Source organism: Cuculus canorus, chromosome 2 (assembly GCF_017976375.1).
Source record: "Cuculus canorus isolate bCucCan1 chromosome 2, bCucCan1.pri, whole genome shotgun sequence".
In the NCBI taxonomy this organism is placed as follows: domain Eukaryota; kingdom Metazoa; phylum Chordata; class Aves; order Cuculiformes; family Cuculidae; genus Cuculus; species Cuculus canorus.
The window spans coordinates 155942871-156087049 of record NC_071402.1 but is presented as its reverse complement, the minus strand read 5'-3'; the positions used below and the strand labels follow the sequence as shown (position 1 = coordinate 156087049).

Below are 144179 nucleotides of genomic sequence, written 5' to 3'. Positions count from 1 at the left end.
TTAAAGATGAAAAAGATTTATTTTTTTTAAACCTGCAAATCTCTTTTTTTCCCTAACAGATGCTCTATGCAAATGTTGAAATAAGTATATTAATATCAAGCTCAGCCATCTGTTTAAATAATTTCTCAGGAGGAAAAAAAAAATGTAGGAGGAGTAATATGAAAAAATAAAACTGTGTAGTAGATTTCAACAGGGTATGTCCCATCATCACATTACATGGATTAACGAACGAGGCAGCTACTGCATGGAGCAACCCCATTCAGCAGGGCTGGTGGTTTTCCTGCAACAGCAACGAGGGAAGGAAGTGAAGTAGGCACTGACCTCTTCTCTCTGGTGACCAATGATAGGATGTGAGCGAATGGCAGGAAGATGTACCAGGGGAGGTTTAGTTTGGGGATTAGGAAAAGGTTCTTCATTCAGAGGGTGGTGGATCACTGGAACAGCTCGCCAGGGATGCAGTCGTGGTGGTGTCCAGCCTGACAACATTCAAGAAGCATTTGGACAACACACTCAGACAGGTGGTGTGATTGTTGTGGTTGTCCTATGCAGGGATAGGAGTTGGACCTGATGATCCTTGTGAGTCTCTTCCAAATCAGGATATTCTATGATTCCATGAAAAGCCCCAAGTGCTGCACTTTGCACCGCAATCTCTGCAACGTCACCCTCTATCACATTAGTTTCAGTTCCTGAAAGGCCAGGATGCTACTCAGTTTTCCAGAGTATAAAGAGCCTGATCCAACATCCAAACACAGTCGGCTCAGCTCTCCATCCCAGGCTCCTATTGTACCTGAGGAAAAGATGTAGGCACTTATAGGACGTGAATCATCTGCCCTGCTTTGGGATGAGCTGAATCATGCCCCGGGCCCTTGGGGCAGGCATGTGCGAAGGCTACAGGGCAAGGGAGGAGCCTCCCAAATATCCTAACCTTGCTTCTAGTTGGGAGGGAGGAGGTCAGAGCCAGGTGGGCATCATGCTGTGTCCTGAAGGCTGTGCAAACTTCATAGAGGTCAAATCTTCTCCATGGGCAAGGCTGGAGGATATGTTGCCTTCCTCCATTTCAGGGCCTTGAATTCCCATAGAGATCACCCATCCTCAAGCTGGGCATGGCAGTAATTGCTCCATAACTCTCATATTTACTCCCTCAACCTTCTGGGTCCCTCCACCAGCTCCCCATATGTGCTGAGCAACGCTGGGGAGTGCAGGATGAGCAAACATGCTTGGCGGGAGGGGGCTACGGCACTGCCCACACAATCAGTGCGAAACAAAACCTCCAGCAAGGCGAAGGATCATTAAAAATAATCAGCAGGCCTTTCAATCTCCAGGAAGCGGTGCTGCTGAATGGAGATGCTCTGAATACACACAGATGAGGGAACAGCTGCGTGGAGTCGGTGAGTATGCAAGTATGCCAGGGCTGATCATCCACAGAGACAGTGCCTGCACCTCGCAGGGGACCTGCTTCTCATCCCTGTCCGTGTCTCTGGACCTCCACCTCCTTCCCTGCAAGGCAAAGGTGGGCTTAGGCATGCTGACATCTCCCAATGGGAAGAACTGCAGGAGAGGTGACCATTAACGTGGTGCTGTGTGCTCCAAGCACTGCTTTCCGGTATCCACTGTGCCTCTCCCCGTGCCGCAGGGCTCAGCATCGGGTCCAAGCACTTGTTTGAACTCTTCCTTGATCGCACTGAAGTGAGGATGGGAAGAAATATATCAGCTGAGGCAAAACAGGGAGTTGAATTGATTTCCATAAATCATCTCTCTTCAAACACACAAGGAAGGAACAAGTAAGCAAGGGGACTTCCCAGCCCCTAAATCCTCTTAAAACATTCTTTCCTACAGAAGATTTTTAGGGGCCAGGTGGTGACCATCAGCAGCATACGAGGTGGAGGGTCTCATCCAGCCTGAGGGACTGGACCTCAGCCATGGGAGGGGATGGTAGGATCTCACCAACCATGCCTCGGCAGAGAGATGGTCATGCTCTGCCCATCATACCCGCCCCACAGCATTGACACAACCTGGACCTAAACTGCTTATTCCAGTTCTTTGGGTTTTTATGGCTGCCAAAAAAAAATGCTCATTCGCAAGACGTGAGTGGAGCTCAGTACCAGTGACTCAGGACACAGGTGGTGGACACAAGTCCTAACACAAAGCCAGCCTCAGTGGCCAGGTCCCTGCCAGGAGTTTCAAGGATGGCTCTTAGTCCAGAGAAATTTCCTGCATGTTTCTAGGCACATCAGACAAGGCCTTCGGGAGGCTAATGAGGCATTGAGGAACTCCAGCAGGCTTGGGTCTACAGCTGCTTTTCTAGCTTATTTTTGCCCTGGCTCATAGTTCTCAAAACATCCATCTACCCTCAAAGCCCAGGCAGGTCTGCAGGGGAACAAAGCCCTTGGCTCACTTTGAGGAGGGCATTATTTTCCCACAGAGAGAGGTGAGTCTGCATTCTGTAGCTGTACTTGAAAATAAAATGGGTCAGGAACAGCTTTCTGCACTGTACTGCTCACATCCTCACCTTCTTGCTATCCCAAACAGGACTGTAGTGTCCTGCCTGCATGCTGGGACTGACGCTGGGTGTCATCTGTGGAAGAATTAATTGGTCTGGAACAATGCACATGCCAAGGATCATGCTGTGGATGATCACAGGAGCCCACGCCCTGGCCCTGTCTTGTTTAGGTTAACATCCAGACGTAGCTGATGTCCTTTTAAGATAGAGACAAAGGAAAAGCCAATATAAAAAGGCCTTTTCAGGACTCTCCTGTGTATTATCATTTAAATTTAAGCTCTTGCGTTAGGCCAGTGCAGTGTGCTATAGCATCATCCTCAGCTAAATTAAGCAGTAGCTGTTGAGCAGTTTCTGCTCCACATTTCCCAGTGCCAAGGAGCAGAGCGGAGACACTCGTGCATCTCATCAAGGCTAGAGGTGGATTTGTACTCACTTAGTCTAACAGACAAGTAGTCACCATCCAGGAACTTTCATCTGGTGCTCATGGCTTGTTTAAGGTACAACAATCTCTTCTGCAAGGATAACCCATCTTGATCAGAAGACCAGAAAAGCTGTCTAATTTTTACCTTCTTTCCTCATAAATGTACAGTGAAGTTAAGTCTGTAATGTGCGGATGACCTATTTTGGGATAGACACATTTGAAGATGCATGTGAAGGTAGACAAACACATTATTTCAGTTTGTAAGGCTAGCAAATCGGCTTTTTTTCGTTAATTGTCTTTAATCCACATGATAGAGTCCCTCTCTGGAAAGCTGAAACATCTGCTTCATTTTTTGGACCACCCACCTCATGACATCAACCTCAGAAATGTGATTCCAGTGGCATCAGATATGAATAAGTGACCTTTAGTTCTGGGGAAACAGCATTAGTGGGATCTCACATCGTTTCCAGAGCAGTATATCAGGAGAAATGAGGCTTGCAGCCAAGGAATTCAGCTGGCAGAGCAGCCACGGTACCATTTTACCCCATGCTATTGGCCAGTATGGTTATTTATGCTCTATCCCTAGATGCCTTACAGGTGGGAGGGAGCTGATGGAACCCAGTTTCTCTTTGTGAATGGCCATCCTGTGCTGGATCCAGCATGATAGTCCCTAAGTCCCATCAGCATCTTATGGCTGTCTCTAAATCCAACCTCTACAGCAGGACCTCAGGTTGCCATCACATGGTGAATCCAATCAAAACAGCAACAAAGTCCTCTAGCTATGGAGTAACCATGAGTAGAAGACACTGACAAGCCATAAATGGATCATAATCTTCTCTTGCCTAATTTTGTGCGTGAATCCATCAGATTTGATGACATGGCTTGAGTAAGGCCGTTGCATCACTGTGGGGGTCCCAAAGGAGGGAGATTGGAAGGACGCAGCAGCATATCAGCCCTGTGGGCAACAGGATGCTGTAGGATGCCATATGGGTGGGATTTTCAGAAGAGTCAGAACACCTTCACAGCTAATATTCAGGAGAGCTGATTTGCCAAAGAGGAGTTTGGCCAGTGATTTGAGACCCAGAGAAGCCACATTACCCCCCCTCTCACCGCCCCATCCATGTCTTCTGCTCTTGCCCTCTCTCAGAAAAGAGCCATCAATTATGAAAATATCAAGGCATGGTCCTACCCTCATCTGAGGTGATAGTCACCTCAGCTTGCCCAGGTATGACTTCACCCTCCAGCAGAATGGGCCAGTTTCTCTATCTCAAAGAGAGGAAAAGCAGAGAGGGATGAGAGGAAAAGCAGAGAGGGATGAGAGCCCTCACAGGGACTTCAGTGACATGCAGGGACTTCATGACAGAGAAGCACCACAGAGCAGCTTTTATTTACTGCAAGAACAGGGAATGGGGAAAGATGAAGCTTTCTCACTCAAGGAATTGGTTTGGGTTTTTTTTCCCTTTTTCTAGATGTAAGATGGACAATTAAAGAATTTTCCATCCTGTTTGTAAAGTAGATGAGCATTTACATCCCACCTTCTGGGCAAATCTTAATGAAGGTGATTGCAGGTGCCGTTCAAAATCAGTCCTGGGGTTTTGTTTAACTCAGAGCCCCTTCCCTCATCCCAAACTTTTTCTCATTTACCTCAGCATGGATAAGAGTGATTGCTCATAAGATAACAGCATAACCCAAGAGGCTCAGCCTCTATCTGCAAATACATGTAAGAAATTTCCCCTGTGCACTGTGGCTAAAGCAAATCACTCTGGGCTCAAACAGAACCAGCTTTCATCAAATACTGAATGAGAGAAGATTATTCTCTTTTTTCCCTCATTTCAGGCTTTCTTGATCTCTGACCATACAGGTCTGTTCTTTTTACAAGAAGGTGGGGAAGAATATGCCTAAAATCAGTGCAAAAATGGCTCCTTCTAGGTGAGAAGCCCTGGGAAGGAGGATCATTTTGATGTCAAAGCTGCCACAGAGGCTGTCACACTCATTCATGCTCCTCCCTGAGCTGCCTGGTGCTGAACACAGCCACAGATCCTGACCGTGAAGCCCCTGGTATCACTCAATGGGTCACCAGAGCCTTTACTTCATCAATTCTATGAGTCATCTTGACTCCTTTTTTATAGAGCAAAGGCAAGGACTATTAGGCTGGAAGCAGGAGGGCACACGCAGCAGTAACAGGACCAAACAACTCCTATAGTATTAACAGTAGGTGTTAGATTTTCAGTTGCAGCCTTGTTTTCCCTTTCCCCATCACCACTTTGCTGGAGTTCCTCTTGTGTCCTTTGCTTTGTGTTTCATTTTGTGCTTCATTGTGTGTGGGTTGTTTTAAAAGCAAAACAAAAAAACATTTTACGCCACCCCCACATGCACAAATAGCAAAGGGAACCTTGACCAGAAGCTGTATTGTGCTTGGAGTGGTTTCCTCCTGCCAAGCGTAATGTAATGCTCCTTTCCAGGTCTTGGCGTGTTTCTGAGAGCATCCATCCTTCCTGCTGGCACTCAGGATGGCCAGGGCCAGAAACCCGACAGCTCTGCTCATGGCTGTCCTGTGCAAACCTTGCGGGCAGCCGGCCATGGCATGAATCACAAGCCCTATTTGCTTTTGCAGGTTCGGGCTTCTGGTGGGATCAAAGCTATTTTTGTCCCTTCTTGGCTTATCCAAGAGAGGTGGGTTGTCCTACAGCCTCTGGTTTAGCCTCTTGAAGATAAATCCCTTTGTCCCAGGCTTACAAAGCTTTCAGAGATGAAAACAGGTGTTTTTGCTACCCCAGTGAAGGTTAGACAAAACCAAGCACATTTAATTTCAGCCACTCACAAGGAGATGCCCATGGAGACCAGAAGCAGCATAAGATATTTAGTAAGTTGTGCTAGCAGTCCCTGAAGCCCACGGGTCCATAGGTTGTGACAAGCCATCTGGGTCTGACAATGGATATCTACTATTGAGCCACCGGGAGCTTGGTGGACAAAACCAGGCACTTCCAGGTGTGTGTACTTCGTACATCTACCTCTTGGCATTCACTAGATCTCCGTGGCCTGCAAAGATCCTCTGTGCCTAAGAGAAACAAATGGAGGTGAGAAGGAGACACCCAGACAGCAGCTGGGGATATTGTTCCCTTCCCCATGCAAGACCGACCCAGTGACCGCATCTACACAGAGCCCAGTGCAAGGGGAAAGGTGACCCAAGCAGCAAAATATGTTGGGAGAACTCTGAACCTTTAAGCATACGAAGTGCTAGGATATTCCCCAGCATGTGCATAAATATTAAATAAGCTGCAGCGAGGAGGAGAGAGTTGTCTGTGCTATTGGCACCCTGGGGCAGGGAGCAGGAACCGGGCTGTTGTGTACATCCTGATACAGCCTTGTGCTGGGCACAAAACGATCCACAGGGTTGAACAGCAGCACTGAGCATCCCTCGGGGAGGGAGGAGGAGGGGGTGTCTGCTTTAATACAGCAGATCTTCAACAGAGGCTGGCCCTGAGGTTTTCTGCTTACTGTCCTGACTGAGACACTTAGCAAATCCCATGTAGCTAATTACACTCCAGTTCAATGCCTCGTAGCCTCTGGTACCGTTTCTTCTGTTAATTAGCAGTACCCAGCGGGAGAGCATGCATCCCCACCGCGTCTTGTTTTCCCCTCAACACGTGAGACATCAAGACAACCGATGGGAGCTTTCCTCCATGTCTCACAGATATGGGAGAGGGGAACAGGCTTTACCACACAGCCAGATTTGCTGCAGTCATTTCTTTTTGTGGTACCAGAAGCAACTGGGTTTGCCAGCTACAAAATGTCCCTTGTCAGGACCTTGCACACAGAAGGAGAAGTAGAAATTTTCTACTGTGAGGGTAGTTGCCCAGAGAAGTTGTGGAAGCCTCATCCCTGGAGGTGTTCAGGATCCGGTTAGATGAGGCTTTGAGCAACCTGATCCAGTGAAATGTGTCCCTGTCCATAGCAGGGGTTAGGAACTGGATGATGTCTAAGGTTTCTTCCAACCCAAACCACTCTATGATTCTATAATTCTGTGAACAGACATCCCTTCTCCTTGGTCCAAGACTTCTGGCCTTGTTCTCTACGGTGTTACCACACTGCAATGTTTCCCATAGGCTGAGCAGCCTTTAGTACCATTAGGGATCTGTCTGTGCATTGATTTACTCTAGATCAATCCTTTCCTGGTCCTGTGAGGGTCAGCTCAACTGGCAGCATCTGCAGCCCCTGGACAGGATGTGAAATATATGCAGCACAGGTGGGGGAAAAGCAGCCACTGAGTTTGCTGCAAGACCATTATTTCTTAGCTTGAAAGGAGAGGGCTGGAGCCAGACATCTCCAGCTGGCATGATCCCAAGGGTTTCTCAGCACTGAGCCCACAGCCCACGGCCTGGGGAGGGCTTGCTTACAACTGCAGCAGTGAAACAGAGGTGCCTGAAGTCCTGATGGAGCTGAAGGGCCGGTGGAGTGAGTATGGGACTCAGCTGCTGCAAGCTGACCTGAAGAGATGTCTCTAGGATGGTCAAAAGGAGTTGGGTACACCTCGTGGCACATCAGCAGCCAACACACCTCTTCTTTCAACTAGGAGACAGTCAGACACATGGGCTCAGACCTAGATCACTTGGCAGGTGGTCCCCCAAAGTCTGTAGCAGCGATAAAGGCACTAGAGGCTCAGGGGAGGCAGAGGAAACCTGCGGAGTGGCAGGCTTGGATGCAGTGCTGCCATGAATGCTGGAGGGCAATAGAGCAGGGAACATCAGTCTGGACCCATCCTCTCCTCAGCAGCAGGAGGAAAGCATCCCCATCTCATGACCACCATCCTCCTGAAACACGTCCCCCTCAGTGAGCACCTGCATCAAAGAGGAGGCAGAGTCTTTCCCTCCAGACCTCTTTCCCATGGGCGTCTGCAGGGACCTGACGATTCATGCCAGCTGAAATCCAGCCAAACAGCTACCGGGGTCCTGCACATGAAAAATCCCCAATCTCCAGACCACAACTAGTTAAAATCCACTAATATCCACAGGCACCTTTGGTGCAGGGAGGCCCTGGGACACCCACTCAGCAGCAAAGGTGCCAGGGTCCTGTCACAGCTCCCACATCATCTGGCTCAGAAAGCTGCAGTGGTTGCCTCCCTCCACCCCACCCCAACAATTTTTTTTTTCTTTTCTCCTTGGATTAAACAAACCCTGCGGTGTTTCCAGCATGTCTAATTCCATAATGACAGCAATATCCCCTGCCTCCCGTGCAGCCCAGGAAGGTGCCAAGCGCCATTAACGTGCTGGTACACATTTCTATTGCATAATCAGTTGGATCTTCCCAGGGGAAAATGAGCTGAATTAGGCAGTCGTCTTTGCTGCAAAAGCTGAGACCAACGGGGATTTCCACGAGATAGATTGTTATAAAAGGAAAATCCATATGACACCATCAGAAACAGCCTTGAAAAACTGCTGTTGTCTAACAAATGCCAAAAAGGAGCCTGTATCTCTATCTAATATTGTGAAAGTGAAAGGGCTCTTTTCTTCAGTCCTCCCATGCGTCATAAGCTGTTACTCTCACAAGCTGTGTGGTTCTGTTCATTTCTTCACTCCAGGACTGAATGTACCGCAAAGGGTGCGGTAGGGTTTATCCAACACAACTTGAACTGTATTGAGTTAAAATGTGCCCCGAGTGCCTGTTCCTCAGCCTGTGCTGTGGAGGGAAAAGCCTGGAAAGCCCTGGAACCACATCTGTAGAGACTGAGCAAAACCCCCATATTCCTAGTGAGATCTCAGCACGATGCTTTGCCCCTCAGATACCCCATCTCTACAAGGAGGGGTGGTGATGTGATGAGATGTGTGATATGTGGTTATCACCAAAGAATAGGACTGGCTTCATCTCTGTCCCACTACCCCAACACAATTTGGGACAAGTAAGTAAATAAAGAGCTGAATTAATTATTCTTTTTTTGGCAAGGAAGATGCTACACATCAGTTCTCATTACTGATGCATTGCCACAGGAATGTGTGGCAGGAGGAAGGAAATCTCACCTGCAATACCTCTAATGTAACTCACTCTCTTGTGCCCAAAATTGAAGCCAATGACTGGAAACGCAGCTGAGAAAGGCTTTAACTTCCAGTCATTAAACGTTGAAAACTGACACATCTGATGATGGATAGTACCATGCGAAACATCTCTTTAATTTCAATGTAGTTGCCAGCAATAACAGCCTTTGTTGGCTCTGACTTCTGGGCTGGCTTTCCTGAATCAGGGGCAGGCGGTTCTCCATTCCCTCCTCCTGGGATTTATGGGTCTGGGTACCAGCCCTCTGTGGACATTCCCATGTGGCCCTGCAATTCTTCTTTGTTCATCTGCTGAATTTCCCTGACTTGGAAACACTAACCCATACGCAGGATGTACGAATGTTCCAGATGACTCTGTTTATTATCGATAAGCTTCTATACGTGTGTGAAAGTCCCTGCAGGTCCCTGCAAAACAAACCTCCAGGTGCAGATTTTGTCTTGCTTCCCTTGGCCTGCTTTCCCCTCTCTGCATGCAGAGCACGATGCTAACAGGGTTCTAGTGACACGTAGAAGCTAACAGGCAAAGAGGGACCAGATCAGCCTTTGAGACCCTTCTTTGCTTGTGATCAAAGGTGTTTTCTAGATGATGGCTAATCAGTTAATGGAAATGTTGAGTGGATTATTTCCTGCTCACCTCAGCTATAGTTGTATAGCCTGAAGAATGGTTTGCTCACATCAGGTTGGTTTGGGAGATGGAGGATGGTTAGGATGTTGTCCAAGTAAATCCAACACTTGCATTTAATAACAACATGCAGTGTTCATCAAATGCTTATTAAAGAACTTTGCAATATTTTGTAAGTATGATTATCCCCACCTTACAGGTGGGAGACAATGAAATGCAAACCACAAGTGAAACATGCACCGAGCTGGGATTAGTGCCGAAATCACAGCTTCCACCATGGTGTCTTTCCCCATAATTCATACAGAAAACAAGAAGACAAGAAGGTTTTTAGGTGAATCATTTTTCTGTGGAAACAACAGCCTTCCCCCACCACCAAGACTTTAATTTTTTCTTATTTTTCAGCTCAGCTAGGCTGGATGAGTTGTCCTCCAGTAGAAGCACCAGAGCTGTGCTTTCAGTGAGTTTTGATCTACAGCACAGCAACTGCCCAGGGCTTTTTGTTGGAGTAACTGAGTAGAGAGCTCTAAGTTTCATCTCCTATAAAAAAGACTTCCCCAGGCTTTAGTGTACACACTTGGAGAGCCATCATCATCTAGAGGGGACACACACACAGGCCCTGCCCCATGTTCCTGACATCCACTTCCACAGTTCCAGTACTTTGCATTAAGGATGTAAAATCCCTGCTGATTGTGGAAGGACCCAGGGCATGTTTTACACTCGTACCTGTTGAAAGAGGAGGGGATAGTTAATATAATGGTTACCTGGACCATGGTAGGTGGCTCACACACATAACCCCTCCTTCTCACAAATGGCTAATTAAAGCAAATCAGATTGACCTTCACTTTATTTATCGTCACTATCACTTGCTCTGCCTTGTCAGATTAATGACTGTTCCCAGTGTTTGTCCTTCCCAGACCTCAGTCAAGAAATCCCATAAGGCCCTGCTCTCTTTTTGGCGAGATGCAATCACAGAGCTATAGGCAATCGACCAGATTAATTCCTGATTACAGTGCAGAATATATGGCCAGTGATTTCTCAGATCTCACAATCAGCTATTTTAGGCAGCCATAAAATATAAAACTGCCCATATAATGAATGAAATCCATCTAAAACACTGGTAGGATTTAGCCGCTTCTCCTAGGGATGACACTCCACCCCTCTGACCTTCCTCACAGATCTCTTCTGGCTACTCCTCTGGGTTGAAACCCCCCTCCTTGTACCCAGGGGACCTGTATGCAGCATTCAGGATGAAATCTTCCAAGCTCCATAAACACGATAGAAACACTCTCCTGATTTTGAACACCAGAGTAACTCTGGGTTTTCCTGGCATATTTTTCTGCTGTCTCTTGCTGACTTTGTCACACTTCATGGGCATGATTAGATGAGGAATTAATTGGTTGATAGAGGATTGCCTGGAAAGAGTCAAGTGAGAAATGCCTTTCATAGAACATAAAGCTGAGTTCAGTATTCAAAATCACAGAAGTGCTGTCACAGGATATATTTTCTTGGTAAGCCAAAAAAAAAAGAAGATGAGGGTTAACGCTTAAGTGAGCTGCTTTATACTGACCGGCTGTGATGATGGGAGATCCCTGTCAAAGTCCAAAATGCTGATGCTAAGGCTACCTTTGCAACCCACTCTATGTTGCCGTACCCCTCAGTGTCCTGAAGGAGTTCAATGAAGACCTAAAATCTCCCTCCATACCTTCTTCCAGGGGCTGCCACTAGCAAGTACACCTCCTCTGAAAGGATTAACTTCCACATCTTCACCTCTTGCCCCAAGCAGCGCTCCTGACCCAGCAGCTCTACAGCATAGGAGCTGTTATCGCTCTAAGCAATCCTCTCGCAGGAGGCACATTCCCCCCGCAAAGCCGTGGCCCCCAAAGCCCCTCGCTGTGTGTCAGCACTCTGCCCGCTGCGTATCAATGCCACAGCCGTCTGGCAGGGTGGCACGCTGCCTGCTCACAGCCAGCCTCCTCCAGCCCTCGTTTCCAGCCTGCTCATTGGGGGCTTTCGGGAGGGGTCCCCTCACCCAGCCACTGGACCCCCAGGGATTCCCATGTGAGAGACACGCAGGTAGCCAAGAGAGGCTTTCCGAGGTCTACCCTTCCCTCCTAGCCTTCTCCCAGCACAAGGGATGTTTGCACGGAGGAGGAAACATATGTAAGGTTTTGCTAGAGAAGCAACTTGCCACGTGGCACCTCTTTTGGCCATCTCCCTCTCTGGAGACCTTTTCCACCCTTTTATTCTTGCATGTGGCAGAGAGCTAAGCCGCTCTGCAAGCACAGGTTATTTTTAGAAGGCTGCACAGCCAGAGACACCCTTCCACCAGCCAAAGTAAGAGGACACCAAATGGTCCTGACCTTTCTCTCCAAGGCCCCATGTCGGGCCCATGGATTGAGCAGCACAGAGGGTGGAAGGAGGGAAGGAAGGAATTTGTGTGTATTTGCTTGGCTGACTGCCCTTGCCTGGGGCTTGAGTTTATATAAGGAAGATGAGGCCACTACACAGGGATGAAGGTTTGTTGGCCATCACAGGGTTTGGAAGCTCAACTGACAAGGTCACAGGGTTGAAAACACTTTCAGAAACCTTCCCAGTGAGCCTCTTGAAAATGCTTCTCCTCTTTTCACTCAGGTGCCAACCTGAATGTGCCCAGTGACACTACCTAGAGACTGTGATTTTTTTTTCCCGTGTCCTTATGACATTCCAGCACTCCCGCAGGATCACTAAGGTTGTTCTGCATGCATCCAAGCCATCCCTTAAAAGTAATAAAACACAAAACCTGCTTGCAGGCAGGAGTCCCGAGAGGCAGATAGAAGGAGTCCCACCTCTGCTCTGCCTTGTGCAGAGCTTCAGCTGTCCTTCTCTTTCTGTCAAATCAAATATCACCCACTGAGGTGCTGTGTTTATTTTCTCACTACTGGATGTCACCACTCCTGCAATTGTACACTGCTGTGATCAGCTTCATCTGGAGAACATCCTGGCTGCTCTTTGCAGGGCAGTGTTTGGCAGCTCTGCCACACCAGCCCACCTCCTTTCCCTCCCCTCGACGGGTGATCGCACGAGGTTGAGCGCAGCAGCCAGAGTGGTAGATCTAGACTTGAGCTATCCAGGTCTGGTCCCTGCTTTCCCAATAGACTTTAGAAACAAATTGCTGCCATCTTTTCTCCCTTAGATTCACAGGGACTGTTTCAGTTAAAATTATGCTCCCAGGGTCCTGCAGTGCTCATCGCTGCATAAATATAACAAAGGGAAACCCTGGCTCCAACAAACTTGGGAGGTGATTTTAAGACAGGAGATAGCACATCGATGCAGATGCACAGGGTAACAAGGTACCTGGTGTTCCTTTTCCCCCAGCTTTATAACCTCCTCGTCGATGAACGCACAGCAGCAAACACAACAGACCGCAGGGGCAGCAAAGAGCTCAAGCGCGTACTGCAATTCAGATAATTAATATCAACAGCCTCCCTATCAGCTCCAGCTCTAGCTTGGATACGAAAGCCACGCCAAGAAAGCCTTTAACATGCCTGAAGCTGCTGCAGACAATGGGGAGGCCAGATCCCCGCGAGGGCAGCGGGAGGAGAGAAGGAGTCGCTGCTCCTCGACCCATCAGCTCTCCCGAGCATAAGGACGCCTTTGTTTGCTTCTCCTTCAGCCTCCGTTTCCCAGAGGGGGAGAGGCAGGAGACAGCAGAAACCTGGGATTTTCAAACATTTTCTGAGTCAGAAGCAGCGGGAGAGGAGGAGGAAAGATTTCCCGCACCCAGCCAGGCTGAAATAAACATGCATTACTTGCTTTGGCCAGACAGAAATCTTGCCTGATAAACACAAGTGCACATGCAAACACAGGGATTTTGGGGGTCCACGTGGTTATCTCCCCACAAATCCACCACAGGCAGCACCTTACACACGCCGCAGCCTGAAGGCAGCATCGCCCAGGGCCTTGCATTAGCCAGGGTATCATGATGGGAGCTGGAAATTTTCCTCTTCACAGCCAGGGATGTGCAAACCGATCAGCTTCCCGCTGGCCCATGCTCAGCGTGCCCCCAAGTTGCTCCAAGCCAGGGGTTCCCCATCCCAATGCTGTCCCTCCCCTGGATCCTGCCTCTTTTCAGGCCTGGAGCAGATGAAAAGATTTTCTGGGTTCAGGGTCTGCTTTGAAATGGAGGCACCCCTATTGGTTTATTCAGAATTTTGTCATTTTCGGGTTTTTTTTTTTTTTTGCTTTTTATCCACCCAATTATTTTAGGTAGATGTATTAAATTACACTGTCTCCCTCTCCCTCCTTTTTCTTTTGTGCCAATGCTGCATGGGACTGGAATTACCTGAATGTTGAGATTTCATCTGAACATCAGGAGGAAGAAGGCAAGAAAGTCATTATTTATCTCCAATTTCCTTTATTTATCAGGTATTAAAGAGCAACTGGAAATTGAACAGATGTGTAGGCAAGCATGTTCAAAGGGACCACTATCATTTAATGGATGAAGTGATAAAGAGTTGTATCATGAGGTTTAATTTGGGGTGATGCTGGAAGAGAGCTTTCCAAGTCAGAAGGAAAAGCAGAGGAGAACTGCACTGACTCTGGCTAAACTCAGTCAAATAGTTCAACGGTTGCACTTAACTTGTAGTCAGTTCAAAGGCAGCAAAAGCAGCTCCAAACCTGAAGAAAAGGATCACGTGTCTGAAATCTTGCCTGCTTTTTTCCAACTGTATCATCTAGTCTAATAAAAGACAGTAACTCCTCCTCCCAACCTTGCCTTGCTCATAGCCTGAAAACATCGGAGTTTCAACAATGCCACTATAACAAAGAGAATGAGTCATTCATCAAAGTGAGCATTTGTGCTCAAGACCTTCAGAAAAAAAATTCTACATGTTCATTTATTCTTGTATTTGGCTAAAAAGATCTGTTTTACTGCTACCAAACAACATTAAAAAAAAAATAATTAAAAAAATCAAAGAACCCAACCAAAATACTCTGGCTTCTTAAAATTCAAGATCTGGGTACAAATGGCTGAAAGATATATCTGGGCACAAATACCACAATGTTTTGCCATGAGCAGAACAGTGGAACAAAGGACTTGCTGGAGGATTACAGTCCGAACAATCTCTGGGGAAATCATTTCAACAGAGAGATGGATGTAAAGAAGGACATCAGGAAATGGCACCCAAAAACCGACAGTATCCAGATTTCCTGAGCACGCCGTGAAATGAGGAAGCTGCTGCAATTTCATACCACAAACGCTGATCGCTGGCATACAAAAAAAAGAAAGATAGCCAGGTAGTTTGTTCAGCCTAGAGAAGAGAAGGTTCTGGGGAGACCTTATAGTAGCTTTCCAAAACTCAAAGGGGGCCTTCAGGAAAGCCGAGGAGGAGCTTTTGAATAGGAAGTGCAGGGACAGGACAAGGGGTAATGGTTTTAAGCTGAAAGAGGAGAGATTTAGATCAGATATTAGGACAAAACTTCTTCCTCTGAGGGTGGTGAGGCACTGGAACAGGTTGCCCAGAGACCAGATTGGATGAGGCTTTGAGCAACCTGGTCCAGCAGGAGGTGTCCCTGCCCATGGCAAGGGAGTGGAACTGGATGATCTTTAAGATCCCTTTCAACCCAAATCATTCTATGATTCTATGATTCTATCTATATTTCCCTGGATCTTCATATAGCGTTTTTTTTAAGCAGGGTCCATGCCAGTTTGCATCTCTAAACACTGTAATGTGCTCCCAGGACTAGCATAGCCTGGAATAGCAGCAGTGCAGAAAATCCCTCCTCTGAGCTGAGGCTGCCACTGTCTGAACAAGGTTTCTTCACCCCAGCACCTGAAGAAGTACTGAGTTTTGGTAGCTTCAGTGAATCTTAATTGCATCTGTCCAAAAGTAGTGACCTCAGCTCTGCTAACCATAAAACACTGCTCCCTTCTTGGGCTTAATGGTGTGTGGCCTGCCAAGGAATCTTTTTTTCTCCCTTTCAGAGACAATCTGTGGGAATTTATTGGCTTTTTAAAGCTGTCTGATCTTTCAGTGAAGGAAACTAATGGAATATCAATGACACCAGGTATTTGTCACAAGTATCATTTGTGCAGGAAATATGGGTCTGGCTCAGGAAAGCTCTTCTGCACACGGTTAACCAATTCCATGTGCAGGTCCAGGCAGCAGCTTGAATCAAACCTATGCTCCTCAGCCGCTGCAGGCTTATCAGCCACTACCAAACACAGAAAAGCAAAAAGCATTCCTAATTCAGTTAACTAATTCAATTTACAACCCCAATGAGGACAAGGCAGCTTGAATTTTCATGGGAGGCTGAATTCAGGATGACACCTTTACAGCTGGAAAGAAGAATCTTTGGCTGATTTTAAGTACCTTTTCAAAACAGCAGGTAAAAAAAATATTTAAGAAAACTAAAACATTCAATTTGCAAACTTTTATTGGCATTTCCTTTTTTTTTCAGCTCTAACTTCTCACTGAACTACATTCTTTCTGGTGAAAGATCTGCTCTTTGTTCTCTTTCTCCTACAATTTAGAAGTTATCCAAATAAAAGTACTGTCTAAGTAGTGATTTTATAGATGAGAGTCTTCAGTGTTCAACAGAATAAAGTTTTAAACAAACACAGCATGTGTATGCAGTCATCTACCCTATGTGAAGGACTGGAAACGCTTTGCCGAGGTCTCGCTCCACTGGGCATCATCAGAGCCCTGATCAGGTCACTGAGATGGGCAAACATCTGACATACAAACTCTGGGCTTTGGGACTTAGATCTGCTTTCAGTTTTTCTTACCAGCGTTAAATCCAGCTTGGGTTTTCAAGCACCTGCTAGGGACCACGTCCAGCAGTGAGCCTTCCTGCAATATGGTAGAAAAAACCTGCTCTTAAAAACATGGAATATGCCAGAAAGAAACAAGCAACATGGCTCATTCCTCAAAATTTTTGGAACCGTGTTTGAATTACAGAGAGGATGGGTGCAAAGGGGGGAAAAAAGGCCGCTTTTGTGCTCAAAGGCTGCAGAAATTTTTAGGTACCTGAAGCTTCATGTTAAATTAGTGCAAAACATGGTGATCTGCTGCAGGGTTTGGATTTCAGCTACTGCAAACCTCAGGGGAGAGGGAAAAGGGAAAGTGCAGGTCCTTATTTGGACCTGAGTCTGAAAACAGTGAATAAATTAAGCCTGGGATCCTGTAACCCCAGGAGTGTGTTGGGAGAAGGCTCTGAAGGCAGCAGGAATTTCCTGCAGAGCTTTGACAGCACAATTAGCAACAGGGCTTGATTGAGCAGCGAAGGAGAGCAGGAGCAAAAGTAGCTGGGGGAGGGATTGCCTGTTTGCTCCCATGCCGCTGAGCTGCAAATGCCTCTAGCGCTTATCTTTGCTTAGACTTCGCTTAAACCATGATGCCTTGTCCCCTGAATTCAATTTCTGGTTTGGTTCATTGCTGCTACCGTTTGCATCTATCTACTGTTCCCATCTTGCTTGGTGAGCTCCTAGCCCTTGCCTGCTTTTATGGGGAAACAGGGTTGTGATGGGAGCACCACTTTTCCCTTTAATTCCTGTGTTCCTTCAAAGCTACCCAGAAATGAGTCAGAGACTCAAAGTTATGGTGGAAAGAGGGTTCAAAATGTAATATTTTTTTCTGGGGTCAAATGCTGTGACTGTGTGTTCTGTGGTCTGATCTTTAAACAAGAGCATGGCAGCGCTACAGGCTCCCATCTAAGCTGTCTCTAGGTATATCTACATGAAATGCTGGCAGCTACTGAAACAGAGAGCAAGAAAGAGAGGGAGGGAGCAGGAGGGAGACGTGGTACAGATACTTGCACACCGGAACATCACATGAAGACGTCTAGTATTTTTCCAGTACTATCAGGGGAAAATATCATCCAAGAGGCACAATTATATCTGAGGTTCCTCTTTTTTTTTTTTTTTTTTTTTTACAGGGCTTTTTAAGCAGTTGTTTTATTTCATTCTTCTCGCTTTTCTACTTCCGAATTACAGCTTTTGCAGAAACAGGAGGAGGATGACAGTTAACTCAAGAGAAAAGCCATGCGTGCTTGCAAGGGAGAGAAAGGGAGAGAAAGGGAGAGAGATGCTGCCATTTCTCACCATTTTGGCAGAAAACAGCATGGTTCCAGCCATGATATTCAAGTTTGCTTTGCACCAAGTGTCTCTCACTGCTTTCCAGATTCTGTATTCCAAGCTAGAGGTCCAAGGCCCAGGTTTCGGCAATTGAGTTGCTCCTGTAGAGGGAGACTTAGGCACCTGGCTCACATACTGCAAGCATGGATTCTTTCTTGAACACCCATGGATTCTTTCTTGATGATCATCTAAAGATGGCCTTAAAGACCATCTAATTCCAAACCTCTCCATTCTCTATGGCAAGAGGAGCTGGAACAGTATGATCTTTAAAGTCCCTTCCAACCCAAATCATTCCATGATTCTATGATCTGTCAAAGGACAGGACCTTGGGAAAAGACAACCTCTCTGGACTCCCATCATTCATCATGTGTGGAGCTCCAGTTTCCCTGGGACCATCCACAAGAAGTTGGTTAAAGCAACTCAGACATGTTTGCAAACCTGAATCCTAACAGGTAAGAAGATCACCCATAGGCACCATCGGTCAGCCAGGCCCAGGGGACTGCTCTCCTTTTCCCTATTGTGGCTTGTAATCATTTTGTGCTGCTTCACTGGCTTGGTGCTACAGCAGGAAGGCAGCAGCTCTTCCAGCTGATGCCACAGGAACGGGGAACACAGCACGTTTCCACAAATTAAAGCACCCAAAGTTACCTAACATTGCATGCTCTCTCCTTCTATACTGTCATCACAGTAACAGGGGGCTTCCCAAAAATAATCAACGATACAATTACGAGCCACTCAGTTGTCATCTTTTAATTAGCAGCTACGGAACATTTTGACTGAAAAATGGTACCAGCAGGCATTGATAAGCGGAAGTTTCAGAGAGGACTTTTATACAATGTAAGTTGTCATTGGTCACCTGTGAGCATCTGCGGTGTGGGGAGGACAGATTCCTTCCTGATGCCAGGATGCTTACTGTCCTGAAGCATGAGATCTGATTAGAGCAGAGAACCATGAAAGCTATTATGGGTCATAAAGTCATTGAGGTATAAAAACCTCATTTTACTGTTTGAGATCCCAGCTCTAGTCATTGCCTCCTGTGGCACACACACTCTCCAAGGAGAAATTTCTCACTGTTTATTCTCAGGGCATGGAGGGCATGATGTTTTCAGGAATGTTTTTATTCCTTGTTCCACTGCTGGGCTTTGACAGTGTTAACCTCTTCAGAGAGGATGTGCATTCATCTACCAATCTTAGAGGCATGTGATTGACCAAAATTAGCTTTGCACTTTAGGATTTGTCAAACTGCAATTTTACTAAATGCTTTACTGTTTATAAAGTGACAGTCCACAGGAAGCTAATACCATGACCCATTGGCTTTGAAGCAGTGTGAGCAGACCTCTTGGTCCCCTCATCTCCTCAGGATTTGCATCTACTCGGATATGTCACAACAATTTTGGGTTTGTTTTTTTTAACAGGATGCTTCTTTTTCATACTTTGTGTTTTCTGAGAATTTTGGAGCTGTGTCTGCATCGAGTTTTTCAAAATTTCTTCCCTGTTTACAAGGCTTGGAAGCTTGGAAAATTTCTTCCCTGTTTACAAGGCTTTTTTATGTCTGTGCTTATTTATTTCACAGAATCTCAGAAGCAGCACCGAGACTGGAGGTGGAGAACACGAGGACCGGGTATTTCAGGTCTCATGATAATATCAGGTGAGAAAAAAGCACAAATAAACTGCATGACTGCAGCAATGACAGAGAGGAAGGGCTTCTCATGATACTCTGTAGAGAGAAAAGAGCCCAGTGAGTGCAGTGGTTTGAGGACCAGACCTAGCCGGACTGAGAGCTGAAAGTTAAAATGCCAGTTGATCCAGAAATGATTTAGTAGTATCAGATCTCCTGGTCCTTCCCACTCAGACAACTTGTGCCATCACACAAGACGGTGCTCAGAGCTCGGAGGAGCCAACAGAAAAAAATCCCACTGATCTCAGCTCATAAACTGTTTAATCCTATTCATAAATCCACGTGTCAGTGTCAGGCACTGTAAATTGCTACAAGATACCAGCCCAGATGCTCAGCAAAGAGACACTGTTTTCTTGTATGACGACAGCCATTCTCAAAGTGGCACCACTGGGACGTGACATCACTGAAGCGCACCTGGCTGATGAGCATTTGTGATGAATTAAACTTCCACTGCCCTCCTGTTTTGTCTATAAATGTCCCATTAAGATCTAAGCAACAATCAGAGTGGAGAATGCAAAGACAATTATGCACTGGAATTTAAACAAACCATTAATTACCAGGATACTCTGACAGATGACGGCTCCAACAATGCTTATTACAAGAACCTTCATCAAGTTATCTGCTTTTTTATGTAAGCAGAGGTAATGATCTTAACTGAGATGAGAAAAATAATTAAAAACCATATAACAAGATGTTTTATTAATGACACACGTCTCCATTGCTCTAAGAAAATTGGGCAATCTGTTCCTACACCACAGCTCTCCATCAAGGGTTTATATTTACCATACCTTTAATAATGACTTGTTAAATTGCTATCTCATTCTCTTGGGTTGGCTTGAAGGAGGAGGGGACAAAGGAAGCGTTTATTTATTAATGGCACCCATTGAGGAGCCATTCTGTGGCAAAAAAAATGGGTAAAATCACAGAATGACCTGAGTTGGAAGGGACCCACAAGGATCATCGAGTTCAACTCCTATCTCTGTATAGGACATCCCAAAATCTACACCATGTACCTGAATGCATTGTTTGAATGCTTCTTGAATATTGTCAGGCTTGGCACTGTGATTCCTTCCCTGGGGAGTCTGCTTCTGTGCTCCACCACCCTCCGAGTGAAGAACCTTTTCCTAATATCCAACGAAAACCTCCCCTGGCACATCTTCCTGCCATAAAAAAGACAAATAGAAAAAAAAAAAAAAACATTCCAAAGAGGATCCCTTCTTAGCTCACAGATCTGGTTTTGAAAAAGGGCCTGAGCAACGCAATGACAAAATGCAAAATCTCTAAACCCCACCTTGGTCTCTCTTTACAAATAGAGGTCTGTTCTCAGCTGAGCCGGTGTCAAAGGTCTTCAGTGAGAGCAGGAGCAGATCCGTCAGGGAATTTGCAAGGTTTGGTGAGTTTGAGTTCAGTGATGGGCCCACAGAGCATAGCCTGGGACATGTAGTTTATTTTCATTGCCCTTCATAGAAAGCAGGAGATCGACCTGTCTGAAAATTGAAGTCCTCTCTTGATCTCTGACCAAACCTTCAATAAGATGAGCTTTTCTGGACTGCTCTGTCAGCTCACCTCGGTGCTGCCTCCAAGGACTGCATACAGGACCATTCACCCCTCTCATCCTCAGGCAGGCACTGACCATGAGGCTACTAAAGAGGTGACTCACCAAGGCATGAGCATCTTCTCTGTTCCCACTGAGCTCTAATTTTCTGAATCACCACAGATTAATATGTGTCTAGTTAAGGACAGGTGTTAGATCTGATGAGGACACAGTTCTTGTTCTGTTCACACACTATGGCTGGGCAAGTCCAGTGTTTGTCACCTCAGCCTTTCAAACTGATACCGTAGAATCATAGAACAGTTTGAAGGAAGTTTGAGTTGGAAGGGACCTAAAAGATTACCTAGTTCCACTCCCCTGCCATGGGCAGGAACGCCTCCCACTAGATCAGGCTGCCCAAGGCCCCATCTAACCTGGTCTTGAACACCTCCAGGGAGATGGCAGCCACAATTTCCCCGGGCAACCTGTTCCAGTGTCTCACCACTCTCACAGTGAAGAAATTCTTCCTTATGTCTAGTCTAAATCTGCCCCTCTCCAGTTTATATCCATTGCCCCTAGTCCTATCACTACAAGACTTTGTAAAAAGTCCCTCTCCAGCTTTCCTGTAGGCCCCCTTCAGGTACTGGAAGGCTGCTATAAGATCTCCTTGGAGCCTTCTCTTCTCCAAGCTGAACAAGCCCAACCCTCTCAGCCTGTCCTCATAGCAGAGATGCTCCAGCCCTCTGATCATTCTCGTAGCCTTGTCTGGACCTGTTCCAACAGTTCCACATCCTTCTTATGCTGAGGATTCCAGAACCGGAAACAAGACTCCAGATGAGGTCTCACAAGAGAATAATCACCTGCTGGTCACATTTCTTTTGATGCAGCTCAGGATACGGTTGGCCTTCTGGGCTGCGAGCGCACATAGCTAGCTCATATCAAGCTTCTCATCAACCAGCACTCCCAAATCCTTCTCACAGGGCTGCTCTCAATCACATCATCCCCCATCCAGTATTGAAACGGATGTTTTCTTCCTTTTCCAACAGAGGTTCAAAGGATACATTTCACCTAAAAGATGAGGATATGGAAGAACCTGGTTTTCAGACCCAAAAAATATTTCAGGAGAAACTCTCTTTGTCGCAGTTATTTACATGAATGTGCTGTGTCCCAGCAGGGATTCAATAGCTGTGCTTACGCGTGGGTTGAGGAAGTAACAAAATATTGTTATGAGTAATACAGAAGGAAGCTCATTCGTCACAAGCTCACTGCCAAGAACAACCATAGATCTACATGGATACCTGAAGGGATCAGGACTCTTCTCTGTAAGGATGGCTTTGCTCTGCTAACTTGACCTTTATTGAAGATGCAGCCTCGAGTGATGTGGCACCAAAATCAGTCCCACCTCTTCCATATATTGGTGCATAGTCTTGAGAGAGTCAGTTAACCTCCCTCAGAAACACCTTGTACAGCTAGGGAGGCATGGATACTCCATTTCTGCCATCATACGGCTGATGGAGTTGTAAGGTCTCTGTGGTGGCATCCATTGACTACCAGATGTGGACATATTTCTGAGATTGGAATAAATAATAATAGCAATATTGGCTTCCCTAAGGCCCTTATCACAAGCAGATCTCCAAGTGCTCTCCAAATGGTGTAAAATTTCATTACTCTTGATTAGAAATGAGGCCTTAACCCTGGCAGGAGTGTCTACAGACTACCAGAGTGCCTTTCATCCTCTGTTGTCTTTGAAACCCAGTAAGCAAAGGAATTGCCTCATAGGATCATCCAGGGCTGAGAGCCACCAGTGGTTCATGACTCATTCATCAGAGCACTTTCACAGACATATCTCCTTGACCTCCAGGAGACCCAAGCACCCGCTTAGTTTACAAACAAGCTTCAGAAGGCATTTGCTGGGCTGGCATGCTGAAGAAGCTCAAGTTTCACTTCCCAAAACGAGGATGCACTTATTTAGCACTCACCTGGTTGAATGGTGCTGTGAAGTTATTTAACCCTGGCAAGGTTTCACCATGAGAAAGGACAAAATAGTTGAGCACTAGAAGTAATAGGGTTTTTTTGGTATAGCAACATAAATAATTCCAACAGAAGCACATCCTTCATGATTAGATGTATCAGGGTATCAGGGTGGGCACAGGAGTGGACAGCACTGTTAGAATTGCTGCACCCACCCTGACATTCTCATTCTCCAGCCAACACAGCCTTGAAGACCTCTGGGTCTCCTGTAGTAGGTCAAAAACATGGATGTGGCAAGGGGTCCTGAAGGGGCTTACTACTCCCATTGGTTGGGTTTGTAGAATGTAGAACAACCAGCAGTGTCAGCTTTCTAATTAGAGGAAAAGAGACTGCCGCAAGGTCAGGCTGGGAAAGCAGGGTGCTGCAAGCACCATCTGTGCTGCAAACGCAGCAATGCCAAGGGAGCAAGAAGCGGTCTATCTGCCAGGAAGAATGCAAGTCCAAGGCCAAAAGCAGGGATATCTGTCCAAGAAGAAGCAAGGAATCCCTCCCCCAGCAGGCTCACAGCCTCTAACAGCTGGCAATTCAGATGATGCAGAGCACTGAGCTGTAAGCAGGGAGCCATGCACAGAGGTGGTCGCTGCGGCAGTGGGGAATGTTTGTACCTCCGTAAGTCCCACCAGCACATGCATGGTACAGCAAGACCCCCCCTTCTCTATGGGCACCTCCTTGGGATGCCAGAAGATGCTGAAAAATTGCCCTTTCAAAGCAGGGAAGGAAAGAGCAAGGCGCACACAGCTGCATGTGACCTGGGTGACACAAGCCTGCAGGCAAAAATTACGTAGTTTACAAGTGACATTTGCTGTCATGGGGGGAGGTTTGAGAGAGGCTGTTTAAGATTCATGTAAACTCTGCCTGGAAAGGGGATGACACGTGGTCTTTTCTTTTTCATACCCCAGGGCAACACTGTGAGGTTTTTAGCAAGGAAATCCCTTTCCTGCTCTCAGATTTGCCAGTGGCTTTCACCCCAGGGATGGAATTTACGTATTGCATGTGGATTTCTGGCTGCTTTGCAAGCTGTAGGCCAGAATCCCTTTCAGTAAGCACCATGGGAACTGATTTACCCCATCAGAGTCAGAGTTAGACTGCTTAGAGTCAATGCTGTTCAGAAGATCTGCTTACCTTGTTCACATCAGCAGGAAAGGTGTTTACCTCCCTTTCTACACTACCTGCAGTAAAAGTGATGAAAGAAACGGTAGCCGTGCTCAGAAGCTCCCTCTGGGATCAGGGGCACTAGGTGATAGTTAGTGCCTTAGCGCTCTTCTCTGGGTTGTTGTTGAACCTCTTCCTTTGCTTGATGTGCAATACCCAGCTTCAAAGGACTTCCTTCTCAATCCTATATCCTACTGACTTCAGGTGTCCTATAGGTATATCTTCTTAGTATATCTTTCATGGGATGTGATGGCAAGATAATGACCAGTGAAGTTATTCAAGGTGTCAGGACCTATTCTGAAGAAGATGAGACCATCTGCTAGCAGTGCAACGACTTTCAACCTTCCCTTGTCTGAGCTTTCTCCATTGCCTCTTCTAAGCTGTTGTGCCATTTCAAAGAGAAAGACAGAGAAGACACAATATCCTGTTCCAAAATCTGGGGAGAAAGAAGGCATTCTGAAGAAAACAGAATGCTTCAAACAAGAATCTGTTCCAGGTTATGCTGAAGCAATTGTGAAAATTCAGAGTTGCTTCCACTAGGAGAAATTATCATAGGTAGTGGAGAAATTATCATAGGATCAAGATCTCCACAGTACAATCCTGTGCATTGAAAAAGTTATTTTTTTCTCAGTGGTGGAAATGAACTGGAAACAGTTTTTGAGTTCACAGCCCCAATCCATTGTCCAGATAGCTCAACACAAGAAAGTAAAATACATTATCGCTCTTCTTCTCCCCGTCTTCTCAGGAAATGCTGACAGCGTTCCTGTGACTACTTTCACTGGATAGTTTCTCTCCAGTTTTCTAGACTTTCCAACTCTCTCTCATGGATGTACATGCTTTGATATACAGTTAAACTCTTTCATTTATATGCAGCTTGCACACAGCTTTGCTTTGATTTGTCATAGAACACTGTATCATGATGATGTTATTAAGTAAGTCAGTTATCTCGTAACATAGAATTACCCAATAATTTACTCCATTTGTCTTCATTGATGGAAACAATGTGTTTAACCATGTGTTATTTTAGTTCTTAAGAATTTTAAGCAATCTTGCAAGGCCTTGAGCAGCTCCAGCTGTTTATTTTATCAATGGGATGATCAGAATACATGACTCACTGCAGTGCTAAAGGATCTTCCAGCCTACTGAAGAGATGGAGGACATAAACTGAAGCCAAAAGTTCAAACCAGGCCAATTCAGATGAGACAATTACCAGTCATGGGGAAAATCTATCAAAGGAATTGGTAGACTGCCTACCTCCTGAAGATGCAATTCTTCTGATCAAATGACTGTATCCACAAGGGGAAGCCAATGCTGACTCCTGTCTTTCTATGCACCTTTTAGACTCTGTGGAGATCTAGTTTATGTGGTCAGGAGAATCAAAGAGTATGTCTTCTAAAGAAGACATAAAAAAATCAGGCAGATGAATCATGCTTTAGGAGTGTACATTTCCTACCACCTATGGTAAAGGGAGCCAGGAGTGGTCGCATTAGATATAACAATCTATGTCATGAATGTCTAGTCAGGACAAAAGAACTCCACTTGTGGAGCTCAGATCACTTTTCAAACAGAGATGTCTAGAGTACCTTGGGATATATTAGGTATCATACATGTATCTGCTGCAACATATAAGAAAAGACCTATGGTGACCTGCATCTCTCTGGAATTTGGTGTCATCCAGAGCGCGGTCTCCTTTAAGTCCTTTGCCATGCCTGCCAGTGCAGATGCCATAGGTATCCTGGCCATTTGGGATATCTGGAGGATCTCGCAAAGAACAATGTGCCACTGCTTAGAAAACTGAGTCCCTTCTAATACAGTCAACAGAGTTGTTCATCTGACCAAATTAATTGCTCTCTGAGGTCCATTAACTGGATGGACAAATTCTCCACTGACTGTAACTCAGACACCCAACGCTCATGTGGACACTGCCTTGCAGACGCTTGAGTTTAGCTGTCTCCATCTGTGAGCAGAACCTTACCCTTTATATCACACAGGGAGCTCAGCTCTGTTGACAACACATAAATCTCTTGAGGGTTTTCCAGGTGTCCTGCCCCAATCCCAGCAGCTGCTTCAAGAGGGAAGGAGCTTGTAGGCCTGTGCCATCTCCTACCAGACCTCTGTGGATGCCTCAGATTCACGTAGTATCTCAAAAAAAACCTATAGACTTCCATCTTAGCAACTGAACAGTGCCCTGTATGTTTTCCAGGAACAGACATATTACTCAAGAGTGCATTTCTGGACAGAAATACGTGGGTGCTTTTTTTCTGGCTTGTGTATACAAGTGCTCAGGCTCAAAGATCAAATGGTGTGTCTGGCCATAAAGTTTCTAAGTTGCTCCTTACCTATCCTACAGGATGTTTGCTTTGCTCAGTTCATTGGTGTAGGCAAGACACTTTCACCATGCTTTATCACAAGATCTCAAAGTGTAAATTATTTATACGAATACAAATGTCTATTCTATCAATGGGAACACTCAATTAAGTTAAAATACAGTCAGACAAGATGCACCAGGACAGAAAACCACAAACTGCATTTCATGCATGTCCATAAACAAGCTAAGCTTGTCAGAAAAACAGGTCCAAATGGGTAAGAGGGTCAATGCAAGCTCCTCATTACACAGCTTGGAGTCCATAGCCAATGCGACTACTAGACTCTTTTCAAATGAGAAAGTTATAACCTAGGTTGGCATGTGTGAAATAAGGAATTGGCAGCATTCATTAAGAGAGAAAAGAAAAAGAAAAACTTGAAAATGAAAGTAGTTTTACTAGTGTTTCCAGTGTTGAATCATCGGCATTCAGGGCTGCGGCTGGACTAGGGGAAGAAGGCATCTAATTTGGATGCCCAACACTGACAAATCGTACCAGGGAAAAATGCTAACCCTCTTCCCCTGGAAGAAGGGTGAGAAGGAGGGTTAAAGCTCAGCTGCTGCAAGGGATTCCCTTTCCCTACCCTCCCCAAGAGAGCTCCCCCCTTTTCAAGCTCCCCACTCCACCCCAGCCAAATCCCAGCACTCTGCTCCCCAAGGGCTGTCTTCAACCTCATTCATAAAGGCTGCTTTTAAGATGTCCAACCTCCCTTTTCCTAACAGAGAGGGGAAATCCTGACTGTTTTGAAACCAGTGGAAATACTCTCAGAGACTTCAGGAAAAGCAGAATAGGGGTTTGGGATAGTCCTTATCTTCCTATGTCCAAGCACTTACTGGCGCAGACTAGGAGCAAACTCTGTCGCTTCTCACCAGCAGTGCTTTCCCTGTAAAAGTGGGAGTTTCCCACCAAACAAGTTTTCCTTAATCATTCTTGGCAGGCATTTCACAGTCAGCCACTCTGTGGCTCCACTCTGCCACTCCACTAAAACCACAGCAAAAGAGGTCTGAAGAACCGAACTCAAGTGGCCCAGCAAACCATCTGGAGGCTGAAATTCAGCACTCCACAATAATTTGCTGGGGACAGGACTTGAATTTGGGGTGGCTGGGAGTGGAGAGGACAACCTAGTGCTGCCTGCAGTGCCTTCTTTATCCGGGAAAATGCTTGTCCGCCACCTGGTCCAGCACTAGAGGGTAACAGTGAGACACATGGCTGGGGCAGGTCTTGCTGGTGAAGATGGAGGGGTTGGAAGTGGTGACCCCAGAAAGGTAAGAGCAGGCAAAAGCAAATGAAGGAGGAAGTTGCATTCCCATCACTGCCTTTGCTGTGGGGCACTTGTGGGGCTGGGCTGCACTGAGGACAGAGCAGTGGGCATGCTGGGAGGGTGTCCATGTGCACTGGTGGGAGAAGACATGAGGTGGTGTTGGAAATGGCTGGCTGAGCTTTGCAGGATCACAGGGCTGTGGGGCCAGAGCCCAGGGAAGGGAGTGAGGAGCCTGGCGGAAGGCACTTTCTGCCCCACACAGGATTATTTGGGGCAAGAAGCCAGCTTACTGCTTTGTTTCTGAGCACAGAGCTGGAGGGACATCCACTAAACTCCATGTACTGTTCTCAAAGCCTGGGTTGCTTGTATTTAGCAGCTAGATTACACGCTTTTGAATGCATAATGCAACAGAAGCCTGAAGTAAGAGGCAAATGCACAGCTTGCTGCTTCTTCAGTTCAGGACCTCATCTTCTGGACATGGATACGTAACACCCCGCCAGCCACTCAAGCTGCCCACAATGTCAGGAGCCAGACCTTCTGCCCATGTCAGCTGGCATCGAGCCCAAGACCTCATGTGCATGCAGAGCATACAGCAGATCAGCTCTTCTTAAATAGTCCTTGTATTCCCAGAGGGGCTGTGCTCAGTCATGCATCACTTGGTAAAGTTGTAGTGAATTTTTTTTTCCTTTAAAGCTTCAATATTTTTTGAATCTTTAATCAAAATTGTGAAGCCTAAGAGCAGGTTCTCTTGCAATTGATGTTAGGTATCTAGTGATTAGAAAGGACCAGCAGTCAGGACTCCCGGGTCCCGTTTTCAAATTTCCCACTGACTCTTTGAGTGACCTTCAAGAAGTCAATTAATTTCTGTGTCATTTTCCAGACAGGTAAAAATGAGGAGATAATTCTTCCCCAGCTCACTGGGGGATTGTGAGACTTAATTGTTTGCAGGGCACTTTGCTATCCTCGAATGAGAAGTAAAGGACTGTTACTCTACCATGGCTGGAGAACGGCTGAAGCTCAGCATGGAAAGCCATGAATACTTCAGGACCAAGACTGCAGTGCTCAGAGGGCACATCCGTCTTTGCTGCAAAGAGGCAGAACAGCTCGACTGCACATCCTATATCCCATGCATACAGATAGCAACTTTCCAGCAGGGAAAACCATCAGTGTTCTGCTCCTGGGGGTTCAGTTGTCCCCCTGAACTGCCCCAAGACTGCCCTGCCCCAGGCTTTCATCAGCTCTGGAGGGTGTTGTCTGCTTACAGTTGTGTCATGGAGACAGAGGCAAGGAGCAGGAACCAGCTGCCTCCATCCAGAGTCACTCACATGCCTCCATCTCGCATCCCCTCAGGCTCTCAGCTTTGGCACATTTGCCAATCCTCACCAGTAACGTGCTGATACCTCACCAACAGGGATGCATCACCAGCTGGCAGCCTCTCAGCATCCAGCCACAGCTAGGAAGTCCCATCTGGGCTATCAGCTGCTTTGTGGAGCCCACCAAAAAATTCTTTAGGGCCTTAAATTGGCAGGAAAATATAATTTTTCACATACAGAATGAGGTGATCCTTTTGCTGGGTGCTCCATTGAGGTCAATGGAGCAGCTTCAGGCCATGCCAGCCTGAGCTAGGATGTAAACAACTCCTGTAGGAAGGGATCTCTGGTTTTATATATGTGTTTGTTTATTTTTGCCTTGAAGGGAAGCTTCTCACTGTCCTGTCTGCAGAGCTGATCACTGCCTCGGTTTCCCTGGGCAGAAGAGAGGAAGAGGAGCTGCCACCAGGGAACCCCTTCCAAATTAACCTACTTACCAGGTAGCTCTCCTGCCTGCACTAGGAGAGCAGCTGTTTGTTTGCTTTAGGCCATTTTTGTGCAAGAAATAACTAGACATGAGCAAAATCCAGAAAATTTCTGTTCCCACAGGAAATTTCAGCCTTTCAGAGGTCAGTTTGCATCCCAAATCAGGCCAGCTTAGCAAAAGGAAATTCTGGTTGAACTCACTTGAAACAGTCAGATCGTCCCTCATGAAAAACTGGAGTCTGGGGCAAAAAGAGCAAGGAGAAATGGGGAAAATTTTCTTTTACTTATCGGAAACTTCACTTTTAAAGAAATTGTATTTTTCACTTGTTCCATCCCCAAACTGCTCCAGAACGAATGCCAGGAATTCCCTCATCTATTTATATTCAGTTCTGCTGTCTGGGTCTTATTGTACCTGGCATTTGTTGTGACATATGACTGTGTTGCAAATAATACCAGGAACATTTACTTTGTGGAAGTATCATGGAGGGAAAGATTTCAAGAGCTCTTTGTTGGCTCTTGCCAACCTGCAGGGACCATCCCAGGTTCCTCCTGCACTGCCAGCAACAGTCCAAAGCCCTATGGCTTTTTGAAGACTACAACTGCAAAAAAATAGCATGGGCATATTTTTTTTTTTGGGGGGGGGGGGTAAATGCTTTCTTTGGTGCAGAAAAAAACCAGCAACATTGTGAATTTCTGTCACTTTTGCCAAATGAATTCGCTTAGAATTAAAAAACATAAGTTCCTTGAGATGGATTTTGCTATGAAATGTGTCTTTGTTCAGAGATTTCCTTTCACTCTGTTTTTCTTCTTAACAAGAAAAATGCTTAAAAGCAAACTGAAATGTTTTCTCTGGGATTGAGTGAAACTTTTTTTATTAGATTAGGAACAATATAGATGTGTGTAATTATCTTTCAGCATTGCCAGCAAACCAAAACATCTTTTACTCACCTCATTGTAAATGAAAGCATCATGGGACACCCCATTAAAATTGAAGCCGTTTGCAGTTGGCTTGAAACCAAACAAATAACTCTTAACTGAAACTCTTGTTTTTACACGAGGAGCCATAAAAACATTACCATAATGAATATCTGTCAGAGCTTACTTTGGGGGACAACTGCCAAATGGTGGTTCTGAATCTAATCCCATCAACACTGTTGTAATTACGAGTAAAATGAGGTCTGTGGATTGCTGTTTTCTTGGTATGAAGCGAACGTCCACATGAGACAAACCAGATCTGGGATGAAGTTCACCTTATTGCATCTAAATATCTATATTTGAGTTCTTTTTGCAGTCGCAGAAATATAGATATGACAGTCCATAGTGTCTAAGGAACAACTGCTCTCCTCCTGGAATAGGCATCTAAAACAGTTTGGCTAAACCACACCTTGAAAATGTCTCAATGCCAACTGCAAAAACAGCCCAGGATCACCAGCTGTGATGGAGACACTGAGAGTGCAGACATACAGGAAGGAATGTAGATGCCCTCATGTATCTCATCTGGCTTCTAGTTGCCACTCAAGAAGGGCACAGGTCTCTCACAGGTCCCATCTCCTACCTGCCAGCCTCATGCAGATATCTCTGATACCATGGGGCATCTAAAGCGGCACTTGATGCCCAATTCATTCCCCTGAAGTTGCATGAGATGAAAATCACCCCCAGAGTCCTCAGGATGGCAGGACTTGGAAATGCATGATTTGGAAGTGCCCCTGGATGGGTCCATGTTTCCAAAGATCGATCACGTAATGGCAGCCAGCGGCATGACAGTCCTGCCTAGATTTTGGGGAGGTTACCCAGCTGAGTCAGTCTCCTGTTTCCTTACATAAGACACATAGCAAGAGGAGGAACTGCTGTGGAGATTGTACAGTGTTTTCTTGGAAGGTCTCTGCATTAACTTCCAAGCTTTTGTCACCTTCTGATAATCACTTCCTTGATTTCCCTGCTGACAAGTCACACCTTTTGCTTTCGGGGGTGCAGCACGATGCCAAACTGCCCTCCCTCTTTGCAGTGGCAAAGCTTGCTTGCATCACACTAGGAAACAGCAGATTTACACTAGTGGGATTGCACAATCACCTCAGATAAGAGGAATGTGACATGTCAGCTGTGTCTGTATCTTTATTTCTGTAGGAAAGACATATAGGAACACACAGAGCTTTGTGAAGTTGATAGAAAAAAATATCCTTTCCCTTCAGTTTGCCTCAACATGAGTGGTGTAGAGAGGATAGCACCACTTGGCCAACAGCCTCGGTGCTTCTTATCTGATATTAGAACAGAGCTGGCACTGCTTTAAATCACACGCTTCCCTTTTGCTGTCATTTATAATCAAGAGAGATATTTTATGTTTATACAGCTTTTTTCAACCAAAGGATTCCACGGTGTGTTATAAGGCATGATCCAGATGCAGGACTCCTTTCCTGCAAGCAGATTGGCTTATGAGGACATCATGATGGGCTTGTCCAGGAGAAGCTAGTCTGGGCTTTCTGCCCCAGTGACTTTTTTGCTTATGGGTGTTCTAGTCAATGATGGCTTCCCAGTTAGTAATGGAAAGAAGCACAACCGTCCTACTCAGATTCCTCTGTTACAAAACACTTCATAGAGAATGCTTTGAGAGAGAATCTGGCCCACTGCAAGACACTCATGAAAGCATGATTTCTGCAAAGGGCCATATGTGCAGATGTTTTAGGAACCAAATTCACATCATATCTTGGAAAGAGGGCAAATCCATCTCCAAGGATGTTTGACTGGAGTGAAAACAGATCGAACAGAGGTTTGATTTAAAAATCCTGTAAAAGCTATACTGTAACACTGAGGCTCTCTAACCAGATCCGGATACCTCAGCTGTACATATCTACCTCTGAACTTGTTTGCTGGACCCCACTAGGGTCTATGAAGACAAATAAGGTCTTCTAGGGCATAACTCAATAGAGAATGTCTTGCAAATGTCTTTTAAAAGGAGTTCAAGATGACTACTCAGAAGTAAAGTGTCCACACCGCATATGTCTCAAGTCAAGAGAGATGAATCTTACACCTTGTAGTAGTACCTGTGAGTCCAGCAAAGAGCAAGAGGTCTAAATAGAAATTAAGAGTCATGCTTCTATCTTGACTGACATTGTTGTGTTCTCTGTCCTACACCTTCCAGAGCAATGGAGGAGAACTAGCAAACAGCACTGGGCTCTTTGATGCTTTGGATCCATATGACAAGCCAGTGAAACAGGTCTGGCCAGACAATTCCTCTAGAAGTAGTCAAAAGGGGGCTTAGTATAATTATCCAGGCCTGGAGGTGGTATAGAAATCAGCAAGTGCAGAACCACTGATTCACACACACCCAGAAATAATAATCTTGATATTTAGACCACTGAAATAAAAAGAGTGGGCTGGAGATGGGATGAGAAACAGTAATCTTTAAAACACGACTCATTTTAAAGCTTCTTTGGAGATTATAATGAGTATTGTGAAATTACAGGATGAGATGCAAGTTTCCTATTTAACAAATTAAAGAGAGGTTTCTAGGCTTTCCAGGAGCTCCAGCCAGCTTCAAAATGGAGTGGACCAAAACCAAACACCGCTGAGACTAAACACAGTCTTGGTCAGAAGAACACATCTAAGAATACTCTTTCTGAGCACCTAATTCACAATTGATAGGAGTCTCTCCACTGACTTCTCTGAGGTTTGAACACACGCGGAGCTTTTTCCCCTTAGACACAGATGACCTTAGATCCATGCTTACAGCTGCTAATAGAGGCGGTGTTTGCCTGTCTGCATTCCAGAGCTAATGCACATTCCAGCCGCTGCAGAGGACTTTGCCTCGTCTCTGATGCACAAGGTCACCTCACCTTTGATCCTCGGCGTTGGTGTAAGGCTACCGAGCAGGACTGTGTAATGACTCAGCAGCTCGTTGCCTGCTGGTTTTCTCTTTAACTGGATGTTTTGCTCCAGTGAATCCGTTCTCAGAATGGCTGAAGCTCGCTGATCTTGAAGCTAGCTAGAACGCAATTATTCAGCAGGTGTAAAGCCGGCTAATGCCAGCGCAGCACAGCTTAGGCATGCATCAAGCAGGATGATGTGTCAAATGATTGTTATTGTTGCCACGGGAATAATAACAAAGGAGAACAGCACCCTGGCAAACTGTTACATGTCAGCAGGGCATCCACCTTCACCCACTTCACCTCAGCTGGAGAAGGGAACTGTGATTCAGAGACACTGAGTGTGTTTAGGAGGTCTTCATGAAAACTCAATGAGTCCTATTTGTGTTGCTAAACCCCAGTGGTGACCGATACCCTTGAGCTCATGAGACACATACTGGGATCTTAATATGGTCAAAAGTCACAAGACAAATGATCAATAGAAAGATAAATTGAGAGGAAAGTTTATGAAGTAGCCCACAGAGCAGATATCTCAACTGCTTCTTAGCTTCCCGCTCTCCATCATGGGAAGGGGGCTGGCCATCTGTTTTAGTTCCAGCATGGATTCTTGATATCAGCCTAAGCACCTTTGCCACTTCCACTCTTTCCTCAATTGAAAGTCTAAATCACACAGTTGCCTTGACACAGGCAAACCCTGAAAGGTCTTCACATAACCTAGAACAGAAGAGAAGATGTACATGAGTCAAAATGTAACTGAACAGCCCTAGGTGGCCCACGCAAGAGACTTGAGTAGAAAATTTGCTTAGAGTTTTCCCTGTGTTTCCTTCACTCTGTATCACTGAGACTCTGACAATCACTGCTGCTAGTAAAGTCTCATCAGTCACTGGTCGACATACCACCACAACACAGAGCTCTCTTCAAAAACCAGTAGGACATGGCTCTGAAGTCACCACAGGTACTCCTAACATGCTGCATTAGTTCTCCCTGAATTTCAGTCATCATTAATGCACACTAATTAGTGCTATTGGGAACTCTTTGAGAAAAGCATGGACTGAGAAACTCTTTAATGCCAAAAAAAAAGCCTAAAATACCTTGGCTTTGCCTAATTTATACTGTATGATAGTATCCAACTTACTGCACAGGGCAAAAACAAATAGTTTCCAATGATATTATCACTTCGTTATAATGGGCTAAATTCAGCCCTGAGGGGTTGTATAAATTCATGGAGTTTGGCTCAACATGTGGGTTCTGAGGATGGTCTATTACGAGCCCATAAGGTATCACACTCTTGCCACTACAGATTGTCTGGGAATAATTCACCTCTTCAGAGACACTGTATTCATTTCCAGCCCTGGCTATGATTGCTTTAAATAGAAGCAGCAAAAAATAGACATCAAACCCCAAAACATTACTTTCAAACTCCAAGTGCCTCTGGCTCTGATTTTGATCTTGCATGCAGTAGGAGCTCAAGTGAGTGGAGAAATTTATTTCTCATTTGTGTCAGTAAAAACGAAAAGAATCCACTATGTTTAACATTGCTTGAGAATGCAGAACATTTAAGCCAGTATCTAAACACTTAGAAAATGTTAACCCTGATTGAGCAAGCCTAACCCTTTCTTCTTTGGATCTTTTCCTATGGATAATCCTCTTTGCATCTTTGGATTTCTGTAACCACATAGTTTCTAGCTTCCCCGCCCATACAGCTAAATCTACCTCCCCAGAAGTCCCTTCTTAGGATCTTCAGAATCAAACTCATCCAGTGTCAGATTTCTAGTTCTGTACAACTCTGTCCTCACCTCCAGAAAGCACCTACAACCATGTTCGCCTACTCAGACCAATACATAAGTGTTGACCTGTAAGATGGGGTGGATAAGGATACTTTCTTGGAATCTGCACCGTTCCCTCCTTTTGCATCTTAGTCTTACCCTGCAGTTTGAACCCGGCCTTCATGACTTTGCTGCTGTTTGTTTGTTTTGAAAAAGGGCACAGCCACAGAGGCTCAAAATATACCCTCAATTCTTGTATCCAAATTCTCCATCATGACCTCTATCTTCCACAAACACTGAAAACCTCCAAAAGAAAAAAGAGCAGAATGCTCCAGAAAGTGCTAAACTGCAATTCAATTGATGTCAGATCTTCCAAACAGTTTTGTCATTTTCAATGTTGATGATTTGTGTAAAAGATCTCGCATATTCCCTCTTCCTCTTACAACTTATCTCAGTTCTTAGGTGAGGAAGTAACCGAGTGAGGATCTCCCCTGAATGCCTCAGTATAGCCAAACAAGTTTCAGCTACACTTCTTCCAGGGGACTAAATTCTGCCAGGGAGCAGTTTATGGTCCAGAGGCCAACCACCACAGTCCAGCTGTGTCCATACTATCAGTTCTTCTGTCTCCAAAAAAGGAGGACCTCATCCAACCTGCCTATGGGGAGAGGTCCCTCATCCATGTGAACTTCCAAACAGTGACTAGAGACTGTTTGAGACAGCTCTATGTGGCCTGGGCCAAAATTTGTGCCAGGGATCATTTTAATAACTGGAAAAAAATAGAAGGAAAATCATAGAATCATAGAATAATTTGATTGGAAAAGACCTTTGAGATCATTGAGTCCAACTGTACCTAGGTGTTAACACTGTTTGTTTCAATATGGTAGATGTACCCTTTAAAACCTTCTGCCATCACCGGAAAAAAGCCTGGATCATTTTTTTCTGGACTACTTGCTTTTAGCTTACAGGCTGATCTTTACCCAGAAATAAAGAAAAAATGTTCACTGTAGATAAAAGCTGTGCTGAAGTGAAGCATATCCACATATTCCCTTCGGGATAAAGCTTACGATTTCATTTCTATGGCTCATAACCTCAGTTCCCCAAACTCGTTGGGAACTTGTTGCAGCCAAAGGTGGGACTTCGGACTGTAAGTACAGACTTGTGTACGTAACTATGTATATTAAGACTTTCAGAGGAGGCTAAAGGACTGTGTTCTCAGCTCCCTTCAAACCCTCAGGCTCTACCTGGTCTTCACTGATATTGAGAGCACCTCCCAGGAGCACCACTCTGTGTTCCAGCAAAGATGAAACGGAGGATAGGTAAGGTATTACGTTTGGTCTTTTACCACCTCCAGACACACTCCATTAATTACTTGGATCACAATGAAATAAAGAGCTGATTAGAAGTTCTCATCTGCTCAGTCATTTGTTAACTCCTGATAAAACTGAGCTTTGTCTTCTTATCTCTCTTTGCCAAATAAAGGGGCCAAGGCCAGCAAGTGAACCTCATCTTTCACACTACTCACCTGATTCAATCAGTCACATATTGAAGTTGATCATTACATTTTCTAGATAACTACTTGGTCTCTATTCTGTGATGTAAAAAATGTTTGGTGCGCTAACCAGCATTTAGTGGGAAGAAGTAGAAAAGACAAATCTCCACTGATATCACATCTTTGTTATCAGTTTCATTGGTGCAAAACGGGCAATAATTTAGTAATGTGTTTGGTCCGTAATCAGCAGGAATAAGTCACCTCTCTAGAATGAAAACACCATCTTTATCCTTACTATACAGACACTATGCCTCATTCTCTATGCATCACTGTAATACAAATATTTCTCAATAAACAAACACCTCCATCATATTTTTTGTCATTATGATTTCTGAAACCTCAAAATGTGAACCTAGTCTGCCCTCAGGGGGGTTTGACCCCACTTACTCCATTATAGCATTCAGGTTAAAGGCCCTTAACTCACAGTTCTTGTCAACTCCCTCTCAAATGCAACCAGTACCAGCTTTACTCTTCTGGCTAACGTATTTGCTCATGTCTGTCAGGTCTCTCATTTGGAAGAGATGGGGACTCCAGAGGAGGCCGTGACGATGATCAGAGGGCTGGAGCACCTCCCATATGAGGACAGGCTGAGAGATTTTGGCTTGTTAAGCCTGGAGAAGGCTCTGGGGTGACCTTCTAGCAGTCTTTCATTACTTAAAGGGGGGCTCTGGGAAAGCTGAGGAGGGGCTCTTTATCAGGGAGTGCAGGGGTAATGATTTTAAGCTGAATGAGGGAAGATTTAAATTAGATATTAGAAAGAAACTCTTTATGGTGAGGCACTGGCACAGGTTGCCCAGAGAAGCTGTTGCTGCCCCATCCCTGGAGGCATCCAAGGCCAGTTTGGATAGGTCTTTGAGTAACTTTATCCAGCGGAAGGTGTCCTGGCCCATGGCAGGGTAGATGGAAATGGATGATCTTTAAGGTCTTTTCCAACGAAAACCATTCTATGATTCTATGGATCTCGGGAACAGATTGACAACTCTAACCTACAGTCTTCAAATTCACAATTCCTAATTAGTCACCCAATCTAAGGGAAAATGGAAACTTTGGAAACTGCCTTTAGAAACTTCACCATCAATTCTGAAAATCTCAACTTTGGACCAATGCCCTCATGGTAGAAAAAGACCTGCATTCATTTGGTAGTAGTGATAAAATTTTGCTCTTGTTTCTAACAGCGTGATTCTGGAAGCAGATTTAGTTAGTCCCTACAACTATTTCCTTTGGCTAGGGGCAGATTTACACATATTATTAACAAATGATGACCTTTCTTCCACCTACTCCAAAGCTTTGGCACCATGTGCATTTATAGCATTATGCATATAGTAAGCAATCACTCTATGAAATAGGAAGGCAAATCCAGAGAGTGCGTTGTGGCCAATACCAAAACAACTGGTTAGTTTAAAAGGTGGCTAATGTTCTATAATACTGAGTTGTTAACAATACGACAAGTGTCTGTTGAGACAATGCTTGTATTTGCTCAGAGGTCAATTATTCACTCATAAATTTCTTGGTTCAATTTCCTTGTAGTTTATTTCCTTTATTGCATATTCTTAATCATCTTCTAATAAGTTGTCCTCCTACAGCTACTAATTATTCTCTATGTTCACCACATAGCCTTTTGTGCCATATAGATTGTGAATATTAATTTCCGTAGAGCAGAGGTTTTTGTTTTAATTAAAGCAACGTTCTTTAGAAATAAATGCAATAACCATCAATTAAATTTAACAAATAAGGAAAAGTCATTAAACAAAAATGCCAGTCAAGTTGCTGAGCTGAAATTCAAAAGATATCTATCATACTTCTGTTGTTCCAAAAGGTTGATTTAATCAATACAGTCCACAGAGTTTCAGTAAGGGAACCATTTACATCCATTACTTGTTATTTTTCTGGAAAAGGCAGTTACCAGCTCTGTACCTGGGGCAATCCATCAGCATCTCAGCTACTCCGGAAAAACATGTACAAAAGGCTTGCTCCAAGAAAGCACTTCTGAGAAATCAACAGAGAAGACATCTCAGACTTTGCACGGTGTCTTCGCTCCTCCATGTGATCAAGATCAGGCACAACGAACCGAGGCATTTGAAATACATCACTGAAAATAGGGGCTCACATTCTCTGGGGAGTCAAAACTATTTACTTCTACAGCAGACAATCAGGTGTCAGTCCTATTTCAATGAGGATCTTCCAAAAAAAAAAAAAAAAAAAGATGCATGAGCCTTTTAAGGTCTGCAAGGGAGTTTTTCTGCATCAACACTTCCCTATTCTGTCATTCCAAGTAGCAGAGAGGGAATGACGTGGTCACCAAGACACTAGAACTAGATTAAAGTAGTCTGATAGGTCTTACAGAATCCATTACATTGGATCTTGTCTTCAAGGGAACAGAGTGAGAAACTTGCAGCTCTGGAATTGGATATCATCAAGCATTTATTTCATACAGCCACCTGTTATATAGGACTGCACGGTTACACGTGATCATTCATACTGTAGTTACACATAACAACAAAAACACCAAATAATAATGTGCATCTTGCCAATTGCACTCTAAATACCTATTTGGCTCTGAGCACGAAAGAAATAGTGACTTCTGCGGTAGAGCAGTCTCTTGGTGCAGTAGCTGGATTGTGTCCTAGAGCTGTCTCATAGATCTGCTTTCCAGAATTGCGGCCAGACACACAGAGCTCCCATTAAAGTAATTGATTGCTCTGTGGTCTTCATACTTCAATATCCCAGGATCCATAGATTACAATACAATATGCTATATTATAATATATAGCAAATAGCATTGAAGTCAGTTGGCACCGGCTAAGTAAAAACCAAACAGAAGATGGATATTTGAGTCCAGAAAGAGGCACAAGGGATATGTTAGAAGCCAGTAGCCAGCTGTGTAGAGTTTAACCTGTCTATGATATTTCTGTGAGGGCTGCAAGCAGAAAATCCCATCCCATTATCTCTCGAGAAGGAAGAAAGATCGTGAAGAGAGAACAGTGAATTATTAAAGGATAGACCAAGTCTGACTGAGAGCTTATTAAAAAGTGAGGAGGATGGGTAAGTGGAGAAACAGCTTGCTAGGCTGGTTCTATTAAACTCTAAGGCCAGATCCTCTGTGTAAATTAGCATAGCACCACTGACTCCGGTTGACTGGTTGACTTCTCTGGCTTTATGGCAGTCTACCAGCTGACATTTTAGCCCATTAACTTGAAGTATTGCATGTTTTCCTGTGAGCTTGGTCTTTGTTTGTTCTGCCCCCCACTCCTTCTTTCTGCCAGAACTGACAAAATTCTTCAGCTGAAACATCTGAGGAATGACATCTCATCAAAGATGGACGTTTCCATGGAAATATCTGTTTCAGATGAAATTTTTTGAGTCTTTCATGGATAAAATATAAATAATTGGTTAGACAAGTTTTCAATAAATCAAAATAGAAACTTTGCTGGAGAAGCTGAAATGTTGTTTGGGTTGCATTTTTCCTCTTTTTTCTCTAATAAAGAACATTGGCCTGAAGAAAAGAAATTACCAAAATGAAAATTTGCTGAAAACTCTCAAAAGTAGACAAAAACATGTATCAGGTTATACCCCCACATATGCCCACACTTACAGCCTTGAGGGCAAATAGAGATGATGAAAAGCTGGTGGTAGTGAATGCAAGGCAGAGGAGGGAGAGGGAGAGATAAGCACTCCTAGCTTCTCCCTAGATTAGGGTCTTTACATTTTCCTCCCTTTTTTCCCTGCTCCTCCCTTCCCACTCATTGCAGCTAGTGCCTCAGACCGTAATATGCTGGAAAAAAAATCCAGAGCAAGCTGCGCCTCCCCTGCACCAGCCGTTGCTGATGGAGAGATCCTCTGACACAAATCGAGAAGGGTTTTTTCTTCATCATTTTCAGCACTGATTTACCATTAGAAATTGAATGACTTTTAATCACATGGAGAAATACATTCCAGGGGTGAAAATACTGTGGTTGTTTCTCAAAATATGATCCCAAGGAAGAAGAACTGGTTATGGAAGTTTATGTCTTGAAAATGATTTTACAAATGAGTATGTAAAACAAAAAGCAGAGTTCTGTTCAAACACATAGAGGAGCCTGACTGCATGGAAGTTGGTACACACATCCCTGAGAATCTCCACTGGGAGTCTTTGCCCAAGAATACTAGAGGGAGTAAGACATGTAGATGTGGTGCTCGGGGCATGGTTTAGTGGTGGGCTTGGCAGTGTTAAATTTACAGCTGGACGATGATCTTACAGGTCTTTTCAACACAAACCATTCTGTGATTCCGTGATCCACGATCCTGGACATATCCTACCACCTTCACATCTGCCGGTAATCTGATGCCCCAAATCAGTGCTGGGGAACCACTCTTGGAGGTCTTCCCCAATACGTGTTGTCACAGCCAAGGCTGTGCTTTACAACACACAGAGAGTATTGAAGAGAAAGATTCAGTTGAATATTTCCAGGGCTTTACCTTAGCACCCAGAAAGCTCTTTATAAATGAAATGTTCCAACTTAATCAAACCCTGGTTCTGGAAATACACTGCCAGCTTCCCTGGCACACTTCAGAATAGTAAAAAATGTAAGAAACCTCCTACGACTGGGGAGGAGAGAGCAAGCTACCAGCTGCCTTGAACATTTGTAGAGGAATACTTCGGGACTGGGCTGCAAATACACCAATATATTCCATCTTCCAGGAGCCAGAAGTATGTTTGGCAATATACAGGAGAGAACTGATGGTGGTGTGAAACCTCAGCTGGGAGGCTGACTGGAGCAGTGCATAATCCTACACATGGAAGAATACAGTCATGATATGTTACTGCTGTGCGTAAGGTCTCATAAAGAATGTGCTATTTGACTTACTTTTGCCACATAAAGAATAAAATATATGTTTAAATCCTTGCTTAGCTGGTAACCAGGATGGATATCCCATCTGATGAAGCTAAGGAAAAGACACGCAGACGCATCATCATTGTCAAAGTGATTTTGCACAGCAAGTGCTAATGTAAAATAAGACAAGAACTACTGGTTTTGGTGGAGGCCAACTCCAGCTTTTCCCGTGAGCTAGTTAGGTCAGCTAGACTAAAAGAAAAATAAATAGCCTGTTAAACCATAAATGCAATTAAAACCGAAGAGACTGCTCTGAGGATCGGTGGTATTCAGTGTGTGAGGGGGTGCCAGCATCTGGCTCTGAATAGTTTTGATTAACAAACTCGAGTCTGAATTGTTGGAGAACTGTTCATTTCGTTAAGCCATTATTCATGGCCTGTGACTGGTCATAAGTAATGTTCTGCATCCTGATGAGAGGATTGAAGCTTACACTGGAATGATGAATGCCTGACAGCAGATAATGAATAGTGTACTTCCCTCACAATTCACAAATGCTCCAGGGTTTCTGAATTGTAAACTACCAGGCCAACTCACTGAGCGAGTACATTGAACTAACATTCCCAAAAGCAGCAGGATTTCAGCTCTTTATGGGGTATAGTTTAATTTCCCTAAATCAAAGCAGTACAGGTCAAGCAGGTGTCCTAGAGCTGTTTGTTGGTTTTGTCCCGAGTCCAGGCAGTCTGCAAATAAAACCCAACCCCTCAGCTTTAGGGAGAGAGCTAGGGGGTTCCATGGGAGGTCAAATCCTAGTTCTCCCCAAAAATGCTATCACTCCGTGACCCAGGCGCTTCCACTTGTCATTGGAGTTGCATGAATACTTGCAAATAATAACCCACACAGTCACATAAATAGCAGCCAATGGAAGCCAAGTAATTCATTTATCAATATAGTGGACAACAGACTGCCTTAATTATTTAACTATTCAGGTAAAACCTAATGGGTAAAGAACTTAAATGGTGCATGGATCTTGCACAGGGCCTTCAGCCAAGGGGAAATTTCACACAAAATGCCAGGCAGATCAAAGTCTTCTTTGCATGCAAATGGAGCAAGATGCGTGCCTGCTACACAGAGCTGTGGGATGACTAGCCAGGGGCAAAGCACTGCAAATGATGCTTGGACCAACATATTATGATACTGTTTTCCAGTTTTATCATAGTCTCTGAACACCAGTTTGGCTTGTACTCAGTAGCATATATCTCCCCAACTGAATGTAATGCAAGGATGCAAGGAAAACATTTCATTTATTGACCCAAGGGAAAGTGAAATGCAGAATAGCTGTCAAGTGAAGCTTGGAGAAAATCATCTGAGAACATAAAAATGCACGTGTTGCAGCTGAACGTTTGATAGACAATCACACGCAGAACACTTTACTGTGATAGACAAGGAAAAAATTGTTCGGCTTGAGATATTTGTACTTAGAGGGCTGATCTTTCAGCCAAACTGAAGCAAAAATTAATTGAATTAACATAGCATATCAGTCTCTGGAGCACTCAACACTCTACAACTGTGTGATGTCTGCCTACATGTCTTCAGCTAACAGGGATTCAATCTATTTGCTCCCATTTTCAGCCACGTCTTTGACAGGAAAGGCACTCATTAAGCTGGTTGCTTGGGACAGGCTTCAAGTTAGGAATGGCTTATGTGAGAATCTTGGTTCAGTAGTATCCTGCTGGGATGGCAGCTTTGAAAATAAACAAGCAGAGGCTTCCCATTGACCCTCTGACACACCATCAGTTACGTTTTTACACTTGGCACCTTCTTGATAAAGGATTGCACTGCTTCTGCATGAGGCAATAGTACACACTCTGTGAGTCCTTCATGTCTGCTCACAGTGCATACCAGGAGGCCACTCAGTGCTTCTGTTTCTGATGGGTGGGTGATAAGACCAGGAAATACAGACTGAGAAACCTCAGTTTCATCCTGGCTATCCTACATAAGTGCACCTTCCTGATGCTCAGGCCATTCCATTATTTGCAGATATTTATCAGAGATCCTGTTTCATGGCCCTTTGACTGGAATACAAATTACACAGTGAAAAGTGTAGGATATTACTCCAAACTGTTTTGGGGATGGTCAGTGTCTCCTGCTTTGGGAGTCACCAGTAACCAGTTTTGCTTAGGGATGTGATTCAGTAGTGGACGGGTACAATTTGGCTTGATCTTAAACATCTTTTCCAACTTAGTGAATCTATGATTGTATGATTCAGTCAGGCAGCAGCACCTCCATAGCTTTGCATATTCAGGAAAGCAAAGTTATGTGGAGCCCCTCGTGTTCACTGGACTCCTTTGCATTAAACAGGCAGCAGAAGGAACAACTTGAGAAAAGAATAATATTATTCCTAAATGCAGTCACAGATCTCCTTTAAACTATCTCTGCTTTTCCAATATCTATTTTAGACTAGACATTAGGAAGAATTTCTTCACCATGAGAGTGTTGAGACACTACAACAGGTTGCCCCAGGGAGGTTGTGGATGCCCCATCCCTGGAGGTGTTCAAGGCCAGGTTGGATGGGACCTTGGGCAGCCTGATCTAGTGGGATGTCCCTGCCCATGGCAGGGGGGTTGGAACTAGATGATCTTTAAGGTCCCTTCCAGCCCTCACTATTCTATGATTCTATGATTCTATGATGTAAAGTTCTTTTCCCCAATAAATCCTGCCAAGTTTCTTTGCAGCTCTCCAGCAACCAAGTGCTGAAGATCATCCTACATTTGAAATGAGCCACCAGGAAATTCCCCAGCGGAAAGCTGCTAGGATTGAAATGCTGAGAGTTGTTAGGAACTTTTATTTAAGGATTTCCTGTTTTCTACCTTTTCTGTGGTCCATTTTCCTTTCCTCTGCCTTACTACATCCTCCATCCACTCCTCACCTCATAGTTTGTTACTGAATTCATACACGCCCAAGGCTCCCTTTCATTACATCTGCAAATACTCTCTCCTCTTTTCCTCAGTTAAGCCTACACACTTGACACTGATTTCTACACTTCCAGCCACGTGGATCAACCCACCAGATGAGAAATGCTCTTTCACATTCTTGACACTTTCATGTTCCACCGGCAGCCATATGAACAGAATTTCAATAAAATTAATCATCAGAATGGAAATTAAGCAGAGCTCCAAAGACTTTAAAGAGGGATTTTTTTTTCATGCTAGCATTTTTTGCGGTAGTCATTCACTGCTAGTTAAGTCTAGTATCAGCCTTGACTAAAGAAGGCATTTCACTTTCCAAAACTAGCCCATAATTAAAAAAGAAGGCCAACAGACTCTCAATGATGATGCAATGATGGGTTCTCAGGTGAACTAGGCATGAGGCCAAAAGCCGAGTTACCATTTATGCAATTTGAAATGAATGGCATAAAATTAGTCACTGACTACTACTTCTCATTGCAATTCTTAATAATTTTGATTTTATTTTTTTCAACAGTCAGCAGGTTTTTCTTCTGAGAAGTCCTTTAAAAAAAAAATTAGATGGCTACTTATCATGATTATCGGTTTGCTCAGATGACAGGATATCATACAAGTCCTTTCATGTTCTTCGCTCCTCCTTTTCTGTTTCTTAATTAGGTCAAATTCTACTGCCTTTATTCATACAATTGCTGTATTCCATAGCTCTCACCAATGATTTCAGTAGTGACTTCTACAATAAATTACACTTCAGTGTGCCAAGATGACCTGAAGTACCTTCCAAGGGAGGTTTCAGGCCTTTGTCATGCCTTTCTTATCCAGTTTCACCATCCACAAAGCCAGGACTTTCTCACGGCTCATCAGCTGGTTCCCTCAGTAGACAATCATCTTCCCATATTTACTGTGCTTAATTGGAAAGTATAACTGCGCCACTACCATGGAATGCATCTACCGTTGCTCTTAGTAATTCAGCAATCCGACCATGTATCCATCAGTGAGAATGGTATTTGTTGTCTTGTTTCAAGGAGGCAAGTTTTATCTGTGACAACGATTGTGTTGGTCATTGCCTTACTGAATCAGGTATTGCAGTACTATTTCCCACATTTGGAGGATAAAACACACACTTTTCAGAATGGGTACCACCAGCTGAAATGAGAATTCAGAACACTTAGAAGCATTTAAAAGTATCAACCTCTAGGACTTATCAAAACATCATGTGCCTATCCTATTTCCCTCCAGTGAAAGTCCAGCCAATTCAGCAGATCGCCTTTAAGCACTGTGAAGATACCCATTGGAGCTGGTGCACAAGGTGGAGCCTCTTCTTAGAAATCAGTTGGAACGTTTGCACATATAAATCATGGAACAAAATCAATTGCATAAGAGTTGTGTCTCTTCCTGAATACCAAGAGCACAAAGTCAAATCCCCAAAAGATAGGAAATGCCAGAGTTAAGATGATCATGACCTAGTCAGAAAGGACAAGCTGCTACACTTGATGCTATATAGCCTCCGGGGAATGTGCAGTAACTGGTTACCCCGGTGCCCTATAAAATCTACTCCCAGGCTTTCCATGGTTGCTATTAATAGGGGTTATAAACAGCCACAGAACCATAAGACGAGATTAGCTGTTATTATATCTGTTTCGCAGATAAACTATCCGACAACCTGTAAAACTGAAATGGAAACCAAGCCTCTACAGCCATATCAGTAGGAATGCTACAGTAGGATACTGAAGAACAGAAGGCTCACAATGGGTGAGCAGAAAAGGGCAAAGCCAAGTTTAATCCCATTCCACTGCTATGCTCAAGTGAAACAAAAGTACAGTCATAGAATTACAGAATCATAGAATGGTTTGGGTTGGAAGGAACTTTAAAGATCATCCAGTTGAACCCCTCCCCCCCACTGGCAGCGACACCTTCCATTGGATCAAGTTGCTCAAAGCCTCATCCAAACTGGCCTTGAACACCACCAAGGATGGGGCATCCATGACTTCTCTGGGAAATCTGTGCCAGTGCCTCTCCACCTTCACAATAAAAAATTTCTTCCTAATAGCTAATCTAAATCTCCCCTCCTTCAGCTTAAAAACCTTATCCCTTCTTCTATCCCTGCACTCCCTGATAAAGAGCCTCTCCCAGCTTTCCTGTAGGCCCCTTGAAATACTGGAAAGCTGCTATAAGGTCTCCCCAGAGCTTTTTCTTCTCTAAGCTAAACAAGACAACACTCTCAGTCTTCCTACTGTTGTTATGTTCCCTCTGTTGTCTCTCAATGACACAGAATTCGCACCTCTCATTACTGACCAAAAAGTTACAGTGTGGTCAAGGTCTAAGGCTGCAGACAGTCAAGCAATTACACTTCTTGAAGTTGCTGTTGCCTTCTAAATAGTTGTTTCTGGCCCTTTGGTATTGCCTCTGTAGTTTGAAACATTCAGATTATTTAGGCTAAAGAATTTAAATAGTTGCCCTGCGTCAGCTGGTTTTCACCACATGGAAGCTTTCTCACAAATGTCTCTGCCAGCTGAATTCTGGTGGCAGCTCTCCTCCAGCTCTAAGTTGTTGATGAGCACCTTAGGGCAAAGAAACTCCTTCAACTTAACCATATGAAACTGAAGATGCAACTGGGACACCCAGTAAACGGGAGACTTTGCCAGCCTTTGAAAAGGTTGGAACAGGATTTGGTTGCTTGCCACAAAAAGCAGGCTCTTTGGCCAAGGCATATCATTTGTGTTAAGGAGGACTGGTTATGTCACTTGTAGGTCAGCAGGTGATGAGCTCTACAGAGCCTTCCACCTGTTGGTTGCCAGTTGAATTCCACTGAGCACCAAAACTATGGGCAGGCCTTTTAATTATATGTTTGCTGCACATTGGGTTGAGTGCTTTTCAGGCATTGTTTGCCACGTGGGTGTCTAGCATCTGGCACAATCACACATTATCTTAGCTATGTTCCTTAATCAAAGTTTCTGGATTAGGAGTCTATAGGAATCTGGGGTTGAACAAAAATTGTTAATGCTAATACAAAACCGTTCACTTATTTTCAGCACTAATTTAACCCAAGCTAAGGTGCCACATTTTCCGTTATCACAACCACAGAGAAAAATCAAAGAGAATAATAAAAACAATGAAGAACACAAAATCTCCGGTGTTATTTTTTCCCAAAAAAACTTTTATCCTTTTATCAGGGATCAAGAAGGGAGACGGTTTTTTCTACGTTTTTTTTCTACGGTTTTTGAAAGCAGGTTTCATGAATCTTTCTTGGCTTGACAGTAATACCGATTCCTTCCAAACAACTCAGCCTGAAACAGACAACTCATAATGTTAAAGTTAGGTGTAGTTACAGTTGACTGAAAAAAGGACTTAGAATGGAAATTGTTATGCAACTGCTACTTTGCAAATTGCTGGCAGATCTGAGGATAATATTAAAAGCAGCCATTTTCTTCTGATTGATTTGGCACTTTCTTAGCCTTCTGTGGAACGACAATAGTGACCTCTAAATGACAGTATCCATGGAGTTTTCTCATTTCTTTGTACATCAACAAAAAGAAATAAATACATTGCATACAAAGGCACAGAATCTTTGAAATTCACAGCATTTGGTGAAACTGAAAATGATCACATGAGTCTTAGTTTAATAAATTCTGATGTGCATATATATTCCAACAGAGAATACGCTATGTTTTACTCTGGTGAGAGCAGAGTCCCTGCACAGTTAATGCTCCACTGTTTTCTCATCAAAATCTCTTATGCCACATCAAATAAGTCATGGCACTGAAATCACAGCTACGTTTTAAGCAGATTGTGTTAACTTTATGAATGCATCATAAAATGGGAAGTCCATAACTCAGTATTGACACTGTTTTACTGTTGCAGTTTACCATCATAATGGCACTATTTAGGAAACAATGAACAAACTGCAGTGAGATAATTAAGGTATAATTTCCATTACTTTGAAGTATACAAAGCAACAAACAGCTGCCAAAACTGATTAATAGCTGAAGTGATGTTAAGACATTTAATCAATCTAATAAACCATTTATTGCAAGTATGTAGCAGCTTACACTAACTATGAAACATTCATCTTACTGATACAAACTGCACTATTTTCTTTTCTTTAGGATGTAATATTGTAAGACCTTGATTGTTCTTCCATTAAAGTCAAGGATAAAATTCCCATTGTGGGCCCAGGGTCAAGCCTTCATTGAACTGATATCAATGAAAATAAATGCTTCCTTGTAATGTAGAACAGCTCTGCTAAAAAACATTTTTTTTCCATGTTATAAAACATCCTATGGCATTGAAAGGGGGACATGTTTTAGTGGCAAGGACAAATGTCAGGGGCCATGATGAAAATCTGCATCTCCTACTGGCTTGTACTGCAGTTTCCTGCAAAGTATTGTTTCATCTGTGCCTCTACATTGTATCATCTGCAACACCGAAATGAAACTGTTCACTTGTTCCATGGGATTATTTAGGATTTAGTTCATGTAGCATATAAAGAAACATAGACAGAAGAAACTGTACACACTTCAGTGTCTCTAAAGTAAAACCAGAAAGGAATTAATTGCTCTTGGTTCTGGTACATCTGTCTTGTAACCAGTATAGCAATTGCAGTGAGGTGGGTGGAGAAGGATGAACATGGCTTAGAGGAAGGGACCTGCTTCCTACGTTACAGCAGTGCTGCCAATGAAAGTGCAGCTGAGCTTCCGAAACTTCCATTCTGCTTCCCACTGTTCTGCACATGGACATTCCTCAGCTCCCTGTGTGCTGCTGGTATCTGGTTTTTCTGCTCTCCACCTTAGACTGGAGGAGTGAGAGAGGCAGCACGACAGCAGCAAAGGTACAAGCACTAGGACAGATATCCCCTCCTGGCATGTTCTCTCACCCTATTCCCACTTTAGGTCTCACCCTAAATAGCAGTTCCTCCTCTAAACTGAAGCAAAAACCAAATTCTTTAATAAGATGAGTAAACAACTAGCTGTTCGACCTGAGTCCTACAGTGTAAACTGCAAAAAGAATCTTACCAACACCTAAAACAAACATAACGCTTTTGTTCGAGGTGAATTATCATATGTGTTGAGCCTTGCAAAATGTGCTCTTCATCAGACAAGATGTTTACATCTCCTCATCTCTGCATAGAAAAGAGGCATTACAGCACAGGTCTTCCTACCACGTTATAATTGCCCTTTCCCTGCAAAGAGGTGGAAGATGGTTTTAGTGCTGGATGACTCTTGAATTTGCTCTGAAGAAACCCTTTTGTCTTAACGCTAGTGGGAAGCTACTTCAGTTTTATCCAAATATAAATATTGATACAGAAACTCATACCAAATAATAACAGAGGTATGAATTTATTGTTTCAGCAAAAGCTTCTATGCAAATTAACCCACAGATAATTAGAAATGCCTCCAGTGCCTGGGTGGGTAAAAGATCAAGCACTTGCTGGATTACAACATAACTCTGCCGTGATAAAGCTTCATAATAGCTTATGAGCAGTAGCTCTCAACCTCTACAGGTAGCAGGACTAATTCCATCAGCCAACATGTACTAACTCCTTTTCATCCATGCCCCATCTAACCCATAAGGGACAGTTTGCAACCGTAAGGCTCTTGTCTTGAGAAGCCAAAGCTAAAGAGCAGGTTGTAACTTGCACAATTGGATGCAGAGCAAGCAGTGGCATCGCACTCATTCCCTGTGCAAGTGTTTGTCATAGGACGGGCAAACCTAAAATTCAAGTCCCAGAAACCTGCAATACTGGTATCTCCGCATATACTGCTGCTTAGGGAGTGTTAGTGCTGTGAGAGAAAACACAGCTACATTTTTGAATGCCCTTTTCTACATTAAACAAACAGAGTGATTTGAAGATTCCCAGTAAAACATTTAAACACATTTCACTCGCAGAGAGTGAAACGAGGCCCCAGTGCTCTAAGTAATTTTCCCTGGAAACTAGATGTGGTGCTACCACAGACTGGGAATTCCTCACGGCTGGACCCGCAGCTTTCCTTTACTGTAAAGCACCACAAAGAGAACAGCTGCTGGCATTAAACACAGTGGTCAGTTCTGCTACTCAGCTTGGCAGCTGAAATGCCGTGGTTTTGCTAGCGTTAAAGCAAAATGTTCAGAGCTACATACATATTTACATATACTAAAAATGCATGCATGGCTCTCTCTCCTAGGGCAAAATAAGATAATTGTAAGCAATATTACCAAAATTTTGTTGCCAGGGTCTATGCCAGCTACAGAAAGATTTTGTCCAATTAGTTAATGGAATTTAAAATTACATCTGTCCTTTTTTTTTGTAGCAGGGTTGCAATGGAGACTTCTTTATACATTAGGTTTTTTGGGGGTTTTCGGGAGAGAAAAGAGGCTGTAAATCCTCATTTGCATTAAATGCACCAACATGCTTTCTTGAAGGCTTTCTCTTTTAATTTGGGGCTCTGAGCAACTTGATCTAGTGGAAGATGTCCCTGCTCACTGCAGGGGGGTTGGACTAGATAAGCTTCATAGAATCATAGAATATTTTGGGTTGGAAGGGACGTTAAAGACCATCCAGTTCCAAAACCCCTGCCATGGGCAGGGACATCTCCCACTAGATCAGGCTGCACAAGGCCCCATCCAACCTGGCCTTGAACACCTCCAGGGATGGGGCAGCCACAACTTCCCTGGGCAACCTGTGCCAGTGCCTCACCACTCTCATGGTGAAGAAATTCCTCCTTATGTCTAGTCTAAATCTGCCCCTCTCCAGTTTACACCGATTGACCCTCGTCCTATCATTACAAGCCTTCACGCATAGTCCCTCTCCTGCTTTCACAAAGCCCCCTTTCAGGTACTGGAAGGTCGCTATAAGGTCTCCTTGGAGGCTTCTCTTCTCCAGGCTGAACAAATGCAACTCTTTCAGCATGTCATTGTACGTGAGGTGCTCCAGCCCTCAGATCATCCTTGTAGCCCTCCTCTGGACCCATTCCAACAGCTCCATATCCTTCTTATGTTGAGGATTCCAGAACTGGACACAATACTCCAGATGAGGTCTCACAAGAGAGGAATAGAGGGGCAGAATTCCTTCCCTCGACCTGCTGGCCACGCTTCTTTTGATGCAGCCCAGGACACGGTTGGTTTCTGGGCTGCGAGTGCACGTTACTGGCTCATATCAAGCTTCTCATCGACCAACACCCCCAAGTCCTTCTCTGCAGGGCAGCTCTCAATCACATCACCCCCATCCTATATCGAAACCGGGGATTGCCCCAACCCAGGTGTAGGACCTCGCACTTGGCCTTGTTGAACCTCATGAGGTTCACACATGATTCCTTCCAGTCCAAACCGTTCTATGATTCTGTGAAGTTAACTCTGGCAGCCCTGTCGGAGCCATCGTCCCGGGTGGTGTCCTGTTTCTTGGCCAACTGGAGGCACTTGAGGAGGGCAGGACGAACAGGGTTGCACACATCAACCCATCTCCTAAGGGATGCTCCCAGCCACCGGCAAAGAGCAGCATGCGGAATTCCTGGAGAGCCAGTCATGTTTTTTCACAGAATCACAGAATCACAGAATCACAGAATCACAGAATCACAAGGTTGGAAAGGACCCATTGGATCATCGAGTCCAACCGCTCCCAACACTCCCTAAACCATGTCCCTAAGTACTTCATCCACCCGTTCCTTAAACACCTCTAGGGAAGGCGACTCGACCACCTCCCTGGGCAGCCTGTTCCAGTACCCAATGACTCTTACTGTGAAGAATTTTTAGTACACTCCAGGAAAAAAAAAAGAGTGTTTTCGCCGAGAGAAGCTTCCAAGGCTGCCCTTGGTACCTTCTAGTTCTGGAGAACACTTTGTGGCCATCTGTAAAAACATTTCACTCCCCATTAAACATGGAGTCGTTCACGTTGGAAAAGACGTTTAAGATCATCGAGTCCAACCGCAAACCTAACGCTGCCATATCTCCTTCCCAGAGGAAAGGAACCAGCCCGCCCAGCCCAGCAATGAAAGAGACATGGACCCCAACCCCTCTTCCGCCACCCCGCGCCTTGCGGCGGGGAGGTGGGGTGTGTTTGACCACGCCCCCTTCCGCGAGGCCACGCCCCCTCCTCGCGGCCCGGAGAAAAGCCCTTTACACGCAACAATGGCCTCCCCCTACCCCCTTCCCGCCATAGCAGGCATCTGGCCACGCCCCTTCGTAGTATGACCATGTCAGCATTGACCACGCCCTCTTCCACACCTTGACCACGCCCCACCCCTTTCTGCCCACGCCCCGTCCCATTCTGACTGCTCCCAGCCAGCCTTGGCCACGCCCCTTCCCACACTGACCGCGCTCCATCCAGCCTTGGCCACGCCACCTTTCCACTGCGACCAAGCTCCATTCAGCGTTGGCCCCGCCCCATCTCATTCTGATGCGCTCCATCTTGTCTTGGCCACGCCCCATCTCATTCTGACGCGCCCCAACAACTTTGGCCACTCCCCTTCCCAGTCTGATTACGCCCCCGCCCCTTGACCACGCCCCCTCCGACGGTGATGGCGCTCCACCCATACTTGGCCACGCCCCCACGCCCGACCACGCCCCTCTCCTGACCACTCCCCCATGCCATCCTGACGCGCTCCAGCCTCATGACCACGCCCCATCGCTCCCTGACCACGCCCCCTCCATGCCCGCGGCCCCGCCCCCTTGTTTACCGCGCGGCGGGCCGGGGCGCTGCCCTCTCCCGCCCCCGTGCTGGCGCGCCCCGCGGCGCGGGGGCGGGACGGGGCGGGGCCGCGCCGGGCGGGCTGACAGGCGGCGAGCGCAGCGGCGGGGTTGTTGCGCAGCGCGGGGGAGCGCGGCTCCGCTTGGCCCCCCCCCCTCCCTTTATCCCCCTCCCTCCCTCCCTTCCTTCCCCGCGCACCGAGCTTCCCTCCTCGCGGCGGCGGCGGCGGGAGGAGGAGGATAAGAAGGAGGAGGAGGGGGCGGCCCGGCGTCGCTCCGCCGAATCTGCAGCCGGGAAGGAGGGGGGAGGGAAGGGGGGAAGGATGAGATAAGCGCGGAGGGCGGCGGAGGCGGGGGGAGCATGTAGGGAGCGGGGGGGGTGGGAGGGGGCTGCACCGGGGGATTCATCGAAGGGGTTGGGGGGGGGGCGCTCGGGTGGATGCGGGGCTCGGTGTGAGCCGAGGGGGGGCAATTCCCCGCCTCGGTAGGCGGAGGATCCGGTAGGATCCCGGGGAGAAGGGGGGGGAAGGCTCCGGTGAGATCCCGGGGAGAAGGCGGGGGAGGGGGGAGGGAAGGCTCCGGTGAGATCCCGGGGAGAAGGGGGGAGGGTGGGGGGCAATTCTCCACCTCGAGAGGCTCCGTTGGGATCCCGGGAAAGGGGCTCTTCCCACCTCGGGAGGTTCCCGTGGGGTTTGGGTGTTCGGGGCTGATCCGCTTTACCGGGAGGGGAAGGGGGGGGGGGGGGCTCGGTTTGCCCCCCCCGTTCCTCGGTGGAGAAGAAGAAGGAGGCGGTGGGAGCGCTCCCTGCGCGGCCCCTGAGCGCGGTGCTTCCCCCCATCGCTCCTGGAGGAGCTGGGGTTGCTCTTCGTTTTGCTTTTCTTTTTAAATATTGATTTTTTTTACAAAAACAAACAAACAAACAACCCCTCCGACCCCGCACACAAGCCTGCCTCTGGGAGGGAAATAGCCAGGTGAAATCTCACTCTGTTTCCATGGACAACCCGTCCATTATCACCCAGGTGACTAACCCCAAAGAGGAGGAGATCCTCTCCTGCACTCAGGATAAAGGTGAGCTGCCGTCTCTCTTTCTCCATGCCTTATTTTTTCTTGCTGGAAATCGCTGCTTAAACATGCACCTAGGAACAACTTCCATTCTTCACCCCGCTGGGAATAGTGGAGAGAGCTTGTGGGGGTTTGGCATTCTTTCTTTGTGGGATGAAGGTAGTTGTGAAGGTCTCTGGAACTGCTTGCTGGATACAGCTGGGAACTTCAGTTACAGTGTTTAAATATCGAGGTAAATCAGCAGTTATTTGAATAAGAAGCTCTTGTTCCTTGAGGGCCAGTGGGGTAACTTTGTAAGGTTGGCCTTTGGCAGCAAGAGGTGCCCGTGATGGATTTGCTGGAGGGCTTTGAAATCCCAGCTGTAAAGATTTTAATTCCCCTTCCACTCCATTTTTTTTTTTTGAAAAAAAAGGGTTTCCTGATTTCTGTCTGTGTTCCTGTATTTCTGCCTGCCTCAGATTTCAGAATCTGTTAATCTTTCAGGTTTGTTGTTCAAAGATTCTTGTGTATCTCTGAAAGAAACATGGGCTGCTTTTAAAAGCAGGCTCTGTTTACTCTGTAGATAAATAGTTGTTGCTTGCATAAGCCATCACACTTGGGTTGCGTTTTACTCCAAAATAAGATTAATCCAGCCTGGCTAAAGGAGCTATTTCTCCTCCAAAGTCTAGATGTTAACAATTGACCTTAACTTCATTTCATTTTGGAAGCTCAGAGGGGTTTGGGGCTGTGAGGGGTTGTGTCCTTGCAGTTGGCAGTGGGAAAGGTATGGATAAGTGGTGGGGTTTGAGTTCTAGGCAGCTATGCGTGCTTGCTTTTGGATTTTGGAAGTTGTTTGGATGTGGAGTTCATGGGTTGTTACAGGCGGTGCTGGTAAAAAGGGGAGAAATGACAGAAATAAGAAATAAGAATGTGTGGTGATGTTGCCTGGTAGGTGTGTAACAGACCTCTGAGTGGTCTTCTAAAAACGGTAGATTGAGATAGTTCCCTCTGCAACCGATGCTTTCAGTATCCAGAAAGCTTCCATTTCTGCGTGGCTCATCATGTAAATAGTGAGGGGTCCTGTATTGCATGAGAAGTCACTCCCTGTTACTTTGGAATGCAAGGCTGTAGGTGAAATCTATGTCTTCTCCGCTCACTGGTGCTGCCTGCAGAAAAAGTATAGAGGTAGGTTTAAACAAACAAAACCCCCAAACATCAGGTTGGGGGAGTGCTTGGATGAAAAATTATATTTTTGTTCAGCATAGGACTGCTCATAGAACTCTCTTTAATTTGTATCGCTTGTGAAGGGATACTTACACCGCAAGGCCTTGTTTGTCACTGGAAATTCCTGATGTTTTCCTCGGTTTTGGCAGTCTTATGCATGGGGTATCTACAGTAAATGAGATGCTGGTGCTGTGCTTATGATGTCTCCTAAGACCTGGTTTGGAGCAGACTTACATGTCAGATGTTGTTGTGGTATTAATGGCCTGTATTATTGTACGTACTGGAAGAGCTTCATTAATATTGTTAGCAGCTGGTTGAAATTTTCATGTAAAAAAAGCCAGTTGAGACAAGTAGAGGAAGATCTGACAGCTCAAAATTGGAGTAAGCCTCTGTATCAAACAAGTGTCTTCAGAGTCCTCGGTAGAGCGAGCTACGCCGTGTAGTGAAAATATGCATCTAACTTGCATAACTATGCAGTAACTTGCATAATGTGCATTGTGTTCTTGCTTTTGGTTTGCCTTCAGGAGAAAATCACCATGGTCTTAATTGCATGGCATGGGCTTTTTTGGGCTGCACGTAGGCAAGGGTGGGCTGCGGGAGAGTGGAAGGAGCACAGCTGGAGTTGGAGGCAGGAGGAGACTTCAGATAGTCTCAGTGTAGGAGGTGGATTAATGTTTTTTCAGTATTTCTTTTAAATGTGGTTGAAGTGCATGCTGTGGATTGACTCTGCACTCTGTGGCGAGCCTCCCAAATCGTGCCGGAGCAACTTTTGCAGGAATAGAGCTGCAGGTCTGTCCGTGCTGGGCTTTGGGAGCAGGGTGCAGCTTGCTCTGTATCTCTGTACAGGTTTTTCCCTCTGCTTGAGGTATGGAGCTTGGGAAAACCCGTTGCGCTACCTGTCTTCCTTGTGTGGCTGCATATCGCGTCATCCTATTTTCTGTTAGATTTCCTAACAGTTTTAGCAAAGGCTTTAGGTCCAGTGAGCTACGAGAGAGCCAGAAGTGGAGATGGGGAGTCCAGATAGATTCTTGATGGGAGACTGGTGTCTAAAGTGAGCCTTCACGGCTAGTTCAGCTTGAATTGAATGGACCAGTACAAAATGGCTAACAAATATGTTAAGGCATAATTAGTTTAACTCTTTATTTAGCGAACACAAGCTTCACCTGAGCCTATCTTCTGAGATTTTGTAATGCAGTGAATTACAACAGTGCTGTGCTATGTGAGCAAGGGCTGTCTGGTTTAATGAAAACCTTTTTCCTCCAGCCATAGCGTTGGGCTGCAGGAAAACGTTCCAGGAATGTAGTGGCTGTGGGAATTGGGGTTTTCTTAGGCTTTTGGGGACCTTCTGTTGATGTTCCTTGTGGTTAAAAAGAGTACGTTTTTTCATATTGTGAAGCTGGAGAGAAGCAGTTTTACAGTAGCTGAGCAACTGCTAAATAATACTACTGTGAATACCTTCAAGTGTTTGGGGGTTTTCCAAGATTTTCTGAAGCTTTTAATCAGCCGTGAGTCCAGCATTTAGCTTGATTTATTTTTTTTTTTTTTTACTGTATTTATGTTTCAAAAGAAGCTCAGTGTACAGTGTAACCCAGTTTCTCTTGTGCAAGGGAGGAGCAGAGTTGGCAAGAAATAGCTGTTCTCTGCTCATGGGGCAATGATGTTTTTAGGTAAATACTGTGCTTTACAAGTAAAAATATTTTACTAATCCAGATGCATTAAAAATTAGCTTCTGAGATAAATGAAGCTGTGACAAGTTGTTAAAGAGGAGCTTATTAGTACTAAGATGGAATTGTTAAGGTTTATTTTTAACAAATAGTAACAGATTTCGAAGGTGGAAAAAAACAGCTCTTGGTGCCTGAGCCATTCCCTGATACGTTGCCACATGGTGGTGCACTGTATTTAGTTGTCTTGTCAAAATGAGAGCTGAGCATGGAAAGTTGCTACAATGGTATTTTATTGTCATTTTGATGTTTCCTCTGAAATGCCTGTGGTGTTCAGGCTCTGGGAGGATTTTAGTCCTTATCTGTGTTGCTAAATTAGTTCTGGGAAATAGAAACTTAACGTTCTCCCAACTGTAAGTGATATGTTGGTGATTAAAAATATGTTGAGTGCTAAATTCAGAGAGAATTTAATTCCCTGTTAGGTTTTTAAGTAACAAAACCAGTAATTCTGCACAGAAATACTTTATTTTACGGTACTTTGGTGCTTCTGGAATTTAGAAACATTAAGAAGATTTGGAACTTGAAATTACAGTGGAGACTTCAATACGTGAAAAACAGTTTTTGGTATCAAATGAGAGCAAGTAAGAAAACATAAAAATATCAGGAGAACCTGAATGTCTGAATCTCAGTATAATCAATTCTACATATAAGATCAACTGTTTATTTTTTTAAGGCGAGTATTTCTAGTCATCTGTTGAACAGTGACCTATAATACAAAACCTATGCAGTTAAATCTATAGAAAACAGTGAAATGGAGAGCATGATCGGGGTGAGTAACAGACTGTCCGCCCAAAGAAGGGGACTTCCTACGTGCTTTAATTCGATCCTTGTAATTGATGCGAATTCTTGGCTGTTTCAAAGTGCTGAGTTAAGTAGTAGCGTAAGAATAGTTCAGTCCTCCATCAGGTACCCAGTCCTTCAGGTTGTGGTATTGCATTTCCTCTCTTCAGGTGCACCTTTCCTGATTTCGGTAAAATTTGTTTGTCAGCTGTTCATCTATTTATTTTTTTTTTTATTTTATTTTAGAGTAACTGAGTGTATTGGTGTCCCTACAGAAGTGTATTTAACAGGCAAGCTTTTTTGCCTTCCTTTCTTTCAAATAAAATTGGGGAAACCAGCAGTGAGACCAGTATTCATTATCATTTAAGTTAATGAGTTCTTAAGATTTCAAGTTAAAAGCCAAAATAATTGTCTGTGTGTCTTCAATAAAAAGCATTTTGAAAACATATGAAAACATTATTTTTTTGTCATTACATCATCAGGATTCAGAGTAGTTAAACAGTTGGCAATATGTTAATGTTAATTTTTTTATACTATTAACCACAGATTTTAACTTTAAAGTAGCATTAAAGAAAAATGACTATGGAAACTACTCTAGCACTACGTTGGAACGTGAAGTACTCGCAGAGGGTAAAATTTTAAATCATTAACTAATGACATAGTTGTTATATGAAACCAGAGTAAGCATACAGTAGGTCTTATGTGCCAAAGGGACTGTAGTAGCCTGTAGAAACCCAGGATGTGACTTAGGGTTGCAGTTAACAAGCTGAAGTCTACTGGCAGTAACATGAGTGATCATTTGCATGGATATCCAGTATTCAATCCATGTCGGTAAGCTGGAGCATTATCATCTTTTAGTGGTGCGTGTCATCTCAAATTCTCATTGGTTTCAATGCAGTGATTTAACTAAAGTGTTGAGAAGTTTAACGTGCCTTTAAAAAGCCAAAGTTGACCTACATTTTGTAAATTCAGTGTTCAGAAATGCAAATAGCATTTTCTGAGGTAATCGGTAAAATGCAGCGTGATCAATGCTGCACTTCAGCTTAGGATTTAATCTGAATGTTACAAATCAGCCTCTGGATAACGGGTCTGTGTTCATTTCTTTAAAGTGATACAAAACTGAAATGCTGAGAAAGCAAAAGCTGAGAGAAATGAAATCTGCTTGTTTGGTCAGTGTTGGTAAAAGATGTTCCCGTTTGCCTGATAGGTAGGTTCAGGTGTGGGAAGCTGATTTTTCTGCCACAGAACACATAATTTTAGACAGTATTACTGTCTCGTAAAAGGCATCATTCAAACATGAAAATAGGTGCAAATTTGTTCTAGCCCACAATTTTTCTGTGTGTTGAATCTGAAATAATTCCCTATGTAAACAAGTAAGCCTTTGTTTTCTGCCAGATTTTGGGTTGGAAGAGTTGTTGGCAATGACCACCATGGCTGGAGCTCAGTATTATGTTTTGTATTAAAAATCTAGTTGCAGGCAATTCTGGATATGGAAATGTTAACTTGGGGAGTGAGTTTGTCTGTTCCTCAAACGTACCTAACAGTGATTTCCAGATTGATTACTCTGAGTTATATTTGAAGAGTCTCTCTCCACAAGATTTAGCATTTTCCTTTCTGAAAAATAGGAAAAGCAAAGGTAGGTCTAACTCTACATTCTTCTGAGTGGATTCTGAGTGATCCACTGAGTGGATCAGTAGGGTGAGATGTGGCTCATTGTTCCTTCTCGACCCTACCCGGGGGATATATCTTGCTGGGAAATAAGCTGGGCATGTGGATGTTGGTAGGGCTGGGAAGGAGAAGAGCTGCCCAAGTGTTCCCGCCTGTTGGAGAGGCAGAGCAGAGGGTGTGAAGTCCTGACTTTTAAGGGCTGCAGAGCCTGGGGCCTTATAATGGGAGAGGGAATAGATTTAAGGTCTGCTGCAGGCTCCCCACCTGCTCTGACCCCATCTGTCCTCATACCGCTCCTGGGCAGTCTTTAATGAAGTTGGTGAGTGTCTCTGTCCACCTGGTTGGGTGATTGGGTCTATTCCCTTATTCCATTTCATAACTATATCTAGATAGGGACAAGAATCTTCTAAACAGAAATAAGAGAACAGCTGATAGAGCTTATGAGCAAGGGTGTTTAGATATTTGAAGACCACATCTGGATTGCTAGTGAGGGTTGTGTTCTGTTTGATTCCTCTCGGTAGTGGAGACATGTTTGAAAAATCTTGAAGGAATCCTCAGCAGCATCCAGAACTTGCCCTGTTTCCATTCTATGGAACAATATTAATATCAGCTGTGCTTTCAGTGCTCATCTTCCCTGGACAGGAGGCTCAAATATGATGACGTGGTGTCGGTGGGGTTAAATGCTTTGCTGAACTTCCAGAGCTTTTCATAAGAGACCGTGCTTGCAGGCACAGAGTAAGGATGGCTTTTGTGCTGTAATGTAGCCAGAGATGATTATGATTTTAGGAGTTTCACGTTGGAAGTGTTAACCTTCTATGAATTCTACTTTTGCAGGACTTGGAGAGCTTGCTTTATTTTTACTTGGAGAGGTTAAGTCATAAAATGGACGTAGATGCGCAAATATGGACAACACAAGTAGCATTTAAATAGATTAGAGTAAAAATATGTTCTAGGCAGTTTGCTGTGGTATAATTTGGGCCTTCTTTATGGTTCTGGAATGTTTGCTATAAGACAACAAGTGACAGTGAGTCCTATGCAGCAGAGTCCTTTCAGTCCCGGCTCCTTCTGTGTGGCATAGATATCAGTGGTAGAAATACCAGCTTCAGACAAATGAGCAGAGCAAGTTCTGTGCATGATGTTGGGTTCTATCCACTGTGTTATCAAAGTGATCGCTTGCATAAAAGTGCCACGGCTTGTTTTCTTTATACAAGAAAATAAAGTATGATTCATATAAAAAGTAAAGCCCATTATTAAAAGTGATTGACTGTACTAGAAACTAGAATTCTATTATCTAGGAAATTTATTGTGAGCTGAATCTGAATAAATAGGTGGTAGGTTTGGATTCTAAGGATGATGGATTTTTTTTAAATGAGTTTTTTTTTTCCCTTATTCCTTTTTGCAAGAAAGAACCATTACTCTTTTCTGAGCGTTTCTTAGTATATTTAAAGCCTGACAATAGAGGCAAATAAGATCCTGCAGGCTGCGCTTTATGCAGCAGAGCAAACCCAAATGAAGGATGTCTGCTCTGTCAGAACCTACTGTGTATGTAGCTTTAAAATGTGTCTGAAAATTCAGGATTATTTTCTAGGAAACAAATATTTCTTTACCGTTAGCCTGACTTTACAGTATGTATCTCGATGGTTTTGTTGAAAGTCAGGTCATCTCTGGTGAAGAGCTGATCAGCCGGTTCTGTCAGTTGTTTGCTGCTGCAGGGCCTCCTTATTTCCTTGGTAGAAAGTGATATATTGATTTTTATTTGCTGCCTTGCTCTTCCCCACCCCCCTCAGCTCTCTCACTCCCCAAGTCATCCTCCAGAATTCCCAGCAGGGTTAGCAGTACAACTGATCTTACTGTTCCATTCTTTGCTCTAATCAGGGGTAAAATTTCAAACTTTCCCTTTGATTTGATGACTTGCACAGTCTGGTCATCTCCTTGGTGTGTAGCACTTCTCTCCTGGCTCTAGGGAGTCAGGAGGAGAGCCGTGTCTCCAGCTCCCGGAGCTGACTCCTAGCCTCACAAAACATTTTGGAGCAGATGGACCAATTTCCGCCTTCATAGGAGTCAGAAAGAAATTCTGCCGCCAGGGATGCTCTTGCGGTGGCCGTGTGCAGAAGAATCTGCACATATTTACCTGAAGTAATATCGTAAGAAGAATTTTTGTGAAGGTAGGGATAATTGTCCCAAGCATGCATTTTACCATTTGCATGCAGCATTGCTTTATTTTTGTCCACAAAATTGATGAGGCTTTGGGCAATCTGATCCAGTGGAAGGTGTCCCCACCCATGGCAATGGGTTTGGAACTGAAGGATCTTCAAGGTCCCTTCTGACCCAAACCATCCCATAATTCTATGAAAAGCTGGTTTGTGTATACATGTCTGAATGCTTGCCTACTAGCATTGGATACCTATGACCACACATACGTGTGTTTATTGAGAAGTGTTCCAAATGGTGGGCATAGGTTTTGAAATTGTTTTGTCAGTCCAAAGTTTGCTTGAATTGTGATTGTGGCAATTTTTCCTAGGGGTAGTCCAGTGCTCTGCAAAGGAGTAGTCAGTAGTAACACGTTCCTGGAAGGTATTTAATCACTTGGACTTGCTGCTGCCAAACACGTTGAAAGATCTAATATTTACCACCTGGAGTGAAAGGAACTTGTGAGATAAAAGATCTCAATGAACCTCTGCAAAAGCCTGACAAGCTTAAAAAACTAGGTTTATGGGACTTCTTGTAAACTAAGCCTAAATTTGATTAAAGGTTGAAGCTAGCATTGTAAAGTAAGCATAAAGCATTCAGGATAAACAGGTTTAAATATGTATTCTCTGGGGATTTTTGGGGTGAAGCTTTGACCTCTGGGTTTGGGGTTTTTTTTAATCTGCTGTATCTTGCCTTTTTGCCTCTTCTCATCGCAAAGTTCTGGGTTGCAATACCTGCATCTGTGTGCTGATGGTGTGAAAGTTTAAAGGGCTTGGAGTTGTTTGGTGCTGGTGCCTGCATGCAGGGATAATTGGGGTATGAAAAGCTGTAGGAGATGTTTGGGGAGTGAGGTGGTGCAGTGATGAGGAACCCTAGACTACACTGCATGGAAGGATTTGCCCCTGGCAAGCTGTCCAAAAGGGCATAAATGCTGTCTGGTGAGGAAAGGCCGCCTCTACGTTTCTTAACTCCCTATTAAAGTCCAATAAGATAAAAGTCTGGATCTTGTGTCTGGTGCAGCATCACTACTGCTCTGCAGCAGCTTTCCTTCTTAAAGCCCAGGCATTTGTTTCTATTTAGTAACAATTGATTAAAAGCTTTGGGTGAATGTTGTGCTGTATAAAAGGGAGCAGGTGTGTGAAGAATAACTGGTATAATAGAGTGAATATACCAGGGCTCTTCCCATAGTACAGCTTGCTTCAGAATTTAAGACACAATATCCAATTTGGCTTCAAGGAAGCATTTGTTCATGTGTTGTACAGATGACCTGTGTAATCCTTGAAGATGTAGTTGCCAAAATAGTTTATTTGCGAATTCTTAAACAGGATTAACTGACAGCAATTTGCACTTATTATAATAAAAGTAAGATTGTGAAGATACTGAAAAATCCTCAAATGGGTTGGGCTGGAGGCGACCTTAAAGATTATCCAATGCTGCTGCCATGGGCAGGGACACCTTCTACTGGATCAGGCTGCTCAAAGCCTCATCCAGCCTGGCCTTGAACGCCTCCGGGGATGGGGCATCCTTGACTTCTCTGGGCAACCTGTACCAGTGCCTCCCCACCCTGATAGTGAAGAATTTCTTCCTAATATCTAATCTAAATCTCCCCTCTTTCAGCTTAAAGCAATTACCCCCTGTCCCATCACTATAGACCCATGTAAAAAGTACTGTAAAGGTACTGATCGTATTTCAGCATATGAATTATGCCATCAGTCATTAGGGGAAAGCGGGGGAAATATCTTTATATACTGACCAAGTGAGCATGTCAGGTACCTGTACTTAATAAATTTACTGTGAACTGCCACCAACCGTTTTCCTGTGATGGCCTATGTGGGCTGGGAGATGATTCCTTTGGCCAAGCCTTTTGTTGGCCAGTTGCCATTTCCTATGACTTTTTATGATATGAAGCTGCTGTTGTTGAAAGATCAGTAAATTGAAAATGAATTGAGAGTTTTGGAAACGTGGGGGAGAGGTTATATAATTTGAGGAATTAAAAAAAAAAAAAAAAGAAAAAGGAAAAGATTACTCAATGCAATCTCCAATGCTAATTACATATTGACATAAAGTGAAAAGTCCCAGAAGGAGGGGGTTTACAACATAACTGTAAAACAATTTGCATCTGTGTCGAAGTCTGCACTTATCCACAAAGGAATGAGATTTTAAGTGGATTTCTTTAATCAGGTTTATCATGCGTTCATAGTTGTGGGACTCCTTATTCCTCACATTTTGGACTCTCCTGTCCTTCTGGAAGGTTCTCTCGTGTTGAGATTAAAGATGTCGAGGAAGTTGGTATGGGGAGGTTTAATGGAGAATGAAAGTGAAACCTAAAAAACTCCAAGCAATGTCCCTCTTAATTTTAGAGTGAATTGAATACTTGAATGTTTCTGGCTCCAGGTTGTCTAATTATTATTATTTGTTATGATAAATGTGACATCCTAATGCAAACCGTGCCCTGAAACTCAAATGCTTTTTATTCTCTTGCCCTGTAAGATATTTGAAGTACTTCAGCAAATTCTTGCTGTCTGTATTGGGAAGGATGCTAACAACTTTGACAGATGACTTTAACTGGTATCACTACAAAAGAGCATTCACTGTTAGCATTATGGTAGCTTTGGCTTTTCCTTTTCTGTAAGGCTTTCAGATTTATTGGTGCCCCTACAGCTGCTGCCACTCTTTCTTCTGTAAATATATTGTGATGGGAACAGGGATAAAAATGTGAACAAAACTGGAAGTCAAACTTGGCAGTTGTGAAAGAGGAATCTGTTCAGATCTCATTCCTGTGTTTACTTGTACTGTAAACAGTGACTGCTGTATTTTATTATAAATTACCTGTTTAGCATCATTCTGGCAGGCGAGTGAGTTGCGAGAGTGGTTTTAAAGATATCTCTGCCTCAGTTGCTTTGGTAGTGATGGATTCTTTTCAATACCTTTAGATCAAACAGTTGTTTATCCTAAACATCATAACTAAATACTGTTACTGTCTCATGTTACTAAACTGTAACATTATTAAAAGGAGAAAAATGAGCTTTCAGACCAAAGCTGCCCCAGATGGAAGAAACCACTCCACTAGATTCCTAAGGGCTGGGTCCATCAGTCACTTACAGATGATTCCATCTGATGCAGAGTGGCACTCTGACTACGATACCACATCTCAGGAAAAGAGGAGGTGAGAAGGAGGTTTTGCTTTACAATTTCAGTTCAAAGTTTCCTTTCAGGAAATGTCCTAAATAGAAACAATGGAACTATGGCACTTCATTTTGCAGTGTGTAGTATGCTCGATTAAGCCTTGATGTGCAAAACTTAATGTTGACCTTGCACTGTTGCAGTTGTGTTCAAATAAGAATTCTGCAGTGGTTGAGAATTTCTGTTGCACCAGAAGGTTCTGAGTTGCATCCATGAAGCAAAAGTATTTCTGTCACCAAACTCTATTCAGGTAATGCTTGCAATTTTCCTGAATTGTGTATCTAAAAATATGTATTGAAGCTTTGCAATGTAAAAAAATAACTGCCCTGTGCTCCTAAAACCAAGAAAAAGAAAAATTACACTTCCTCCCCCCTCAAAAAAAAAAATCACCCCGCTAAAAAAACAGAAAAAAAAATACCCCAGCCAATACCAAGCAAGCACGCAAAAAAGACCTCAGTATTATTATGAGGGATATAAGCTACTAAAGAAAGATAAGAGTGGCTGGCTGAAGATAAGAGTGGCTGGGCTGAACATGCTGACAGAGTCCCGAGTTCAACGTGGTGAGGTTAATATCTCTTTAGTTTAGGCTTTTTTATCCTTAACACTGTGGATAGGGGATTGTTGGAATTCACTTTGTTGAATAATTTTATAAGTCTGTAGGTAAAAAAAGAATATTTTTTCAGCAGTGATGCACCTACTGCTTACCAGAATACTTGGGTTTTTTTTTTTCTTTAGTAATGGTGCAAAGTTGAAGTTAAATATTTCTAATGACCATTTTAAATTCCAGTTGGAGTCAAGGTGGGAAAACAAAACCAAAAATGTATGGGTTTGGTTTTAAGCTTTTCAAGTAACTGTCAGCCCAATATGTGCTACTCCTTTAAAAAAACTCTGCACATTTTATTATGAGGGTGATTTCTTAAGTAAAGCTGTAGGTGGTCTTTGTATCATAGCCTCCAAGTAACAAATGGCTTTATCTTCTCTTCTGCTAATAAGGTCAGTAAAGATTCTGGGTTGGTTAATAATGACATGGTTTTGAATGGATAATCATGCTGAGTGGAAAATGGGTTCACATTTTTCACCTTTATAATGGCTAATTAGGTGATAGTCAGCTAGCTGGCTGCTGGGAAGTGTTTTACAGGAGTAAACAGACTTTCATGCTTTAATTAAGACCATATGTGTACTGCAACTGTGATTGCCTGGGAATCAGTAACATATCTATCCTGTGTTCAGTTCCATAGCTGATAATGGTTCGGTTATGGAAGTGACTACCCAGTCCAGCAGGCAAATGTCTTGGAAAGCAGTTTTGGGTTTATTTTCTGTTTCATCATGTAAAGCAACCAAACATTTCTTGAGGTTTGGTCTTGTGCTATAACAAAATAAACACTGAATATTTTCCTAACATGATAAGGCTCCTGTTTGGACCCAGTATTCAGAAACACTTTGTTTTTTAAATAAATGTCAAGTTTGCTCAGCAGCAAAACACCTATAAATCTGTGTTTTCTTTGTGAAGCCTACATGGGTTAACGTCTCCGTAAACAATTGTCTTGCGTGTTAAGCAACAGAAGAAAAATATTCAGCAAGGGAGCTAGAGGAGTGGCTTTTTAATTCTTCTAGAAGAAAATAAGACATGTCAGCTGAATGGAGGACTCGGATGCTGAACCTGAAAGTTCTTCTTTGGCGATGCTTGGGTAAAACTGACCGCTAACACCCTTCCCTCTGGAAAACACCTCTATTCATATCGCTTCCCAGGGGTTAAATGCAACCTTTAGAACAGTCACGGGAAATAATACCAATGTGCTTCCAAACCATAACCCTCCTTTTTGGCCAAGTAATGCCACTTTTCTTGATTACTGAGAGGACCGCATGTAATTATTCTTGCCCTGTGTGGAGGCGGGAGTTGCCAGGTGATGGGCAGCAAGCACTGAGGCCCTAGGACATGGCTAACACCCCCTTGCTACTTTCTGACTTGTTTTTATCACCGTGTATATTCACAAACACTGTAAGGATCTCGAGTATCTCTCACTGTATGGAGAAGCAGAGCCAGGTGTTTTGTTGTCCCTCAGCTGAGAATGCATGGCTGAAAGACGTGGTGAGCTATGCATCTTTGATGCTGGTAGTTTAATATTCTCTTAGAAACAAGGCATTCTATCATCACTGGTGTTTAAGTACAGTCATTTGCCTTGCTTGAAGGAGTCCTAAATAACGCCTTACTTAAAAGATTCTATCCATATTTAAGTCAAATAACTTGAGCTGTTGCTAGCAATGCTGGAAATGTTTTCTTCTCTGAAAAAAATTGAAACTTCACTCTCCCTTACCCAGATGGTCAGGAATAGGAGTATCTTCCTGGCTTTGGTTGATCAAGTTAGAGATCGGGGTATCTTCTGTTTAATTCAGTGGGTTTGAATATTTTCCCTTTTTTTTTTTTTAATAAAATCTTTTATATTTGATAAAAATTAATATGGTTTCATTATGTGTGTAAATAAGGTGGGTTTGCTTTAATAATTGGTGGAGGAAATGCAGATGCCTGTAACATAAGTTTATACTGTTGTAATTATGTGCTTCAGGATGACGTGAATAAGTAATGAGCAATAAGAAGAGAGGCAATGGCCTCAAGTTGCACCAGGAGAGGTTTAGATTGGATATTAGAAAAAAATTCTTTACTGAAGGAGTGGTGAAGCATTGGACCAGGCTGCCCAGGGAAGTGGTGGAGTTTCCTTCCCTGGAGGTGTTAAAAAAAAGTGTGAAGATGTGGCACTTGGGGACATGGTTTAGTAGGCACAGTGGTATTGGGCTGATGGTTGGACTGGATGATCTTGGAGATCTTTTCCAGCCTTAATGATTCTATGATTTTTCTATGAATCATGTACTGGAGACTGTTCAGTAAAGGAAGCATCCACAGTTTTTCTCTGACCTCCATGCTTGGCTGTGCGCAAAAATGGATGGAATGGAGTTCAAAATCCCAATTTGACAACTTTGTCAATAGCTCTGCATACTGTACCTACAGCACTGGTGCCCGCCTGCCCTGCAATGTCACCAGCGATGTGGCATTGCGGAGTCCCACCATTATCTTTAGCCTCCTCCTCAGAGGAGGAGGAGAAGAGGGAAAAGTTGGCAGAAATATTTCAGCGGTTGTTGATGGCATTCTGCTTCTCTAAGTTTAGCAGCATTGGGGGTGGCTGTTAAAACAGGCTTTCAGCTTCTGAAACCCTATGTTCTGAGCAGCGTTAGGTAATGTGGTGCTTCAGCACGGTAGAAGTCCAGCTGTGCTGCAGCTTTCAGTTGAGTCTTTTGGCTCTGGATTTCATCAGTAGTTTAGTAAAAATGGAATAGATCTGTTAGAACAAGTCCAAAGGAGACCCATGAAAATGATCAGAGGGCTGGAGCATCTCCCCTTTGAGGACAGGCTGAGAGGGTTGAGCTTGTTTAGCCTGGAGAAGAGAAGGCTCTGGGGAGACCTTAGAGCAGCCTTCCAGTACTTAAAGGGGGCCTCCAGGAAAGCTTGGGAGGGGCTCTTTATCAGGGACTGCAGGGATAGGGCAACAGACAGTGATTTTAAGCTAGAAGAGGGGATATTTAGATTAGACATTAGGAAGAATTGTTTTCCTGTGAGGGTGGGGAGGCGCTGGCACAGGTTGCCCAGAGAAGTCGTGGCTGCCCCATCCCTGGAGGTGTTCAAGGCCAGACTGGATGAGGCTTTGAGCAACCTGATCCAATGGAAGGTGTCCCTGCCCATGGCATTGAGTTTTGGAGCTGGCTGATCATTAAAGTCCCTTCTGACCCAAACCATTCTATGATTCTAAGATTTAAAAACTTTCCCTGCTGCAGACAAGAGCTGCGTAGTTTGCTCACAGATAAAATTCAGGCAGCCTATTTAGATTGTGATTCCCTGTCACACTGAAGCCGTATCACTTTACTCCATAGAGGCAAACCTGATCTCAGCATCAGCAGGGTTGTTTTTTTTTTTTGTTTTGCCACTGTGGAGAAACTTCTCCTTGTGTCTGTTACGCAGCCAGGAGAACAATATAGAGGGTTATGGAAAGGCTGCATTATTCCAGGGGCCTTTCTGATGGTGTTTACAGTTTCTATAGGATGTGAACACGTCTCCTGTTGCAAAAAAGCTGCAACTGAATTTGATAAAATACCAACTCTTGTAATTTTTTCTCTGATGGATTTTGTCAGCTGGCTGCCTGAGTGAGTACGACCAACCTTTTATATGCTTACCTTTGGCATTTCCACAAAAACTCAAAAATCAGTTTTAACTCTTTCTGAATTAAATAAGTATACTTGCAAGATCATGACCCTTGCATGGTTATTTCTGAAAAGTCTTTGTAAGAAACTTAGTTCCCTGCTCTTCTGATGTCTGCAACATCGAAGGGGAGTCACTACTCAGTATGAGAGGGAAGGGGATTCATCTGGGGTGTTCACTAAGGCTGACTGTATGCAAAGAAACGGGATCTTATTCTGGAAGGAAGGGTAGTGATCACACATGCGTGAATATTGTAAGTAGGATTCTGACTGGATTAATCTCATACTTGATAGTCCAGGGTACTGCCAAGGGGAAAAAATACATCAAAAGTTTGTATAGCATTAGAAGAATTTATATACTTCTAATATTTATATTCAGGAAGGATAAACTTACTGCACTCATAGCAAATATTAAATTTTTGTAGCTCTTTAGAACTAAGACTGATTATATGTTTTATAAATTTCATTTGACTTACACTTTTGGCGATTTGGGTCTTGGGTTCTGCTCACTCTCATCAGTGGAGGGTGAGATGATGGAGGTAGAGTAGCCTGGGCAGAACTGCGTGGCTGTGCCTGGGCTGAGGCTCAGACCAGCGCTGTGCTCGCAGGGTTTCTGTCGTTCTAGTACTCATCTTCCTCCTTTTGGGAATGCAGAGCTGTAATAGTTAGGAGTCTTGTCTCATCGCACAGATATGTGTGGCTTGGCGCCTGTACAGAACTCTGTTTCTGCTTAAGCTCTAGTTCAAGGGAAGTCATTGAAAGGCAGGTACTTGCTATGCTTTTTGGGCTTGGGGGGGGAGGTGTTGTTGAATTCACAACCAACTTTAAATTTCTGTTCTGAACTTTAAAATGAGGTGAAATCAAACTGCAAGCTCAGCTGTGTGATGGATGACTTTAATGGTGCTGGTCTGTGATACTGAAGATAAAATGCAGCTCCCTGCTGGAGCCTGACACAGTAAGATTCATTATGGAAGTTTGCAATTTAGTAAATATTTACAAGGTATTTGGCAATTAATGAGATACTAACACTTTTCACCTTTTTTCTGTGATCAATGATTAACAAGGTGGTATTTCATTTGTACTGTCAGGCTATGGTACGGCTTGCTCTACCTCTGCTGTTAATGTGCCAAGAAGTAATTTAGAGGAATGAGGATGCCTAAATAGTCAAGATCTGGAGAAAGAAAATGGGCTGATATTTCTGGGGTAAACAGAAAGAGGAAAAGGAGGATAAGGCAGCTAACATAAAACTCGAGGGAAGATGGATGAAAGCTTTTAAAGAATTCAGTGTGATGTAAATGTCAGTTGATAAAAAAAATATCACCTTTCAGATGTTACACAAGCCCTTTTCTGGTTTTCTTATTTGGCAATATCACTTTTCAAGGTAAAAATACTAAGCTTTAATTTTCTGCTACATAAAAGAATATAAAAGAAAAGGCTTATTGTTCATACAAGGCTGGCAGGCTAATGTTAGAAAGTGATTTTTTTTTTCAGTCCTCTGCTTTTTAACCCATTATTGGCATTTCAGCCATCATAAATACTTGTAGAGAATTCTTCGAATAACTGAGTATTAGCTGTACAAATGCATACAGAAACAGAAACTTTACGTAAATACCTTTTATTCACCTGCAGGTAACAGTGTGGTGTTGGGATGGATGGTGTCCAGACTCACAGCACCATGCAGTAATTCCAGCTGGAAGGAGTGTCTGCAGGTCCCTGCTCAGATCAGGACTAGGGATGCTCCAAGTATTGTCCAAATTTTGAGTATCTCTAGGGATGGAGATTACACAGATTGCGTGATAGCAATCTGATCCAGGGGAAGGTGACCATGCCTATGGCAGTGGGATTGGAACTGGATGATCTTTAAGGTCTTCTGACCCAAACCATGATTCAGGAGGAATTTATCATGTTGCATATCCATTGCCTCTTCTACTGTTCCTGTGTCCCTCCGAGAGTCTCACTCCATCTCTGTAATCTACCCTTACGAAGCTGGATCTGCTTAAAATGCTAATCTAAATGTATGAAGGAATAAAAAAAGCACTTGTTTGTCCATCATTTCCCTCTTCCTCAAGCAGTTCTCGATCAGTTGGGTATGATTAATCTGCAAAGAGCTTTTTAAGTTTGTAGTGATTTTCAGTTTAAAGACAGTGCTTCATTCTATTCTCCAACTTGCATTGGTCATAATTTCTCCAGAAAGATGCTGTAGCTTTAAGTTGCTGACTTCATGGAATAATGCAACTTTGTCTTGCTCTCACGTACCCATCAAAGCCATATTTTTAACGTGATCCTGTTGAAAGGACTTCCCGTACTCTGCATGCACAGATTTTAACATTTCCTAGAAAAAACAAAGTCCCACTTCCAAAAAAGTCATACTATGTGTCAAAACCTCTCAAAATAATTAAGTTGTTTATGAAGATGGAGGCTGAGTACATTTGAAGGGATACTTCTCTTTTCCAGTATGCTCTGGTTAAGGGTTTGAGGTACTGGCTCTTGAGGTGCTGCACTCAAATTACTAAGTGTTTCAGTAGATCCATACTGTTAATCCATGAACTTTTTTAACTGCCTGGTGACATATCCAGAAGAATTATTTGGAAAAGGGTGAAGACAAAGGTGGAATCAGGCTGACAGGCACCAGTGCTTTTATGCCTGTGTATTTTATAGTTAACACTCTGGAAGCCTTTTAATTGTGTTGATTTTCTCACGAGAGAGGAGATGGGAAGTGTGGTCAGTGGCGAAGAGCTGTACTGGTTTTAGCAGATTATGTGATTGTGGTTTTACATCTTAAACGTGTTGGGGTAGGGACTGTTGTGTGGTCGCTACAGCGTGAAAGTATGTCAATAGGAAGTATGTTTTTACAGTGTTACGGTGCTTATATCTGTTTGTTACAGTAAAAGCCACAACAATTGCAAAGCAGCATCTCTCTGGAAAACCAGAAACAGGTAAGCTCAAGAGATTCTGTTAATAAAAATGTTGCATTGGTTTCTACTTCAAATAGAACGGCAGTGTGGGTTTTCTTGAGGAACAAACAAAACTCCCCAAAAATTAAAAAGGGGAAAGGAAAAAACCAAACGCGAACTTACATGGCCATTTTTTATCAAGTTTGTTTGAGGCCATCCTGCAGAGATGCTGAGCTTTGGCTGCAGACAACCTGTTTTTTCTGGGTGTGTTTTCGAAGCATATAGTGCTGTCAGCTCACCTTTTCAAAGATGGAAAGGGAAATACTGAGATGATAATGTTATTATAATTACTATCAAATTGTATGTGGTTTTCACTTCTTAACAGACATGGCCTTAACTAAGCAGTATTCTCACTCCAGAGTAGTTTGCTGTTGTTACGCAGTGTATATTTGTACTCTATCTTGAAATCGCATTAAGTTCATTTGGTTTTGAAGTTTAGATGAGATCTTTTGCCTTTAAAATTCAACTTTCTCTACATTAAAACTCGGCATTTCATAGTATCCTGCAGAAATTTTTCATGGCAGTTGAATATATTTTCTGTGCAACACGCAGAATCCGAGCCTATATAATCTCAGTGCGTAGCAGTTATGATAATGCCTATTATATATCTTACATTTTATATTATATATATTCTAGTGTGAATGTGAGGAAACTTTGGACGCTAGTGTCACTACTCTAGCAAAAATATGTCTGAAGACCTCAGTGGTACCAGGTAGTTGTGGTCTCCCTCCAGAAATGTATGAAGATCCATAAACAGCTCTGTTCCTGCATAAAAAGCTTAAATAATGTGTTACTTTTAAATAAATGGCCATCTGACAACTTGTTAACTTCTTTTTGGTGTTATTTTTTTCCCTAAATGTATAATGATTTAAAATAGATTTGAGAGTATGGTGTAAGGTGATCTGTGTGTGGGCTTCGTGTAGAGGAGGAGGAGATTGGGTTTTGAGAGAACAGCACCACAGAGGACCTTGGTAGTTTGAGGTGCTTTTTCAACTGTTCTTTCATTCTGTCTCTGCTTGTTTTCTGTGCCAATTGTGTCACCAGAAAGTTCTGCAGGTTACAAGAGAAATGGGAATTATAGAATGGTTTGGGTCATAAAGGACTTCAAGGATCCCGTTCCAACTGCCCCGCCATGGGCAGGGACACCTCCTGGGATTGTTCAGTCAGGTTGTTCAAAGCCCCATCCAACCTGGCCTTGAACACCTCCAGGGATGGGGCATCTACAACTTTTCTGGGCAACCTGTGCCAGTGCCCCACCACCCTCAGTAAACAATTTCTTCCTAAGATCTAATCTAAATCTCCCCTCATATCCTTCAAAATATCTGTCTTTAGTCCAGTAAGCTGTTACCGCTATTTGCACCTGATGTAACTCCTCTGTTTTCAGTGCTGTGCTTCCTTGATTTTCCTCAGCTGTAAAAATGAACCACTGGCAGCTGGATCTGCACAAAGGTGCAGGGAGAGCAGGGGTTAAAAATTGCAGCAAGGGAGAGTTCACCTCTTGCAAAATGCTCTTCTGAGGTTACAGAAAACAACTGTTAGGACTAAGTAGGGATTTTTTTTTTTTTGTGGTATTAGTGCTGGGGATTCTTTGTGGTTTGTTTTTTTTCTAAGCTCTTGTGGATTGGATAATATTTCTCTGCTGCTTGAGTTTAGCTTTCTTAGGATGACAGTATTTTAGGTACTTCTTTTTACCCTAACTACTTATTTTAGCACAAAACCTGCAGAGATGAAGTAGTTTAATGCTTCATATGACCTGCTCTTCACACAGCCTCAGGAAGAATGTATATACTTTTTCTAAAAAATTATCATCATCATAATCTTAGCATTTCGTCAGAATACCATGAACATTAACTTTCAGTGCAGAAGAATAAAATAAAAAATACGGGGTAGATATTCCTGTAAAAAAAATGTACCTCATTTTAAAAAATCCCTCAGAGTCCTGGCTTCAAAGAAAGAAAAATATAAAATTCCTTTTGAATCTCCCAGTAAAATTCTGACACGTACGCTACATTTTGCAGTGCCCTTTGATTTATTGCTATAAAACCAACTAGTCCTTAAGAAGCCAAGTCCTCCCTTCCTTTAAACTGTGTCGCGATAGCAGGTTGATTCTCTTCTATTCATTCTGTCAAATAAAACAATTTGTGTTAATTACTGCTTGGGTTTTTCACATGATTTGGGCATACAGCTCTGTTACGCTCAATAGCACATGTTCTGGTTGTTTGTTTGTTGGTTTGTTTTGGTGACAGCATTAGTGTTTCACTCCAGTGTTTTGCTTTAAGATTAACATATCATTAAGCTGCATAATAAGATACAGCCTTTATTTGCATGCAGTGAAATGGCAGGGGAAGGCAGGGCATAGTTTTGCAGTTTATTCAACAGTAATAAAACCAAATACAAATAAAAAAATCTCTGAAAGTGGATTAGCCAATTACTTGGCACTCTCTGCTGTGGGATAGCAAGGCCAAAACTGATGCATTTACGGTAAAACTCATGCTTGCGGAGGTGGGTTATTTTCCCATCTTTGCCAGATGTTGCAAAACACTGAGTGCTACTACCAGAATAATCCATGTAGCTGTTTTTTGCATAATTTGGAGGCAAGTCTTCTCTGATTGGGACCTAGGGCTGTTAGGTCTGGAGAAGAGGAGGATGACAGGAGACCATATCACTCTCTACAACTACCTGAAAGGAGATTGTAGTGAGGCAGATGCTGGTCTCTTCCCCTAGGTAACAAGTAAATGGCCTCAAGTTGCACCAAGGAAGGTTTAGATTGAATATTAGGAAGAATTTCTTTACTGAAAGAGCGTTGAAGTATTAGAACAGGCTGCCCAGGGCAGTGGTGAAGCCTCCTTTCCTGGAGGCATTCAAAAAAGTGCGTAGATGTAGCACTTCAGGACGTGGTTTAGTAGGCATTGGGCTGACGGTTGGACTTGATGATCTTGGAGGCCTTTTCCAACCTTAATGATTCTCAGATTTGCCAGGTATATTTGCTATACTCTTACAGCGTATCATGCAGTGTGCCCCTGGTATGGATAACTAGAGGTCTCTTTAATAGCTGTGGTTTGATAGATTAACAGTTAAAAGAATGCCTTTGCTTTTGGAGGCAAGAAGTTAATCTTTGACAGCATATTTTTGACATGTTACTGAAAATCATTTTGTACATGAGCTCTGCTGCTATTTTCAGTGTTGTTTATGGGGCTCTTTTCAGCAAAACTGCTGTCAATGAGAGCCCCGTGGAAGCGAAAATAGCAGCTGATCAATGTGTGATTTATCCATGGAGTTAAGTGCTTAACTTAAATGGAAAATAGATCCATTAAAAAAATAAAAGATCTTTCCAATGCACTGTGACAAGCTGCTGCAGCCTCATCTTCTCCATTTCTTCGTGTGCATTTGACTCCGTTTCTGGACATGAGTTGAACAGGGGCTGTGTTAGGTGGAAGAAAGGTTGTGTAGTTTAGGTTTGTCGTCTTTTTAATGCTTTGCGATTTAAATTGTGATTTCGTGAGGAACAGGTCGTTGTTGTTTCTCGTCTGGCCTTTCATCAATGGTGTACGCTCTTCAGTTACTGTCTCAATCAGTACCCAAAAAGTGTAGAACCCTAGGCTATCTACTAGCAGTGCTCCACATGAAGTTTGGCGTAAAAGTATTTGGAAATCCTGTAGTCAAAAGTATTTCAGAAATCTGAGGGCAGTTGCTTCGGAAGTTCCTGAAACAAACAAGGTGTCTCTTGTTATGACGATGTGAGGTGCAATCCTGACAGCTGTACCTCCTGGTCTGCCACTGAGAATTCATTGGTTTCTCGTTTCCTGAAGCAAACGTTGAAATGTGGTTAATATTTATTTATTGAGTCTGACCCCTTGGAGTCATCTTCATAAACAACACTGGCTTTCCTTATGATTAATCCTTTGTTTCTCACTTTCTTTTTGACTTTTTGAGCTACCTGTAGCGACAAATGTGCCTAACAGATTGTTGATTGTCATGGTTGCTCTTTCTGGAGTTAGTGGTAAGGCATATCCCAATGGAAAGGTGATTGTACACGACAAAAACATGAAAGGTGAATATGTCACCGTTGCCATGAAACATGACAAGTGTGCCTGTAGTCATTTCATTCATCACTAGAGATGCGATTCTCTTTGTCTGCTTGGCATGTAGAATGGCTGAGCAGATGTCATGGTGTCTGTGTGTCAAATGACAATTTAGGCTGAGCAGGGTGGTGGAAACACGGGCTGTTACAAGGTGATGTAAGTTTAGGGCCCTCCTCTGTCAGCTCTGCTGCTTGGTGACGATGGTTGTTGCTTGAAAAGTGATGGGAACCTATCAGTGCCTGTTGGAGCTGTTCAAGACCATCCACTGGTCTTGAACATTCATTTTCCTCTTTTATTTGGAATTCCTGAATTCTGCAGTTTTTGGTTGTTTTTTTTAATGTTTAAGCTACCTGTTACTATGAACATTAGGACAAAGGCATGTAGTGATAGGACGAGGGGGAATGGCTTTAAATTGGAAGGGGGAAGATTTAGATTAGATATTAGGAAGAAATTCTTCACCAAGAGGATGGTGAGGCACTGGAACAGGTTGCCCAGGGAAATTGTGGATGCCTCCCTGCCTGGAAGCATTCAAGGCCAGTGGGAGCTATCTCTGCCCATGGATGGGAGGTTGGAACTGGATTATCTGTGAGGTCCCTTCCAAACAAACACATTCCATGATATCTCTCTGTCATTGAAGACCAGGTTGGATGGGGCTTTGGGTAGCCTGGTCTAGTAGGAGATGTCTCTGCCCATGGCAGGGGCATTGGAACTAGAGGATCTTTAAGGTCTCTTCTAACCCAAACCATTTGATGATTCTGTGTTCCTTACTCCATTGAGACAGAGCCTTTTCCAGAAATTACATGGTTTAAGTGGCTTTGGATATGGATCTGCTGTAACAAGTCCATAGAAGGCCACAAAGATGATCAGAGTTCTAGAGGACCTCCCATACGAGGACTGTCTGAGAGAGGTGGGCTTGTTTAGCCTGGAAAAGAGAAGGCGCCAAAGAGACCTCTTAGCAGCCTTCCAGTACTTCAAAAGGGCCTCAAGGAAAGCTGGGGAGGGTCTCTTTATCAGAGAGTGCAGGGACAGGATGAGGAGGAAATGGTTTTAAGCTGAAAGAGGTCAGCTTTAGATCAGATGTTAATGAGACATTTTTTTTCCTGTGAGGGTGGTGAGGCATTGGCCCAGGTTGCCCAGAGAAGTTGTGGATGCCCCATCCCTGAAGGTGTTCAAGGCCAGACTTAATGAAGCTCTGAGCAACCTGATCCAGTGGAAGGTGTCCCTGCCCATTGCAGGAGGCTTGAAACTGGATGATCTTAGAGGTCCCTTCCAACCTAAGCTGTTCTATGATTCAAATTCAGAGGTAGTGTGCTTAAGAGGGAAAAAAAAATCCACCTGGGATAACTACAGTATAAGTCCTGTCTGTTCCTGTGAGGATGCTTAGTAGTGATTAAAGTATTGGTGGTCAGTTTATGTTCTACCTGCAGGGGAGGCTTTAATGAAATGCGTGTATGTGCCACTGCCTTTTGAGCCCGTGGACCTGTGGTTTCCAGCAGTCATCCATGCTCTCCAAAGATAAATTAAGAAACAGTGCAAAATTGCACATTTTTTTTGTTTGTTTTTCTTTAAATTCTCTCTCCCAGGCATTTGTGTTCAGAATTAATTTAGGAAAAAAAAGTTCAAACAAACAGAAAAGCACTAAAAAAACCCAACCCTCACTAAACAAAAAATAGTTGTATTTCCATGCGGCTAATCACAGAGCAGAAACATTGGTCTTGGTCACAGCTTTCTTAAAGGGAGCTGTTGGCTTTGCAGCTTGGGCAGAGAAAAGGTCATAGTCAAGTTCTCATTTGACTGGAAGGGAAGCATGGCTTGTTGAGAGGTGCCGGAATAGGGATTGGAGCAGAATTACAGGTCACTTTTTTATGTTACTAGCTCCCTGGAACTTGTTGAACTCTGAAAATACAACCTAAAATTGTTTCGTTAAGAAAGCAAGATTCATCCCTTAAGGAGTTATATGCACATCTCTCAACCTGACTTTCATATTTCATCCAGACATGAAGATTTGTTAGAGCAATTATTTTTAAAGAAAGATTCGTTGTGTGTTTGCGAAGAAGGATCAGTGCAGTGCAAGTATTGCAGCAGAAGTAAACATTATGCTTGTGACGGAAGGGGATCTGAAGGGCAGGAAAATCCAGGGACTGTCACAGAAGGGAGTGTCAGTTTGAGCAGAGTCCTTCTCCTGTGACAGATGATGCCTCCTTAAGCCAAACATGAACTTTGGAGATGCCGGAGTTGTCTTTTATGCAGGAAGAGCCAGCCTATAGCCTGTGTTCTGTAGGATGGACCGAGATGCTCTTTGTATGAACAGAAGAAGTGACAGTGATACAGAGCACAGAAATAATGTTTGTGCTTGCTCTTTGAGGACTGCTGCACTCTGCACTGTACCTTCCAGGGTGACCTCACTCACCAGCTGTGTGACATTAACAGGGTCAGCTTCAGCAATGCAAACTGTGAGGTGGCAAAGCACCCAACGGCCTTGTAATGGGTCTGTAGGACATAATTGAACTTTGTTTATGGAGTAACAAAGAAAGAAAGGCTGTAATTAAACATCAGGAATAATAAAACTTAGTATAAAATGGTAGCACCAGAAAGCCTCTGTAGTGGCCAAGTATCATGGAAACATGTCCCTACTTAGCATATTTTGTTGTGAACATGAATGTGACTGATGTCAGTACAGTCACATCTTTGTAGGTAGTCTTTCTTGGATGTCTTTTACCCTTACTGTGCTTTCAGTCAGGTACCTGATAGTATCTTGCAATTAGCACCTGCTTTATATGCTGTATAAAACTCCATCACAGAATCATTTAGGTTGGCAAAGTCCTTTAAGATCATCAAATCCAACCATAAATTTGACATTGCCAAGTCCACCACTGAACTATGTCCCTAAGGGCCACGTTTAGGTCTTTAAATACCCCCAGCAATGGTGATTCAACCACTTCCCTGGACAGCATGTTCCAATGCCTGACAACTCTTTCAGCAAAGTAGTATTTCCTTATGTCCAATCTAAACCTCACTTGTTGCAACTTGAGGCCATTTCCTCTCATCCTATCGCTTGTTACTTAGGAGAAGAAACCAACATCCACCTCATTGCAGCCTCCTTCCAGGAGTGATTCAGACCACAAGTGATGGTGTGGTGAAGTGATTTTTGCATCTGGACACTTGGGGAAAAGTGCAGCAGGCAATTTTGTGTAGCACATGCTCCTGGAGTTCCCACAGGCTTTGATGTAGGGAGACTCTTTGATGTAGGGAAAAAGCGTGACTCTGAATTCTAGCTAAGGAGGCACCAAGAGCACAGAAGTAGAGGGTGACTTGGACAGGGGCACTGTGAACTTGTGGCATTCATCAGGGGCATCAAGGAGAGACGAGAGAGAAAAAACACTGAAATTGGTGAGCTACAAGTTGGCAAACCTCAAACCCTGAGAAGTGGGAGACATGACTCGGGAGTTCTTAGAAATGCAAACTTGAAAGGAAAAGAGGGCTGATGGTGACAGTTTTAAGAGTTTTTTTTGTTACGGAGGTAAGCACAGACTGTCACAATTCAAATGCCCCATCCCTGGAGGTGTTCAAGGCCAGGTTGGATGGGGCCTTGGGCAGCCTGATCTAGTGGAAGGTGTCCCTGCTCACGGCAGGCGGGTTGGAACTAGGTGAACTTTAAGGTCCCTTCCAACCCAAACTATTCTATGAAATGAAGGACAGAAAATACAGTAATTCACTGACTTTGAGAAGTTTCTCCAGCACAAGAAGGAAACCTGCGGAAAGTCTGACCTAGTTTCTCATAGAGATGGTTTGAGCATGGGTAAGGATAAAAGAATATTTTTGCTTCTCTGATATTTTGTTGTTTTTGGTTTTATTTATTTTAAAATGAATTTTTTATGTGCTGTGACTTGTGCTTGCCAGAACATGCACTTACAATGGCTGTGGGGATACAAAGCGTCAGCAAGTGTTGTAGTAATGAAAGGAAGACAAAGGATTTGGTCTCCTGCTCAGCAGGAAGTCACCAACTTCTGACAGTAAAATATTTTATTAAAATGGGGAAGGGAAGCTTGTATCAGTCTTTGGCAGAGACTTTAATTGAGAGCAGATGGCAAATTAAATCACTGGATGCTTAGTGGCTGGTGTGAAACTCTACAACTTCAGATCTGAGAGCTGTTACCTTTGACACCTTGGGAAAAGTAAATAAGCATCTACAAAACCAGAAGAATGAACATAATACTCAAGCTGCCTTATTCATAATTTCTTATTTCAGTTTTCAGAAGGGAACACAGAAACATAAGAAATGCTACAAGAAACTCAGGAAACCGATACTGTCCAGCAGATTTTTCCTCTCAAAGATAAACTATGTGAAAGAAACTGAACTCTCTCAGCCTGTCAGGTTACAGGAGTGAATTGGGCTTCTTTAGCTTAGAGAAGAGAAGGCTCAAGGGAGACCTTCTAGCAGCCTTCCAGTACTTCAAGGGTGCCTACAGGAAAGCTGGGGAGGGGGCCTTTGTTAAGGGCTGTAGTGATAGGGTAAGGGGGGGAGTGTCTTAAGCTGAAAGAGGGAGATTTAGATTGGGTATGAGAAGGAAATTCTTTCCTGTGAGGGTAGTGAGGCACTGATGCTGCATCCCTGGAGGTGTTCAAGGCCAGGTTGGATGAGGCTTTGAGCAGCCTGATCCAGTGGAAGATGTCCCTGCCCATGGCAGGGGGCTTGGAGCTGGCTTATCTTTAGGGTCCCTTCCAACCCAAACCGTTCTATGATTCTCTGAACTTGGTAAAAAGGAAAGAGTAAGCTGGTAGACTACCGTAAGTTGCAGTGAAGCTTTTAAGATGCTAAACCAGAAAAATGTGGTCTGCATATAAACTGCTATTAAATGGGAGAAGAAATCTCTGCGTCGTGCATTCATAGCTCAGGGCCTTCAGAGGGATATGGCCAGTGGTACCGTGCAGCGTTCTGGTCTGGTGCTGGGTAGTCAGTAATGGCCTGGGCTATACAGAGTCTACAGGTACAGAAATAAGTCACATGGGATGATTCTACTAAAAATAGAAAGGGACTGGGTGAGCTTAATATGTAGCGTGTGGTTTTCATGCTACTTGATCAGAACACTTCATGATTTTGTGGAATAATCCACTGCAAAAACTGTGAGGAAAGGGCAAGTAGTTGTGGTGTTAGTCCCTAGAAAATCGTGAGTTTTTGTAGTAGTCTGGCTTGACACGCAGCAGTAAAAGAGAAATATATGCCTGTTTACGCATTCCAATGTGACAGCTGATTTGTAAGAACGGTGAAGTCATCCTGCTGTACCCTGTTTTGGAAAGGCTGTTTCTGAACTGCTGTGTAAAGCTTTGAGCACTGGATTTGGATTTGAGAGCTTTCCAAGGAGCAGGGAGAAAGAAATCAGACCAGAAAAGCTGACCTACAGTGTAGTGTAAGACTGAACAAATTGAGAACAACTTTTATCCTGGGACAGAGAAATCATGATTTTTATTTATTTATGTGCCTGTCCATAGTTTCTGTGGCTGATAGGACTGCACCACTTCGATAGTTAGTTTGCTAAGAGAAATCACAGTAATGCTGCTATCAACATACATTTTTTTAATATAGAAAAGGTGAGGTCAATATGTTGATGTGGTTAGTTCCGCATGTAGTGAATCATAAAACTCATTAAGGTTGAAAAAGACCTCTAAGGCCATCAAGTCCAACCGTCAGCCCAACCCCACCGTGCCGAGCAAGTCAATGTGTAGCTGTGTGTCCTTGGTTTGGGTATGTAGGAGCAGGAGAGATGCCAGATATTTGTCTTGTTTTGCAGCAGGCGTGTGGTCGCATACAGGGCTTTTCTACTTTAGCTCTGTATTGTTTCGGGAGATGAGTTCAAATGCAGAAGTCTGTTTAGATGTTAGTAGTTCATCAAATATGCTGGGACTGGGCAGAGGGAGCTGAAATGGGAAGGGAGAGGCTCTGTCCAAACTGATAGCATTCAGCCAATAGCCAAAAGAAAGCTTATGAAATCTCTTGTGGCATAGAATTGTTAAGGTTGGAAAAGGACCTCTAAGATCTTCCAGTCCAACCATCAGCCCAACACCACCGTGCCTACTAAACCATGTCCCCAAGTGCCACATCTAAACTTTTTTTTTAACACCTCCAGGGATGGAGACTTCACTGCTTCCCTAAGCAGCCTGTTGCAACGCTTTGCCACTCTTTTGGTAAAGAAATGCTTCCAGATATCCAATCTAAACCTCCCCTGGCACAACCTGAGGCCGTTTTCTTTCATCCTATCACTTCTTACTTAGGAGAAGAGACCAGCACCCATCTTGCTAAAATGTCCTTCCTAGTTTCTGTATGGTCACTTCTTTTCCTTCCTTCCTTCCCCTCACCTCTTTGTGCTATGACGTTATTAAACATTACATATAATGGGATTTCTGTAGTTGAACAAGAAATCAAGTTTTAATGTCAAAAAGCATTAGGTTTATTGGTACCACTGGAAGCACTTCGAATCAGGTCACAGAAAAGAATAAATCAATCCAGCTATCACTTGGAGCAGTGGCACTTCCTTCCCTTTTGAGAGAGTACCTTTCCACTTAGCCGTATCAGGTGCTTTTTGCAGAGTATCTGGAGGGACTGATGGGAGGGAGGGTTCTCTGATACATGCTAGGTTCGTGGTGCACTTAGCACACCCTTTGTAGTTTCGGTGAGTAGCTGGATTTATTCAGCAGAGTACAGGCATTAGGAGATATATTGGCTTCTTTTGATGAAGCTCTTGATGCAACAGACAGTGATTAGGTCAACAGTAATTTGCTGCTGTGCTGCCTACATCCCAGCTGGTGTAAAAGTCTTTAGAGTAAATCAAGCAAAAACTGTAGTGGAGTTGGCTGCTGATCTTAGAATGGTTTGGATTGGAAGGGACCTTAAAGATCGTCTGGTTCCAACCCTCTTGCCATGGGCAGGGACACCTTCCACTGGATCAGGTTGCTCAAAGCCTCATCCAAACTAGTCTTGAACACTTCCAGGGATGGGGCATCCACAACTTCTCTGGGCAGCCTGTGCCAGTCCCTCAACACCCTCACAGGAAAAAAAAAAATTCTTCCTAATATCTAATCTAAATCTCCCCTCTTTCAGCATAAAACTGTTTGCCCTTGTTCAGTCCCTGCAGTCCCTGATCGAGAGCCCCTCCCCAACTTTCCTGGAGTCCCTCTCTAAGTACTGTAAGGATGCTAGAAGGTTTCCTGGGAGCCTTCTCTTCTCCAGGCTAAAGAAGTCCAACTCTCTCAGCCTGCCCTCATATGGGAGGTGCTCTGATCATCTTTGTGGCCTCCTCTGGACTGGTTCTCACAGATCCATGTCCTTCCTGGATCTGAAGCATCTGATCTTAGTATCCGAAGGAGTCGTGAGTCTGGAAGCTGGGCAACTTTACCCTTCTTCAGTGCTATGTACGCAATTAAGCAAATTGCAGATGTCTTTATATTATAGTAGTTCCAGATAGAGCCAGTAATTGAGGAAGTGCCAAAATAATTGGAAAGGATGACAGGAAGGGTTTTTTACTCTATTTTAGGCTGTGAGGTTCAGGAAGAAGGAATTGAGGAAGCTGCTGAGAGGATGGGGGGGACAGAAATAACATGACAAAATGCTGCAGTGTGAGATACAGAAATATGATACTGTTTGCTCTGTGAAACACACAGGGGTGGTCCAGGCAGTATTGTAGCCACAAAGAGTGGGAAAAGGAAATTCATCTTCTTTGGTGGGGAGGGAAACAAGCTGTGCTGAATGTAGAAGGGGTTTAGAGTGGAGACTGGCATGAGGTGGGCAGGCAGAGCAGTTGAGGGGGTGGGCACCTTAGCGTAGGGAAACTGAACTGCTCTCAGATTAAAAGAAGAGTTGTAGACTTCTTCCCGTTATCCCCTCCATCTGCTTCAGGGTTCCCAGGCTGCTGTAGCCAAGCTCTTCTGCTTACAACCACATCTTCCTCAACTTCTTACCCCTCACTTCCCAGCCTACTGTTGCTGCCGCTTCCCTCACCCCTCACAGAAGCCAAGGAAAGGGCTTGGGTACCGCTGTTTCAGGCTCATGTAAAGGCACCGAGGCATAATGCTGCAACATGTAAATAAAGGTATTGGGACATACTTGGTTATCTGGTTGTAGCGGTGTTGCAAGGTTTGTGTGTACCTTTCGGTTTGGATTATCTGCTCTGTCTTGATGAATAACATTTAGCATGTTTGTTCAGCTGCAGGAACTTTTTAATCTTTTTACTTCGCTTTTCTCCCAGAAATAGGGAGAAATAATCTCACCGTGGCAAAGTTTAGTAAAGATTTGATTGCGAGTGCATTTTTTGCTGGGAGAATACATTAGTGGTAGCTGGAAGAGAAGAGAACTGAATGTGCAGGATTAAGCTTGAGGCCCCAGCTTCCTGTATAAGGGGAGAGGAGCTCATGAATCCGAGGCACCAGCCAAGAGGAAAAAGGGTAATGGACAAACAGAGGCTGTGCGGTTTGCCGCGCTGTGCGTCGGCTGCGGCTGGGTGGGCTTCCCGCTGTGGGACACAGGCGACGTTGGGGACACTGTCCGTGCAGAGCTGCCCGTGTGCTGTGCTGAAGGCAGGAGGTGAATGAGGGCGGCTCAACAGCTTCATGTGGTTTGAACAGTTTGGAAAGCAACAGGCGTTGTTCCTGGGAGGATTTAGGCACAAGAGCTCTCCATATGAATTTTATTATTTAAGGCTAAAGCAAATGTTGAGAAGTAGGAAAATACAAGTTCTTGGAAAAAATAACACAAGGCACTCGCTGCTGTGTAGTTGAAGGAGGTTTGTAGGAGGCTCCCAGCCTGGCTCTTGGACACCACAAAGCCAAGTGGCTCCAGAGTGCTGTTTCCAAAACCTCGCTGGGACCTCACTTCCCTTCAAAAGCTCAGTTAGAAATGTGATTTTGATAGGGTTTGCAGCTCGCTTCCCCAGTCTCTGATCTGAGAACGATGATCAGAGTGTTTACAAGCTAGCTTGCTGCAATCCAGGCACTACAGAACCTTGGTGTCTTGTACCTTGGATTTCTCTTTCTGTGAGGAATGTGAAGAGAGAGCTGAAAATACAACCTAGAGTGAAATATTTGGATACCAGTAACTCAATGATAATTTTAAACGGATCTGTAGTATATTAGGTAAAGGAGAAAACTTTCCGTTTCCTACTCCCTTGCTGTGATAATGAGTAGAGTATCAAAGCTCATGTGAAACGTGATGCCTTACAGAGAGAAATTAAAAGATATCTTTAAAAGGGAGGTAGGTTGAAAGCTGACTAAAACTGCTGCCGTACAGTTAAATCAATAACAAATTTCATAAATCATCTTAATAAAAATGACTCTTTTCATCCTTGATAAGCAAAGCCCCTGGTGTTGGTGGATGAGAAGCTCAACATTACCCAGCAATGTGCACTTGCAGCCCAGAAAGCCAATCGTATCCTAGGCTGCATCAAAAGCAATGTGGCCAGCAGGATGAGGTGGGGGGATTCTTCCCCTCTACTCTGCTCTCATGAGACCTCGACTGGAGTCCTGCATTCAGTTCTGGAGTCTTTAGCACAGGAAGGATATGGATTTATTAGAGCGAGTCCAGAGGAGGCCATGAAGATGGTCCAGGAGCTGGAGAACCTCCTGTGTGAAGGCAGGCTGAGACAGTTGGGCTTATTAAGCCTGGAGAAGAGAAAGCTCCAGGGAGACAGAGCATCCTTCCAGTACTTAAAAGGGAGCTACAGGAAAACTGGCAAGGTGCTCTTTATCAGGGAGTGCAGGGATAGGACAAGGAGTTAGTGATTTTAAGCTGAAAGAGGGCAGATTTAGATTAGGTATTGGGAAGAAGTTGTTTCTTTTGAGGGTGGTGAGACACTGGCACAGGTTGCCCAGAGAAGTCGTGACTACCCCATCCCTGGAGATGTTTGAGACCAGTTTGGATGCAGCTTTGAGCAACCCGATCCGGTGGAAGTTGTCCCTGCCTGTGGCAGGGAGGTTGGAACTGGATGATCTATGAGGTCCCTTCCAACCCAAACCATTCCATGATATCCCTTCCCCATTCTGCTAATCGTTCCAGCAGAAACAACACGTAGAAATGAAGACAGAGTTTGTTACATTTGTCCTTTATTCCGCAGACTGTAGTGCGTGTGCTCTTTTCTCAAAGGACACCTTGTCCAGTTCCTTGCTGATGGCTTCCTGGAAAAGATACTTGAAGTCTCCAGGGAACTGAACTTGGTGATACTGCCTTCTAATGCAGTCTTGCTAGACGCAAACACGAGTGCTTGTATGGGAGCGGTATAATTGGACTCTTGCTTTCTGATTTCTGAAACATCTGGGTTCATATTCCACAGTTTGTTTATTTTTATACAAGAAGGAATAAGAAGCCTGAGGCTGTAGTGGAGCCATCAGACTGCAGAGTCAAGGCTTAAACAAGTAGCATGGGATCGATGTGGCTGCTGTTCTTAGAAGGATCTTTCTCTTCCTAGAAGTTTTCATCCTTTTAGCAGGCAGTTATTTTCCTCCCTCTGCTCCCTTATATAATTTTTGCTGCTGTAAACAGTTTTGCTTGTGGGATTTGGCTTCATTTACGTGTTCTATTAATAATGTGGGTTATCGATGCCTACTCAAAATCAGGATTCTCTTGTTTCCTTTGTATAAACAAACCGGTTTTCATGAATGGCTGAAAAAATCGGTTCCATTCCAGATTATAACCCTGAGTTGTGGACCAAAATGTATTATACTCCTTATTGTGGATATGGTAAGTGATTATCTTTCTTGATGGCGGTTCTAAAACTACATAAAACTACACAGTTTTGTTTTAGGATTGATCTGATAAATAGTGAAGTATCTTTATTACAGCTTAATTATGGAAACCAGGAGCTTATGATTTACCCTTCTTTGAATGTGTACATGAATCTTTCAGAGTAGTAGGGCAAATACGGTGTTGTTTCTGGAGGCTTAAAAAGGTGATTTGTTCTCTAATATTAAATTTTAAATGTATTATTCATGAGGAGAGCAAAGCTGAAAGTTTTTTTTTCTTCCCTCAGTAGAAATGAACTTGAAGAATACATTATCTGTATATAGAACAAAAAATAACTTAAAGGACTCCAGTGCTCGCTAATATTGGAGAGGTGCATGCAAGCGCTGTTGGAATTTCCTCAGGGAAAAAGAACCAGAATTCTGTTGAAAACAAGCACATACAGTCGTTGTATAATTCATACAGTATTACTTGAATACAGTTCCAAAGAAAAGTCAGGGTAATTCTAGTTAGAAGAGCTTTGTAAAATGACAGAGTGGCTGTTTATTGAAGTTGCTTTAAAGTCCAGGTGTATGAATTATTCCCTCTCTGGTTTGGACACAGGGCTGGGCTGCATAGTTGTGTTACTTGTACCACTTTCAATCTGGCTTTTCCAGCTGTGTGCATATGCATGCAATGTGTTCATGCATGTATGTACATACTGCTCGTTTATTAAGGCAGGGAAAATGTGTGTGAGCTCTTCTATCTATGGCATGTAAATGGAATTTGGAAAAACAATTAAAGCTAGGTAACATTGCATAATAAAATAAATTCTTTCAGTATGGAGTATTTCAAACCTGGGGCACACTCATGTTTGCAATTATTTTCTGCTGTCCTACCGCTCTAAACAAGAAGTATAAGCCAAGTGACATCACATTTAGTGATCTTTAGTTGTACTTTTCAATGTACTTTTCTCGTTCCCAGATCACGCTTGGTTTAGTTGCCTGAAATGACTCGAGGTAAAGAAAAGACCCAAGTTGCGTGTTCAGACAAGAGCTCTCAAGATATGTTTTTCCATTGCCTTACTCAAATCTTATGCAACAGTTAGCTGTAATTAGTAATAATCAAACACCTCTGTTATTTTTTGTGGAAGACTTAACAAATTTACTGAAAAGTGAAGGACCTCATCTAACAGTACTTCCTATGTGTTTAATGTAGCTTCTAGAATACATTGTATAAAACAGAGGGTGATACCCCTGCGGGAATTTATGCTATTTGTGATAAAGCAATAAAGTTAGGATGTTACAAGCCAAGTACTCCTCTAGACCTTAATGGTAAATTGTATGAGCACCTCTCAATTTTTAATATATATTCAGCCCCAAGCTCCTAGTGAGAGGTTCTGTGTGCCTTTACCTAGGAATAAAAATTAAGCAAGAAGTGTTTTGAAGGGTTTTTTTTTTACCTTAGGTTTAAAAAAACTCTGTAGACAAGGAATTGTGACACAAATCGTATGAGGCCACTTGTCCCAAAAACCTGGGAATTGAGTGGAGCAGAAAAGAAAAAGTAGTTCTCTTCAGAACTCAACTGTGTTTCTTAATTGGTGGGACTGACCTTTTTCTCTTTGCTTTGCAGCACATATGTCGTGTTAAGAAGTACAATCCAATATTGGCTCTTGTCACTTGATCTAAAGTTGTAAGGAACCCTAATTCTGTGTCCCTAGTTGTTGCTTGGAGCAGTTAGTGTCTTTTGGTGTTACTTGGAATTTTCGTACTGTCTTTCCTTTTAATGGAAGTATCCAAAATTTGTGGTTGCAAAAGAGAAGCTATATATATATATTTTTTTTTACATATTTGAGCCACGTTCCTTATTGTTTGCTGTGATTTTTCCAATGACATAAAACACAAACAAATACAGATGTTTGTACCATAAGCAGAAGAGCAGGGGAAACATTGCGGATTTGTAGAACTTGCATTTTTTTTAGTGTTATTTATGAAGATGCATTTCTCTTCGGGGCTGAACAGAAGACTTAAGATAATGGTGGAAACTTAAAACCTGTGGCCAGGAAAGCAGGCACAAAAATTACACAGAAATTATAATTTCCTCACATTGTAATCAATGAGGGTGAAACACGTTTTAACATGCAGTTTGTTGAAGGTGTTTGGGAATTGTGCTCATCCTTCATTAAAGAAGGGATTAAACAGTTCCTTCACTGCTTGGGCTCACCTATAAATTGTATACTAGCTGATAAATACGGTCTTTGAGTAACTAGATTTTCTCAAATGAGGGAAAAAACCACCAAGTTTTGTGGATAATGCACTTGCTGAAGTACTGTATAACTCAGTGTCCGAGGCATCTTCTGTATGGAAAAATGTTCCACTTTTACCTCTTGGTCAAAGGAGGGAGGAAGAGCAGAGAAAAAAAATGCTGTGCTGTGGAAGTCCATCCAGCAGCTTTGCCCTGGTTGTGTAAGCTCTTTTCCCTTGCGAATTGTGTTGTGATCACTGAGTATGCGTAATATTTTCAGCAAATAATATTCCATGAAATGTTTTGTCATCAGACTTTTCTGTACCATTACATTTTTCTTGCAACATAGTGTGGGGAAGTCACTGGAGACCCCAAGAATCCTGGAAGCCGGGATGGGCTCAGCAGCTCATTGTGGATGCAAGAGGTGTCTGAGGTTCCTGATTCAGCCTTGTTGAGGGACCTCACGTTAAGCCCTGAACACCTTCAGGGATGGGGCATCCATGACTTCTCTGGACAGCCTATTCCATTGCCTCACTACCCTCACAGTGAAACAGTTCTTCCTAATAACTAATCTAAATCTCTCCTCTTTCAGCTTAAAACCGTTTCTCCCTCATCCTATCCCTGCACTCCCTGCCACCTGTAGACTCTTTAAGTACTGGAAGGCTGCTGTCAGGTTTCTTTGGAGCTTTCTCTAGACTGAACAACCCCAACTTTCTCAGCCTGTCCATTTGCATTTCGGAAACAGTTGCATTGATATGGGTAGAGGAGCAAAAGGATTAAATGAAGGGATTGTTTTGCAGCATTTTTTTAGAATAAGCAAGCTTGATGGATTATTTCTGGTGTTGGCCAACTCCACTGACTTACAGGAAAAGCTACAGAGGCCGTGGGGGGGGGATGGTGATCTTTCCCCTAGCTGTGGATGTTTGCAATATAAACAGCTGAGCTATTCATGAGGGGCTCTCAGCAGAGGAAAGAAAAAAATTAGCAGTTTCAGGGTGGGTACCGGCATAGACGAATCAGATGGATTATGCCCTGCAAGTGCTTATCAGTTCGGCTTTATGAACGCTACCTGTGTTCAGCTGGGCTGATGACTGAGATACCAGGAGGCTACAGAGAATATCCATGGCAATATCTTTGGAGTTATAATGATAGAATTAAAACATGTTAAAAATAGTTCTGCTCAATGTGGAGACGTGTTACCACCCAAGCAACATCCCACCTCTTGCTTTCTGTGTCTTGGCAGGAGGTTTATGGCAGTGTATGCCTTAAACATGCTGGCCCTTACTTTGTTTAGTTTGTAGGACTGGGGTTCCTTGCTTGTGTCAGGACTGCAGGAGGGGACTCCTGCTTCTGTTCATGCACGCTTATTACTGTCATGAAGCATTTCAGCAGAAAGGAGACCATCTTTATGGTATTGCAAGAGTTGTACTGCAGATCTGTGTTAAATTTTGGTCTGGGAAAATCATGTTTGGTCATGCATTTCTCTTGTCATATTTTCCTATGTCCCCAAGGAAAATACGACCAGGTAGAAAAGGCGTTAATGAATCAAGCCATTGTGTAGTTGTGTGTCCTTGGTTTGGGTATGTAGGAGCAGGAAAGATGCCAGATATTTGTCTTGTTTTGCAGCAGGCGTGTGATCGCATACAGGGCTTTTCTGCTTTAGCTCTGTATTGTTTTGGGAGATGAATTCAAATGCAGAAGTCTGTTTAGATGTTAGTAATTCATCGAATATGATGGGACTGGGCAGAGGGAGCTAAAATGGGAAGGGAGAGGCTCTGTCCAATCTGATAATGTTCAGCCAATAGCCAGAAGAAACCTTTTGAAATCACTTTCGCCATGGAATCGTTAAGGTTGGAAAAGACATCTGACATGATCTAGTCTAACCATCAGTCCAACATCACCATGCCTACTAAACCATGTCCCGAAGTGCCACATCTCCATGTTTTTTGAACACTTCCATCACTGTCCTGAGTAGCCTGTTCCAATGCTTGACAGCCTTTTTGGTGAAGGAATGTTTCCTAATATCCAGTCTAAACTGCTCTGGTACAATTTGAGGCCATTTCCTCTTGTTTTATCACTTCTTACATGGGATAAGAGACCAACACCCACCTCAATACAACCTCCTTCCAGGTAGTTGTAGAGGAAGGGCCATGCTACATTGGAGCACATAACGTAATTTGGGCCAAAAGGGATGATTTAAGCTAGTAGGGTGAACAGCATGCAGAACTGTGGCAGATGTGAGCATCTGAGGGAATGTATTTCTCAGTGCAAATTTCGCTGCATGCGGTGAGCTGTCTCAGAGGTACCCATCATCCGCTTTTCAGTTTGAAGTTGTTGTTGCTGTCCTCGTCTTCTGCCTTTGTTTGAGTTATGACCCCCATTGCAGCAGGTTTGCCTTATGAACGCCCGTGGGCATCTCAGCTGCAGGCTGGCAGAGCCTCAGTTAGTCTGAGCTGCTCAGAGAATGGCAAGTACCGAAGGGGAGCAACGCTCAGTGCTGGTGGGGATCTGTGAGGTTAGAGCTTATCGTTTTGGGGAGAGGAGAAGGAGCGAATCCGAAGGTCCCTTCTAACCCAAACCATGTTATGGTTCTGTGGTCTTCAGTTCTTATCTAGCAGTCAGTTGTTCGTGCTGTCTCATGGCTTGTGTGTAAAATAGCAAGTGAGTAGCTGTCTGCTTTACGGGGATGTGAGACATTAAAGCATGGGTACTGAGTTTTGTGCATTCCTTTTAGTACAAAGTTTAGGATATTTCAAATAGGGCAGAAGTACTTAATGTTCTGGGTATTTGGAGAAGCAATTAAACATGTCAGCAGCTGTTTCAACATGCAACTGAACTGTGTCAGCCTGGTAGAGGCATCTAAGGTCTTGTTTAAGGCACTGAAATTCTTTTTTAAAACTCCCCTCCTTCTAAGCTTAATGGAATAAGAAAAGTGAATTTATTTTCTTTTTTTATTATCTGAACTTCTAAACCGGCAGTGAACTGTGGCTTTGTTCCAGAAAGGAATTGCTGGAAGTTGGGCGAGTTTCGCTGCCTTTTTTTTTTTTCAAGATTGCAGTAACTTTATCATACAAATTTTGCAGTTTCCTGTATCTTTTGTTCTGTTCCTAATCTACTTTTAGCTTTCAGTGTATCGTATTTCCAGGTGGGGTAGTGCTGCTTTTAATGATCTGGGAATGCTGAATGGGTAGAGTAATCTTGAGTCCAAAGTACAAGGTCAGAAGAGCTGGGAATGAATATTTTAAAATTTGTTTCAGTTGAAAATACACTTAATATTAAGTAGCGCCAGCAATCCATGCTGTTACAGTGGCTGCTGGCATTGGTTGGGTGCCTTATGCACTGCTGGTAGTTACCATTTCAAGCTTTTTAATTCTTAAAGTGAAATATTGCATTTATCTTTGTATATATGTATAAAAATAATGGGATTGGTGAAGTTGAATTCTTTCTTAGAGGTGGGTTTGATACTTAGATCAGCTTTGTGTTTTGCTGCAAGGTACACACCCAGCCAGTGGGGAAATTCACACCTTTGTGTTAGGCTCCTGAATATTTTGAAACAGAATTATAGAATCAGAGCTTTGGGTTGGAAGGAACGCAGTATCATCCAGTTCCAACCCCTGTGCTGTGGGCCAGGACATCTCCCGCTGGATCAGGTTGCTCAAAGCCCCATCCAACCTGCCCTTGAACACCTGCAGGGATGGGGCATCCACGACTTCGCTGGACAATCTGTGCCAGTGCCTCCCCACCCTTAGAGTCTGTTTTCTTCCTCATATCTAATCTAAATCTCCCCTTTTTCAGCTTAAATGATGATGTCAGATGTATATTGGTTCTGGCTGTTCCTTCCTCTGTAGTCATGGGTTATTTTTGTAGTTGATGAGGATTCAGATAGACGTTGAGATGCTGTACTTACTACAAGTACATGACGCTTGTCTTTCAAAGATGACAGCGTGTATCCTAGTGGCCTTTCAGATACAGTCCGGGGAGGAGTTGGAAAGCCAAGGAGAGAGGGCTTGCGCTTCAGCAGCGCAATCACAGAATCATTTAGGTTGGAATAGACCTTTAAGATAATTAAGTCCAACTGTAAACCTAACACTGCCAAATCCACCACTAAATTATAGCAAATTATTAATGAGAATTTGCCATACACCTTTGTGGGATGTTTTTACTTAACCTCTTTACTTACGAGCTTAACAGTAGCTGCTCTGTTCCAGGGAGGTGAGAGGCAGCGTAAAACTCTCTTTGGAGGTACCTAGTAGCACTGCTGTTCTGCAGGTGACGCTTCTACTGGACTGAAAACCCGCAGTGGCTGATGTTGTAATTATTTCAGATTTAATAGAATTACTGGATACATGTAGAACTTGCTGGAAACCTAAGTTCATCAAAATTCTTTCTAGCTTAACTGACGAGGGCAGATGCAATAGCCTGAAGATAAAAAAAGCAGCAAATCAGCTTGCTAACATCTTTCTCTCTGTAATATGCGCTTGCAGTACATGTCTCTAAACATTGAAAATGTTTAGTAGAAATGAATTTATATAGGGTAATCTAAGGTTGGGTAAAGACTACTCCATGAAAGCTAAAGCTGGAGAAGAAATCACTTTGGCAACAATTCCTTAAGGTCAGATTCTGTCCTAGCAGATACACTAAAGTGTCATAGGCTGCTGCTTGAGAAATGCCTGCAACTGAAGAAGCAAGAATTAGGTTTTTTAATCAAAATCTGGTGTTTTAATTTTGCTCACGGAAGCACTGAATTCAGATATACCGGAAGCGATATTAGCTCTAAGTTAGCTGTGACTTGTTCAAGAGTGCTTTTAGTTGTTAGAAACAGCTGTTACTTGTAGATTATATTAATGAGGGAAGGAAAGATGTTACAGTGATTTAGTGAAAGTTGGGGTTTCATAATATAGGGGTATTTGGGGAGGGGCAGGGAGGAACAGGGCAAAATAGTAACTGATCCAAATGACTGCATTGAAGTCAATGTCTTTTTGAAGTTATGCAACTTCTGTTTTACTTCTAAATAAAGAAAGTAAATATTTCATCAGTAGTTGTGCAAGTTTATCATGATCATGCATGAGGGCTGGAGCACTTCACATAGGAGGACGGGCTGAGAGGGTTGAATTTGTTTAGCCTAGAGGAGAGAAGGCTCCGGGGAGACATTAGAGCAGCCTTCCAGTGCTGAAAGAGGCTCCGGGAAAGCTGAGGAGGGGCTCTTTATCAGGGAGTGCAGAGAAAGGATGAGGGGGGAGGGTTTTAAGCTGAAAGAAGGGAGATTTAGATTGGATATTAGGAAGAATTTTTTCCTCTGAGGGTGGGGAGGCACTGGCACGTGTTGTCCAGAGAAGTTGTGGATGCCCCATCCCTGGAGGTGTTCAGGGTCGGGTTAGATGAGGCTTTGATCAACCTGATCCAGTGGAAGGTGTCCCTCCCCATGGCAGAGGGGTTGGAACTGCATGATCTTTGAGGTCCCTTCCAACCCAAACCATTCAATAATTCTGTGTTCCTTACTCCACTGAGGCCGAGTCTTTTCCAGAAATTACATGGTTTAAATGGCTTTCGTTCTATAAAATGTGTTACCAGAAACGCTGTTGTTTTAAATGTGTACTTTCTCACAGAGTTGATGTTTTATGAGAACTGCGCTCAGTATCCACAAAATAGCAGTGGTCTGGGAGGAATAAGTGGTAATTGGAGATAGGAATCAAAGGAGCTACAAGGCGTCCTGGTCTTGATTCTTCTTATTAGGGGTGTATCTTTTGGGGAGCAAACTTTGAATGAGCGGTTTCCTTGGCGGGGATGAGAATTGTAGGCTGTCTGAAAAGCTCCCCAGGGAGTGAACAAAAATTTCATAAGGTGAAATGGAGAGGCAAAACTTTTTCCCTGCAAAGGAGCAGTCTTTAACAGCATTTCTATAAGGTGAATCCATTAGAGCAGAGCTGTTTCTAGGAAAGAGAGAAGAAATCTCACAAAAATAGACTAATTCTTTAGATTTGATGTCTTACTGAAGTATTTGCTGCAAAAAAAGTACAGTTGGGAATGTTGCTGTCTCTATGGGAACATCTTACAGCTATATTTAGGAAAAGTAAATTAAGCTTGTTCTACACAGATGAGCAAGGTTTTGGTAAGGCTTGGTTTGGGGGGTTTAGAAGTATTTTGAAGGGAAAGAGTAGAAAAACTTATTCTACGTTTGGGTTTGGTGAAGCACACGCCTAATACTTTTCATATCAAAACCAGTGCTGAAACCTGTGACCCTGTGGTGGGTCAGCCCATTTGCAGTGGGAGGCAGAAAAACTCAGCACAGTGTTTGAAGCCAAACCTCAGGCTGTGAATTTGGTCATTGGAGGGGGGGGAGGCAGGGGAAACCCCAAACATATCTTCAGAACAACAGAACAAACTGAATTAGGAAATGAGCCAGTATGGTACCCAGCAATATGTCCTTCAGTTTTGGATCACACCTTGACTTGTAAAATTAATTGATTGGATATGGTATGTGTCAGGTGGATAGCTTAGAGTCATAGAATCATCAGATGGTTTGGGTTGGAAGGAACCTTAATGATCATTCAGTCCCAACCCCTCTGCCATGGGCAGGGACACCTTCCAGTAGGTCACGTTGCTCAGAGCTTGGTGGTTTACACATTGCACGGTGCCTGCATGGCACAGAAGAAGGGGCTTTTACAGCTTTTCAGTAACTTCATACTGATTTCATGGCATAAGTTCTTGAGGAAAGCGTGGCCTGAGATAGCAGAGGCCGTGCGTGTGTCCATGCACGTGCGAGTATCCGTCTGTACTTCTGCAATAAGAAAACATACTCTGCAAAATGGCTTCTCTTTAGCTTGTCCTTTACTCTTTTTAATTTAATCAGCATTGGTTCAAAGACTTGCATTGTTTTTGTGTTGTTATACCAGCTTTGAGTTAAATGGATGTTTGGAGCAGACTGGTAACTGCTTTGGTTGTGTGATGGCTTCAGATGCTGCCTGTTGCTCACTCCTGTCTGCTTTTCTTGAGTTTTAGCTGCTCGGCATTGGGCCAGTTGTTCTTTTCTGCCTTTCCCACCATGCTACACGTAAGCACAACCCAAGGCAGAGCCGATCGGATACTGTACATATTTTCGCTCTATAAACACATGCTTGTTTACATTTGCTTCAGTGCCGTTTCTGACTCTAATCCTCTCCTGATGCCAGAGGGTATCAACCGTGACTAACACACTCGGAGATACTGCCATTTGACCCCATGAGCTGCTCGTATTTCCATTTGTTTGCTTCTCCTTTTCCTTCCCTCCTAAGCATTTAACAAATGATTATTAAATATCTTCCAAGATTTAAGAGGCCAACCTGGGAGCAATTGAGAAGAGTCGAGATGCACGAAACATATGGTCTGGTTGCTGATTCTGTTTGTTACTTTATGGTTGAAGACGAACTTCAGTGCTGAGTCCTCGCTCTTCAGTGATGCACATAAATGAAAAATGCAACAACCCACTCTTTTGTGCAAATAGGTTCTTCCTCTACAAAATTCTCTCTGCTGTTCTGATCTGCTGTTGCAGCTTGATTGTAAGCTGCTGCTAATATTTGGCAAAACCTTCTTAAAATAAACCCTCTGACATTTGTGCGATTACTGCTCGCTTGCTGTCACTAACTCAGCATTGCAGATTTTCCACCTTTAAACTCCCAGGTCCTTGATCCAGCTTCACAAACCCATGACGTTAACACCAACGTTGCGAATGCATCAAATTCCTTTTGTCAGCAGAAAAGGCTGGTTTGGATTTGCAGGGCTGTATCTGCTGGTGAACTTTGTGCAGTCTGCCTCTTTTTTTTTTCTTTTTTTTTTTTTCCTCTTTTACTAGAAGAAAGGTTGGTTTGTTGGCTGCCGGCTCGGGGCGGGACAGGAATGTAATGCATGCACAGACTGCGCAGAATTTCCTGTTCCAGTGCCGCGCCAAACCTCGGAGCTGGGAAAAGCTCCAGAGTGAGCAGCTTGGTCTTTGCTCAAACAATGAAGAAATGCCGCAGCTTCTGAGAGGCTTCCATATTTTATTTTTTTTTTTTTAAATATAGATTTAATTTTTTTTAAGAGAATTTTCATGATGTGCTAGTGCTTTGAAAGTATCAGATCGTATGTATATCCCTGGCTCGTATCAGAAATGGTGATACAAGCCATGGTGATATCCTCGTATCAGCAGGAGTTGGGAAGGGATTGTGCCCCTGTACTCAGTTCTGGTGAGGCCACATCTTCAATCCTGTGTTCAGTTTTGTACCCCTCACTACAAGAAGGACGTTGAGAGGCTGGAGCCTGTCCGGAGAAGGGCAGTGAAGCTGGTGGAGGGTCTGAAGCACAGGAATTGTGGGAGCGGCTGAGGAAACAGGGGCTGTTCAGTCTGGAGGAGGCTGAGGGAAACCTTATTGCCCTCTAGAACTGCCTGAAAGGAGGTTGTAGCATGCTAGGTGGGTGTTGGTCTCTTCTCTGAAGTTACAAGCAATTGGATTAGAGGAAATGGCTTCAAGTTGTGCCAGAGGAGATTTAGATTGGATATTACATAAAATTTCTTTACTGAAAGAGTGGTGAAGCACTGGAAGAGGCTGCCCAGGGCAGTGGTGGAGTCTCCATCCCTGGAGGTGTTCAATAGAGTGTGTAGACGTGGCACTTCAGGACATGGTTTAGGAGGCACAGTGGTGTTGGACTGACAGTTGGACTCAATCTTGGAGGTCTTTTCCAACCTTAATGATTTTATGATGATTTGATATTTTTTTTCTACACTATTTGTAGATTACTGTGGCCGAGACAAAACATGAAGCTCAGTGAAGCACTACTGAGAAGAGGTGGCTCCATAACGTCACTGCTAAAAGTTACGCTCATTTTATAGCATAATACCTCTCCACAACGTAGCCTGCCTGGTTCAATTAGCTTTATTCTCCATCTAGTTAAAATCCATTGTAATCTTTTGGTACTGGAGCTACTTGTGCGTTATTGGCTCTATTTTATTTTGCTCTTAATCTGTTTTGATGCATCAGTTCTGCATTGCTTGGATTTTATTTCAGAAGCGAAGTATTTTGATTTAGCAAAAGCAAAAAAACTTTTGAGTTTGACCACTGCTTCCAGTGAACACCAAACTCCAGCACAGTGAGCTTGCCTTGTGTAGTGTGAAAGTGAGATATTAGGATTTCTTTCTTTTTAATTTTTAGCTTTGTTTCCAAGTGGTTCTGGTCCTTTATATCTGTGGCAGCTCCGTCACCCTTTCAAGACTGATAGCTGATGGCAGAGTGACTGGGGGTGTGGCTGGTTATTTGTTTTATCTTCTAATTTCATTTTTTTTTAAGCAGATGTATGTTTCCAGAACTTACATCCATAGGTTCCTCTGGAACATATGAAGTGCTGTGGCTCTTCTCCAAAAAAGCAAATAGTAGGAAAAGGGTTCGACTGCAAATTCTGTGTGTGCATTTAAGCACTTTAAAAAAAATAAAGTTGTTTATCTTTGTAGTGCGTTTTTTAGTGTGTTCAGCAGTTATGTAGTCCTGTGGGAGAAGGGTCAGCCTTGTAAAGCAGACCCTGTTAAACCCTGTTACAGACCCTTAATCAGTGTTGCCCTCTCGCAGGATGCCACATGCTGACCAGGTGAATGGATGCCAGTGCAGGACCAGTACCAAGCACAGCTTTGGGCTGTTCTCTACCTCTGAAGAGAACCCAGAGAAGGCTGCATGGGCACATTCAGCTTCTTTTTAAGCACTCTTCAGCTCTTTTTAAGCACTCTTCAGCTGTTTACACAAAAGGCGAAGGTAGAGCAGCTCCCTAGCTCATCTTGCTGGAGGAGCTACTGGAATGTTGCTGGAGGTAGATGTCTAACTTCACTTTCATATTCTTCTCCATTTTCTGCCCCCGGCTGTTGCAGTGGCAAGTGATACAGGCACAAAAAAAGTGCGAAGTGTTAATTAGTTCCTTTCTGGATCACAGGGAGACCTACTTGTCAGTCCTCTGGAGATAAGAGATCTACATGTAGTGTCTCTCCAAAATTGGAAGTGGTCTCAGTGTAGCCCTGTCAAGTCAGCTTGTCAAGCGCTGGAACAGGAAAGGAGCTGGCCAAGATATGCGCTATTTAATTTGAACTTGAAGGTATTTCACTTGGAGCGTAGTTCAGCAGGTTAATTCAGTTGTTAAAACAGTTTTTAACTTTTCAGCTTCATTTTTGGATGTGGATGCCCCTGAAGCACTGGATGTGCCATCAGTCTTCGAGCTGAACAAACGCAAGGAATTGGGCTTTGACAGATAAGCGTAGCATTTCCTAGTAGCAACCCTCCTAACTTTTCAAATGCTGCAACACTGCAGGACAGCATAAGTGTTTAAATCATGGGTTATATGAGAAGCTAATGCATATGATATGAAAGTTATACCATCATACATACATATGTCCAACCAAGCCTTGGTGTGCAGGCTTGAAGTGTACCAACTGCTTTTTGGTTTTTGAATTTGCCTTGGGATCCATGGGGTTTATGTGGTGTTCTGAGCCTTTTCATGGTTTCTTATCCCTCCTCGGCGGTTAAGAGGCTCTGTGTGCAGTTGCTGGATTTAACATTTACTGGCTGCTTGTGTCTCATGGTGAATCATAGCCCTGTACAGACCGCGCAGTGCCAAGTTCTCAGGTGTGTTAAAAAAGCAGCTTCAGAATTTCACTACTTTTGATCCTTAGAAAATGAGCATGTAGCAAAAGTGGCAGGTATTTCACTCAGTTTAAGGACTGCTGTAAATAATTGATGAAGGGCGAAAGAGGTTTTTTGCTTTAAGCTGCTGCAACAAAAATTTTTCCAAAGCTTTGTTTAGTCAAGTAGAGGACTTTTTTGATTCGTACAGCTTCAGGTGTTTCGAATTAACATTCATCCAAATTATTTTTCTCCTTTTGTCCTAGGTATTGTGTGAAAGTGTTCTTGCATAGGACTTTTTGCAGGTGTGGAAAGCAAAGTAGTGTTCTGATACCGGCTAGATAATTTCTCTTTGAGTAAGATAAGCTGTTAGAATCGGCCATTAAGGTTGGAAAAGGTCTTTTTTAGATCATCCAGTGCAACCGTCAGCCCAACACCATCATGCCTACTAAACCAGTGACAAAGTACCATATCTGCGTGTTTTCTGAATGCCCTCCAGGGATGGAGACCCCACCGCTTCCCTGGGCAGCGGGTTCCAATGCTTCACCACTCTTTCAGTAAAGAAATTTTTCCTAATACCCAGTCTAAACCTCTCCTGGTGCAACTTGAAGCCGTTTTCTCTCACCCTGTCACTTGCTACTCGGGAAAGCAACACCTGCCTCACTACAGCCTCTTTTCAGGGAGCTGTAGAAGGCAGTAAGGTCTCCGCTCAGCTTGCTTTTCTCCAGATCAAACAACCCCAGTTCCATCGGCCATTCCTCATATCATAACCTTTGTGGTCCAGACACTTCCCCAACTCTGTTGCCCTTCTCTGGACATGTTTCAGCCCCTCAATGTCTTTCTTGTAATGAGGGGCCTAAAACTGAACACAGGATTCTTGGCCTCACAAGTGCCAAGAACAGGGCAACGATCCCTTCTTTGCTCCTCCTGACCACCACGCCATTTCTGGTACAAGCCAGGATGCTGTTGGCCTCTTTGGCCACCTGAGCACACTGCTGGCTCATGTTTGGCCAGCTGTCAACCAACACTCCCAGCTCCTTTTCCACCAGGCAGCTTTCCAGCCAGTCTTCCCAAAGCCTGTAGCATTGTGTTGGGTTGTTGTGACAACAACATGTGCTCTTGTGTAACTTGCACCGCTTCTGAGCTTATTTTCCAAAACATCACGGGATGGGTTAATAATGGTTATGTTCAGTTTTCCCTAAAAATCCTAGGAGTTCATCAATCATATTGACATTTTTTTTCAAATTCAAGTGCAGTGACTGACTTTAAATAGATTCAGGGGAGATAAGAGATTATCTCAAAAGTAAACTTAAATTACGTGGTTATTTTCCCTGATGTCCACACCGATCTTACATGTTTAAGCTTTTCTTTCTTGGTCCCGAGCTGTGTGAGCAGCTCCATCCAGGGTAGACTGTTCATGCAGAGTGTGAGAAAGAGTTTGGTGCAGGCGTAGTTAGATGTTTTGGAAAGATTTTTCTTTCACTAAACTACTCTGGGATTTCTCCCTTCAAAGGAATAATTTCAATGGAAAAACCAAAGCCTTCAGTTATCTAGGGGTGGGGGAAGAGGTTACCCACTTTGCTTGAATGAAGATAAGCCTGAAGTGTATCATGCTGGATATAAACTCAGTGATTTGCTTAGATTATACATATCTGAAGGTTAAACCAGTTGAGGGGAATTCTTTCATGTGTGTGACAGTGCTGTTATTGCTGTAATTTCTGCAGAGATTATGTGGCAAAATGAAACTTTTCAATGAAAAACTGCAGATGGCATTTAAAACCAGCTATGTGGGCTTCGCATGCAGATTTGGCACCAAGAATTGCAGAATAATTTCTGTTCTGGTCAATGTATCACAAAAATAGGAGCTGTATAAGCAAACTTCATGGTTTTCTGCTACTTAGCTCTTTGTAGCTTGAGTCATGTAGGATATAAAACTCTATTTTTCCAATAAGATCAGATATAGCCTCTTAGGAAGACTGAGAAATTATGCATCTCTAACCATATATAAGTTTCGAAATTGCTTCCTTTTGAAGAAAGGCTTTGTTTAATACTGCTTTATTCGGACTTTTGTCTTTCCATTTTGTGTTATAAACAAACTTGAGAGCAGAGAGCTCATGAAACACAGATGTTCGTTTTATTGCATTTAGCAAGTTTGTCCGTAAGCGCATGGAAAGTCTCTCCATTACCCGGTTTATATTATTTGGGAGAACTGGCTATTGCATTCATTCAATTAAAAAGAATTCAGCAGTAATTAGCTCGCTCATGTGCTGCGGAGGAATGGGCTGCATTAGGAGTCCTCGGGTCTGCCCATGGCGGCTTCGTGGAGCAGCGAGAAGTTTCTTGAATGACGGCTGCATCACAATCTGGTTTTGTGATTTCACACAACCACAGCAAATTGTGGTGGGAGAAGCCCTGAAGTAAACTCTTTTAGGATATACTGCATGAGGGGAAAGCTTTTTCTTTACTGTGTGACTTGTGCTGCTCTTGTAAGTATCATGGTGGGAGAAGAGCAGCACAACACTTCCACTTCCAAATGATGGTTTGAGGGAAAGAGGCTTGAGATGTTGCTGTAGATTACTTCTATTACCATGTTATTGCATTAGTTTCTATTATAATTTTTTTCTGTAATATTTGGGGATTAGTTTCTGGTTTTTTCTCTTCCTTTTCTCTTTGTATGACCACCCAGTGTGGCATCTTCTGTTAAAGCTTACATGATTGCAGTAATTTGTTTTAAAACTTATCTTTATCTCTCCTTGAGCTCCTCTCAGACTTAGTAATGCTGTGCGTTTGTTAGGACTTGCCGGAAGACCTCAAGTACAGTGTTGTGGACCATCTGTGACTTCCAGAAGCTCACAGGCAATTTAAGAATTAGCGGGTAGCACACGCGTTGTGAGAAGTGAGGTTTGGCGTTAGGATTAATGCAAGGGAGCACCTGGAATTCCTAGGTGAGACTTTGTTCTTTCAGATCAGGATAAATCTGGACCAGATGGACTTCCCTTTTGATAGGAAGAGCCCTGCTCTTGTTTCTGACCCTGACTGCAATTAGAATCATAGGATGATTTGATCTGGCAGGGACCTTAAAGATCATCCAATTCCAATCCCTCTTCCATGGGGATTCCACTTCCCACTCAGACAGGTTGCTCGAAGGCTCATTCAGCTTTCCTTGAACACCTCCAGGGATGGGGCATCCATCACTTCTGTGGGCAACTTATGTCAGTGCCTCACCACCCCCACAGGAAAATAATTTTTCCTCATATTTTATCTAAATCTCCCCTTTTTCAGCTTAAAACTGTTCCCCCTTATCTTGTCCCTGCAGTCACTGCTAACGAGCCCCTGCCGAGCTTTCCTGCAGGCCCCCTTTAAGTGCTGGAAGGCTGCTCTAGGGTCTACCTGATGGTGCTCTGTTTTCATCATGGATATTGTATGTGGTTCTAGGCCTTCTCTCCCGCTCAAAAATGTGAATTGGAGAAGGTACAAAGGTTAGAAACAAGCAGGGTCAGAGTTAGAAAACAACTGAGCTCTTGGCTGGACTGTGGGCTGCCTTGCCACAACATATTTCTGTCGCTAAAAGTTGGCATAGGTTCAAAACGTTATGGGATCAAGTCACAGAAGAGGAATTTGTTGAGGTCTGTTATGTACACAGTTGATGTCTTTGGATAAGGAGGTCTTTAAACTGCAGTTTATGGGCACACACCTGCTGGTTATAGCCTTCTTTGCTTTCATTGATAACAGATTTTCATATTCTGAAGTTACTTTGCCTGGGGTTTTTGGTACACAGTCTTTAAAAGAGTTTGGTATGCAGTGTTTCAGGTGGTGAAAGGTCGCTATATGTTGTGTTCAGCTTTCAGTAGTGATGGGGATAACAAGTTTAGAACATCTGTGGTTAAACACCTCCAGGGATGGTGACTCAACCACATCCCTGGGCAGCCTGTTCCAGTGCTTGATAACCCGTCTCTGTGAATAAATCTTTCCTGATATCCAATCTAAACTTCCTCCGACACAGCTTAAGGCCACTCCCACTTGTCCTATCACTTAGGAGAAGAGCCCAACACTCACCTCTCTGCAACCTCCTTTCAGGTAGTTGTAGAGATCAATAAGGTCTCCCCTCAGTCTCCTCCTCTCAAGGCTAAACAACCCCAGTTCCCTCAGCCACTTCTTGTAAGACTTGTGTTTCAGACCCTTCACCAGCTTCGTTGCTCTTCTCTGGACACGCTTCAGAACCTCAGTGTCCTTCTTATAGTGAAGGGCCCAAAACTGAACACAATATTCGAGGTGCAGCCTCACCAGTGCTGAGTACAGGGGGAGAATCACTTCCCTTGTCCTGTTGACCATACCGTTTCTGATAGAAGCCAAGATGCTATTGGCCTTCTGGGCCACCTACATGCAGTGCTGGCTCATGTTCAGTCATCTGTCAGCCAACACCCCCAGGTCTTTCTCTGCCAGGCAGCTTTCCAGCAACTCTTCCCCAAGCCTGTAGCATTGCACAGGGTTTTTGTGTCCCAGGATATGCTGGATGCTGCTCCGGCAATGAGTTCACCTATTTCAGTTTACCTCTCCAGTCTCATTACTGCCTGGTCTTACCTACAGGCTTTTAAGGGACGCTGAGTTTTGTACTCTGCAGTTTTTTTCTTTTTAATGCTTGCGGGCACTCACAACACCTCAGTTTATGGTAGTGTTTCAATATCAACACTTTTTTACACCTTTAGAGTTACAAGTGTTACCTGTAAGTACTGTCAGCGCTTGAAGAAAGAAAACCTAGTGAACAGTACATGTATTTTGTCTGGTCCAGCATCACTGAGGAAGGAGAAACTGGTTTCTGTGATGCACAACACTGCTGTGGTTGCTCAGAGTGAGATATGATGCAAATCATTTCTTCAGGTGCAATGCTTGGGTACATTAAGAGCGTCTCACCTAAAGTCACTTGAGAGCATTAATTCCTTTCTACGTGCAAACTTACGTTTATCAGCCTTTAAAACATTTCTTCCTAATATCTAATCTAAATCTCCCCTCTTTCAGCTTAAAACTGTTACCCCTTGTTCTGTCCCGATATTCCCTGATAGGGAATATTAAGAAACAGATCTCTAAAAAAGCATCCAAATTAGTGGAAAGACCCATTTGAAACACCGCTGTGCTGTGAATGGCAAGATTGCCATGATGAAAAGCAGCCTGAAGGAATAATTTTCCCAGGAAAAAACATTGCACTAAGTGAAAATGAATTGGCCATTTGAAATGTATAATTTGATCAAGTAAAATAAATATTTTTGAAAGATTTGGGGAAATCAGGTGTTGCCTGAGACTTGAATATTTATTTATTTAGAGCATCTATTGTTTGCTGCCTCTTTGTCCTCTGCTTAAAAAACGTAGGAGTGTTAGTTCTTCAGTGGTTATCCGATTCACGTTGATCTGCTGTGTAGCTAAGGCTGTGGATGATGAATTGAAAAACGCTGCTGGAATCCATACCTGATGGAAAGACTTGCAGCAGAGAGGAATTGTGAGGTGTGAACGGGCCTGAGGAATCACTGGAGATCAGGAATTGAAGTGTCTTGGCCACATGCGTTTATAAAGGCTTAGCCACTGGAGCTTATGCAGCATCCCTGCTTTCACTCCTTTCTGTTAAATGCAGTGCATTTTAAGCCCATATGTTCCATATGGGTGGAATTCCTCTTGGAAAGTTAGGACTTCATTCTGTAACCACTTAATATTGCTTTTAGCATGCCTGGACTGACCATGATCCTTCATAACATGAGTCTTGGGGACAAACTTGATGTGGTTTAGGTAAAACGTTGCCTCGTGTGCAGTTTTTATCCATACATCTTCTGAAGGCTTAAGTTCTTAATGCTTTGCAGCATTTCTTACACAGACATTTAGTAATTCATTTTTCTTGCTGGATGCTCACTTTTTATTAACTTAATAGAAATGGACTGTGCCTTGAAAAGGTACCTCAGTCCACCCTGAAATATAAACTGGGCTTTATCGTAAGATGGAGTCTTGGCTTTGGGAGGACAGTTTTACGCAAAAAAAATGTTTGCAGAATGAAATTTAATGTTGCGTTCTTGTTCCTTATGAAGTCCAGGAAAAACAAAAGCTTATGATAAATGCTGTGTAAGAGCATTTGTGTTTTAAGCATTCAGACTTAATTATTTGCTGTCACATTTTTAAGTAGAGGCTGAAAACAAAATACAAATTACTAGCAAGGTTTCTATGGCACTGGCTTATGGAACAGGACATCCAGCACTCGGCTTCCCATTCTAATTTCAGCATTTAAGGTCAGAGAGGAGTTCTTGCCTGCATGATATTGCAAAAAAAACTTGTTTGTGCTTGTAATACAAGTTTGCTTGATTGCTGTTTTGAAAAAGTCCCTCGTGGCTGCCCAGGTGTCCATTGGGGATTTCTAAAGGCATGTTTCTGCAAATTCATTGCAAACAGACAGTGACATTTTGAGAACGAGCCTTTTACTCTAGCATACATCACCCATGGCCAGGGTTTTGTATGTGTTTTCCATTTAACCGGGGTATTGAAAAGTAGTGATTAGATTGGGTTCAGTACACGACTGTCTTTAAAGTGGTGAAACACTTCCTTGGACACACAGACACATAAAAATCTGTGCCCGGTTCTGACTTTATTCTGTTACTTGAGCACTTTTTAAATGGTGGAAATTTATAAAACCCATTTAGTTTTTGATAGTTGTACACTTTTTCTCTTAAGACCGATTAATAACTGAGCCCGAGCATTGCTCGCTCGCTTTAGGCAGAAAAATACTTCAGCGATTATCATAGAATCATAGAGTATTTTGGGTTGGAAGGGACCTCAAAGATCATCCGGTTCCAGCCCCCCTGCCATGGGCAGGGACACCTTCCACTGGATCAGGTTGCTCAAAGCCTCGTCCAGCCTGGCCTTGAACATCTCCAGGGATGGGCAGCCACAACTTCTCTGGGTAACCTGTGCCAGTGCCTCACCAATCCTCACAGGAAAAAAATTTCTTCCTAGTATCTAATCTAAATCTCCCCTCTTTCAGCTTAAAACTGTTACCCCTTGTTCTGTCCCAATGTTCCCTGATAAGGAGCCCCTCCCCAGCTTTCCTGGAGACCTCCTTTAGACACTGGAAGCTGCTCTAAGGTCTCCATGGAGCCTTCCTTTCTCCAGGCTGAACAACCCCAACTCTCTCAGCCTGTCCTCCTATGGGATGATATTTTTATAATATCAAGAGGAAGGGAGATGTGTGGCAGTTCCCTAATAACTAGAGGGAGGAGGAAAGATGGGGTATTATGTATTCATGTGTGTAGTAGGACTTGCTCAGAATTTCATTTACCTGCTAACTTTGGGTTGGGGGTCTGGTTTCTCCCTTCTAATGCAGAATATAAATAAGCTCCGTGGTGCATAGATCCCTGTTAATTTGCATAGTGCTACGACTCTCATAGCATCTGTTTTTCTCAGTATAATCCACCTTTTTAAGTTTGCCACGTTAAAATGCAGTGCTGCATAGCTGTGAAAAAGGGGAATAAAAATTAACTTGTTTGGGCTTGTTTGCGTGTTTTTTAAATGAAATCATTTGTTGTATCTGAAAGGGACTCTATTATAGTCTATAGTTTAAGATATCCTCTGCTTAGTGGAGAGGGTGAGGTAGTGCTGGCTAAGTAGGAGAGGGCCTGGCTCTGTGTGGGATGCGTGGGGTTGGAGTTTGCAGTGTTCACCGTAACAGCTGCCGTGAAGCACTTATTTACAAGGCGCACGTGGTGTGGTTGTCTCCCATTGTGTTACCATCTGATGTTATCAAGTTGAGTATTGATAGCATTCAGTACTGTGTGTTGCAGTGGTGTAGATAAACATCAAAGAAAGGCAATACGGAAGGTGCAGGGTGAGAAGGGTGCAGTTGCCTGCCTCTGTCCTGGGAGACTATGGAGTATTGACCCTGTCACACTCTGATGTGGGAAGCAAAGAATTCCAGCTACCAATAGATCATTAAAATATTCAGTATTCAAGTCTTGCCTAGAATATTCTAAATTTTTCTTCTAACTTTTATTTTATTTTGTTTTATTGTATGTATGTTCAAGTTCCTAATTATCAGGAGGTTGAATCTTAGGGAAATGATGTCTTAGGTACTTTTCTCCAAACTGTTACTTTCATTTACTGGTTTTAGTCTTCAAAAATCATAGATTCATAGAAAAGTTAGGGTTGAAAGGGACCTTAAAGATCATCTAGTTCCAACCCTCCTGCCAAGGGCAGGGACATCCCGCGAGATCAGGCTGCCCAAGGCCCCATCAAACCTGTGCCAGTGCCTCATCACTCTCATGGTGAAGAAATTCTTCCTTACATCTAGCCTAAATCTGTCCCTCTCCAGTTTATACCTGTTCCCCCTCATCCTATCACCACAAGCCTTCATGCGTAGTCCCTCTCTAGCTTTCTTGTAGCCCTTTCAGGTGCTGAGAGGTCGCTATAAGATCTCCTTGTAGCCTTCTCTTCTCCAGGCTGAACAAGCCCAACTCTCTCAGCCTGTCCTCATATGGAAGGTGCTCAAACCCTCTGATCATCTTTGTAGCCCTCCTCTGGACCCGTTCCAACAGCTCCGTCTCCTTATGTTGAGGCTTCCAGAGCTAGACACAATACTCCAGATGAGGTCTCACAAGAGAGGTGTAGAAGGGCAGAATCACTTCCCTCGACCTGCTGGCTGTGCTTCTTTTGATGCCGCCCAGGGCATGGTTGGCCTTCTGGGCTGCGAGCGCACATTGCGGATCTTCTGTTTTAGATCTGTTAGATCTGTTTAGATCTGTTTAGATTCTGTTTGGTTTCTCAGTCCAGAGATGCATTCTAACAGCATGCGATTTATTGTATGTTTCATGTGTTTCTAGGACAACAAAGTAGGGACTTCCGTTTGTGTGGAGATGCAGGTTGGTTAGGAACAGGCTATGGTCAACCTGTGAGTTTGACAAGGAAAAAATGTGTTGAAATGGAAGGAGGGAGGTCTTATTATAAAGGAAGGTCTCTGTGACATTATCTTAAGACTTGAAGGACTTCTTTGCTAATAACCTTGCATTTTAAATTCAGTCATTGTGTGTCTGGAAAAAGCGGTCTGTGTATTAATGTGTTTTTCTCCTTTTTTTTTTTTTCCCTAGTGTCCCAATGTAATATCAGCTTGAAGAAGCAGAGGAGTCGAAGTATCTTTAGCACCTTATTCTGCTGCTTTCGTGACTACAATGTCGAACCACCATCTACCAATAGCACCAGTGCTCTTCCTCCTTTGGTGGAGGAGAATGGAGGACTTCAGAAGGTTAGGCTTTTATCTTATTTTGTGTCTTTGACAACCAAGGTTTAACAAGTTTGTCTTAATAAGTTTCCCTCATGGGGAAAAAATTACTATTTTGATGGTGAATTGGTAATATGATCTGTTCAGCTACAATTTAAAACTGAGTTGTCCATGAAAGGTATTGGCACTAAGCATTTTTATAAGAAAGCAACATTTAAAACCCGAATAAGACGCTAAAAAAAGTGGACTTCTCATAATACCTCAGGTACTGAGTTGTCTCTGGCTTTGGTTCTTTTCCCAGCTACAGGGAGGTTAAAATGTGTCCAACTTGCACGTTGGAACTGCTTTGAATGTCAGCTGAAAGGGTTTTCAGTGACATAAAAACAGTTTCAGAAAGGAAATAACCATAGTTGTTTGGATCTTTTTTATAACCAGTTCTCACACTGAGTCCAGAGGTATCAAGTTTTGTCCATTTTTCGGGGTTATTAACTATTGCTTACCTAATAAGTCAAGTTAATTGATACAGGTTTTAGCACTTCAAAGCATTGTATGTAAAAGAAGCACATTACTTTGAGTTCTAGTAATTATATTGGTTTGCATATTCATAAAATTGCAACACAAACACTTTTACATGCGCTTTTTAAATCTGAGATTTGCAATACCTTATGTTACTGAAGAATGTCAGCTCAATATAGCAAACACAGGAGTGCCATCTCTTCCATACTGTGTTGTTTTTCAGCACTCAAATCTCCCCAAGTGCTGTGCTCTTAATTGAAAAACCATTCCCATGCCATTTCCCAGGATGTTGAAGGATTGAAAGTCTAGGTGTATCCATGATGGAGAATAGCAGAAACATCTCTGTCTTGTCAAACTTCTTCTCTTCAAACTAATTTTTCGTATTTAATGCAGCTGATGTCTTACCTACTTTGTCCAGTCCGTTTTATTTTGGTTTTGCCAGTTATTCAAATTCTGAAAAGCTTAGGAGAAAGCGCAGGGAAACTGTTTGGTGGGAAGAGGAAAGGGAAATAAATTGAAGTGACTCAGAGAAAGACGACGTGGATGGGTAGAGGCTGAACAGCAACAGTTCATGCTGAAACTGCTCATGCAGAGGTAAAGTGCACTGAAATCCCAAGAGGAGGAATTGAATGGGTATTTTTAGACATCTTTTGCTCGTTGAGGTACGTTTTAACTGAAGCGAGGGAAATCCAGCCTGCATGTGCTGAAGAGAAAGTTGAGTAGTATGTAGCACATGTGCACGTTCACTTGAGAAATGGAAGGAATGGGAAACAAGTAGAATTTCCTTTTCCACCCTCCTAGGGAATGGGAAGGAGATAGAATTGAGGCTGCTACCAAAATTACAGTTGAGAGAAATGGGAACTCATTAGGAAGAAAAGCATGGAGAAGATGAGACTCCATTGTCTGGAGTCAGCAGTTTTCGGACTGCGTTTTGTAAAATACTTCGTAGCTATATCTTTTGCCTTGAGCAGGCGATAGCGTGTGTGTTCACACAGGTTTCCATCCTGACTCTGTACTACCTTAGCGGGCACTTTTGAAGATGTTCACCAGCCCAAGACAGAAATCACAGAAGTCGTGGGATTATCGGACTGCAGGTTAATAGAGTAAAAAAAGGAATACATTAAAAAGAGTTATTCAAGAGTGCATTTTCTTTAAAGAGAGTAAAAGCCACTCAGATGTGTACAGGTCTTTGTAGAAGGAATCCAGCAGAGCTAAGCCTTTGGGTAGTTCTTAAGTGAGTGCAAATGTGTGTAATTTCTATTTTAAGTGCAGTATTGAAGACTAGTAAGCTTTGTATGTGTTTTTGTGTAACATGGTGTAAGTAGGAAAATCTTTTAAAGAAAGAAAAACAGCAGCGAAGACTTGGATATATTTGTATATCCTGGCACTGTCAGGCTGGTGCTTTTCACTAGAAGAGCTGAATTTTAGAGCCTTGCAGGCTAGTGGGCTTTGACCAAGTCACACTGAGAACTTTGTCTTGATTCAGAAGTGATAAGTAAGTCCCAGGAAAATAATGAAATTAAATGTCCAGGAATGATAAAATTACCTGCTTCAGGAAAGAAAAGAAGGTCTGACAGCACACTCGTTAATCTCCTCTGCCATTTAATTGAAGCTCTCATTGCGTTAATTTTGTATGCCAGCTTGAGAATAGTTTAAGTTCTCTTGAGTTGCTGTTCAAATGGTCACTTAAAAGAGCAACAGCAGATACAACTATGTTGTGTTAATTATTGATCACATCGTTGGTGACCTCTGACCATGGCCCAGTCAGTTCATGTGTTCTCACCCTTTCCTTAAAAAATGGAGCAAGAAAATTGGGCAATCACATTAAACAGCTATTAGAAACTCATATAAAGTGGCTGGGATTTCTGTCTTTACCATTTGGCAGAGTTGTTACATTAAAACTGGTGATAAACACTTCAGAACAATGAAAGGAATGGAGAAAGCTGCTGGTTTCATAGGAATTCAATGTTCATTCTGTGTTGCTTCTGGCGTATTCTTGAAGTAGATGTGACAGGCAAACTGCTTTCTAGTGAGGAGGCTTGATTCTTTCCGTGATAACCTGTTGCAAAGGAGGGAAATTGGGAAAGAGCATTTCATAAAGTAATTGAAAACACAGTTCTGAAATTTTGTTCAGAGTAAATGTGTTGTGTGATTTAGTTTTTAGTATTATTTTGCTGTATCAGAAAAAATGAAATCAGTTCTTCAAATAAAATCAGTGCTTCATTTAGTATTTCACCAAATAATGTGACTTGATTATGCTTGATATTTCAAGTATCCTGTCACTTCTTAACAGGATTTGAAGAAACACCACATTGAGCATGGTTTAAACAGGTTTTTTCAGTGCTCACTTCTATTCAATTGGGAAAAGGGGGAGAAGCAAAGCCCAAAAACTTCTTTGAAGTATTGAGTTCATTTTTAAACCTTCTACTCACAGAGCAGCTGCTTGCCAAGTGCGACTCTTAATACTGGTAACGAATGATCCATTCTGTCCCTAAAGGTTCTGTACAACATTTTTCAATAATAACTTGTATTTACTGCAACTACTGTTATATTTGTTTTTCTTAAAATGTGACACCTTTTTAACGCAGCACAAGATGAATTCTGAGTTGTAATCTCTGTTACAGTGGGTATATCAGCCTGTCTGCAGCTGAGATGCTGAGCCAGATGTGTCAGTGGGAGCACACAATGTTCAGCCTCCTGAAATCCTTGCTAAATTTTTCCTGCCTCCTCAGCAGCAGGCAGCTCACCAAGACCTTCCAGCCAATTTTCTTAGAGGCCAGAGTGCTGGGGGAGAAGAGTGTTCTTTGTTTTCTTCTGAATAAGTTTGAATCTCAGTTTCTGTTCTTCACTCAGCAATTTGGCTGAACTTCAGTATTTTCTGGGCATGCTTCTGGGTGTAAGGGTCTTTTTCTTTGAAGGATTTGCAGGTAGCAAATTCCGTCTGCAGGGTTCAAGGATGAATCTAAATAGAGAAAGGTGAGACTAGAATCATAGAGTGGTTTGGGTTGGAAGTGACCTTAAAGATCATCCAGTTGCAACGCCCCTGCTATGGGCAGGCACAGCTCCTGCTGGATCAGGTTGCTCAAAGCCTCATCCAGCCTGGCTTTGAACACCTCCAGGGATGGGGCATACACGACTTCTCTGAGCAACCTGTGCCAGAGTCTAGCTTGATGCATGCTGGTTCTCTCTTCCCTTCATCTTCAGTTATGGTGGGTGCAGAAGCTCTGACAAGTCTGTCGTCACTTTGACGTTTCACTTACCGTCTACTTTCACACTTAGGGACAAATCAGGCAGATGGCTCATGTTGAGCAAGATGAAGCATGAGTGAGGGAAGTATTCTTACACTTTTAGGATTGGAGGAGATGGTCTAGTATGATCTTTGTGTTAAAGAAACAAATGTGATAAATCTGTTCTTTTGATCAGGGTTATTTAAAATGAAACAGCTCCGTATAGGATTATAGAATCATAAAATAGTTCGGGTTGGAAGGGACCTTAAAGATCATCTAATTCCAAACCCCTGCCAGGAGGAACATGTCCCACTGGATCAGGCTGCCCAAGGCCCCGCCTAATGTGCCCTTGAATACTTCCAGGGATGGGGCAGCCACAACATCCCTGGGCAACGTATTCCAGTGTCTCACCAGTCTTATAGTGAAGAAATTCTTCCTTATGTCTAGTCTAAATCTGCCCCTCTCCAGTTTATACCGATTGTCCCTTGTCCTATCGCTACAAGCCTTTGTGAACAGTCCCTCCCCAGCTTTCTTGTAGGCCCCCTGCAGCTATTGGAAGGTTGTTTCCTTTGAATGTAGACTGTTCTCAAAAAAGCAAAATTGCGTGGTCTGTCACTTGATGCTCATTGATCCCATACACACCATTGGTGAGCAAATGTGGTACTGAAAATGCTGTCTCTCTCGCACAAAAATTATGTAGCCAAGGGGAAAGGTAGGAGATATCATTTCATCTGTGTTTATTGTGCCATGAAAAAAAGAAAAAAAACCAATTAGTTTCACAAGCTGAGCAAATCAGCTTCTGGATTATCTTAGTGATACAATGAGGAAATTTTGGCATTCTTAGGAGCAGCTTTGTCCTGTTACCATCACCAGGAGTTCATGGAAAGACTTCAACAAATGCAGTCATCTGTCATCTATTTCCAACGATAGCATTATGACCTACTTCCCTTCCTGTTCCATGGCATCAGGAAATGAGGCAGGACACTTTTTAAAAGTTTCCCATGGCAGGCGTGTTTTTAAAAAGCATTTGCCTGTTGATGAACACTTAAACTTTACCAGCAAACTCCTGCGTTTATCTTTCTGCTTGTTTTTCCAGTTGTCATTTTGATTTTTGCATAGGTACTTTTTAGGGTTCCACTAAGGAAATTCACTTGTTTTCCTTGTTTTTTTTTTTTATTTAAGACTGTAAGGAAAACAAAGCCAACAGCACTGCATGTCCTTTAGCAGCTCAGTTTCTGGATTCCCGTGAAAGTCAAGCTTAACAGTCAAACCATGTGGTGCAGCTCTTGAAGCAAGAGATTGCCAAAACAGAAAGCAAGTTATGTCACAGTGAGCACCTCTTGGAAGTCTGTGGGAAAACCTGATGTGATACACAGCTATATTTGTGTCCACAAGTAATATAATCTTGTACTCTAACTGTGGATATGCCTCTGCCTCTCATATACTGTTCTACTCTGTTGATAGAAGAGAAGTTCCAGTGGCATTTTATTCTCTCTGCCAGTGAATGCAAAAGAAAGCCTTTAAAACCAAAACAAAACATGGGCTCGCAATCTGTGCTGTGCCTGTGTAACCGTATCCTTGATAACAATTTGATCACAGCCCAGCTAATCCGACTGGCACCTACTCTAATTCAACTATTTTTCAAATGGCCCTTAAACTTATGATGTTCCACTAACAGGACGTTAGCATGCTGAATTATATTTTATTTACTTTTCTTTTTTGCCATAATCTTGAAGGTTTTGGATTCTTAGAAGTTTTTGTGTGTGTTTGTATAGAAATCAGATACTTTTTACTAAAGCAAGATCCTTGATAGTTGCTGGTCATCGCTGCTCTGTAGCTGCTTCATTCACTTCACTGGATTTTTGTCAAACTTCAGTAAAACTTTTGCTGGTGCAGCAAGAAAAAGAGGAGTTATTTTATAGTATTGAATTGCTTTGGTTAGTCAGTGATGTGTCAACGCTGTTAGACTCCAAAACAAGTGAGCACAGACTTCTGAAGCTGGAGAAGGATGTTCTGATGTTGAAAACAGCCCTTTCAATAAACAGGCGATTTGCAGGTTGTCACAGCCTATGTTGTCCAAGTAAATAAAAGAGTAAGATAATCTACCTAAGCAACATCTGTGCTAGAAAGGTCAGCTTCCTTTTTATGTTCATTGCCCACCAGAAAACAAATACTTGGTTTTGGCAGATGAGAAAACACAGTTCCTACTCTCTAAAATGTTTTCCATGTTAAGTTGACGACCTTGCGGCCAGGCCATCTCCATTTAGAAACTGTTAATGGGAGTGTCTTTCTCCATACGTTGGGACCCAATATGAGAAGAAAAGGTCAAGTTGGCCAAAGATGGTCTTGCCTTCTCCCAAGTACAATACAAAAGTGAGACCTTAGAAGGAGCACTGGTAGTGTTCACTCTCTCTAGGTGAGGAAAATGGGATTCCTTGGATTTGGTCTGTCATCATCGAGTCCCCTCGGACATTGTGCTGTTGCCCAAGTGAAAATGCTGTCTTTTCCGAGGCAGTTGTCTCAAGTAACATTTAACATCAAGGAATGGGCTTCTGCCCTGCTGCCAAGGTCTGGCTGAGCCTCTTGTTGCTGCAGTGAAAATAGACAAATATACCCATGAGAAGATCTTAAAGCTGAAAACGTTACAGTAAATACAGGTACTTTCTTATTATCATTTCTTATTAATCATAGCATGGGTTTTACCAGTCCAGTCTCCTAAAAAAATGTAAATGGTGATGTACTAACCAATCATTTCAGTGACTAAAATGCAAGATCCTGTTTTGTTTTTTTTTTCTTTTACCCTGGTTTCTTGAATACTTTGAACTTTTGGTTTAAAATGTTTGAATGCTGCATTTACTGCTTCAAACCTTTGTTCTGCCCTTTAAAAGCCATTACCCTTACAGTGATTTTTTTTTCTTTTTCCCCAGGGTGACCAGATGCAGGTCATGCCTATACCAAGTGTATGTATTTTTATCCCTTTTTCTTTTGATTTTCATAACTTTTGCTTTGATTCATCTTATGTTGCGGTCTAACAGGTCTGGTTTGTGTTGCATGTTAGTGAAAGGATTTTATGTTCTGTCTGCAATGTTGTATACTCAGAGATGAATTGAACTGCATGTGTTGTACAGGGACTAAAAGAAGAGTTTGGGTTTCTTACAGTTTTCATCTTAAATTCATTTCTGAATTTTTATCATTTTGAAAATGCATTAAGTAGTGTGAAAGTCGAAGTTACTGATTTTAATAGAAACAAAGCTGACTCATCATCACTGTGTGGGACACATGAACAAAACACCTTTTTCCTCTGATTTTTCCCTAAATTCCAGTTTGGAGAGTTAGAAACTGTATAATTTGTTTAAAACAAACCAATTTAGGAAAACACACACTGATCATAGCTGCATTAGTGCACTCATTTGAGATGATGCTCTCAGTATCAACTGCTGTTTTGTGAGCCATAATAGTTTTGCTTATCTTCCCTAGATTAAACTTGGAATGCCATTTGGTATCTGAATTATTTTTCAGAACTAAATAGAAGGAAGGGGGAAAAAAAAAAGTGTTCTTTAAACTGAAGCTTTTAATTTAATTAGGTTTAACCTTTTTTGGTCAAAAAAGCTGCTCTTTTTCTGCTTGTTTTTTTTATGTGGATTAAGACTTAGGCTTCTTAAAGCTGGAAATACATTTTTTGAGCTCCTTTGATGTTCATAACACTCGATTATTACAGCATTTTCCAGGAAATAGCAGTGCTGGTCTGTGGAGTTACTGTCACAGCGCTGTTTCTTGAGATATTTCGTAGCCCCTAAAGGCCTGAATACTGCCCAGGACACCATATTTTTCCTCTTTCCCACCTTCTCACATAGCCCAGACATACCAGACCTGTAAGAACCATCTCATGCCACAGTGCAGTAATGTCAGGAGTTCTCCATAACTGGGCAGATCACTTCCTTCCTTCACCACTTTTTCTTGGATTTAAGAGCTGTTAGAGATGCTCTTTATTACTTAACTAGTATTTCTAAGATGAAATTACTTTTAATATGGCTCATGCATGTTTGCATGTATGTGTTTATGTATAAAAACACATGTATGTGCATGTAACTTACAATCATAGAATAGCTAGGTTGGAAAAGACCTTTGAGATCATAGGGTCAAACCATACCTGTCCACTAATAAAGCATATTCTAAGCATTTCATCTACCCATCTTTTAAATACCTCCAGGGATAGGGACTCAACCACCTACCTGGATAGCCTGTTCCAGTGCCCAATAACAGTAACGTCTAATCTGAACCTCCCCTGGCACAATTTGAGGCCATTTCCTCTTGTTCTGTCACTTGGGAGAAGAGACCAACACTCACCTCGCTACAACCTCCTTTCATATAGTTGTAGAGAGCAATAAGGTCTCCCATCAGCCTCCTTTTCTGTAGGTTGAGCAACCTGAGTTCCCTCAGCTGCTCCTCATAAGGCTTCTTCTCCAGCCCCTTCACCAGCTTCATTGCCCTTTTCTGGACATGCTCCAACACCTCTATCTTTCTTGTAGTGAGGGGCCCAAAACTCTATACAGCATTCGAGGTGCGGCCTCACCAACGCAGAGTACAGTGTTTGTATATATGTAAGCCTGGGAATAGAAAACTTTGGAATTCCAAATTTTCCTTTTCCACACCTGCAAGAGTCTGTGTGGTGACCATAGTCGCTCTACAAGTAGTTATTTGAATATAAAATATGTTCTGGCTGTGCTTTGACCTGGATTAAAATTTTCCCCAAGAGTGAATGTAGGTATTAATGTGATAAGATTTCAAACAGAACAAAATAATGACATGGCAAATGAGTACAGCTTTCTCAGGTACAAACATGAAATGCAGTACTTTGCTAGAACACCATCTTTCTGAGGTTGAAGCAGAGCTCTGTTAGGTTTGGATAGTGGTAGGAAAATAAATGATTCAATAAAGGGTTTCTTTTTCTTCTCTTTTTGGTAGCTCAGCTGTAATTTTGCTGAACTGAATTCACCAAGCTTTAATAAGGCAGTAAAATTAACTTATCTGTGCACTTATGATGTAGAGCTCTTAGTGTGTAGGTGACTTTCAAGATGTTTATTCCCCCTTCTCCAGTGCCTTCTTCCAGCAGGACATGCAAGTGTTTTCAAGCAACCATTGCCTACAGTCAGTTGTGTGACATTTACTGTTCCAGGATAGGAGTGCTTCTTGCTGTGAAACAGAAGCCATCGAGCATTAGCGTGTAATAGTCTAAATAAAGACCGAAGTGAGCTGCATGCAGAGAAGGTGGTAGGAATGAAGATGCAAAAACAGTGTTATATTTGAAAACTGCCTACAATTAAAGTGATCCCTTCCGCCAGTCACTAGGGCTGTTTGTCCTGAGTGCTGGAGCTCAGAGTTTCACGCTCAGACAGCTCTTAACTGTGTAATTAAGATCCATTAAGGCAGAAATTCTTCATGCTGTGATATGTAGGGTCATGGATGAGGAACTGTATGTCTTGTACATACCAGGAGAAAAACCTTCTAAACAGACAGTCAAGTCAGACATTTATGGGGCTCACTGCAAATGTAATCACTTCATATGTTTAGTGAATTCCTTAGTGACTCTGAAAAGAGTGCTGCCCACTCCCTGCTTGTTAAACTTTCAAGTTGAAGCCTCCAGTCAAAGTACAAGGTTTCCTGGAGCTTTATCTTGTGTTTATATTCTGGCAGGTTTCTGAAATGGTCTGTTTGAAAACGTCCATTGCTTTGCATACGTATGTGCAATATCAGCGAAATGTATCTTCTGTTGAATCGGAATTCTCCCATGTTAGAGAATCACATCGTGGTGAGGCTTGGAAGGGACCTCTGGAGATCATCCAGTTCAACCTGCTAACGCAGGTTCACCTTGAGCAGGTTGCACAGGAACACATCCAGGCGAGTTTTGAATATCTCCAGAGAAGGAGACTCCGCAATATCCCTGGGCAGCCTGTTCCAGTCCTCTGTCATCCTCATAGTAAAGAAGTTTTTCCTCATGTTAAGGTAAAACTTCCTGTGCTCCAGTTTGTGCCCATTGCCCCTTGTCCTCACTCTGTGAACCACTGAGAAGAGTCTTACTCCATCCTCTTGACACCTGCCCTTTAGATATTTATAAGCACCCTCTCGGTGTTCCCTTCTCCAGGCTAAACAGACCCAGGGCTCTCAGCCCTTCCTCCTAGGGAAGATGCTTCAGTCCCCTAATCATCTTCATGGCCTCTGCTGGAATTTCTCCAGTAGTTCCTTATCTTTCTTGAACTAGGGAACCCAAAATTGGACACAAGACTCCAGATGAGGCCTCGGTAGGCAAAGAGGGGGAGAACCTCCCTCAGCCTGCTGGCCACACTCTTCTTAATGCACCCCAGGCTACCATTGCCCTCAGCCATGAGGGCACATTGCTGGCTCATGGTCTGCTTGTTGTCCACCAGGACTCGCAGGTCCTTCTCTGTAGAGCTGCTTTCCAGAAGGTCAACCCCTAGCCTGTACTGGTTCCTTCCTGGGTGCAGGACTCTGCTCTTGCTTTTGCTGAACTTCATTCTCCACCCAGCTCTCTAGCCTGTCCAGGTCTCGTTGAATGGCAGCACAGCCTTCTGGTGAGATCAGCCACTCCTCACAGTTTTGTATAGTTAGCAAACTTGCTGAGGGTACACTCTTGTCCTGTCATCCAGGTCATTAATGAATACGTTGAACAAGACTGGGCCCAGTACTGAGCCCTGGGGAACCACTAGCTACAGGTTTCCAACTAGACTCTACACTGCCTATCACAACCCTCTCAGCTCTGCCATCCCACCAATTCTCAATCCACCTCGCTGTCCACTCACTGAACCCACACTTCCTAAGCTTAACTATGAGGATGTTGTGGGAGACAGTGTCAAACGCATTGCTGAAGTCAAGGTAAACAATATTCACCGCTCTCTCCTCATCTACCCAGCCAGTAATCGCATCGTAGAAGGCTATCAGATTGGTCAAGCATGACTCCTCTTAGGTGAATCTGTGCTGACCACTCCTGATCTCCAAGCATCTGAAAGAAGGTTGTGATATCTAGGATGAGCTATTCTATCACCTTTATAGGGGTGGAGGTGAGGCTGACTGCTCAGGTCCTCCTTCTTGCCCTTTCTGAAGGCTGGAGTGACTTTAGCTATTCCCCAGTCCTCAGGAATCTCTTTTCCATGGTCTTTCAAAGATTATGGCAAGCAGTTTAGCAACTTGTCAGCTCCCTCAGCATTCGTGGGTGCTTCCCACCAGGGCCTATGGACTTGTGGGTGCTTTGGCTAGATGATCTCTAACCTGATCCTCCTTGACTAAGGGACAGTCTTCCTTTATCCAGACCTTCTCTCTGTCCTCCAGAGTCTGGGATTCCTGAGGGCCAGTCTTACCAGCAAAGGCTGAAACGAAAAAAGGCATTTAGCAACTCCACCTTCTCTGCACCCTCTGTCACCAGAGCACCCACCTCATTCAGCAGCAAGCCCATGTTTTCCCTAGTCTTCCTTTTTGCTGCTGATATACTTCAAGAAGCGCTTCTTGTTGCCTTTGATGTTCTTTGCCAGATTTAATTCCAAGTGGATGTTAGCCTTCCTCGCTGTATCCCTGCATTCCTATATTCCTCCCAAGTGGCAAGTTCCTTTTTCCACCCTCCGTAAACTAGTTCTAATTGAGTTTTTCCCAGAAGTTCCTTACTCACCCATGCAGGTCCCCTGCTTCCTTTGGTCTTAATTACACTTAATTTAAAAACTTGACCTAATGTGGGTTTTCACTTGGTTACTGATGGAGAGAACTGCTCTGCAAGAAACATTCCAACTTCAAGCTGAATGAGGGGAGATTCAGATTAGATAGTAGGAGGAAATTTTTTACTGTGAGGATGATGAGGCACTGGCACAGGTTGCCCAGAGAAGCCAGGGATGCCCCATCCCTGGAGGTGTTCACGGCCAGGTCGGATGAGGCTTTGAGCAACCAGATCCAGTGGAAGGTGTCCCTGCCCGTGGCAGGGGAGTTGGAACTGGGTGATCTTTAAGGTCCCTTCCAGCCCAAACCATTCTGAGATTCAAGTAGATTCTTCAGAATATAGAAGCAGTGTGACTTTGTTTTTTGTAAAGAACTTTATCCTGTTTGTATCTTGTAATTCAAAACCATTCCCAGATCAGGCATAGATTAAATAGCTGTGCAAATTATTTGTCTTTATAGTGCAAAATGAATTATTTTAAATTATACTAAAGTAGAAAAACAATACCAGAATGGTGATCTGAGGAGTTTTGTGATAGCCCTGTCTTAAAAAACTATGAAGTGTAGCTCAGGACGCCTTTGCTTTCCTGTTTTTTTTATGGCTTTGTTGGAAGAGCAATCAAAATAGACCCTTAGCAACCTCAGCGCTTGTTTTCGTTCCTTAAAATGAAAAGGTAGGTGGAAATACAAAGCCATACTCATGCACATTCTTACACAAGCTGGAGTGACCATTTCTTTGGTTCAATTTAAAATCTCACTTTTAAGGATTGGGACCAAAACCAGCCCTCAGAACCCCTGCAGAATTTAAATCTGACCACCAGGACAGTGTTTTTTCACTTGTCCTTACCTACATTTAGATGATTCGTTGTTGTAACTTTTTCTATAAGAAATTTTGTGAACTGCCTGTAGCAGGAGTGAGCATCTTTTGGCAGCTGTGTTCTAAGTGGGAATAACTCATCCCCTAATAGAATATTTCTGTGTGTAACTGCTGGGAGAAGCTGTTAGCTGTGCAGAGCGCAACCTTAAGTGTGAATTGAAGGGAACACTAACAGCAAATTAACGTGCTGCGTTTAGAACGTGCTGCGTTTAGGCAAGACAACATTTCCAATACACAAATAAAGGGCTTGCTAATTCTGATAGTTGTCTCTGTGGGAAATTGGGCCTGCAGGGAAGAAAGGTTGTGGTTGTTTTACACAGTCAATTTCTGAAAGATTTGTGTTGACCAGCTGTTTGTGCTTCAAGCAGAAGTCCTGTTTTCTTGCCACCACGACCCCCTTTTTTTGTTTTTTCTTAGGGAATATACTATTTCCACGGGACTGAAGCAGTGCAGCAGTCGTTTCACTACAAGGTCTGTTAAGCTGATCAGCCGTGAGACCTGGCTGGAATGCATAAATCCCAAACAGTGACTAGTTTGAAAGCTTTAACTTGTATACAATTTATGTCTTGTTGGAATTGAAGACCAAGATAGGACTTAGAGACACCTCATGTTATTTTTCTGCTAAGTTCTGCGGCAGTCTGCAGTCTTTCGGAGAGTGTTGCATAGTGAATATGAGTGGTTGTTAGCCACAATTAAGCCCTGTGAATCGTCTTAGGTAACTTTAAAGCCACTATGCTTGAAAAAAAAGTAATTATCAAAGATCCATAAGTGTTCACTATTAACTATGATAGAAATCTGGTAATTAGAAATTTTCTCAGATATGTCTCCATTAGCGAGGAAATTAAAATACAATATTGAATAATGCTTGTTTCTGCTTAAAAGCTTTGCTGATCTTGGCATGTGGAAATTGCCTTATATCAGAAAGCTTGAACAGCGAAACAAATGGACTGATATCCTATATGCCAATCCTTTAAGTTCCTAAAGCCTCAAACACGTCATCCTTGCTCCACGGTCCTACACCAGATGTGTAGCAGCCTCACAACTCGTAGTGCTTTTGGCTTCAGGTATCCTTGGCCCTGTTAGATTATCAGGTGGCAGATGTTTTCAAATTTGAGAGCGAAAGAGATACAAGTTTTGAAATGGAAAATATATTTCTTCTCATGTTTAAGTGGCCGAACTGTTGACCAGGTGTCTTTCAAAACAGGATCAGATTGAATTAAAAAAGCAAAAGCTAGCAGGGAAGTTCCTAATGGCAGGAAAAAATGTGGGGTTTAGTCTGATTGGATAATGTTTGATAAACGGTTGCATGTTGTCTCCCAATCCAGTACTGCAGAAGGAGAGAAACTCTAGCAGTAACCTGCATTTCTGCATAAATGCCGCAGCTGAGCTTGTTCCTCTCCCAGCCACTGCTTTTGAGAAAGCAGGGCTGCGAGTGAATGAGCAAGATGAGCATGGGCTGTCTCTCGCTGTGCAGTCAAGGAATTTGGGATCTCAGAATTGAAGTTTCTTACTTTTTGTAGTCCTTGGTGTACATCCATCCTTTTCCTGGAGAAAGCCATACTAGTTTCCAGATAAAAACCAAAGATATCTATGATATGGTGGTGCTCAGATTTTATATATATATGTGTGTATATATATATATATATATTTCATAGAAATCACCAAATCATTTAGGTTGGAAAAGACCATTGAGTCCAACCCCTAACCTAGCACTGCCAAGTTCACCACTAAACCATGTCCCTAAGCACCATTTCTACACATCTTTTAAATACCTCCAGGGATAGTGACTCAACCACTGCCCTGGGCAGACTGTTTCAATTCTTGACAACCTTTTTGGTGAAGAAAATTTTCCTAATATGTAATTAAAACTTTCTCCCAAATTTTTTTTTTTTTATATGAAAGAAGGTCTGTTTCCACGTTTTCCACATCTAGAGGTATTTTCAGCTTGAAAAAGAATTCATGTAGCAGAAGAAATAGCTGGCTTTGAACTGCTTGTGCAGGTTAACAGTCAGAAATTTGACTGAAATGGTGGCAGTTGTAAGAGTACAAAAAGGAACTGAACTATTCTGTGAAAAAAAAAAAGTTAAAGTTTCTTGAGATATTCCAACCTTTTTCTCTTCTTTAAGGGCAAAAAAAATAAGTATCAGAACATGGCTTCTGAAGATTATTGTCTTTAAAGGTGTTTTATTTATCTTTCAATAGGTATTTAGTCTATTTAGGTTGCAAGTCTGGATCCTTCTTACTAGGAAGCATTGAGGAAGGGTTCCTAAATAAATACCTTTTACATTTTGAAACAGGGGTGAGAAACTTAAATTCTTTAGATCGGGTCCTGCTTGCAAACAAGCAAAGGTAGAGCTCAGACAGTTGTAGAAGTAATGGGACTCTAGATAATCTGAAAAGAGTGTCCTATGAGAAGTTTGACCTGGTTTGGTTACTGTGATGGACACACACTAGAGGCATTAACCAGCAGCTGGCTTTCCTTGAAGGCCATTGTTAGATATGTGCCAAGAGAAAATAAAGGAGGTGGCTTGTGAGCAAGGCAGCTTCCATTCTGGCAGCTGAAGAAACTGTTGTTGATGTTAATTGTAAGGAACTAAATGATTTTCAGTAAGCACTCCTAAAAATCCCCCAATAACTTAGACTTTGGCTAAAGACACTTTTCTGTAAGTCCAGGACCTTATTGATTAGTTACTTCGTTTCAACAAGAACTTATTAGGTGTCATTGGCTGGCATCTCTGAACTTAAGATGTGTTTAATGAAGAATCTGTACCTACTGCAAGAGGTGTTCTGAGGTGTCAGCTCATCTGTTTGTCCCCCGCTGTCTGCAAAGGGGTGGCCTCAGGTCTCTGCAAGCACCTCTACAAAAGGCTATTGAAAAGAACAAAACCATGATAGCTACATCCTTGCCAGAGCAATATTATTTGAACAGATAAAAAGATAACAAAAGAATGAAGTCAGAGTTCTGTATCCAATTCTTAATTAATTTGATTTCCTCTCAGTCTTGAGCTTCTCCCTAGTGATACTGTTCTATAAAGCTAATCCTTTTCAATCATCAAAAATCCCTCTTTTAAGCGATTCGCTACAGCGATTCAGCTCCAAATGGAAGCGTTCTCTCCCCTTTCTGATATTTTTGGGAAGCATCCAGTATCAAAGTCTAAAATAACATCACTGTGTTGCAGACTAAGATGTTAGTGATCAGAAAACTATTTGACTGTCTGCTTTGCTTTCAGAATAATTGTCAATTCACGTATTTGGTACTATTTTTTAGTAAGGGCAGTGTTCTGTAGAAGAACCTGGTTTAGGAGGACTTTCTTTACTGCAATTTTAGTACCTTCATTGGGAATATAATCCACATGAAAGCTCATGGTCAGCACCCTAACAAGTGGTAAAAATGAGAGTGGAGGCAGTGTCCTGCAAGGTAAAATTAGGAATGCTGTCTTCCTTCAGGACTGGTTTCTCTGCTTTAGCATCTTTCATAGCAAACAGAAATAATGATCCATATAAACATCCATCAGGCTGGAAATGATGTTGACTGTGAGCAGGATAACAACTGCAACCAAAACCGAGGCATTAGGAAGAAGGCCACCTAAAAGATATTATTGTATGAAATGTCCTATTTTTCTCTACCCTTTTTTTAGCCAATGTTGCTGTTTTACCATTTCCATCTCCAGTGCTTTGGAGATCATTCTAAACAACTTTATTTACAAAATAAATAAAGTCTGTATGGGTACTGCATGAGCCATTAATTTCCATACGTGTTCTTACAATGAGCCCACAGAAACATTCAACTTCGAGTCACGTGTTTCAGTTCCCAGTAACGACTCTACTAGAATAGTAATGTTGGCAGAAGAGTGCCCTTTCAATGGAGGTTTTACTTTTTCTTGTTGCTTTCCTCTTTTCTTTTTGTTTGTAGCCACCAGCTAAATACCTCCTGCCAGAACTGACAGCATCAGACTATGGGAAGAAGTGTGTGGTCATCGATTTAGATGAAACTTTAGTGCACAGTTCATTTAAGGTAAGTAGATACAAAAGCAATTGCTTGCAGCTTGAATCTATCAGTGAATCTTGTAGGGACTGCGAAGCCTCTTAGCATGTTAACCGGTCTTACAGGCTCTTCTAGGATGCCTGGTAGTCTTCATTATTGTTCATATGAGTATTAATCCTAATTTAGCTCTAAGGGGAGTAGTGCAGACATTGCTATTTTTTTTGGTTCTGAGAAAGTCACCGTCGACTGAGACAAGGTCACTGACTTTATGGCTTTAAGTGGTAGCTGTTCCAACAAGGACCAATATCAGCGGTTCCAGCAAGGACCAGCTACAAAACTTGTTGCTCTGAAAATAGGGGTTTGTTTTTGATGTTTAAATGTTGCCCTGGTTAGTTTAGGAGAATGGAAATTCAGCCTAGCTTCATGCTATGTAGGTGTACCTTGAAACAGTAGGTTTGGGGCACTGGTGTTCGCTGGGCTCTGTTGCCAGAGCAGATTGCTTTCCATGTCAGGCTGCTGTCCTGGTCACGGTAAGTATTTATGAGTATTCAGCTTTCACAATAAATGGTGAATATGATGAGTCAGTCATCTTGTAGAAGCAACTTTTGTAACCCATCAGAATTTAGCCTGTGGAAATAGAGGTATTTTTCTACTGTTTAAGTAAGGCTAAAGTTAGAATAGGAGAACTCAGAAATATAAAGAACCTAAATTGGCTCAGAGTGCTGGTTGTATTTCTGATAAGCAAATGTCAGACATGATAAACTATCTGCTAGTTTTATGTTTCGATATTGGTGAATTTTTAAGAATCAATGTTTCCTTGCTAGCAGCAAGCTAGAATTGCCATCAACTTCATAGTCTTCTAGTTTGGGTTGCACTCCATTTTTCACTGGTAGCATAAACTCAGCGTTTCAATCCTGCAGTATTGAGTTGCCAGTATTTAAATATGCAAACCATTATTCATGTTGTGGTTAGAATTGTGACTACCTTTGTTGACTTAAAGAAGACCTTATATGGAGATAGCAGAGCAAATATTCCTGTGCTTTAAACTGAAACTACGATTCTTCTCTGTCTTTATTGTGCCTGATGATAGAAACGAATTTGTGGTAGCCTGCAGGAACCTCTTAACCTCAGTGCCAGATCCTTGTCTTCTGTACCCAGATGGAACTTGCATTTGAGAATTTTTCAGGGAGATGCAAAACACAGCTGGATTGGGAAGGGAAGGACTGTGCCTTCCTAATTAAATGAGAGTCAAAAGTAGGAAGGGAAAGCTGTGTTTAACAGTCTAAATTTACATAAAAATTATGAACTATTAGGCTTGGCTTTACCTGAAACGTAAAAGTAAAAGTTTGTTTTCTGAATGCTGTGGGTGACTGTGCTGTGATTTTTCCGATTCTTGAAACAAAATGTGATTCAGTTTAGGTGGTTATTAATTCTTTTTAACTGTTTTAAAGAAGTACATGTGTAATGGTTGACATGGAGTAAATCCTTTCTTGTAGAATTGAGGTTTGCTTTTATTGCAGAGTCCTTACTTAGTGGGCTCATTTTAATCATCCTATTTATTCAAATTTTATTTAATGGGTATTTAAATGATATATTTAAGAAAAATCAAAAGGTAATTTTGCTTTGTCTTGAGCACTGAATAATGTTTTGGGTTAGAAAGAAAAACTGGTCCTGTTTTCTGTGAAGTAAATGGTGTTAGACAAATGTTGGAATTTCTGCAGTATTACAGGAATTCTGCAGTATTAGTCTTAGAGCTGTGATGGCATTAAAGTGAAGCCCTGTGATGGCAGTAGGTAAGAAAAAACAAAGTGTTGGAGGAAATGGCTTTGATTGTTTAGTGCCTGGCAGTGTCCAGTGGTGGCGTTTGGATTTTGTTTCATAAAGGGAGATGCTTCAGCTGAAGGAAGGCTGTTTTGATCATCAAAACTAGTGGATTTCCAGAAGACCAGGGGGGTTAACAACTCTATATGGAGTCTCCATCCCTGGAGGTGTTCAAAAACGTGTAGACATAGCACCTTTTGACATGGTTTAGCAGGCACAGTGGCGTTGGGCTGACAGTTGCACTGGATGAGCTGAGAGGTCCTTTCCAACCTTAAAGATTCTGTGATTCTATGTGCACACTGCTCTGCCTGAATAATTAAGTTACTTTTGCAGTTTCTTTTAGCTGTATTTTTTTTCCACTAAAACATGTCTGCTTTACGCAGGCTCATCCCCACATAAAAGCTGAAAAAGCATACATAAATTTGTGATTTTTAGTACAAAAGGGTTTATTTAAAACACATGATGTTTTAGAATTCATAATTCTGTTATGAAATAGGCTTCATATTTCAAATGCAGATAATTTTTTTTTAACACAACCAGAGAGGCAGGGTATTTAAAGTGCTTTTTTATGAAAGCAGCAACATCTGAAGGAGGGTAATTCTTCTCTTTTTATGCCCCTGCATATTTGTGAAGCTTTAAGGAGGTACTAGTCTTTCATGTTAAGTGCATGTTAAAGGAATAAAGTTGAGGGGTGCTTTGGCAAGAGTAAAAAAGGAGTAGATAGACATAGTTATCATTCCCATCATAAAACAATAATAGAAGCAAAAATCATAAATTATTAAATCAAGGACATGTAAACATGGGTTTGTATGAAATGAATTAAACCACATACAAGTCTGGAATGTACTCATTCAAAACTCACTATAAAACAGTTCTAAAAGATTTAAAGCTTTGAAACAGTTCTAACTGAAGTAAAGATTTTCAATAGAAAAATATTGAAAATATCCTTATCTCTTGTGCCTACAAGAAAGCTATGTAGCATCTGAAGTATAAATGAGGGAAACAAAAATGTAAAGAGTAATTTGAGGAGCCTTACAAAGTCTAAGGGTGAGTTTCATTTGTTAGAATGTGGTTTTCTCTGTACATCTGGTTGCAGTTACTCCTGTTAAGAAAGTTCAGTAATAGTTGTATTTTTATCAGTGGGCTTCAAAACCTTTGCAACTTGCAGTGACCTATTCTTTTTCTGCTGCTACAGAAGGTTTATCTTGCTTAAGGGAGTCATGCATATATAAATTCTTCAAGTGCATGCAAGCCTCTTCAAAGTAGGCAGGGAGCTGGCACCCACTTGAAAACTCCGGTGGCTGAGTCTTACTGACAGTTCATTTGGGCTTCTTTTAAGGTGAAGCTTCAAAATGTTTTCATGTCCCTGTTCTGTGCCTATTAGAGATGCTGTGGAGTATCTTCTCTATCTGAGGGGCTTCCTGCAAGTAACAGATAAGAGCCTCCCCTCTCCCTCTCTTTGAGAAGCAGAAAGGGGGGTATGTCTTGGAAATTGCTTGATGTCAGCTGAAAAAAGCCTAAATCTAGATTGTATCTGCAGGTATTTGAGGAATTCTTTAGATCGTACTAACACAGTGGTCATCAACAGGATGAAGTTTTCCAGCATCGTTGCTCTGGACGTTTGGTTGCCCATACTGGTTGGTCAGGATGAGTAGATTCAGTGTAGTTTCTCATTTGCCCTCTGACACAACGCCTCTAAATCTTCTGCAGGCGTTAGATCAAACCACCTTCCCTATTACTTCACTTACCCAGAGACGGTGTTGCCCTTTGTATAAATTATTATGGTTGGTTTGCTGTCCTTGTAGGAAGGTTATTTGACAGTGGAATTATAATCTCATTTTTCCCAGGGAATGGGATCCAATTGATGCTATTCAGTTAATACTGCAGGATTCTCTTTTCCTACCATTTTTCCCAGAGCACGCGTATAGGCTCTGCTTCTCAGCAGAGTTTGTGAGCTGCTTCTCAGTCTCTTTACCTTGACTGCTTCTTTGCATGCTTGGCACCTTCTCACCACCCTCCAGGAGGATCTGAAGACTGGTTTCTGGTCTTGCAGACTCTTCAGGGGCACCTCTGTCATGGTGCTTGAGATCAGTCCATTGGCTGATCCAGAAAACCAGGTGGGACAGTCTGTACAGGTCTGATAGAGCGGAGTGAAGATGTTTTGCAGCCTTAGCTCAGTAATGCCATACCAGTTACCAGCCAGACTACTCCCTGCCTTCCTTTTAGGCTGTTATCCATGAAGCATATTTTCTGTTAACCAATCCCGTTAAAATGGTATTTGGCAGCTCTCTCTCCACCATCTCAAAGCTGCAGATCATGGAGTGAGTTACAAACTTCAGCCAGGCATGTTTACATGACTTTTTTTATCACGGACGTAATGCATGAACCATACCAAGGATTCTGCCAAGTTTGATGTCCATTCGAGCTAGTAAACAGTTAGCAGTGTGTTCTGCGGCTACCGCTGCTCTCTAGCCAAGATTAGACTGTGTACTCTGAAACTGCCTACAAGGACACTTCTCTGCTTTCCAAAGTAATTTTCCTTGAGGAGCAGTTTTTGACAGTAAGTCTTAAGAAATAAGCTGCATTCAACAGCCTGGAAAAAATGGATTCAAGGACTTGGACAGAGTGTGCCTGCCCTTCTCTTTTGAATTTAAATACAGTTTTACATGATTAATATGATTGTTCTAGCATGTTCTTGAGGTATCGCATCTTGAGGATCATTTAACTCTGCAACTTAAGTCTCATTGCAGCTTGATGTAACTCCCGATTCGAACGGAACTTATAGGTATTACTTCTACCACTGTTTTTAATTTTAATTAATTACTAATTTATGACCCAGAGCACAATATGTGAAGCTCATAGCTGAATCTCTTTGTCATCCTCTACACAGACTTGATGAAAGAGTTATCCAAGTAGATCCTTATCCTGCTAGTAGCGGTTATTCAAGCAATAAAGCATATTACATTGTACAGAGCTTGAAAAGAGGAGGGAGGAGGGAAACGCAGTATCTGGTGAATATAGCTATGTAAGGCTTCTGACGTGTGTGTAAAGGGTGGATATGCAGAGTGGGTTTGTGTAATCAGTAATGCTTATTAACTTGTTCCTGAGAAGGACATGGATCTGTTGGAGTGAGTTTAGAGGAGGCCACGAAGATCATCAGAGGGCTGAAGCACCTCCCATACAAGGACATGCTGAGAGAGTTGGGCTTGTTTAGCCTAGAGAAGGCTACGGAGGCTTTCTAGCAGCCTTCCAGTACTTAAAGGGGGCCTCCAGGAAAGCTGGGGAGGGGCTCTTTGTCATGAAATGCAGGAACAGGACGAGGGGGAATGGGTTTGAGCTGAAAAAAGGGAGATTTAGTTGAGATATTAGGAAGATTTTTTTTTTCCTTTGAGGCTGATGAGGCACTGGAACACATTGCCTAAAGAAGTTGTGGAAGCCTCATCCCTGGAGTTGTTAAAGGCCAGGTTGGATGAGGCTTTGAGGAACCTGATCCAGAGGGAGGTGTCCCTGCCCATGCAGGGTTGTTGGTACTTGAGTGATCTTTAAGGTCTCTTCCAATCCAAATCATTCTATGCTTCTATGAAATAATAGTCTTTTCTTTTATGCCTCTGAAAAGTTCCTTCTAATGATCTTACTTTCTATGTTGATTTATTTATTTGTTATTCTTTCTAGCCAATTAGCAATGCTGATTTCATCGTTCCTGTTGAAATTGATGGAACCATACATCAGGTAAGCACCATTGTTCTTTTAGTGTTGTTCTCCGAATGGATCTCTCTTTGATGTCCCAGAGTGTTATCTGGATCCATGTGCTGCTTTGCGTTCAATAACTTCTCCTTTTGCAAAATAAAAAGTGATGTACTCTGGAATGTGTCATCCAGACAGGTCTCCTGGTTTGATCGGGTGTGTGGTTTCTGACTGCTAAGTCTCAATTTTAACTTTTTCTGTTCTCCATAGTATTTCTTTCAGGACTTCAATACTCTGCATCAAGTCTAAAACGTTTTCAGAAGGATCTAAGGGTGGATTTAAGCCCAGAAAAAACTACTTGAATACTGTATTTCTGATTCCCTCCACAGACAAATAGGACATAGGTTGGCTTTTAATGCCTTTTGGTAGTTAATATGAACAAAGCTTTATACAATTATTAATGAAGAACAGATATTTCTTCAGGTTTTGTGGCAATCTAAGTTCAGGTTCTGTCCCCTTCTTCTTCTGTAAGTAATTTTAGTTCCTGTGATAAGACTTATGAGACACTTCAGCATCTCTAAAAGGGCTGGACAAAATTGCAAGGAGAGTAATTTTTATGTCTTTTTCTTTAAGAACTTCTATTATGACACAGTGAAATGGTTTTCAGTAAGTGCAAAACACCCATAATTTGAAAATCAGTCTCCTTGTTGTATCCTGACTTGGTGTCTTTAATCAGTAGTCCTTTCTGAAAATGTTAAATGAAATAAATTACAATGCTGTGAATTTTCCTCTTCAGACAGACATTGAAGTTCTGGCTAGAGACGGGTTTTACTGGTTCATGTGAAGTTGAGCCTTTCTGATCTATGAAGCCTGCAAATTGTTTGAAACATCTTTTGCTGGTTGTTGTGGGTTAAAGCTAATGCAGCTATTGAGTTGTGAACCTCCCCTGGATGTAGTTTAATGGAGATTTTAAATAATATACTTTTTGAAATGTTGTCTTTTATATGGTTTATTTTTACTCGGATAAATAGATTCATATTTTCATCTTGGAACAATTCATAGATCATGAAATTGGTCCATAGTTTCGATTTCCTGTTACAAAAACTATCCATGTAATTGTCACTCTTAAAATAATTACTAAATATACCAGTAGACTGAAATACGTTTTAAAATGTTCAATTTTTGACAGTTTCTCTGTTATGCCTGTTTTGCGTAGAAATTTGATATGTTAAACCTGCGATGTTCAGCAGAGCTCAATGTTTAAAACACATCAGTTATGTTTTGGGAGATTTATATTGTGATATTGCCTGTCCTTATTTGAAGCAGACTTTAATTGTGTTGGGTGCTGTAACACAGACATTTTCTCTCCTAAAGCTTTCTAGAATGCTTTTGAAAGGGAATAAAACAGATTGCCTAACAGTTTTGAATGGCTTAGGGTTGTGATCACTGAGCTTGTCAAGATTGTATATTTACCTTTTGAAACAGAACCCAATAAAAGTCTATTTGGGCTTTACAGTCAAGCACTTCAAAAGGTTGTTGCTTTTCTAGTCCCCTTTGCAAACTTTCAGATTCATCACCAAACATAATGCCATTAGGCGCTCAACATGACTGCACACAGGGGAAAAAAAATAAACCCAACTAGTCAAGAGGACTGGGTTTGTCCATACCCTGAACATCAACAAGAGGAAGGATGCTCTTGACAGAGAAGGTCAGGAGAAGTTAAGTCTCTGCCTGTGCTTTGCTGGAGACTTCCTGCATAATTTTCAAGGAAATTGCTTAGTCCCTTTGTATTTCACGTTCTTCCTTTCTAAAATAAGTAAAAATTGCCTCTGGGTGGTACAAATGAAGTTAAATGTAAGGAATTTGTGATTCTTGAAGTAAAGGTAATTCATATGGCACACAGAATAGGTAAGGTTTTGAATTCTGTGTTTGTTATCACCTCTGCAGAGGGGTTGGAACTGGATGATCTTTAAGGTCCCTTTCAACCCAAACCATTCTATGATTCTATCACACAATAGTTGGGGTTTTTTTGACTGTGATTATCTGAAGGGGAAAGCCAGGTCTTCTGGCTTGCTCTGATGTGTGTTAGCACAGGCTGTAGAGCTTTGACAACCAGATCCCACTTCAGACCTGTAATTTTTTTATTCACTTAAAGCATAAACCGAATCAATATCAACAATATTTGTTATCTGTCAGAACTTTTCATCTGTGTAGTGCTTGCCCATTTGCTTAAGCAGTTTCTGTACTCAAAGATTAATCATTGGCATTGGGAAATTATAGGATCATGGAATGGTTTGGGTTGGAAGGGACCTTAGAGATCATCCAGTTCCAACTGCTGTGCCATGGGCAGGGACACCTTCTACTTGATTAGGTTCCTCGAAGCCTCATCTAGCCTGGCCTTGAACACCTCCAGGGAGAGGGCATCCATGACTTCTGCGCAACCCCTTCCAGTGCCTCACCATCCTCATAGAAAAAAAATTCTTCCTCATATCTGATTTAAATGTCGCCTCTTCCAGCTTAAAACTGTTCTCCCTTGTTCTCTCCCTGCACTCCTTGATAAAGAGCCACTCCCCAGCTTTCCTGTAGGCAGCAATACTTCCACCTATTTAAAATACCACAGGATAGGCCAAACATTGTGGAACTATGCTGCCTGTAGTCCGTATCCCTACCTGCTTTACCAGTAAGCCCGGTATCTTATCAGGCAGGAGATTGTCTGACAGAATATTATTGTTCTTGAACTCCGCCTTAGGCAGAACCCCACAGAAAACAAATAGAGAACAGCGTCTCAAAGGTGTCCAGTCAGAATGAAATTGGAAATTACATGAGATTCTTCAGATCTCATACACCAAAAATACAAGCTATGGCAAATTTAGTCACTGTACGCTTGAAAGAGTTTTGAGACTGACTTACCGAACGAGTTTAGTTTGTGTGTAATTTTTTATTGTGCAGCAGTGGTATTCAAAAAAGGCTGTCTTTAGTCTAGGGAATTTATTTTCACGTATATCATTTATAATCCAGAGGTCATAGAGACTCCTGTTCTTCTATAGGGAAGACAGTTCATATCAACATCTTAAAGGGTGCTGGTGTAAACCAGCTTCCCTATATGAAAAAATAGCTTTTCTAAGCAGCCATTGTCCATCTCCCATCTTTCTTTCTCTAGCTTGATTTACCTTGTCTTTAGAAAGGGTTTGTAATTTTGTTTTACAAGGAAATAACTCATGTGTGGAGGTACCTCTCTTCCCTTTTGTTATGGGTCTTTAGATGCCTGCAGAGACTGTGCCTGTCTAGGGCAGCTAACGTTACAGGAGATGAATCCCACACTTCGAGTTGGGAACGATGGCAGAGATACAAAAGGACAGTTCTAATGCAAGCTGACACTCTTCTGGCCAATTCTTATTTCTCTCTGGTTCTCTGAATAAAAGGAAATCAGAGCTGGTTCCCTGCTTTACCAGTCTGTAAGTGAGAAACTGGGAGAAGTGCAGTGAAATGTGTGGCAATCAAGAGTGCGCTTTAGAGGAAGTGTGTTGAGGATGAAAGTAGTGGCTGGAGAAAAAGATGTTGAACCTGTTTGGTGTCCTTGACCTAACTTCTGCAAAAACACGTCTACTCTTGCAGCGCCTGCTTCCCACTTAACAAGTGCAGAGCAGTCACAACACCCAGATTAGATACCCTGCATTAAATATAGCTTTAATCTCCAGAGAGTTAAGGTTTTTAGGATATGGTGATCCTGTGTCTTCTATCCAAATTGATTTGGAATGCCTTTTTGCCTTGGCGGTGGTGGTGTCAAAAAGGGCAGCCAGGAAGAGTTTGATTTGGTGTTACTTGGTGGAATTTCATTCCTGAATTTAATTTGTTAAGTGAGTAAAACTAGGTCAAGTAGGTCTTAAGCATTGAGGTTTTGTTGGTTGTTTTTTTTTTTTTTAATTCAATTGACAATTGCTTGTTTTTAGTTGTTGAAAGCTAAAGAAATGTTTGGCATGTAAACTTTAAATGTAATGTATAAAATGTTTTTTTATTGGTGGGAGAAAACACTGTTCAAATAATGAACTTCCTTTCTATAATGGACAATATTCATTGACTTTCTTGCGGAAGGCTGTGGCCTGGTTCAAGTAATCCAGGATAGGCTGTTTCCATTCTAGCTGGCCTATTCTTGGTTACTTGCACTGGGAGGCAGCTACAACTGCGTGAACCAGAAAGACGAGGCTCAAGGATGCATGTAGTTTTCTGCTCACTGTTAAGAAGATGCACCCAGCCCACCGAACGCAGGAGCTTGAGTTGTCATGGGTGGTTTTCTTTGTTGTTACTTGAAGTTTTTGTTATTGTAAAGCTGGTTTTGAAAGGCAATTCTGTGTCCTGTTTAATTGATTAAAATTGAGCTGGGTTTCTCTTTGGGTTTACAAATACTGAGTCTTCTTAGGTTAAGACTGCTTTGAGGTATAGAAAATGTACGTGGAAATACCAAATGCATGAAAACAATTAAAGATAATTACTTGTGTTCTGCCATTAGCAGCTGTAAATATAGGCTCCTGTAGAAACATGCCTAGTGGCTGATTTGTGCCTTAACATTTTAAGAGTAGGGTTCATTTTAAATCTTAAAAAAACCACTGTATTCCTCTAAATTCTTGCTGTGATAAGGAAGAAATCAGTGAGCATACAGTACAGAAAAACTGGAGGGGTTTTTAGAGCCCTAAAGACGGTATAGAAATTTCAGAAAAATGCCAGGAGCCAGTTAGTCTGGAGACTTAAACTGAAGCCATCAGGCACAGGGGGAAAAAGCCAAGCCACAAATAATCATGCGGCATTGAGATGCAAGTCCAGCCACTAACAAAGTAAAAGGGGAAAAAAATTCCAAATGAGGAGGAAGAGGAGAAAAGAGCTGCACTGTCAGCTGAAGAAAGCTTTTTATGTGGAGTAAACCAAAGAGATTTTGTAGCCCGGGATACCAGGATACTTGCAGTTGCTTTTAGGACTGAAGTAGGACTTCTCAAAACAAACTTCCAAGCGGAATAACCATACAGAGAATTAAGATGCATTGTTCTGGGAAAAAAAAAACCAAAACAGTGTTATGTAAGAAAAAGGTAGGACAGTGGTGAAGGAGGTGGGGCTTTTCAGAGAGGCAGCGAATTAAGGCAAAAATATGGTGAGACCTCATCCTAAGAGATAACATTTGTAAATAATAAGGTATTTAACATGAGGAAATGTGTTGGCCAGAGCCCAGCGGGTAGAAGTTAAGGCGTAACAGCAAGAGAAACTCAAGTAGAGGAGGCTGAGGGTGCTGAGTGGTGGATCAAGAGATCTAAACTGCAGAAGGGAAACAGTACAGCTTAAGATACTGTGCACTTGTGGCTAAGACAGACCAGTTGAAGTATTAGGAGACCTACAGAATGACAAAAGAGTGCGTATGGCAGGTACTTGCTTTTATAAACCCACTCCTGTCCTCAAGCCTGTGGTTAAGGAGTTCTTGTTTTGTAGCTGCTGGGTTGATCTACTGTCTGTTCTCTTTATGGAGGAGGTGGGTTATGTTGCAAGCAGCAAAGTTCATATCCTTGGCTTGGAGTTTGTAATTACATTCCAAGTGGACATAACTTCACCAACACAGGCATAGATAGGGATGGAGAGTGAGGAGGAGACTTGCTGTGACTTAAAACAGGTTTTAAAAGGGAAACTAATACTAGATTATCCAAGAATTACTTTAAGACTTTAGGGTGTCCCTTTTGTGCCTACAAAATAAGTATAGGGATATAATTTAAGGCTAAAGAAGTAAGAACTTCTTATGTACTGTAGACTTAAGGAGTAACTGGCGTACTGCCAGTTTCTCTTGGACATCATCTCTCTGGGTACACGAATGCAGAGGGACTGCAGCTGTCTTTCTACTCTTGTCTTTAATAATTTGGAAGTGCAGTTTGTAAAGGAAATACTACAGAACAACTTTGTGTAGTAAGATTTAATTGAAAAATTAATTGCATTGTTCTAGGAGAGGAAATTACTTGGTTTATGCCTAGTGAAATACAGGAGGCTTTGCTGCAGTTATCTGGAAAGAGAGTGGTGTTGAAGTGCATCGGTTAACTGTCTTCAATTCCTAAATGTCACATTTATTTAATGAATTGGTTAAGTACTGCTGTGGTTGTTTAAAAAAAAAAATTAGAAATAAGTCTGGATTTTAAATTGTTAACTTTATCAAAGTTCAGATGTATTACTTGAATTTGAGGGGCCAGATACAGTTTCATCAAACTTCATAGAAATAACTTAAAAGTAGATCATGTCTTCGTGCTTTGAATTAAGTAAGGTGGAAAAGTAATTAATGTTTCTGCTGTGGTCATTAAGGTGCAGCTCCATCATATGTGCTTTTAATAAAACTTTGCTTTCAGATTTAGGTTTTCGATTTCAAGTCCCAATTACGCAACTTTCTTTTTTCTTTGCTTAAGAAGGCTTTAATTGTTACAGTCTTCAAGCTGGCATTTCCGTGTTTTTCTCCTTCAGGCTTTTTCTCTGGGTGCCTTATATTTTTTACCTCTTTATTAATATGACTCTAGTAAAATACATACCATTAACCTAGTTCTACCTATCAAAGAAAGAAATTCCTGAAATTGCATCTGCCTTGCAGTTTTTCCTGAATTCAGTTCTAAGCCAGACGTCTCCACTTGAAACTTCCAGTATTAAGGTTTATTTGCCAAATGAAGAAGATAAAATGCTGCCAGTGTTTTCTCTCCAACTTTTAATCTAAGTGCAAACAAGATAGAAAAATATTTCTCAAGCAGACTCCCCTTTTCAGCTTCCCAGTGTATTGTGAACTATTTGGAAGCTTTCTGAGCAGCAGCTATCTTGGTATTTTCTGTTGAACGCAAATAATCTTCCTTGCTCTGAAAAGCGAGGCAAGGAGGGTGTAGTATCTATTAATCAGGTTGTTGACAGTAGGCAGCCAAGCTTGCCTTTGTGGTTGTCAGTGCAAAAGGGCAAGATAGCGTTGCTGAAACCAAGCTGCTCAAGGGGAGAAAAGTGCTGAGATTTTTACCATCTGTATGGTAAGGTCACAGCAGAAGACTGTGTAGACTTTGCCACCGAATTTTGCAAGTGGTATTTGCTAGACATTCTTCATGGGGCTGTGAGGATGTCTGGTGAACCCTCTCTGCAGAGACGGGTGGCAGATGACCATCCATGGTGAGATACAGTACTGAGCGCCTGGAATTCAAAAATTTAAAGAATTGGCCACAGGAAGAAAATAGTTCCATCTTGTGCAATTCTTGTCATCATAGTGGTTTCATCAGATTTATTCCTTCTGTAAAGCTCTTCAGGACTGAAGTCACCAGCACCTTATTTCAGTTGGAGAGATCCGAATCCTTACTTCTTGAGAAGCCCTGCTGTCTCCCTTTGCCTTTAATGAGATTTTTCAAGAAGCATCACTCCAGATGATGCAGAGTATTTCCAATTGCATAATCAGCATGGGTCTTGGCAGCCCCTGCATTCAAATTTCTCATTATTGGATGCCTTCTTTTACCTTGCATACTTCTTTTTTTTTTCTTTCAGCATTTCATTTGAACTGCTTCCATGTTAACTTTTGTTTCTTCAAGTTGTTAGGATTACAGCAGTGGTTTGGGTTTGATTTTTTTTTTTTTTTCCCTTTCATTTTGCCTTGATCGCTATTTGACCTGAACAATCATTATCATTCCAGGTTTATGTATTGAAACGACCACATGTGGATGAGTTTCTTCAGAGGATGGGAGAGCTCTTTGAATGTGTACTCTTCACAGCCAGTCTAGCCAAGGTTTGTTCCTCTCTTCATCTCGTTAGCCTTTACGGTGTTGGTCAGTGGATTTTTGGTTGGGTTTTCTATGGATAATTATTTCCACAGATGGTACTATCTTAATTTTTCCCCTTCTTTTCTGCTTCTTTGTCTGACAGTGTGTACTTTGTCTGCTAGTGTGTGGGTAAGTGTTTCCATGGTAACACCATCACATATGGGCTTGTCTCATAATGTAGCCTCCATGCATTGCTCATAATGCCAATATGAAAGGCTTACAAGTTACCATGGTTATAGTGAGAAATTAGAACAAATAGCGTGTCAGTAAAGCAGTATATTAAAGCTGGGCATGAAATAAAATACACTGTACTTAACACTTTCTACGTGATTAACAGTGATTCAGAAATTTACTGCATTTGAAAATTGGGAACACATTTTTGTTCTGTCGAGATGCAATTGCAATCTGGAGTTTGAAAATTAAACATTCGGTAAAGCTCGAAGCATCAACAGGAATATTTTGTGCCCTCTGGTCTCCAGTAGCAGTAGAACCTTGTGGGTAGTTTTGTGGTAGACATTACAGTAGTAGACATCTTAAGTTCTTCACTTCTTTCAGTGTCTTGCATTTGTGGTGTCTTGTTTGTACAATTATATTCTTTATTTCTAAATAATACTCTAGCGTAGTAAATTTTTACTCCACCCTAATGTAGAGGTGGTGGGACAGGACCCCATTTAATCTGCTTTATCAGAGGACTCTTCCCTGCACTCCCTTTACCATGTTCTGTTCAGTCACATTGTGAAAATCCTAAATATTGGAGCAATTTCATACTGCAGTTAGTTGTCCAGCAGTTTTCATAGTCATGATAATTTATTTCAACATTGGCTTTGTTTCTCAGTTTAAAGTAGAGGAAAACTGTAACTCCTGTCCTGCAAAAATAAGTTACAACTGCTTATTTCAACTACATGGTTATTTCATCTTCTGGTTTATTTGGATACTTTTCCTTGGACAGTTTGTTGGATTGGAAGCTGTGCCTTACTTAAAGTATCATCTTATATATAAATGAGAATTTCCCAGTATTGTACATGGGTATTTTTCCTAGTAATATCTTTGTTTGATCTTTATGGCCCAGTTATACAATTTGGTAATCTTACATTTCTTACTGACCCAGTCACTCCAAGGGCATCATTTGAAAAAGCTAACAGCAAGCTCGGATATGTTCATTGCAGTTTATCTTCAGAGGCACATGGAAATAATTTGTCTGTGGAAATGGCTTCTTATGGATTTTCTGTTAGCATTGGCTGGTTTTATGGGAATGTTAGGTGAGATCTCTGGATCCATCAACTTCTAGGTAACTCCGAGGGTAACTGTAAGTTGGCCCTAACAATAAAACATAATCAATAAATCACTGCAAACGTTAGAGTGCAAGTTAGCCTTCTGTAGAAAGATAACCGTCCTACTTTTGTGTTATCTCTCCCTTAATCACTTCAGGTTTCCAGGCATGTAAGTTAATTAACAAGGAGCGGGGAGAAAATGAAGAAAGGGTATTTTATCTGAAATGATTTTGTGTTCAGTTTTGTACAGTTCTGTGAATCAGCCTTATCTGCACGTTGCTAACTTCATGTTTCTGACTTCTATTTTTAAGTATGCAGACCCAGTAGCCGACTTACTGGATCGCTGGGGTGTGTTCAGGGCAAGGCTATTTAGAGAATCCTGTGTTTTCCACCGAGGAAATTATGTGAAGGATCTGAGTCGGCTGGGACGTGAGCTGAGTAAAGTTATTATAGTGGATAATTCTCCTGCATCTTACATCTTCCATCCTGAAAATGCAGTAAGTATTCTTAATATTCGAAGTACTCAAGCATAACTGTGTCCCTGTACTTTCTGATTCAGAAAATAGCCTTTCAGAATGATCACTTGTCTTAGTTTCTGTATTTTCTTAGACTGCAGGTAGGTTCTGGTATTCGCTGCCGAATGGTGAACGACTAGAGCAAACTGATCTTGACAGCGTGTCAGTCGTGACTGTTCATCTGCTTTCAGGTTTAGCTTTTGGCATGAAGTCCATCAGTTCTGAGAAATGCCAAGTGGTGTAGAACCTGAATAACTAACCTAGCTCTAAAAAGCAAAGCTGCCCTCCAGCGTAGTTTTTGTTCTTTGGAGTGGTGATTACAGACAGAATGGTTTACTTGAACTGCTCTTAGTACTCCCATCTTTTTTCGTTGTGTGAATGAAAATATTTATTATACAAGATAATTAATGCTTTACTGGTTGCTGTCTGAGTTCTATGTTTGTAGCTAAGTGGAAGGAAAAAATCAAGATCTTGTTGTGTTGTTAGGCTTCTTCAAGTATTTTGGTTATAACTCGCTTCATAATTAGAAATGTTAGTCAACGAGTTCATCGAGGTTTAGGAATAAGGATAAAAGGCAGGCGGCAGTACTTCAAGGGAGAATAATTAGGAGCAATGCACTTTTTCACTGTGTGTTTCGTATCAGCTCCAGACGCTATGATGGAATGGTCTGGCGCTTGCTCCATCCATTGCTGCCATCAGTACAGATGCTTACATCTGGTTTGTAGCTGCCAGGATAGCAAGCTGGAACTCCCCTTAGGTCTGCTGACTTTTAAATGACCAGGCTGTGCAATGTTTTCTTTGATGTTTTTCGGCTGCCTTTTTCATGAACCGTTAAAATTAATGTAGGAAATTTTTATCAGGAACACTGTTTTGTATGGTACTCCCTCACCGGAATAGTGGTTTTTTTAAGTTCAGCTATTTATCTTGCAGCAGTCAGCTTTTAAATTCAGATTTTAAGACTGATGCCTTAAGTGATTGGGTGAAAACATTTTTCTGGTTGGTGCCACACGTGGTTTAAAGTTGCTATTTATAATAACCAGGAGCTGTAGCTCTAATTTATGTTCATGATTAAAATTAAAAACCTGATCCAGATCATCACTTGGTATCTCAGAATTCAGTGCCAAGAAAATAATGAGCTGTAGAAATTTGGGAGATGAAATTAAGGGCCTTGTCAGAATGGTTTAATCATGTATAGAAAAGTGGTGCTAGCTAACTGATATTCGAGTCTCTGCAGAAACCAGAGCTTGTAACAAGATCCAAGATAGTCTTTGAAAGACCTCAGTGTACTACCTTCTCCAAATCCAGCCCACATGTTTAAGAAGTGTTGTTAAATGCATTATTTTCTGAACCTGCTCTTAAGATCTTATATTTTAATCAGAGATTGGCTCTGTACTCACTGTTTAAATATTTCCTCTGCAACCTCACGCCAGGAGGGGTTGTTGCTGCATGCCTCCGTTTAGTGACTCACAACAGTAATACTTAGAGGGGAAAAAAAGGCTTGCCAGTAAATGAAGTGTCAGCACAGCTTCATAACCTGTATCTTCTTTCCAGTCTATTCTGAATATCAAGGAGGCAGAGCAAATTAAGTGGTCAGGTGTTGGGTCATGTAGGTTACCTTGACAGGTGGGAGAAGGTCAGCTGAGTGTCAGCTGTCCTACAGTTGGATTTGGGGTTGATGTTGCGTACTAGAAAACGTGAACTTGAACCTGGTGCTCCACTTGAATGCTGTTCATAGAATCATAGAGTGGTTTGGACTGGACTGGACCTTAAAGATCATCCAGTTCCAACGCCTCTGCCATGGGCAGGGACACCTTCCACTTGATCAGGTTGCCCAGAGCCCCATCCATGTGCTCTTGAACACCTCCAGGGATGGGGCATCCTTGACCTCTCTGGGAAACCTGTGCCAGTGCCTCACCATACTCACAATAAAAAATTTCTTCCTAATATCTAATCTAAACCTCTGCTCTTCCAGCTTAAAGCTGTCTCCCCTCATTCTATCCCTGTACTCCCTAGTAAAGAACCCCTCCCCAGCTTTCCTGGAGGCCCCCTTGAAGTACTGGACGGCTGCTACAAGATCTCCCCAGAGCCTTCTCCTTTCTAGGCTGAACAAGCACAACTCTCTCAGCCTGTCTTCACAGGGGAGGTGCTCCAGCCCTTGGATAATATTTGTGGCCTCCTCTGGATTCACAATTTTCCTTACCATGACAGCAATGAGTATTACAGGATACCTACATAGGCAAAACCCGCATTCTTCACATCATGAACTCATCTTACTCTTTGTTGGTTGCTTTGTTTCAGGTGCCTGTGCAGTCCTGGTTTGATGACATGACAGACACAGAGCTGCTAGATCTTATTCCTTTCTTTGAAGGACTAAGCAAAGAGGAAGAAGTTTACAGTATGCTTCATAAACTCTGCAACAGGTAGCCCTTAACTTTGACTGACTTCTGCTACTCGATTGCAGTTGCCAGAGGCTGTCTCCATCTTTTTCAGCTCTTTCAAATGTAAGCTTTGGGGAGGTCACCCCTGTCAGAAGTGCTACTCTTGATCTTCCTGTTACATTGGACACAAAGGACAATCATGAGTGATGCTATTAAGCCTTCAGAAGCCTGACTCCTAAGGTCACGTGTTCAGACTACTTTTTTAAAGGAAAAAAAAAATAAAGAAGCTATTTTAAATGGGACTCTTTTAATGAATTTCATAAATGGACATCTTTTACTGGATCAGCTTTTCTTAAAACATGCCAAAAAAGAAGCTTGTATTTCAGCAGTTGAATTTCTCTCCCTTTCTTCCCCTCCCACTATGCAGACAATTTTACCCCCCTGCTTAGAGCAGTTGACCTGACTCTGATTTTTTTCTTACAGAATGAAGTGCCTTTTTGAATGTTATTTTAAGATAAAAATTCATTTTTGTATAAGACGTATTTCCAGACATCTTTTAGTCTTGTATTGTCTAAATGCTTTAAAAGGAAAAAGGAAAAAAAAAAATTTATAGAGCACTGTAATATATAACAAAGGAAAAAGTTTGAAACAAAGATGCTGGGTTCCTGTCTCCACAATGACATTGACTTGTATTACATTTTGTCATGCTCAGAAGGTGTAAGCATGGGAGGGATGATTTGGGCTAATTATGTGGTTGTTTCACTGATATGATTTTGGGCACAGTTTTGAACATATCTGCAGTTGTTTGAATATTAGGGAATGATGGACTTGAGAAAACAAGGTGGTTAATAGATCTAAAGCACCTTTTATTCTAGACAGATAAAGTTCTATCGTCTCTGCTTGCGCACAACTGCCATGCCTCTCATTTTTTGGAAAATCATTATCTTGGGGGAATAGGGAGGAGATCTATTTATTAGTTTAAGATTCTTTTCTTAAGAAAAAAACCCATCTGGGTAAGCTGGATCTGTATTGAGCTGTTTGGAGTACTTTTTTCTTTTAATTGCTGCTACTGTATACTCACCAAATGGAGTTGACCATCGGCTGTTATACTGTTTTTGCCACTGTGCCTGTGCTATGAAACATTTTCTGTAAGCTGCAAACTTGGGCAATAAATAGAATGCAGGCTTCATAACCCGCCCCTACGGATTAATCTTATGGTAACTGATATACCAGAGAACTCAGTTAAAGGTGACCTGCAAAGGAATGTTATATTTTTTTGAATTGGGATGATGCCCTCTTCTTTCTTTTGTATATAAAAATGCAAGAAGTGGGTTTTCCACATCTCTGTTTAGTATTTCTCCCTCCTCAAGGTGTAAGGTACAGACC

The 144179-nt window shown here is 42.6% G+C and overlaps 1 protein-coding gene across 6 annotated transcripts; it reads left to right on the top strand.

Annotated features, from left to right (window-relative positions):
• Positions 1 to 53726: 53726 nt before the first annotated feature.
• CTDSPL (CTD small phosphatase like) lies at positions 53727 to 143849 on the top strand. 6 transcript variants are annotated; one of them, XM_009558278.2, is made up of 9 exons: positions 53727 to 54187; positions 108877 to 109031; positions 115678 to 115710; positions 121761 to 121814; positions 125257 to 125358; positions 130822 to 130878; positions 138503 to 138595; positions 140212 to 140397; positions 142714 to 143849. In XM_009558278.2, the coding sequence occupies exons 1-9, from the start codon at positions 54112 to 54114 to the stop codon at positions 142837 to 142839; spliced, it is 882 nt and encodes a 293-aa protein (XP_009556573.1). In that variant the 5' UTR covers positions 53727 to 54111; the 3' UTR covers positions 142840 to 143849. The 6 variants fall into 6 exon arrangements, with proteins under 6 accessions (XP_009556573.1, XP_009556578.1, XP_009556576.1 ...); XM_054060453.1 differs by lacking the exon at positions 53727 to 54187 and adding an exon at positions 86800 to 86930; XM_009558281.2 differs by lacking the exon at positions 121761 to 121814 and having other exon boundaries at positions 53728 to 54187.
• The last annotated feature ends 330 nt before the right edge of the window (positions 143850 to 144179 follow it).

What these genes read in the sequence shown, in the direction of transcription:
- CTDSPL (XM_054060453.1), top strand. Translation starts at nt 86,849, where the DNA reads ATGGCTGAAAAAATCGGTTCCATTCCAGATTATAACCCTGAGTTGTGG. An exon ending in TACTCCTTATTGTGGATATG is followed by an intron (nt 86,931 to 108,876) that starts GTAAGTGATTAT and finishes TTTTTTCCCTAG; the next exon opens with TGTCCCAATGTAATATCAGC. An exon ending in AGAATGGAGGACTTCAGAAG is followed by an intron (nt 109,032 to 115,677) that starts GTTAGGCTTTTA and finishes CTTTTTCCCCAG; the next exon opens with GGTGACCAGATGCAGGTCAT.